This window comes from Leptosomus discolor, chromosome 1 (genome assembly GCF_034619465.1).
Source record: "Leptosomus discolor isolate bLepDis1 chromosome 1, bLepDis1.hap2, whole genome shotgun sequence".
Lineage (NCBI taxonomy): Eukaryota > Metazoa > Chordata > Aves > Leptosomiformes > Leptosomidae > Leptosomus > Leptosomus discolor.
Genome location: NC_141391.1, coordinates 19,579,153 through 19,723,331, shown reverse-complemented (window position 1 = coordinate 19,723,331; position 144,179 = coordinate 19,579,153). Strand labels below are relative to the sequence as shown.

General features: G+C 40.1%; 2 protein-coding genes across 2 annotated transcripts; one reads left to right on the top strand and one right to left on the bottom strand.

Moving 5' to 3' along the window:
* The first annotated feature begins 5,023 nt into the window (after positions 1–5,023).
* GJA3 (gap junction protein alpha 3) lies at positions 5,024–6,559 on the top strand. Its single transcript, XM_086481804.1, has one exon. The coding sequence runs from the start codon at positions 5,024–5,026 to the stop codon at positions 6,557–6,559; it is 1,536 nt and encodes a 511-aa protein (XP_086337930.1).
* A 56,791-nt stretch (positions 6,560–63,350) lies between these two features.
* On the bottom strand, positions 63,351–134,953 carry ZMYM2 (zinc finger MYM-type containing 2). The gene is made up of 23 exons (XM_086481803.1): positions 134,944–134,953; positions 130,379–131,235; positions 122,613–122,898; positions 118,904–119,069; positions 117,860–118,072; positions 105,082–105,232; positions 104,155–104,270; positions 98,139–98,255; positions 97,375–97,525; positions 87,655–87,827; positions 81,711–81,876; positions 80,745–80,779; positions 78,458–78,587; positions 78,174–78,289; positions 77,153–77,324; positions 76,107–76,214; positions 74,289–74,383; positions 72,935–73,103; positions 71,876–72,027; positions 67,757–67,871; positions 66,413–66,664; positions 65,910–66,030; positions 63,351–63,543 (listed from the first exon to the last, which is right to left on the bottom strand). The coding sequence occupies exons 2-23, from the start codon at positions 131,223–131,225 to the stop codon at positions 63,351–63,353; spliced, it is 4,044 nt and encodes a 1,347-aa protein (XP_086337929.1). The 5' UTR covers positions 131,226–131,235; positions 134,944–134,953.
* Between the last annotated feature and the right edge of the window lie 9,226 nt (positions 134,954–144,179).

The following is a 144,179-nucleotide window of genomic DNA, read 5'->3' as shown; positions in this document are numbered from 1 at the left end:
CTGAAGAAATCACATAAGCCTAGGATGTTATTAGGAATCCTGAGCATGTGTTAGATCTTAAGGACACTGGCATAGATCTGAAGAGGGAGTTGAACTGAGTAGCCAGAGCTACTAGAGTTTCCCTTTAAGGGAAACTTAAAGTGAAAAGGGAAAATCCTGCTGGAACATTACTTAAACTTGAAAAAGATTTAAATGGTTTCCGTAAGATAAAAGTGAACTTTAAGAAGTTTGAACAGGGTGTATAGCACCGTCTCCCTTGCAGTTACCGTAACTTGCCTGAAGTCCCGTCAGACTGATACTTGCCTGTTGGGGTACCTGCTTCTCTGCAGTGAAAAAGGGTCTTGAGTCTTTGAACGCCAGAAAGGCTCGTCTTTCCTTTGTATAGCTGTGGCGGGGGGCGGGACACTCCTTACTGTGCAGTTTTTAGATCCGTCTGACAGATCTGTCTCATTCATGCTTCGCTCACTCGGGATGTAGGGACTGTTGCCCTCATGTTCGACGGCTACTCCATAGTCCCCTGGTAGCTCCTCACCTTTCACACCTCTCAGAGTTTTATTGGTAAGTCACTGTCTTTTCGTTCCAATGTAGAGCTGTAAGATGGCATTTGAATATTCTGGGGGAGAAAAGGGGTTACTTTTTGTTCCTGTTTTTCTCCTGCAAGTAGGGAATCAGAGCAAGGATTTGCTATGCTAGAGCACAGAGGAGTTTAACAGGTGGGGTGCAGCTCTCCTCCTGGGCTCAGCCCTGCGCTCCTTGCACTGTTCCTTTGCTCAGGCCAACCTTTCACTCAGAGGTCAAGTGAAGTCAAGAAGAAGTCAAGAGAAGTTTTGCCTGGGATTTAAGGAGGCTCCATAGCAGTAAAGTAAGTTTAAGGTAATAACAAGATCAGCTAAGGAATTAATTTTCAACAGGTGTTTAAAATAGAACAAAGTGATAATAGATGTGTCTGAAAGTATGACACGATGAACAGGAAGAAAGGTATTTTTCAAGTCCTCATTTAAACAAGTTTATAATGTGAATTGTGAAACCTCCATTGCAAATTCTGAAACACTCACCGTTGTGTTTCATATATATGTCCATGACCAAATAGCGTTAGGTTTCACTGGAAATTATAGTAGCTCGTTCTGTCCCTGCTTTTCTGCCAGTTTGTCTGGAATGACATGGTCATGCTGCAGACTTTGTGCAGGGTGACTACTTTTATTGGATTTACATTAGCAGCGTTAAAAACCTGGTAGTAGTGGAGATGCCTGATTGGTTAGTGTAAAAACAAAAGGAGATATTGCAAGTTATTTTTTTTTTATTTTAGCAGCATTTATTTCTCATATAGGTTTATAAAATCTAGATAATTTTTAAGATAAAAACCTAAATCCCAAGATTTTAGTCTGTCACAAGAAATGAAAGAAAATGTGGACTGAATTTAAGAAATCGTATTCAGACAAGGGCACCTGTTAGGTTTCTAAATAATCGCTAAGGGACATTTTTTAGATATACCAGTATAAAAAACCCCCAAAGATACACCAAGTGTCATAATCTGGTAATGTATTCTGTGAGCCCTCCGGTTTTGTTTGATGTCTTTTAATCACTATTAGTATCAAGGCCTCCCTTAAACATTGTTGATGTGATTTTTGGATAAGTTACATTGACTTTTAAGAATTACTCACTGGAGAATGTACTGACATTGAAGAAAGATACGGGACCTGGATTTCTGAGAACCTGCAGCCAGAGGAGATAGGTATCTTTGCATTGCCCTTGGAAATTATGTCCTTCCCCTATTTACGTACTGTGGGTGGTACACATTTGTAGTGAAGGCTACAATTCATGCCAAGATGAACACTGACGTTTTCACCTCTGTGCGGTTAAGATGCTGTGAAGTACCTGCTCGCTGTTTAAACATTTTCCTTTGTATACAGGATGAATTTGCACGTTCTGACAGAAATAAGTCTTTTAATTAATGTAAGCGTTAGAATAGGTTTTTAGAGTGTATCCTTTGAGAAATGCATTGTGTCACATCTGTGGTGTCCTGAATTATCTCAGTCTGGGCATTGTTGACCTGTAGTAAAAAGAAGAAACATCTTCAGTAGTATTAGTGAATGGAGAATGACTGAGAGTAAGTTAGATGGTATTATTTGTCATCTTTCCTTTACTTTCTACAAATTGTTCTTTTTCTTCTTCCACTAATCACTAGATAATTCTTCAGAAAAGCATTAAAAAATCCTACTTTCATTGTAGTCAACATTGCCTATTGATCTCAGACAGAGATATACTACAGCGTGCCTGTAGGAGGAAAAAAAAAAGATCACCACCTCTGTTCACCTTACAGTTCAGGGGTTATAATTTTTCGTGAGGGCAGATCAATGGAACAATAGAAGGTAATATCTGTCTTTATGGAGATCAGTGTGCAGCCTCTGTGCCATTGGACACAAGGGTAATGGCAGCCGTGCTGAAAATAGACCATAGTTAATGAATTAAAGAAGATTTAATGTCCTAACGTCTGCTGATTAATAAACTTGCTATTAGTAACAGGAGAACAAACAGCAACTTTGACTACTTATTATCTCAGCTGCCTATTTTGCTTGATCTGCACAGAAAACAAAGAGTGAGGTAGAGAGAACTGAACTGAGAGGCACAGAATAATGCAAAGACTAGCACAGAAACAGAATACTGGATTTGGGGTTATGTTGAATTTCTTTAATCCATCAACTATCACATTATTCATTTTGCTGTTCCTAAATATTCCTGCACAAAATAAGAACATTCCAAAACAACAGCTCATTTCTGTCCAAAGATAGAACTAAACTGAGTATATCTTCAAATGATTTTGAGTAAAAAAGACACAAAATTAATTCATTAGTCCTGAAAAATTAATACTCTCAAGATTAAAATTACTTCACCATCCAAAATGTTGTAAACCTCATAAAATTAAGATTGAGGATTAAATTTTAAAATCATATAAACATATTAAGTTAGGATTATAAAAATAAAGTATTCTAACAATGTATTCAGTTTTGGGCTACTATTTTAGGAGGGGAAAAAATCCCACACTCTTTAAAAAAATCTGCATATATTTTAAAAAAATGATAAAAATTGTTTAGGACCAGGGACATTACTACACAAAATTGGTATTTCATGGTTAGTATCATCATTTGCAGTTTACCATGCTATGCTGGAAAAAGAATTCAATTATATTAAAGAGAATGTATTTTTGTAGAATAGTTTTGGGGTTGGGTTTTTTTTTAGGGGAAGTTTTTGTTGAATTAATTTTGTGGGGACAAAAAGTGAATTAGTATTCTAGGATTTACAAAATACAAAATACTAATGGGTGTGTTGTCGCTTTTTATGTGAAAAGTATTTCATTGCTTCATAGTAAAATCAAATTAAAAAAGTAACTTAAAGAACTTTACTTTCTTTATATACCTTAACTAAAAGTCTAGTAGAAGTTCAGTATAGACTTTGGAAATGGTTACTCTGGAAAAACAGTGACATCATTTTTGGAAATCACATTAAATGTAGTACTTAGAATAGTACATTTTCTCAGTGGTAAATTCCTACCTGTAACGATGCACGCATTTTTTTCTTGGGAATTATAAGACACATGGATATTTGGAAAAGAACTGCGAGTTGAAAAGGAAAGGAGTAAAGTGCAATTCAATTATATTTACAAAATATTCTGAGATTTTTAAACAAGAGGATAATCAGTCTTTTCTGATTGCTGGTGGTTTTCTGCGTGCAAGTTGTTACATCTGAATCGTAATTAAGATATAAGTATTTCTGCAGGTATTGAAGTTAGCTAGAAGTGAATTTTTGTATTTTGTTTTCAGTTGAAGGTTGACATGTAAGGTATAGAAGTGTGTTCATTAGGAGAATGAAATGTCCTTCTTACATATATACTGATCAGGAACAGGCCAAGGATGACAGAAGTGGTACCAGCGATAATAGCTTGTTTCTCAGTTGAAGGCAGCTTGTGAGTAATTGGATCTCAAAAAAAAAAATGTTCTGCTTTAAGCCTTTCCAAATCAGAAGTTGTGTCACTGCCTAGAACTGGACATGAGAAGCCTGTTATACCTGAATTGGTGGAAACTGCTGAGAATATATACCAGTTGTGTGCAACAGAAATAAGGTCACAGGATGTAATTTTATTTTTCCAAGAAAATCTCTGTGCGCTGTTGCTGAAGTGCCCTTAAGGTGTTTTTTTTTCATTTGTTTAAATAATGTTGCAGTACATGTGGTTCAGTGACACCAGCTGGTGGGATAGTAGGGGAAATGGCACAGAAAACTTTCCACCATTCCTCTCAGAATTCCTTATTCTTCCCAATATTTCAAGTTACTCAGATAATTCTCTTTTTAGAAATAAAGAGACTCAAACACAACTAGGCTTTGAGAACATGTTTGTTGGTGGTGTACACATTCCAAAATTAAATTGTAAATTCCGTAGGTTTTGAGTGATTATTTGTCTGTGTTTGTGCAGTACAAAAATAGCAGAGACCTGGGACATTACTAACCTCCTGAATGCTGGAGTAAGTAAGTAAGTCCTGATAATAAAATTATTAGAGTTAGGCAAACTTTGTATCACACTCTGATACAAGTGCAGGCACATTAATAGAGGGAGTATTCTGTTTAATTGAACTGATTTCCATCTGTTCTTTTCTAAAAATAGACAAAAACAGTTAGAGGCATCTCGGATGGAGGAAACTGAGCAATCATGGGTTTTAAGTATTTAAATCTTGTAGAAATTCTAGTTATGAATCTTTCTTGCCTGTGGTGTATAGACACTTAAATCTGCATTGGCTAGGTGAAAGCACTAAGCATCCCACTTCTCTGCTCACCAAAACCCATGGCTGCATGGTCACAGGGTTACATAGTTCTTAAGATAAGTGTGCAATATTCTGGAAAATGAAGTGCATTTAAGAAATGTCGTTTGTCAAGGATCAATCTGTTCTGCCCCGGCATTGTGTAATTATAAGATTTTTTTTAACATTGCTCTAATTGCTCTAATGTTCTTATTGTAGGTTAGAAATCTGAAACAATGGGTGACTGGAGCTTTCTGGGGAGACTGTTAGAGAATGCGCAGGAGCACTCCACGGTTATTGGCAAGGTTTGGCTGACGGTGCTGTTTATCTTCAGGATACTGGTGCTGGGGGCTGCCGCTGAGGAGGTCTGGGGAGACGAGCAGTCGGACTTTACATGCAACACTCAGCAACCTGGTTGCGAAAATGTTTGCTATGACAAAGCCTTCCCCATTTCTCACATCCGCTTCTGGGTGCTGCAGATCATTTTTGTCTCCACCCCAACCCTCATCTACCTGGGCCATGTGCTGCACATTGTACGCATGGAGGAGAAGAGGAAAGAGAAAGAGGAGCTGAAAAAGAAGGGAAGCGTCAAAGACAGCAACTACCCAGGAGCAGCAGCATCTGGCAGCGGTGGTGGAGGTGGCAGCAATAACATCAAGGATCCTCTTGTCAAAAGGGGGAAAGAGAAGCTCCCGATTCGTGATGAACGTGGTCGAATCCGTATGGGGGGTGCCCTGCTCCGTACCTACGTCTTCAACATCATTTTCAAGACTCTGTTTGAAGTGGGCTTCATTGTGGGCCAGTACTTCCTATATGGCTTCGAGCTAAAGCCAGTCTACCAGTGCAGCCGCTCACCTTGCCCACACACTGTGGACTGCTTCATCTCAAGGCCCACTGAGAAGACTATCTTCATCATCTTCATGTTGGTGGTGGCCTCTGTCTCCCTACTGCTGAACATGCTTGAGATATATCACTTGGGGTGGAAGAAGCTTAAGCAGGGGATGACAAGCCGGTACAGCCTTGAGATGCCTGTTGCAACAATGACACCAGTCATGGTAACAGGGGAGTCCAAACCTGTTTCCCTGCCGCCACCAGCACCACCTGTGGTGGTAACGACAGCCGTACCCCCCCCTGTTTTGCCTGACACCCGCGCCGTCACACCGCTGCTGGCCCCGGTGACCATGGCACCGTACTATGCCACGGCTGCTCCAAGACCACGGCCCCCCTCCAACATGGCCTCCATGGCCAGCTACCCTGTTGCTCCACCAGCTCCTGAGGAGAGACGCCGTGCTGTGACTCCCACGCCCATCTCCACTCCTGTCACCATCCCGACCCCCATCCCCACGCCCACGCCAGCTGTCATCAACTACTTCAACAGCAACAGCCGTGGCCTGGCAGCCGAGCAGAACTGGGTCAACATGGCAGCTGGGCAGCAGGGGAAGTTGCCCTCCAGCTCGGCAGGCTCCTCTACCCCCAGCAGTGTCCGGCATCCCCTTCCCGAGCAGGAAGAGCCACTGGAGCAGCTACTCCCACCCCCAGCTGGGCCGCCCATCGCTGCAGCCAACAGCGGCAGCAGCACCAGCCTGAGCGGGGCAAGTGGCAGCAAGTGGGATGTGGAGGGTGAGGAGGAGCTGCCGGAGGAACGGCCCGTCTCAGCTGCCTGCACCACCGTGGAGATGCATGAGCCACCGCTGCTCATAGACACGCGGCGCTTGAGCAGGGCCAGTAAGTCGAGCAGCTGCAGAGCCAGGTCAGATGACCTGGCCGTGTAGTGCGGTCGCTTCTGCTCCAAGGAGCAGGTGATGGAAAGCAGAGTGGGCAGGGGAGCTGCCTGGGGAGGCCAGGCCTGGCGTGGGTGGGAAGGCCTGGGCTTCAAACTTTGACGCTTGCTGTTTTTGCACTCTGTGAATTGTAGTGGGGAAAAATATCAACATTTTCTTATAGGTCAGGGGTGGCCGAAGCGCAGCCCGTGGGCCAGGGGACCGGTCCCACTTTCCTTCATGTCCATGGCAGATCTCCCAAGGGCAGCCATAGGGGAGGCCTGCACAGGTGACAGGTGGTGATGGTAGCTGGTCATGTGCCCTGAGGCTGACTTTCATCTGAGAAGAATGTTCATATCCCCAGTGCCCATGTGCCTGGCTGTCAGCTCCCTCTTGCTCTTGCCCTCACTTCCACCCTCTTTCACATAAGCTCTAAATGAGCAGATGCAATGACTTATTTTCTTCCTCTCATATCTTACGTCGCCCTATGGCAAACATGAGGGTGGCATATTGCCTACTGGCACCTGTCCTCTCTATGGACCAACTTGCCATATTAAAGATGACTCGGTTTCTTCCACATAACACGACTTAACGGAGCCTTTGTGCTCATGGCAAATTGCTGATGTGGTCCTCGGCCGGGCAAAGTTTAGGTAACCCCTGTAATAGACTTTTGAGGTTCATCTTTCTATAATTTTTTTTTTACTCTTGACCTGTTAGGAAGTGTTCGGTTTGACCTTCTATCCAGTGTTTGCCGACCATGTTTTTAAGCCCACAAATATGTTTGAGCATGTTTGATTATAATTTTAGATGACTTCTGAAGTTGCTTAGAGGAGGACAGGAATTTAAACCACACCTCAGAAATTATTACACAGAACAATTTCTCTTCAGAAAGCAAGGATTATGATTTCAACACATTGTGGCCCCATACGTTGCCCGTGGACAGACAATAGGATAAAGTACAGCTCTGCATTTTAGACTATTAGATATCCGCTTAAGTTTGTTGGAAAAATGCTTTTTAGAAGGAAACTTGAGTGCATATTTTTAAGTATTTGAACATTTTGAGAATAATTTTGATCTGTAGGTTTAAAGTTATTTGACTGTGTACTTAATCATTTTAGTTTGATCTTTGATCTTACAAGAAAATGTAAGGGGAAGGAAACTTACTAATGGTAAAATTCCCAAAGCAACATTATTTCCTGTTGTGTTCTACCCTTTCCTTTAACAACAATCCGTAGTGTCTTACAGGTCAGTGAAAACAGATTTAGACAATATGGTATTGCAGAAAAGGTGGCCAAAATATCTGGGCAACATGCTAGTGGCTGAAGGGTCTATTCTGATCCCACTAAAGTCACTTGCAGAATTTCCATTCAATTTAGCAAGGAGCAAGATTTGAGGATGGATCTTGCAGGCCTTATTCAAGCAAAACTGACATTCACATGGAGTTTTGGGAGCCAGAAGGAATGTAGATTTGGGGCCTTAGATAAAGCCATTAAAATCCTGCTTTGGAAAATCGTGTGTTTCCCTTAAAAATGGGCAGAGGAAACTACTGGGTATTTTTTTCTAAGGTGCAGCTTTCCTTACAACTGGCTCTGTCCTTTATTCCTTTGTAACACATACTCTCACAGACGTTAGTCAGAATTCTGAATGCCTGATAAGGCTTGGGAGATTTTTGGGTACAAAAGGAATGGAGGATTAGGCCCAACTTCTGTTCTAAGCAAAAGCCAAAAGAACTGAAGCTCGGAGTCAGTCCTATTGCTGCTATAAATCGGAAGTATTGTGATTGGAGAAGAGCAGTCAAACACACTGGGATGACCCTTTGCATCTTCAAAGTATTTGGCCTGGCAGTGCAGTCCTTACTCAGGCAAAGCAGGGTCACCCTGTAGCAAGTAGTTACAATTGCCAGTTATCTCTGCTGTTAAATGTTTTCCTGAATGTGTTTATTTTATTCAACAGTTAAAATATATTCCCACCACTCAAAATTAAACATCTATTTTTACTGCTTTCTGAGTAGACACAAAGAGTTTCTCATGATCAGAAGCACTGTTCTGCAACCCTTGGGCATGTTGTCTCAGGACTTCCTTGACCTGCTTGTGGTGAACCAGGTGAGGAGAAGGCTTTCTGCTGCCACTGATCTTGGGGGCAGACGCTGCATTAAAAGTCAATGTACAGTAAAGATATTTATGACTAAGTGTTCAGCTTCAGGCATGCTCTCGTGAATTTTCTATGTTATAAGCCATAAAAACCCTTCTGCAAGAAAGCTAAAAGCTAAATTCTGCTTTCTGTTGTATCCATGCAACTGTGCTGAACCTGGACTAAAGTTGATGAAGTTGCCTAGATGTAAACAAAGGCAGAGTTTAACATTCAAAATTTTTAGATTTACTAGCATCTATAGTAGCAGTTTTGTAAGTTTTGCTAAATGCCAAGTAATTCTATTGCTGAAATAATGTAGTATACATCTCTATTTTAGTACATCGAAATTCATGGGCTATATTTTCCTTTCTTTTATGCTTCTGAAGAATGAAGTCAAAGTCTCTCTGGAGTGTATTTATATAAACCAGACCACCTGGAATATGTGCTTTTTTATATCAATGCCTGAGAGCAAAACTGACCTGTTGTTTGATGGTGCTCTGAATCTTGCAGTCCTTACTTTAGTACAACCCTCTCAGAGCGTGTCCCGCAGGATTGCAGTCATATTGTGTATAAAAAATAACAACAGAGATAGGTTTAACTTCGGGTCCACTGGTACGTAGTCTGCCCTTTTCAAGTTAATGTGTGTGGTTAGACCTGCAGAGAGTTCAGGTGCTGTTGTGGAATATATGGTATTTCCAGGCAGAGTAACTACCGGAAAGCTGTAAAAGATCGTTTTTCCTGTTAGGTGAAGCTCGGGGGGAGAAATGTAACGCTATTGCAACCCCTAAGAGAAATCTGACAGAGCAGCCTCCGCATCCAAGCAGTACTGGTCTGAGAAAGCAAAGCTACAAGTCACAGCTTGTGGTTTTAAGATCAGCTTAAGTTCCACCGTGTAACTATACAGCGACAAGCTTCTTGGTTACCTACAGTTTCATTTGGAGTCCAGTAATTGTTTCTTCATTTAAGCCCAGGTAACGGTTTTGGCAGAACTCCCCCCGCTCCGCCCCCCATCCCTGCCGTTAGTGCTTACGTCTGCTTTTAGTTGCTGTATCACATCTGGAATCAGATTTATTGAAAAGAAGTCTTATTGCTGTGGCCGTTTTTGAGGACTTCAGTATTTACTCATGAATAATCACTGAATTCCACATGCTATCAGTAAAGCAGAACCACGCAGACTTCCATAGTTCTAGAAAATACGTACAAACACCAACTACCTTGCAGAACAGAGTCTGTTGGCAGAAATAATCTGCTAATTTCCAAGTTCTTTACTCTTTCACATCAATTAATTCCAAAGAGGGAACTGGTAGAAAATGATGTTTTGATTTAGCCTGGTCATATGGCTGTTCAAGCCACAATCCTGAAAGTTCTTAGACACACTTCTAACATGAAACCAGTAGGTAAGTTATTGCAAAAGTGTCATTCAGAACAGAATCATGTCTGATATTAAGCAAACTGAAAAAAAAACCCGCCCATTTTTGCTCTTTGAGTAGAATGAGCATGGGAAAATTGTTCTTTCATACTTGAAAAAAAATGCTAAAGTTAGCTATGGAAAAGAAAAGGAGAAAACTGGAAAGAGATACTCTTTGGACCAGTTACCAGGTGTATGATGTGCTACTCTTTTTGCAATAAGTCAACTCACTGATACTAGTTGGCCCTGCTTGGAGTGTAGGGGGTTGGGCTAGACGACTTCCAGAGGTCCCTTCCAACCACAATGATTACATGAAACATATTTTCCAAATCACTGATTTCATTAGTAGATTTTTCATAGTAGTTTTACAAAGATACAGTAAAAATATACCTGCATTGCACATAAATACATAGTTTCTTGGCCATGGACACAGTTGATCTGTTTTCTGTCACTGGGCTTTTTTAATGAGTGCAGCTGTCAGTTAATCCAAAAGAAAATAAAGTATAGACAATTTGAAGCCCCACATTTCTTCCCTTTGTATTTTGATTAACTGAAGACAGCCTGCTAGAACCTTCCCTTTCTTAATGTGGAATATGTTATCTATGAAAATCGATCTCTTGTTTCATAGATAAAAAGTGCTCCTTGAATTTGTTGGTCCATGACAGCACTGAAAAAACATAGCTTCTTGGCAATAGGTAGCATGCCCTGAAAAAGCAGATGAACTGTGTCTTTTCTGGTGTCATTTGGAAGCCGGTTGTGTGCAAAGTGGTACCAGGGATTGATTTGGCTCAGTATATTCGTCATTCATCAAGGCACTTAGAGCTGATTGAATGTCTGACATTTTGCAGCTCTTGAGATTGTTTTCTGGTATGAATATGTAAGTGTAGGATCAGTAAAATAATTAAGGCAAGCTTTAAAAATCGGATCAGGTCTTTTTGTTTAATGCAGACACTAACACCGTGGATTTGAACAGGCTGGGTTGTTGGGATTTTTTTTTTTAAATTCCAAATGTTTTTCTTTCATTTACTTTGATTTTTCTTGTGAAAAGTGTGCTCTTGTAATTTTGATTTTCTGAAGTTTACATTCAGTTTTTGATTTCAGATTGCACATTTGGATGAAATAAACTGTTTTCTAAGTTTACATTTGTATAAGAAGTGAAAGAATGACTCTGCCAATATGTTAAACCTAGAGAGAAATGTCTTACTATAACACAGGAACTCTTCAGACATAAGGCAGTACCATTAAAGACAATTTAACCTGATCACTGAGCTATAGTATCAGTCTTCTCTGTGTATTTAAAATCCAGGAGCTGGATATCTAGTGAGCACACTATGGAAAAAGATACTTTTCATCGTGAACTCAATTATTGCCAAATAAACTAAGGTTCATTATTATTGATGTGCCTTCTTGTGTGTTTAGAGGTTCAGTGCAAAAACTAGCTGTGACATATATCCTTTATGAGCTAAATCTGCAGCCTGGTTTAAAATTCCAAACAAAATACTTGTGGAGAAACACTGCACTGTTACATTGTAGAAGGTTTTACAAAAGATCAATGTTTTGCTTTCTAGCCAAAAATACAGTTCTGAGCCTGCAAATACAATTTCATGCAAGTTACTTTTACTCTTGCAAATAAGACCTTTAAAGGTAACGGGACTATTTGCATGAGCAAAAAACACTGGTGTGAAAAAGAAATTGTAGATTTGCATTTTGAGTTTGTTGTTAAGATGCCAATCAAATTCCAGAAGTTTCAGTCCTTGAAGAGTTATGCAGGATATGTGAACATACTTTAAGGTGGAGAATATATTACTATTCCTATTGACATTGCTTCTCACAGTTAAAGGGTTGTAGAGCATAAGAAAGCTTACTGAGAGCTTTCTTGTTGCTTATTGGTTGTTTGTCTCTTACATGACAATCTGACAACAAACACAAGTTTTCTGGGCTGTCAGGAACTTGTAGTAACAATCAAAACAGCAAACAGTTAAAAGTGCTGTCTTCAAAGAAGTGCCTTGTGTATTAAATTCTGTAAGAAACAAGTTGATGTAAATGTTAATTTACCTCATATGTTTACAAAATCATGACTAAATAAACTTTTTGTACCACAGAAGTGTCTCTTTTAGATTAAATTTTCATGGTTGTGTAGATGGTCTTTTGAAATACCAGCGTGCTGGACCAGTTAACCGAAGTCAGTTAGCTCTCGCCCTTTATTCACTTGTGCTGCTGCTTCCTTTCTTCGTACGAAGTGCTCACTGAATTGCATCTCTTGGAAAACTGGATGTTGAAGCTCATCTCTGTGCAGAGCTCCCAGTGGCTTGAAATGAAGTTCACAATCCAGAAGATATGTGTGATCAAGACCCTCTCCAGCAGGTGGAATGGGTGAAATGGTGACCCCCTCGAAATCAGTGGGAGGTCCACCTCTGCCTTCCGCTGAATACAGGTTTCACCCTTGGCTCTTACTTTGACACACACGAGTCACTGTTCATCTCATGCTGTGCCGTGTGGTGTTAATAGCGGCTCCCATCTTCTCCCCGTGCTGACTCACCAACGTTGGTTTATCCCTCTGGCTGGTGTGTCTAATGAGACTGTTACCTGTAAGCGCACGAAGGATTTTAGTGCAGGGGAAGCGCGTCCTTACTGGGGATAACGCAGAGCACCCGCTGCATTTGAAATTTGCTGATTTGCCCCTTGCAGGCAAAGGTCACAGTTTAGCACACAGAAGCGTGACACAATGTTGTACTGAAAATGTACAATGTGCTAAAGGCAAGTTAGCCTTAAGTTTTGATAGTCCCATGAAGAGGCCAGGTCCAAGTTTCCAAGAAGTTTAACTTGTGAAAAGCAGCAGTGTGGGCAAGACTGAGTGACTCTTGCAGAAGTGTTAAAACAACTTTTAGTTCATATGCAGCACTTACACGGACCTGACAGGGCAGGATAGCTTCTGTCCTGTAGTACCGAGTGTTTGTCTGTCTTCTGTTAGTACAGTCGAGCGTATTTTTTTGGTGCCTCCTGTGCTCAGGCAGTGCTGTTTCTGCTCCACATGGTGTTTCCATATGGTAAACCAGATTATTCACTATCTTTGAAGACTGGGCAGGGGGAAAGCAAACTGACAGGAGTATATAGGGGTAGTACTGAGACGTGCTTGGCAGTAATAATCTAAGGAAGAATAAGGTCATACGGTAATACCAGCTGTATTGCTAAAGATAACTCACTTGCCTCTGACCAGAGCACTTTTTACTACAAATGTATGTGGCCAGAATATGTTGCATGCTTTCTATTTAGCTGCATGTTTCATCACAAAGTTCCACAATTTTGTCACCAGAAGAGTGGACAGTCAGAATACTCCCGAGAGTACATCGGCTGGTGCAGACGCAGCTGCCCGCTGGGCTCTCGCTCCCTTGGGGCGCAGCCACGCTGCTGTCTCCTTTCTTCCACTGTCTCCTACAGGATTTCTGGCTGGAGTATGAAATACGAATGTTGCTGCTTTTGATCTGTGAAGGCATCTGTGACGGTGTGGTACTCCTTGCTGCCACATTAAGCAAGGCATCTTGCTGTGAGCTTGTGGAGGAAAGGTGAAAGGTGTGCCCCACTCATCCACAGGGCACAGTGAAGATGCTGATGGCAATGGGAAGAAGTGTACTGAGGGGAGCTCTCTAGCCTCCTCCAGTAAATCTCTGTACAGTTGTGCTGAAAGCCAAATAAGGAGCATCCCACACAGCCCTGTACTGCTGCTGTTGTCCCCGGGCATTGACGCAGGAACAATCAGCCGGGCTTCAGCAAGCATTTTCACTGTGACTGTGCTAAGAAAGGGATTTTAACTAACCTTGTCAGTGCTTTCCCATTCTGTAGAAGGAATAGGAATGAAGGTGATACACATCTCCCAAGGAAACAGATGTCAGATAATCAGGTCTTAGAGGGCTGGCATTTTGATCATTTTTGGCAACTGGATGTGCATCAGGTGTAACTGTCTGTGCCCGTTTTCAGCTGACAATATTGAGTAAGCAGATGCTTATCCAAAAATCACAAAACTGAAGAGAAAGCCTTCTCCTAAAGGCAGCCTAGTACAAATGTGTTATTCTTGGAGTGTCATGGTCCAGGAAAAGAAGGTGTTTGAGGAAATAGACATTTTTGCACTTACAGGTGTGTGATAGTTAACGCGCTAGTAGAACAGTTGGATTGCACCAGCTGTTCTTCAATGTATAAGGTTTTTTAATTTTTAGAAAAAAATCAGTGGTAAATAGCAACAAAATGTTGTCCTTCATGGGTAGTTACCTCCTTTTTCTCGTGGCAGGCGATCTGTGTATCTTTGTGTCACTAGCGATAGTACAGGGTCTATCAATCAGAACTGTTTTGAGTATCTAGTGGAAGATCTTCAATGTGTGGGCGATTGCCATACCTTGTTGAGGGTGACCCTCAGCACTTACGGCAGCGGCTGCGGATGTGGTTAAGGTGCCTGGTGCCGCAGAGGGCGGGGATATGCAGACTAACACCAAGGTCACGAAGAGCTCCCCGGGCTCACTCTGTTTGTCTGCATCAGTACTGTAGCCAACTCTAACCTATGTGTGGTGGTGGGTGCCCTTTTTCAGCCAGATGCCTGTCATTTTAGGGGTTGTCTCCTGAGAAGAAAACAATCCAGTGAGTATCTGCAGTTCTTCGTCCTCATTATTTATTTGTCTCATGAAAGCATGATAAAATATATAAAAATGTCCAGACCTCTGCATTTCAAAGGAGTTTGAGACATGGCTTTTTGAAGAGCTCTGTGCTAGCTAGAGAATATTTTTGAAAATACAAAGTTCTTAACAAGTTCAAACTCTCAAAAAGACAATATGTTTTTCTGTGGGATACATTTTTCCTGTGTTTGCACAAGATCCACCAAAGTCAGTGATGGATTAAAGTGAAATAAAACCTTACTTTCCACATGAGAATATGGGTTGTATTTCTATACTCCTGAATTAAATGAAAACTAAAAAGGAAGAGTAAACAGTTATGAGCTTTCGTATGTCTCACTTCCCAGCTTGAGAAGATTAAACGTTCTAAAGATTTTGGCTTTAAGGAATGTTGTGGTCTTCTGAGCAGAGACTAAGGGATAATTATGGTTGAACTATCTAGCCCCATGGAGGAACCTACTGTTTGCTTTGCATGGCTTATGTAGTGGGGTTTGCTGTGTAAATTCTGCACAAAATGCAGAAGTAAGCAGCTGAGGATGGTTTGCCTAAGCAAACTCATTCGTGTTTGGATTATGGAAACTCTGAGAGGAAAGTACCTTCTTCATTATGAGCACGGAGGAAAGGCAGAATCACTGAGTTAAGAGTAGTTTCTTTCCAGTTCTCTGTTGAGCTATTTAATGCTGAACCGTACCAGGTCGCTAAAACACAGGTAGCTTTCATACCCCCATGCACCATCCCTCCTTTCTGTCTGTGCTTTGTAAGAGGATTTAAATTTTTCTTTAAGTCATAAAGTTGCTTCTGTCTTTCAGGCTGTCAATACATCCTTTAGGGCCTAGTACATGTCTCTAAATAGTCTTGTGACTGAAATATGAATACAGTAAAAATTACAAAATCAGATAACAGAACGAGCAGCCAGGACTGACAGCATCAGTTAAACTTACATTAAACCATTTAAGTGTGGCTGAAGTTTTGTCATGAATAGCTGTTGCAATGCTGAATGTGATTTGTTCTAATTTATTTATGTCCGTGAAGCTCTACTCATCCCTGTCACATGTAACAGGAGCGCTCACACGTGGCTTATTCAAACAAAACATTGATTTTTTTGTAACCCACACCAACTATTGTTCTTGAGAAGCCAGTCACCGTTGGCACGACCTGGACAGAACTGAGAAAACCTGCAGCAAAGCCAGCCTGGCTGGTGTACCAGAAGCACACATGGCTCATCCTCTGGCTTTTCAGCATCCTGGAGTCTTTTAAACTCTCTACTCAATTAAAGTAGTAAAGCCCAGTGCTTTGTGAGTTAAATTCTTGGCCAAGAGTCTACAAAATAATGCCTGCATGTACACATGCCTATGAACGTGGCTGTGCTAGTGACTGCAGTGGTTTGGGATTTTGCAGGACGGAGAAGGATGCAGTCTGCACCAGCCTCTTGCTGTGGCCTGCATGAGAATTATGGGACTAACTCCTGGGATATATTTTTAAAAGCTCTGGTCTTCATTGTTTATGCATGAGTGGACCCTTTTTTGAGCGTATCTGTGTCTGTAGGTAGAGTTGCAAGTGCCTGCCTGCTGGCCACCTCCATGCCCTTCTCCTTGCAGCAAGGAAAGTCAGAGTTCAGAGCAGCTTGGCAGCACCAGCTGCTCCTGATTCATCCAAGCTGTGTGGCTTAATTAAGGTTTGGAACTTCCTTAAGACTAGGAAGAAATTCTTGTCTTCCTGTGTCAGATAAAACCATAAGATGTGCCTCAGTCCTTCTTGCATTGTCCATCTTTTTGTGTCGCTTCCCTGCTATGGAAACCCAAGTGTCTAGAGGTCCAGTTAGCACAGTCCTCTGCAGTGTGCTGCAATCATAGCTTCTGGCCACAGCGTGCCCAACATTTCTTCAAAGAAAAAACATCTGATCGGTCCCAACAACATTAGAATTTCATAGTTTTGATCCTCTAGGGCTGAAAAATAAGAAGTAAGATTGCTGTTTTCATCAAGTAGGACCAAAACCAGTCCCTGTTTGTCATTCACGTGTTTATAGAACAACTAAAATAGCAAGCAAATCTTTCCAAGCTCTAAAAATTCATGTACCAATATGTCTACCTGTAGAAACAGTAGTTTGCTTGAGCACATGCATTTTGAGCTGGAGAAAGCCTTTGCACAGTGAGTTTTCTTTCATTTAGAGCTGGATGAAGTGAAAGGAGGCAAGCTTGAGACAAAACCAGTTGTGAGAAGGCAACTGGAGGCAAACTCCGTCCATATTTTAAGGCTACAGAACTAGAGACTAGAGCTGAACACAGCAAATGACCATTTTTATTTTTTGTTATTCTTTTTTGCCTTTAAAAGAAAAGCCTTGGATGTAAAAAGATCACTAATATTTGAATTTTCACCACTGTCCTCAACAGGGAGCTAATTCTTAGTGAGGAATGGAAGAACCTGTAGGCTCGTTGCTGTCAATCAGTTTCCCTCACCTGGCTTTGTTTGGCCGCCTATTACTTTCTAAAAGCTTCTTTTTCTTATAGAAAGATGATAGGCCTTTAAAAAACGCTTTCAGAAAGAGGACTGTCCCTGCTTCTGCTGGCCTGGTCTGTGAAATAAAGGCTCATCACTGCAAAATAATAATTGCAACTAAAGTCAGCTGACATTCAGATTTTCTATTTCCCAAGGGATCTCAAGATTTCAAATCAGAATGCAATATATATTCACATATTCTTTATGAAACCAAGCCTAAGAAATTTCCTTCAAATCATTTTGCATTAGAAAAATATTCAGATGATCATTCTGGAAGCAACATGCCATTCTGGAATTTAGTTCTTTTTTCTGTTTTATATTATTTTAAAATTATCCTGCAACACATGAAGGGTAGCTGTGCCTCGTACAGCATCAAACCAAACAAAGTGGAGGTGATGATGATGAGGTGATTTCTGAGCGCTTCCCTTTAGGCACCTAAATTCCATGTAAACTTCTGTTTTAGACACCTGGTTGTCATTTTCGATCTTATGTCTTCATCCTTGAGTTCAAAGATTTCGTACCCAGAATGCTGAAGTGCGATCTCTGTAGAGGATCCAGATGGGCAAATAACCCCATTGCTGCCCAGTAAAATGGAAAGAGTACGGACTGCTTGCCATCCGTGCGTAATGGAAAAGCTCAAACGTATTTGCTTAGGTGTTGAAATCTGTCACAGCTAAAGCTGTGACCTAACTTTCTAACAAAGTTTTGGGTATTGCTCTGGATTCCGTTTCCCTACAGCTGCTATAGCAAGTCATGCATGACACTGAAATGTGCATTACAAGTTTTTTGGTGTATAGGAGAAGTGCAATGATCTGCATGTAATTTGGGCAGCTGTCTTTATTTTCAGCTGAAAGAATTCTCTCAGTTGCAACAACCTAAATCCAGTATAACTCCACCACACTGGTGTAACACAGATAAGAATTTCTTTGTGTTTAAATGACTGCAGTGAACAAGATCAATTGCAGAAAGAATAGTTCTTTTTTAAAGAAAGATCTGCAAGTTTAGTACATAATGGGCCAAATTAATCTCCGCTGTAAGTACACTCATTTCAGTGGTGTTGCAGCAGGAATGAATTTAGCCCGAAGCAACTTTACAATAAGTCATATATAAGCATGAACAACTAAATGTATTACACTTTAAACAAACTCAGCATTGTCTGGAGCACAGTTGGTCTGCTGAACCTCTGAAGCTAGGAACTAGCCATTGTGTGTTGAGTTTGTTTAGACAGTACCATTTTTGTTCAATTGGCTACATCCGTGGTATTTTAGTGACAGCAGAAATGTTCCCTCTAGCTACAAAGTGACATTATAGCTGTCAGACGTGATTTTTGTTCTAGGTTGTGTGTGCCTTAATTCTTTGGTGCACTTTGAAATAAAATTGTAACCACATACAGAGAAATAGTTTCACCAATTCTGAAATGTTTGAGCTTAACTCTTTGAGTTACCCCTTTAATTCAAAAGGGGTTAAAATGCTCTTACAGAAAAGGCCTCATAAGTTGTAGAAGGAGTCAAAGAGTGTAAAGACTAAACCAAATAAGATCCAGTACGAATTAACTCAGCTTTAAATAAGTTAATGTAACAATTTTTCTCTGATTGCAGGCTTGATTTCTGTATAGTTTTCAGTTATAAATATTATAAGTGTTACCAGTCATTGCTACACCCGCTGAGTCCCTCAGCCTACAGTGAATGCTGTTCTTTTAGAGATCATTGTCTGTTCAGACTCGACCAGAGGAACACATGGGCTGCGTGTGTTAGGCAATCACTATCTGTCAGAGAGGCATAAATGCCTTTTTCTTCTTGTTTTTCTGTAAGGAGAGGGGATAAAAAGCATCATAGAATTATAGAAATGTTGGGTGAAGGGGACGTCTGAAGATCTCTAATCCAACCTCTCGCTCAAAGTGGTACTGTCCAAAAAACTTGACGTAGTCAGCCACGTCTGTGTCTAGCCAAGTCTTGAATACCTCCAAGGATGGCAATCCCACAAGCACTATCTTATGTAGTTTTCTTAATGTCCACTTTGAATATCCAAGGCGCAGCCTCTGGCTGCTGCCACTTTTTGCACTATCATCTGCCATGACAAGAAGGGTTTGGCTTTATTGTGTTTGTAACTCCCTTACAAGTAGTTTTAAGCTCCTATTACACCTTAGCCTTCTCTTCACCAGACTAAATAAGCCCATCTCCCACAACTTCTCTTTGGGGCTCCAGGCCCCTGAGCATTGCTGGACCCTCTCTAATTTCTCAACATGCCTCTTGAACTGAGGGCCATGAAACTGGACACAGTACTCCAGGTGTGGTCTCACTGGGGCTGAGTAAAATCTAGCAAGTTGCCCTCATTTTCCTGCTTGAGGAGATGATTCCCAGGACAGCCTCAGCATGACAGTGAGCATTCAGAGAGGTATGCAGTTAGCTCTCTGCTAGGCCAGGAGTGAGATTTCTCATTCACAGGTAGATTTGAAGTAGCCCTTTAAAAAACTTCAGCAGCAAGAAGAGATCAAACACAGGTGAACCCAGAAGAGAGTAAACTGAATGCATTGCAAAGTATATTCTGGAAGAACTAGGCAACCAATACTCCTGTGCAAGACCAAGTTTTTACAGATGTTTGGTATTAATTTGGTATTCAAATTCAAATTATGGATTTGAACTTATTTGGGCTGTTCCTAGCAAGAACCTGCTCTTAGAAGAATATAATCCTCTATGTTGTGTATTGTCTGTTTTCCTGCATTGACTGTCAATATCTCCTCTTGGGTTTATTGACTGTGTGTGATGGTCAGATACCCAGTTGTTACCTCATTATATACGGAGACTAAGGTCTGGATGAAGAGCTGACTTGGATGATGTGAGGTCAAGTCCAGACCTGGCAATTCTGCTTTTGGCACGATGGGGTAGGGACAGATGAGGTAGCTGAAGAGGTTTCAGCAGGCCAAGGGTGAATTCCATTTTTTCTTAGTTGGCCGCTCGAGGAAGACTAAGGGCATGCTTATCGCTTTGGATATTTATAGGGTTTCCTACAGCAACATGGTTTATAAATAACTAAGGATCTCAGGGCAGCTTTCAAAAGCGGAGAGAAAGGAAGTTCAGCCTTTCTCAGAGTTTGAAAAGCTGCTGCTTGTGGTGCTTTTCCTATGATTAGAGCTTCAGCCATGGTGTCTGTGGTTCAGCAGAGCTGTCCAGGCAATTTGCTCACACGCTTTTCTTTTTTTAAATACAATTAACTTCCACACTGGTACAATCTTGCCCAAGGAGTAGTCTCATCTTTGCAATGTCAGGCAATATTGTCTTGCAATTTTTAAGCCTTCTTGCAGTGAGGTTAATGGCCTCACTGAACTGACATGTTTGAACCAAGCTGCATCCAGCTTCTGGTGCATTTGCAGCTTGGCAGACTTCCTCCTGTACAGCTGCTATGACCGCCTGGAGTTTAGGCAGGGATTAAAGTGCTGATGATTCTTGGGAGCTCTCAGCAATATTCTCCCACACATTTGGAGCTTGGATGGGCAGTGGCTAGGGTTCACTAAAGAGGGTCAATACTTTGGGAATACTCTCTTCAATGGAAAGAACCCCACTGTCAGGGACAGAGGCAACAGGCTATAGAGCCTGAGAGACTTCTCTTAGTGACTGCTGTTTCTAGTCACATAGAAATCCATTAAGGAATCCATCCAGGAGATCTCTTGCTGTCCAGAGATCCTGGGAAGCTCTGATATTGCTGGCTGTGGGTGTCAGGGTTAGTTGGTCGTTCACCTAAGGAAGTGTCAGAGCCTGTGTTTATGGACTCTTTAGCCTTGGTGCTGTCTCTGGGTGCTGACATTAGCAGTCTAGGTATTGAAGCCGTTGGGCAAGCACACTGTCCTGGATCTGTAAGGACAGCAAGAGGTCCTGGAGTGACAGGTGCTGTGACTGACATGGCAGAACATTGCCTTTGCATTACTAATCCTCTTTCCCTGTGTCTTTGCTTCTTGGTATCCCGTCCCCATCTCAACCAGCCACTGTCAGCATTGTGGCTGAGGGACCTTTACCTTCCATGCTGGGGGCAGGCCAGTGCCCTGCAGGGACTGTCTCCATGATCCCAGAATCACAGAATGTTAGGGGTTGGAAGGGACCACAAAAGATCATCTAGTCCAACCCCCCTGCCAGAGCAGGACCACCTAGAGTAGGTCACACAGGAACGCATCCAGGCGGGTTTGGAATGTCTCCAGAGAGGGAGACTCCACAACCTCTCTGGGCAGCCTGTTCCAGTGCTCTGTCACCTTCACAGTGAAAAAGTTTTTCCATATATTAATGTGGAACCTCCTGTGCTCCAGCTTGCACCCGTTGCCCCTTGTCCTGTCATTGGCCATCACTGAGAAGAGCCCGGCTCCATCCTCCTGACACGTATTTATAAACATTAATGAGGTCACCCCTCAGTCTCCCCTTCTCCAAGCTAAAGAGACCCAGCTCCCTCAGCCTTTCATCATAAGGGAGATGCTCCACCCCCTTAATCATCTTTGTGGCTCTGCACTGGACTCTTCCAAGCAGTTCCCTGTCCTTCTTGAACTGAGGGGCCCGGAACTGGACACACTATTCCAGATGGGGTCTCACCAGGGCAGAGGAGAGGGGGAGGAGAACCTCTCTCGACCTACTGACCACACCCCTTCTGATACACCCCAGGATGCCATTGGCCTTCTTGGCCACGAGGGCACATTGCTGGCTCATGGCCATCCTGCTGTCCACCAGGACCCCCAGGTCCCTTTCCCCTACGCTGCTCTCTTAACAGCTCAGTCCCCAACCTGTACTGGTCCATGGGGTTGTTCTTTCCCAGATGCAAGACTCTACACTTGCCCTTGTTGTAGTTTGTTACATTTCTCCCCACCCAGCTCTCCAGCCTGTCCAGGTCTCTCTGAATGGCAGCACAGCCTTCTGGTGTGTCAGCCGCTCCTCCCAGTTCTGTGTCATCAGCAACTTGCTGGCAGTGCACTCTGTTCCTTCGTCCAGGTCATTGATGAATATGTTGAATAGTACTGGTCCCAGTACCGACCCCTGAGGGACTCCACTAGATACGGGCCTCCAACTAGACTCTGTCCCATTGACCACAACTCTCTGACTTCTTTCCTTCAACCAATTCACAATCAACCTCCATACCTGATCATCCAGACCACACTTCCTCAGTTTAGCTGCGAGGATGCTGTGGGAGATGGTGTCAAATGCTTTACCAAAATCGAGATAAACCACATCCACTCTCTCAGGTGAATGCCAGCAGAAGTAAGGAGGCTCTATTATGGAGAGTGTACAGTCTGGTGGAAGTAATCAGGACACATGTTTTGAAAAGCATGGCCAAAAAATAATGGCCTCCTCCTGATCCTGTGCTTGGTGCTGCGTTTGTTTCTATTGATACTGTGCTGCTGGAGGTGCCCTGGAAACCAGATGCTGGAGGTTGGAATTTTGTTGGCACTGGTGTCTGCAGGGACTTTCTGCTCAATATCAGTGTTTTGTGAAAAGCCTGAGGTGAAGTGCAAAGAGGTGATGTTTCAACCACCATGCTGAAGATTAGGGAAGAAAACCTTCCCAAGGAAGAGAGGGAAGATATCGAAGGCTGGCTGGAAACATCTTCCAGAAGGATTGGAGTCAAATGTGTTGGTACAAACTACTTCATCCCCAATTAGGGAATTTGTAGGCAGCCCCTGGAGCACTGACAGTGGGAGCTGAGTTGAAATAGGCGTGGGATCTACATAAGTGCTTAAGAATTCATTATTAAATGCAATGTTCAGCAAAAGGGAGCTTACTTCTCAGTCTTGGCCTCTAAACTCATCAATTCTAAATTTAACCAGACTACATGTCGTACAGCTGATCCTCATTTTTATATTTGCACAAGAACTTTTTTAATGACAGTGTTGCTTGCTGCAGTGCAGAAGGGCTCTTACTGGCTTGTTTTTCCTAAAACTTGACACTGTTTCATGTGTTAAGAGGTTAAAAAAAAGGCTTCTTTAAGAGAAGTAACCAGTACTGGGGCTGGACTGAGATTCTGGGTGAGGCTGCTGGGGAGCCCTTAGAGGACCACATCTGAGGATGTTCCCAGCCCACTCAGCCCCTCCAGAGGCAGAGGTCACTGCCTCCTGGCAACGTGAGAACAGCTGAAAATGTCACACCGACAGATTTCTTTAGAAACCTATCTAGGCTATTCTCTTTGATTTTTGCTGTAATCCTGTGCTTCTTTCTCCTCCCTTTCCTGTACACACAGGATCATTCCTTTCCTCCCTCACCTCCTGCTTTTCTACCTTCACCTTAACAGCACAGAGCTAGTCCCACATCCCCATCCTTCTCTATTTATGATGGCAGCCACCATAGCTATTCCCCTGTTTCTGCCCTTTCCACCTGACACTCATCCTCACTGTTTTGTGATGTGCCCATCTCTTCCATCCCTTCTCCTGCTGTCTCTGTGACACCCATTTCACCTCTAAAAATGTCACCGCCAGCTGCAACATTCCCCTGTGCCACTCCTTTTGGCAGGGGAACTCCTCATTCTTCCAGATAAACATCTCACCTTTCCATGAGTCTTTTGGCTCCCTTCTCAAACTATCCTTTCATCAGACTTCTTTTTTTCACAAAGGATCTTACCAGTCCCTGCAGAACATAGCCTAACTTCCCCCATTCCTGAGCTCACATTTCTTCTTCCCCTACTCAACAGCTGTCAGAGATGTAGTTTATCTTCTGCTCTCTCCTTCTAGTAACTCCAATTGACCAAATGGACCCCTATCCACTCTTGCCCAATTTCTTATTCTTCCTCACACCCACTCCATCTCAGGCCATTTCTTTTTCTTACTCTGTTTGCCTGTCCTCAAGATCTTTTCCTGCAAACAACAGGCTTTAGTGCATTCCAGCCTATTAAAAAAAAAAAAAGGAAAACCTTTGGGTCTCCACTAGGATGTCTGTCACTCATCTTCCTATATCCTGAAGTTCAGTCACAACAGTTCAGGATTTGTGCCTATAATTCCTTATTTTTTTTTTTTTTTCCTATTCCACTCTTGCTGTAGTAGCTTGCCAGTAGAGACTCTGTCTTGCTTCACTACTGCTGCCTCACCACAGACCCCAAACTGCCCTTAATGCCTTCTGCCTGGCCAAAGCTCAGAGTTGGTGCTTCACACTTACACTCTTCAGCCCCTCAGGAGCCATGCTCTTGCAATTTTGTCCTCCTTTCTTTCTGAAGTTCTTTTCCTTATCCTCTGCTTACCTTGCTAATTAGCCTTCCATGTGTCCTTTCAAGGATTTATCTCATTTCTCTTGCAACTCTTTGTTGGAGTTTCATGGGTCCCTTTTTCTTAGCATCCCACTCTTCCCTTTACAGACCATGGGTTTTGGAGGAACTCCTTACAAACTTAATTATCATCTCCTTGAGGCAATCACACATTCCCAAAGGAATTTCCAAGATAAAACCTCAGCCTGTCAGATACATAATTTTCAAGATGATCATCAGTTCCAGCTCAGCATAGCCAAAAGACTGTCTGTGACTTTCACTTCCAAACTTTTTAAATTACTACCATCCACTTGGTCACTTGTGGGCGTTATCTGGGTGTCATTTTCTATGGAAATTTCTCTATACATTCTTATAGCTGGGCCCTGCCTACAGCATGGGCCCTGGCTACACTGTGGGTAATGCAAGGACAGCTAAAGGTCTTTCTGGGTAGTATTTCTAATATATGACCTATGTGGAGTGGTATTGTTTTAACGCTGATCCTCTAAGCTTTCTGTGCCATCTTGTATGACATTGTTACTGGTGCTACCCTGATGCTTAGAGTCTGCTTTACCTTGGCTTCCTGCAGCTGATATTCTTGAGCCATGTCATGCCTGGCATCAGCCAGTCCATGTCCTCTGCAGTCCTGGGCACCTCCCCAGGCAGTGCCGGACAGCGTGTGGAGCAGATTAACCACCTGGGGAAGAGTGAACCAAATCACAGGAGTATCTCACCAGAGATGGTCTTCTCAAGACCTTGGAGGCCACCAGTAGGACATAGCTATGCTTCAGAAAGGACTCTGGAGGTATGCCAGATGCTGGTCCCTATACATTACAATCATTATAGGTACTTGACATGCAGGAGTACTGTGCCAGGCTCCTCGGTCTTGCTCACTGGGGTGAGCTGGCAGCATCAGCCCTGTAACAAAGGTTAAGCAACTTCTGTTGAGTTGCTACAAGTTAGACCCTATGAAGGCCCAGCAGGGAGTTTTCAGGATAATGAGGGTTTCCAGGTTCTGGTGAAAGTCAGTGTTGATTCCTGCTTCTGAATCATCTCCAGCTTTTCCAAATCCCTGCTTTTAAATCTGCTCATCAACACTTAAATATGAGCTACTTACAAAATTGAGAGACCAGTTTTGCTTAGGACCAGGTGCTACTCAGCTTTTTTCTAAAACTAGCCCTCATGTAGATAAGCCTATGTATTGATTTGGCTTAACACTACTGTGAACCTTCCCTTAGCCTAATTTCAAGCAGAGTTTCATAGGTGATTTCTTGAGACACACTTCAAATATAGCTTAAAAGATAGCAGTCCTAAAAGATGCAAACATAAAAGGTGCTTGGGTTGTACTCTATAAGGTCAGTCACGAAAAATGGAGTAGGCCCATGCACATTAAATATCTCACAAATAAACACACATCATGAAGAAATCCAGACGTAGAAACCTGCTTGCTTCTGGGACAGATTCCAAGGACAAAAAGAGAACTCCGCCTGTACGAAGTATTTTTTTCTGACAAGTTGTCTAGTATCACCCAGACGTGACAGGCTCAAGGTGTATTTTGCCTTCTTCACAGCTCAGAAATATTTTTTTTCCTTGAATGAAATATACCATCAAGCACTGAGTCCTTGAGTTGCCTCTTGTTCTCATTCTGGTCCCCAAGTTATTTCATTGAATGCTCTCAGGCATCTCTGCACTCTGCTGCAGTCAACAGTGCTGACACATCCACACACACTGGAATCTGCTCACTTCAGGATGCTTATCTGCCTGCAGCAGGAGTCCAGTCACACTGAGACCCTCTGCAACGGTGTCTCTGGCCAGATTTTCTGCTAACCGTATGATGGGTCTTTCTGCATTTTCCCCCCAGAGCAGCCAATTGTGGAGCAGGTCAGCGGGTATCTTACTGCCTCCCTGGACCAAACAGGGCTTGCAGAATACATCCATGCTTGACTTACAAATATTTTTTTTTACTAGTAAAATAACCAATGAGTATCTGTGATATGCAAAGGGAACTTTCTTACGTCTGTTTCTAGCTACTGGCCAAGAATGATAACTTTTGGCTGCAGGGAGTCCCAGCTGGTCTCCTTAACAGAAATGTTCCTCTTCGACGTTGCAGACAGAGCCCTTTATTGTGCATCGTCACTAGCATTTGGCTAGCTGGCTGGTCTTTTGGCCAGCAGTGGCCAATTGAATTTTCCAAGCTCTGCTTTTCAGGCTAAGATGCCATGCCTCATTTTTTCATGTAAGAAACTAAGATAAAATTCTGTCTATTGGTGTCAAAGCTGCAATTTGTTGGCTGTCGTTACATATGCATCAAATATGGATAACCCTGAAGAGGAGAGCTAAAGCGTTAAATTTAAAATGTAGAGCAGTCATCAAGCAACTGTTTTCCTTTCTGTGTACCACACTGTGTTATCATTGTGCCGCTCAGAGATAGGCGCGACACAGTGAAGTGGGCCCAGGAAGCATAATCAGCGTCATGGCTCCTGCAAGCTCGGCTGGTCTGTTTAGAAGGATAACTGCAAAGTACAGGACACCAAGCCAGAAAAGCACATTCTGAGTATCAAAAATCCAGCTGATCTGTTGACTCGACTGAATATTTTTCTATATCTCTGAGTTCATGTCAGAAAGGCGAGGAATTGCAAACTGCCTGCGTATGTGAGCCCGGTATTTCTGAGGAGGGCTAGCTGGCTGGAGTAACCTTTTCTAAAAATGACCTCCTACCAAGACTGGATTCACACAGCAGGCAAGCTTTGGCACTCACTGCCCTTCTTATGAACTACGTGTAGTAGCTTACTTTTATACTGACTCTCCTCCAAAATGATCCCCCAGTATTTTAGCGCGTTCTCTTTATGCTCAGTGTTAATCCAACAGCTATGAAGCCTCACTTCACTTAGCAGTGCCTTTGCATTAACCTTGAGAAAGCTCCGTCACTGCCCAATACCTCTCTTTTCCCATCTGCAAAAGGGGGCCATGACTTTCATCTGCTTTAAGAAGTGCTTTCACATCTGCAGATCAGAAGCTTTATGTTGTACAGGGACACTTTCAGCCACTGAAAAGGAGGCAAATTTTTAAGAACAGACTATGGTAATTTGTATAAATTTTGCTTATATGCAAATAATGTTTAAAATTCAGCAAGCGTAATTTAGCAAGCTGTATATGACAGACAAAATATAAATCTTGTGGAAAACAACCCATGAAAATATTATTTATTTGTAACCATAACACCACTGATTCTGTTTATCACTTAATCCCTTACTACAGTTCTAAAAATCCGTCCCATATTTCTATAGGTTCACTAACTAGCTAAGGACATTTCAAACTGTCCCAAACTGTTCCATGCCAATTACCATAGTTGTCTTTCGTCTGCATTATGTGCCAACAAGTCCCTAAGATACAAGCCAGAGTTGATTTTAGAGGGAAGCTCCAAACTGAGGAAGAATTTGAAGACTGGCCATGAGCAATGGATGTTCAGTGTAACATGGAAAGCACCAAAGCAGGACTGATGGGGATGTAAACAGCACCACGTGGGGAAATGAGCTGAGAGAAACAATCTCTGTACATCTCCAGGCTCATTTTGTCCATCATGAGAAGGCAACTGCAGTATGTTACTGCTTATCTGTGTTAATTTGTTTTCATGCACTGGAAAACAAGAAGAAACTTCCTACATTTTGAAATAATACATTTTGTGAGATCCACCAAACAGTGACATTTTATTTTCGAGGAAGCCCCATGTCTGTGGTTAATGTCTTCGTGAAATTGGGACAACTAACAAGCAAAAGGAGATTATGGTCATGTCTCAGTAAGCTACTGCTGAAAGTGTATTGCAGGATCAGGACAACAATTTTTATAATGCTGTTTTATTGATTCTGCATTCCTAGGTTGTCTTTTAGTTCCCATTAACTCTGCCCCAGAATCTTTCAATGGAAAATATCTCCCTATGGTTTGTTTCCAAAGGGAATTATAGATGGCAGTCTGTTTTTTGGAGTATCTTGGGAATTGGAGAGCAAGTGCTTTGGAGTAGGCTTGGATATGAACTAGACCTTGGACAGGATGGCACTGGGACTGACAGGACTCGGAGGAGCCTCTGGGCTGTGGACATGACGTGGTCCAGCCTGCAGCAACAGAAATGGTGCCCAGCTGTTCGTCTCCCCACTCCTCTGCAGATGTTGACACACTGAAAGCCACTGTCAGGAGAGACAACTGGCTGACAGTGCTAGCAATGAGCTCAAGCACCAAAAGTGTACCAGCACTCAGTCCTTCACTCTTTCTCCTCCATTATGCTGCACTTGAGATCCCAGCTGGAAGTGCTCTGGACTAATGTGGATGGAAGAGGGTGTTTCTGAGCTGTTGAAGAAAAGGACTTCAGCATCATCAAATTGCTGTTCCCCATAGACAATAACTGTCATCTTTGGCAGAAAACTTGAGGGAAAATAGTTAACACAAAGGGAGATGAGATGCTTTTAGCATCTCGTTAGGAAATTAATTTGGTGTTTGATTCAGATGGTAAAATATCACGTTTCCTTTGATGCTGTGCCACACAGAAGGGGTTGGAGATTATTTCTTCCAGAATAAATTATTTGTAGATGCTGCGCAGATAAGACATTGGTGTGCTGCAGCTACAGGTCAATGTTAAAAATAAGACACTAGAACACAAAGAGATGCTGAAGGATGCAAGGATAGATAGTGCAAAGACTCCAGTCTGAGGTCTGAGAGATGCAATGATGAGAGATGTAGAGACAGAACCAATGACAAGTTGGATGTCAGCACATGAGCTTTGGAGGTTATGTTGTGGCTACTGCCCAGAAAAGAAGCTGTTGCTTTCACCTTTATTTTGAGAGAAAAATTATTGAGTCAAAAAGTAGGATGCTGCAGCATTTCATCATTTACGTACTGATTTAACATTACTGTGTTCATTGACATTGGCCTCATGCAGGTTGTAAACTAAATGTCTAAAACTTGTAGAGGCAAAGCAGACAATGTCATTAGGGCACTTACCTCAGGCTACCCTGGCACTTTGAACCAATTTATTTAAACATCAATACCATCATCTCTTTGTTCATAGACCTTACACAGGATGTTCGCTTACAGGAAGATACTCTAAGATGGAACAAGTTATTGCTATCTTAGATGCAGTAAATGACAAGCAAAAGAAAACCAAAATCCCTTATGTTTTTTGAGAAAACAAACCTGGTTCCCTTTTTGTAAACCATCGGTACTTTTTAATAGCTCAGTTCCTTTTTTTTTTTCCTTTTTTTAAAGACACTGTATAATGACAGTCCCCAAACAAATCCCTGAATTCCTTTTTGCTCGAAAAAGCCTATGAGGCCATACACAGCTACTGTAGGGTTTCTGCATCTCCATCCTGCAGCAGCCTGGGTGGAGGTGTGTTAGAGTCACTGCAACAACCTCCATTCAGAAAATTATGTCTCCTGTGGTCAGAGAGGAGAGTTAGGATACTGTAAGGAGGCAACTACACCTCCAGCCCTGCCATGGTCATCATTTTTTCAATTTAATCATCTCTGTAGGTTTTGCGGTCTTACTGATCCATCCTCTCAGAGATTATGTTGTTGATACCACTGAATCTTCTTTGCCAGGAACAGAAAAAATAGAGAGAAAGTTCATCTGCTAGTATTTGGGCTTGTATTAAATTTACTAGAATTTTAATTTTTATAACCCCCCCATATTTTACAGAGCCGACAGAGCCAGGTAATTTCAGGAAGCATTCATGTAGTGTGAAACAATTCAACATGGCAAAAATCTGTGTGATGCAAAGTTCCTGCTCTTGATTCTCCTTTCATAAAGTGTCTGCATAAGAACCTTGTGTTTGAAAATCCAGGTGTCTGCAAGGTCTTTCTAAAACTCTACACCACCACCCCCAGGATGCTCCCTTATGGGAAGTTTCAAAATGCGATATAACCACGAGGAAGGCATATACGGTGAACATTGTCCCAGTAGTGCATGTTTTACAGCTGGGTTGGCAGATATTGCTGAATTAAATTCAAAACGGAAAATAACTTCCCAGTTTATGGGTTTGATCCAGAAGTCTTGAAGGCTTCCTCGTATTTCTGCAAGCTTGGGAACAAATTGAAAAATTATATCCTAAAATAATGATACTGCTTTTAAAATATAGCCAAAAGTTATACTTCCACACTCTGATTTCTACTTTTATTATTTCTACTCTGATGTTTTGTATTTATTCGTATTGTCAATAAAATAAAGAATTATTCTGAATTTCAGAAGGGCCTACCTGCTGGAGACCTGAACAAGCTTTCCTCAGCTAGGAAAAGTAGTTAATTCTGTCTAGTTTTGATCCTATCTGGCTTTTCTGCATGCACAGATCAGAAGTCTGTGTTGCTAATCTCCTCACGCTTCAGAAATATAGTCATGAATCTACCTGCTATTTAAGTTTTTGTATGCCTATAGTCCCACAGGGGCTGCCTAGGCTCGCGCTTGTGCTGGTTTTGGCTGGGATAGAGTTAATTTTTCTTCGTAGTAGCTGTGGGCTGTGGTTTGGATTCGTGCCGGAAACAATGTTGATAACACAGGGATGTCTCAGTCACTGCTGAGCAGTGCCTGCACAGAGCCGAGGCTTTTTCTGCTCCTCACACCACCCTGACAGTAGGTAAGTTGGAGGTGCACAAGCAGTTGTGAGGGGACACAGCTGGGACAGTGGACCCCAACTGACCAAAGGGATATTCCATAACATACAATGTCATGCTCAGCATATAAAGCTGGGGGAAGAAGAAGGAAGGGACTTTCAGAGTTACGGGGTTTGTCTTCCCAAGTAACTGTTACACGTGATGGAGCCCCACTGTCCTGGAGATGGCTGAACACTTGCCCACTGATGGGAAGCGGGGAATTAATTCCTTGTTTTGCGTTGCTTGAGTGCGCGGCTTTTGCTTTACCTATGAAACTGTCTTTATCTCGACCCACGAGTTTTCTCACTTTTCTGATTCTCTCCCACATCCCACCAGCAGGGAGTGAGCGAGTGGCTGTGTGGGGCTGAGTTGTCAGCCAGGGTTAAACCATTACACTACTTTTGTCAGAAAATGGCAAGGAACAACAATAGCCCCTTTCCTGGATGTTTTGCGTGCTCTACTCCTCCTTCCCTACAGAGCTGATAACCCCTGCTATGACTTCTGAAGGGTTCACTCAGAAGTCCAAGGACAGTTGACAGTAAAGCCTGGAGCAGTTCATCAGATGCAGAGGATGCCTGGACCAGGGAATGGCAATTAGCCTTCTAAAGGCCCAGCTACAGCAGACAAAAATGTCTTAGAGCACAAACATATAAAAGGTTAGTCCTCATGTTGCATCTCTTACTCCCACACCCTGCTTTCCAGTGTGAGGGGCAGAACACATGTCATCCAGTGCTGGCTGCCCAAGTACTGCACAGCTGGGCCATCCCATTCAAGCGGGCTCATCCAGCAGGCAAAGGAGACAGTGGTATCTCCAGACAGTGATTTACCCCTCAGTCCTCTGATTCCTCAGTGTGTCACAAACTCTTTATTTCTCCCACGCTCTTGGCAAGGGCTTTCCTGACCCAGGGCAAAGGTGTCAGGGATGCCCCACCAGGCTCCCAGCACAAGGTTATGGGACCGTAGTGTCCTTTAGGAGAAATAAAACACTTTTCTGAGCAATCTTTTTTCTAAGGACATAGTTGTCTAATAAATATTCACTTTTCTGACATGCTTGTTTGCTTATTGTCATACAGCGACCACAGTTTTAGTGCTTTGCTTTAGTTATGAGGCTTTACAAGCGTCCTTGCTGCCATTTAAGCTATTATACTGCTTTTGTCAATTGCTGTTTTATGAAGGTCAGAGGTTGAAAAGACACTGATATCACATAACGTCCACACTCAACATCAGCAGAACAGAGCTGCCAAGAGCAGGCCAGCTGGATGTGGAGGCCATGGTTGCTGCATGGACATACTTGTGAAGTTACCTACAGAGCAATGAGAGGTTTTTCTCCGAGAAGAGTGTGCTGATGCAAGAACATGACAATGCTGAATAATCAAGCCAGGCCCTTCTGGTTTCCCGGGGAGTATCTGGGTTTGTAAACTTCTACTCATATGAAAAACATAATCCTTGCTGTTGAGGAGGCAACAAGGATAAATAGTCATGTGTCTTCTGACATTTCTCTTCCTCCAGCTTCAGAGGGCAACACCTTGTCTTGAACATTAATTGTCCTGGGAGCTTTGAAGGAAGACAATGTCCTATGTTGATTCCACAATGAAGAACAAACTGTTGTACTCTGAATGAACTTTTGATTGCTTAGGGATTTTGTTCTATTGCTGATGACTGGTCCTTCTAATGCTGGGCTGCAGTCCCAGCCTCAAGACTTTCCAGCATGCTTTTCCTCAACTGGTCTTCCCTTTAGCTCCTTTAATCCTTTTCAACATCGTACTTTCAAAGATAAAAAAAATCTATGTTGATCATTTAGATGGGGCACTGTATTGCAATGTTCTAGCAGTATTGTCTTTAGTTCAGCAGTAAATCACACAGCTCCAGGATACAGGAAACCATTGACATGATTTCTGATAACACACAGTAGTATTCCTTTCTTGTTGACCTTAATTTCCCTTTCCCTCTAGCAGAGCTGTGTGAAAATGATTCTGATCCAAAGGCCACATTTTGAACTCCTATTGCTGTCGTTGCTATAAGGGAGACAGAAATCAATCAAGCAGAGAAAGTACTGTGGGCACAGCAGTCAGCAGCTGCATTCTTCATTTCACCTACGCATTTTGCCATCTTGTCCCTCAAGTGCAGAATATTGCATCATGCTCTTGCCAGGTATTCAGAGACTGAAATAATGGTTGAAATGGGTTCATATGAAGAAAAAAACCTCTATGAAAAAGGCAAGTGATACATAGCTGACATGTGAATCATATTTTCTGGCTGCAGCCACCTGACTCTCAGGGCTACAGAAAATTATGTTCTGCCATGCAGCCAGGTCCGTAACTCCTGTTTCACCATGGATGTCAGTACTTCCCTGCCTCCAGGGAAGAAAGGATTTGCCTTGGATTTCAGAGATTTCCTATGCTAACCTGACGTAATGATTTCCACTGTGAATTTTGGCACACATGTGAATGTTAACGAGATGCAAACTTTGTAAGTATACACTTAAAAGAATTTGATTGTAGGCATCATAAGAGACATCCTGCATCAAGAACTTAGGGAAGATTTTCCATATGTAAAGAGTGTAAGAATGATTTTATGGTTGAGGAACTAGAGAAAAAATAAGTCACAGGTTTAGGCCCTAGCTTTGCTGCAGACATCCTGTCCAACCTGGGATGAGTCATTCACTCTCTTTCACGCTTGTTGTTTGGGAATGTGCAGCATTAACGCTTTTTTCTTTCTTTCTCACTCTCCTGTTTTGTCCTGATTTCTCACATTAGAAAATCCTCGACTTCATAATTCTCTTATTGTGCATTTGTAAAGCTTGAACATGGCTGGACACTGAGGTGCAGCTATATTACTCATAATTACTTTGTCACTCTTACGCTTCACTTGACAAGGAAATCAGTGCTGCAGAACACCCAGTTATACACTGGTTTAATTTGGTTTATTTATAGCTGTTCAACAGGCCTGGAATAGTGGGAGTCAGCAGCAGCATGCAAGTAAGAAAAAAAGAGATCTTTTTTCTCAGGATGTCAGCCCACCTTGTCTGCTGCAAGAAAAAAAATCTTAGCTTCAAGGGGAATTCATGTGTGACCAACTTGACAAACTTCTATGATCAAATGAGCGGCTTGCTAGAAGGGGCTGTGGAGCAGTAGATATTGCCTACCTAGACTTCAGTAAGGTTTTTGACACTGTCTCCCATAAGTATGCTGGATGAGCAGACAGTGAGGTGGGTTGAAAACTGGCTGAATGACTGGAGGCAGAGGGTGGTGATCAGTGGGACGAAATCTCGTTGGAGGCCAGTAACCAGTGGTGTAACCCAGAGGTCAATAGCAGGGCCTACCCTGCTTAACATCTTCATTAATGACCTGGATGATGGGGCAGTGTACCTTCAGCAAGTTTGCAGATGGCGTCAAACCGGGAGGAATGGCTGATACACCAGGGGTCGTGCTGCCATGCTGACTGGCTGCGGAAAAGGGCCAACAGGAACCTCATGAAGTACAACAAAGAGAAGCGCAAAGTCCTGCACCTGGGAAATAACAACCCCAGGCAGCAGGACATGCTGGGGGCCACCCAGCTGAAAAGCAGCTTGGCAGAAAAGGACCTGGGGAGTCCTGGTGGACACTGGGTCAAACATGAGTGAGCAATAGTATCCTAGGCTGCATTAGGCAGAGCACTCCCAGCAGGTCAAGGGATGTGATCCGTCCCCTCTACTCAGCACTGGTGAGGCTACACCTGGAGAGTTGCGTTCAGTGCAGGGCTCTTCAGTACAAGAGATACATGGAGTTACTGCAGAGAGTCCAGCGAAGGGCCACGAAGACGATGAAGGGACTAGAGCGCCTCTTCTATGAGGAAAGGCTGAGAGAGCTGGGATTGTTCAGCCTGGAGAAGAGAAGGTTAAGGGAGGATTTATCAACATATAGAAAAAACTGAAGGGAAGGTGCAAAAGGGATGGAGCCAGTGTCTTCTCAGTGGCGCCCATGACAGGATCAGAGGAAATGGGCACAAACTGAAACACAGGAGGTTCCTCTAAACACCAGGAAACATTTTTCTACTGTGAGGGTGACTGAGCACTGGCATAGGTTGCCCAGAGAGGTTATGAGGTCTCCATCACTGGAGATACTCAAAAGTCACCTGGGCATGGTTTTGGGCAACCAGCTCTAGCTGGCCCTGCTTGAGCAGGGGGGTTGGACAAGATGACCTCTGGAGGTCCCTTCCAACCTCAACCCTTCCATGATTCTGTGAAAGAAGATGAGACAGAGCAAACAGAGAGTTGTGGTGAATGGAGCTAAATCCAGGTGGTGGCCAGTCACAAGTGGTGTTCCCCAGGGCTCAGTACTGGGGTCAGTCTTGTTTAATAACTTCATTGATGATCTGGATGAGGGGATTGAGTGCTCCCTCAGTAAGTTTGCAGATGACAATAAATTGGGTGGGAGTGTTGATCTGCTCGAGGGTAGGAAGGCTCTGCAGAGGGATCTGGACAGGCTGGATCGATGGGCTGAGGTCAATTGTATGAGGTTTAACAAGGCCAAGTGCCGGGTACTGCACTTGGGTCACAACAACCCCAGGCAGCGCTACAGGATTGGGGGTGAGTGGCTGGAAAGCTGCCTGGCAGAAAAGGACCTGGGGGTGTTGGTCGACAGCTGGCTGAACGTGAGCCGGCAGTGTGCCCAGGTGGCCAAGAAGGCCAACAGCATCCTGGCCTGTATCAGCAATAGTGTGGCCAGCAGGAGTAGGGAAGGGATCGTGCCCCTGTACTCGGCACTGGTGAGGCCAATACCTCGAGTACTGTGTGCAGTTTTGGGCCCCTCACTACAAGAAAGACCTTGAGGTGCTGGAGTGTGTCCAGAGAAGGGCAATGAAGTTGGTGAAGGGTCTGGAGAACAAGTCTGATGAAGAGCAGCTGAGGGAACCTGGTTTGTTTAACCTGGAGAAGAGGAGGCTGAGGGGCTCCCTACTCACTCCCTACAACTACCTGAAAGGAGATTGTAATGAGGTGGGAGTTGGTCTCTTCTCCCAAGTAACAAGCAATAGTATGAGAGGAAATGGCCTCCCCAGGGATGGTTTAGACTGGACATTAGGAAAAATGTCTTTACTGAAAGAACAGTCAAGCATTGAAACAGGCTGCCCAGGGAAGTGGTGGAGTCACCATTCCTGGAGGTGTTAAAAAAATGTGTTGATGCAGTGCTTCTGGACACAGTTTAGTGGGCATGGTGGTGTTGTGTTGACGGTTGGATTTGATGATCTTCAGAGGTCTCTTCCAACCTTAATGATTCTATGATTCTATAAACTCTGGCAACGTTTATATCCTCTATGAGCAAAGATCCTATAACAAAAGCACCAGACAATTGTAAGCAGAGCTTTCCTTCAAAAACTATGGTCACATCCTAAGAAAGGGCCTGTACAGGAATGGTGACTTGCTCTTATTCATGAGCCTGCAGTTCTGGAAATGGAAGAAACTCTTACACTCTGTCACTGCAGTTATGTTCCATGCAAGACATTCTGCTATTGTATACCTCTTTGGAATTTACATATCCCAGCTCATGTACTCTCTAAAACATTTCTTACGAAACTATTTTACAATCCAAGTCATGACTTTTTGCTACTTTTTGTCCGAATAAATGCATTTCAAACCTGCAAAACCAATGATGTCCTGTGGCTGAGGTTCCAATGATACACAGGGCCATGGGAGGTGGTTTATAGCTGGTCTCCAGGACATCAGTGACAGGTAACTTTATACTAATGTTCAGTTAAAATTTGATTATTAGGTGGCAGGGTGACAAGATGAGTAATGCAACTTCCTGCTCCAGAAAGCTGAGGAATCAGTGCTGCTGCGTAGTGCCGAGGGGAGGCATGACAGTCTGGTTTGGAGTGGCAGAAGGCAGTGGAAATCATTGCAATTTCTTCGTGTTTCCAATCAGGACTTCCGAGCAGTGTAAAAGGCCATCCAGAGAGATTGTGCCCCCAATTTTATTATCAAAGATGTTTACCTGGCTGCTGGCAACTCAACTTAAGTGAGTGTTTCCCACTAATATTCTCACTACCCCCTGCCAGGAGTTACTGCCCCTTCCTAGTCCTGTGAATTAAACTAGATAAGAAATCAACTAAATTAGTCATATAAGGCAGAATATATTCAACGTCAGCTCTAGGATCTGGAGCAACAGGAGTGGCTGGGAAGACTGGCTACTACATTGGTGACAGTGTTGTAACCACAATTTCTGAGTGATTATATGGCACTGGAATGTCTCACACATACCTTCCCTTCAGGTACAATACTTTTTGACTGTCTTGAACACTAGAAATATTTTGTGATACATGTAAGTAGAAGATTGGACAGAGAGTTGAAGATGTGTCAAAATTGACAATAGTACATTCAGACTTTTCCTTCTACATTTTGGCATAAAACAAAGTCTATAACTTAAGAAAATTATAATTAAATAACCACTAGAAATAATTTCAGAACAGAATTGCAGTTGAACTTTCTATATTTACATTTTTAAAAACATATCTTGAATTCAGTATTTTAAATTTTGTGATTTTTTTTAGCATAATAACCAAGTTTAGTTTCCAATTGAGCTCAGAGATGGAGGTGGATATGGATTGCACATCCCCCTTTCAGGGGACGAATCCTCATGCCCTGAAAAGACACTTGTTCTAACCAAAACCAGCTGGAAATACTTGCACTTATTTTAACTTCATTTTTTCCTAGTTGTCTAAAAAGATCACTCTGTACTTGCTTAAACAAAACATTTAAAAATGCAGTTGTCATCCATTCTATTCCTCCTGTAGCTGAACACTTTGTTGTTTTATAATAAATGGTGACATTAGTTCATATCATGTGATTAAAAAGGATTCATCACACATTAGAGCCCATAATCGCAGCCTATAGTCTCATTTTAACATTTCTCACTGGCATATCCTACTTGACCCTGCTTACTGCAGCACTTCTATTATGCTATCTAAAAGGACAAGAGGACTGAACAGAAACAAAAATGCAGGGGTGAACATTGCTTTCACACTCACAGCTATGTGTTCAGTACTGTTATAGCTCTAGATGAATAGAAGAAATCTGGAGTCTGGCCAACAGTGCTCGATAGAAATCTCCATCTTCCAAAAAAAAATGTCCTGATGTGTTTAAAATAAACTGAACAACTAAACCAGTGAGCAAGAACCTTCTTTCACTGAAATATAGGACACCACTCAAGACAACCTGATTTAATATAGTATCAGCTTCATGCTTTATGCACTACCAACGTTTAGTGGTGTTTATTGTCTTTCTTGGCACACTGGTAATATACGATAAGGATAAATATCAAAAGGTTGAAGGTTACTGATTAGATCTTTCTGTCTAGGTTTGTAATAGGTAATGCAGCATTGACATATTGCTTAGGAAAGAAACCAAGCTATAATAAAGCAAAAGCAGGCATTCATGGTTCAACTTTGTTAGACATGGTATGCTGGTAATGTCATGAAAAGAGTTTTCACATCTCTATTGAGTGACACAAACAACCAAACCAGATCTTTCTTGGTTTATCTCTTTTTTTCTTTTTCTTTTAAGTAATCTGCATATCAAAACGATGTGAAAATAAAAGGTAGCAAGGTGCTGTCTGAAGCTAAGCAAAACAGGTATTCCTAGAGCTGAACTGCTGTCAGGTTTGTGCCATGGGCTCTTGGGGCTGGCAGAGGGGCAGGGAGGCTGCTGGTGTTGGGGTTTTCAGGGATGGGAGGAGAGCAGACAGCCCTGCTGTGGGCGAGGGAAGGAGGGTTTCCTCTGGCACTCCACGTGCTGGTACCACAGCCTGTTTGTCCTGTGTTTTGGCCCAAGAGCTTCCAGGTGGAAATATGGTAAGGAAGCCCAAGCTCAAAAGAGAGCCCAGCCTGAGATTTACCCTGGACATTTCTGTTTCTCTGCTACTTGCACTTATTTATCATTATTCATCATTGCTCATTCAGCTCCTAACCAGCCTTAATGTTTGCACCCATCAGTCTTCTTTACTGTTGCCCTCAATACTCACTAAACAAAATGCCTATTTAGAACCCTGCATTTCCCTTTTTACATTGCCACAGTTATTGCTTCTTTTCCCCTTGTGGCCTGTCTGATGGGGTCACCTGCTGACAAAATGGAAGGGGCAGACCATGAGCACTGGGCACCTGATGTCCACACTGCCTTGTTATGGGCTCTGCCACCCACCTATCCACGGCAAACATGCTCGAGACAGGGCTGGCTCAGAGCACTGCAGGCATTGTATTCCTGGTGCCTCAGGGCTGGGGATTTCATCTGAACTTTCTTTTATTTAGCAGTTTTAGAATAGCCTTAGGGAGTAGCAGGTCTGAACGAAGCTGTTGGGCAGGTGCATGGAGTGGTTGAGGTGAGGCAGTAGATGTCCCTCTGTTCTTGTAACCCTGCTCCTGGGCCCAAATGTGGCCACCTGCACGTTTCCGAGCTACACCTCTGGCTGAAGCAATTTAACACATCTTTTGAACCGAATCTTCTCCAGCTTTGCTGAAATGCAGGTGCTCAATGATGGCCGATGTCCACCCAATGGCAGTCCCCCCTCCTGAGGAAAAAAATCCCAATTGATCTGAATCACAGCACCTCAGTTTCTTCAGTTCAAAACCTTACTGTACAGTGCTTATTGCTTCTCTCTCAAATGATCACATTTTCTTCTGGAACAAAGAGACAGTCTGTTCTACTGGCCTTTTTTGTGCTTGGAAAAATCAAGCTAGACTCAGGTTTTCCCCAAATCTTTCATAGCCCTCAAAAAATGCCGTGTACAAACTCCTGTGCACAGAAAAAACACATGAGACATTCCACAATCCAAAGTATTTTACATCTCCCCTGGGGTGCTTTGCTCAGGTTTTCAAAATTAAACAAAATCTCCCCTGCACATTTTGCACAGGCTGGTTATCCTGGCTGGGACTGTTGACATTGTTTAACATGTTTTTCATTATATCTTCTAAAGTCCAGGTTTCAGGGCTGCCTTACAGTGCACCTCTTTTATTCTTCCAGTGTGGCTGATGATACCCTGCCTTTCCATAGCTTTCATGGTCCTGTTGTGTCTTGGCTGTCCTCCCGCCTGCGTCCAGCCCCATGGGCATCAGTCAGGCACTCTCCCTTTTTGCTTGCACTTATGCTGCAGAGCTCTAATGTGTGAATAGGGTCCGGTGTGGAAATCAGTGTGACCATTCCCATAGCTGTTGGAGGCTCCCTTCCCATGGGAAGGGAGCCCTTTCTCATCTCCTGCCCATCAAAACCAGATCCTTTTGCCGGCTACCACAGAGCTCTTCCATTTCTGTCAGAATCCATCCCCCACCGGTGTTATTTTACCATTGAATAAGCAATTATTCAGCAAAAGTAATAGCTAAAGAGTTAAATGATTTTTTCAAGCAGTATCTAAGTACTTATGTGGTGGTAGTTACTGTAGCATCCAACCTTCATAGAATCATAGAACAGCAGGTTGGAAGAGAGCTCAAGGGTCATCTAGTCCAACCTTTCAAGGTAAAAATGTAGTTTAAATGAGATTGCCCAGCACCCTGTCAAGCTGAGTCTTAAAACTGTCCAATGTTGAGGAATCCACCACTTCCCTTGGGAGATTATTCCAATGTCTAATTGTCCTCATGGTGAAAAAGTTTCTTCTGGAGTCCAATCAGAATCTCTCCAGGAGTAACTTGTATCCATTAGCCCTTGTACCCATTACCCCTTGTCTTTTCCATGGTGACTCCTTGTAAAAAGGGGGTCTCCATCCTCTTGGTAGCCACCCTTTATGTACATGGCAATAAGGTCTTCCCCTAAGCCTTGTCTTTTCAAGGCTGAACAAACCCAGTTTTCTCAGCCTTTCTTCATATGGCAGGTCTTCCAGTCCCCTGATCATCTTCATGGCCCTTCTCTGGATCCTTTCCAGCTTGTCCGCATCTTTTTTGTATAGTGAGGACCAAAACCAAGCACAATACTCAAGGTGTGGTCTGACCAGCGCTGAGTAGAGTGGGATGATGACTTCTTTATCTCTGCTGGTGATGCCCTTGTTAATGCAACCCAGCATCCTGTTGGCTTTCTTTGCCCCTGCAGCACACACACTCTGTAGCACCCAGGCAAGGAAGGGAAATTTTGTTACCTTGGTTTTACAGGTTTTTTTTGTTTGCCCACAGCCATAAAGGAAAGCCATAGTGCAGCCAGCTCAGGAGGCCCAAGTTCACATGGGCTATGAAACCAACCAGATGTGATACGGCTATTAACATGGAAATATTCCTCTAACATCCCTTCATGACAGCTCCTTGATTTTGACAGGTCAGGATATTACATGTTTACATCTACTACATCTAGAAAAAGAAGTAGATGAGATAAAAGAAATAGAGACCCTGAGCATTATTTGGGTCATTTAAACATGTTTGGGATGGGATTCAGCTCATCAAGGTTTAGATGGGAGTAAATCTGTGTTCCTTTAGAGTCCATGGTGGGAGACAGGCACTTCTACAGTGCGATTCATCTGATTTGCTTCAGATATCTGCACTGGGATTTGCACAACAGAGATCTGTGCCCCAAAACTGCCTGTTCTCTTACTGAATTTGGAGCGAGCCGAGGGGGTCAGCTGTGATGGACACCCCAGTCTTGCAGGAGGGGAATTTCCTCCTTGCAGCCCTTAATCACTGCTCCTTAATGGAGCAGCTACTGATGCACTGGTGATTTAAAACACTGAGTGATGCTCAACCTCTCTCACTTGGAGAGCCACCACAGTGCTGTTTTCTGGTCTGAAAAGCTGCAATGATTTTTCTGTGTATCTTCAAGTCACAAAAGTATCCACGTATCCCTCATCTGAGCCCACAGGAAGCCTGGAGCAGGGGAGGCTGAACCCATGGGGTGACTGCCAGCAGCAGTGGAGCACCAGATTTTAATTTCTTCCTTTCACTCATTTGGAATAATTTTCTCTAGATTTGTTTCTTCAGCTTTCAACGCTATGAGTGCTGTGTAGACACACCCAGTCCTACCTCCAGCTGGAGACCCTGCTCCCTCCCCAGCCCCCTCCACATACTTTTTCCCTGGTCAGTGTTTCGGGTGGCACTAGATCACCCCGTTCCTCGCTGCCATAGATCACCAGGTGTCTCATCTCCAGTTTGGAGCTAGAGATTCCATCATAACCCCTTCCTGTAGCCTTTTGCCTGAAAGATGCTATTCCTCAGTTGTGCTGAGTGTCCGTGGGGCTCGAGCAGAGAAAGCTGAAGGCCACAAACACCATACAGGTCCAAGAGTGATGCCAGTAGCACACACCCTGTTTTATTGTGATGAAGCTCCTCTTTTTGATGAAAAGCATTCCCAGCCAAGATATGCTTTCCATAAAACATAGAAGGAAAAGTGGCTAAGGCTTCCTCTGACCTCCAGACTTCACCAGCTCTGGGCTCCAGGGCCATGGGCATGTCCAGTTTAGGCTAGCACTTTCTCTTTGCAAGAGTACAATCACTTTGTGTGCGAGGGAGGATGTGGTGATGTTGTGTACGGGTCATCCGAACTCACCTCCAAACATTTCCCAAAACTGCCACAAACAAAAACTGTGATCACCTTCCAAACCTGTCCACAGCATGGTGCTCCCATATATGCTCCTGTGCACATGTTGCTCCCATACATGTGGTGTGGGGTCCTTAGCCCTTATCATGGTGCCCCTGCAATGTGGTGCATGGTCCCCACTGTGGTGCTCCTGTATACGTGGCACATACTGAAGCCAAGAAAACTCAATAACAACTAAGTGTTATTAAGCAGGTATTCTTTATTGTGGTGCCGGGCAGCACGGGGGATAACTCCTTCCATACGTGCGCGCCCAAGCGTTAGGATTCTTGCCTTATATTTACAGCTTTCATGTTTATTCATTACATTTCTAAGAAAAGGTTGGGTTATTCTAATTATTTCCAGGAATTCATTAACATAAGTTCCTCCCACAGTCCTGCCTCAGTCCGCCCAAATTACACCCCTGTCGGGGGTCCCTGGTGGTCGTTTGGGATGAAAGTCCGAGTCTTCCTCAGGGCTGAACTTTTGAACTTGTCATGTGGCGCATGCCCTGTACCATCCTGGGTCTTTTCCAAACTGCAGGACCAGCTCTTGCTAGCTGCCCTCCCTATCTCTCCTGCTTAGTCTTTTGTGTTCCTTGAGCCCCACAGTCTGATTGGAGGATTCCACCTGCTGTCCTTCGCTTCACGGATTCTGCTTCATTCTTATCTTTAAAGTGTTAGTTAGTCAGCAATGGATATATGCATAAGGGTTAGTACAAATCAGCCTTCCTCCCTATTTCTAAAGGCTGGTCAGCAGTAGTCTCCTAAAAGCTAGTAGTCTCCTAAAAGCTAGTAGTCTCCTAAAAGCTAGTAGTCTCCTAAAAGCTAGTAGTCTCCTAAAAGCTAGTAGTCTCCTAAAAGCTAGTAGTCTCCTAAAAGCTAGTAGTCTCCTAAAAGCTAGTAGTCTCCTAAAAGCTAGTAGTCTCCTAAAAGCTAGTAGTCTCCTAAAAGCTAGTAGTCTCCTAAAAGCTAGTTAGCTATTCTTTATTACAATTCCCTCCTTTCTTTGTTCCTTCTGCAAATTCTTTTGCAGACAGCTTACAATAAATCATTTTCTTCCCATGCATTGGCAATACCATTGGCACTATCATTACCAATATCAACACATTACGAACCCTCTTTCTGCCTGTGCAGTTTGAGTTTAGACAGTCCTATCAGCTCAGAAGTCCATCCTTTGCGAGGTACTTCTATGTCTCTGCACGCGAAGAGAGCTTGGCCCTTCTCCGGCTTCTGATGAAGGAGCTGTCAGGAAGGTGGCAGTGACTTTCACGTGAGGTGGCAGAGCACTCCCGTTAGGCTGCAACCTTTCCCGTCTCAGACCCAGCCACCTCTCCCAGGCCACCAGGACACTGTGCTGTCTCCCAACACCTCTCTTTCCATGCTGAGGGAGTCAGCTGTCAAATCATCGCTGCCTGGGTCAGTCCTTCTCCAGGCCAGGTACTCACATGCCCCATGGCCAGGGGTGGCTGCAGGTCTCCTGCTGCTCATTTCATTTCTCTCTGGTCTGTCAAATAGGAAGGAAAAATGTGCAGTGTAAAACTTCCACACACTCACAACTGCTTTTTAACTGTATATCTTTTTTTTTTTTAATTTCTCTGGTTAACATTGGCTCTGTCTTGTCCCGCTTTGTTGTAGCACATCTGTGTGCCTGGAAACCAGCAGGACTGAAACAGAAGTTTAGGAAAAGAAGAGAGCTGAAATTAGGTTACTGTTTCCCCCCCTCATTCTTAAATAAAATTGATTTTTTGGAAATCTTTTGCTTGTTAACAGTACTATATAATTAACGTATCTGATTTCACTTTAATATGAGACTCTGAGACCTGCATTGTTCATGTTCCTGAGTTTTCACACAGTTAACAAAAATGTCGTTACATCAAGCTTCCATTGTATGTGGTGTCAATTATGCGCTGCGGGCTTTGTTGGGCACTGGCTGCACACGCGCCCACGTGACTGTCTCTGACACCTCACACAATGGCATAAAAAGGCTCTCGTCTTGTCAGCAACACCAAATTTGTTGAAAAAAGAAAGAAAAAGATTTCAAACAATTGTCTTCTGTTGCAAGAGCATATATTTTAGTCGATAGCTCTGATGTATCATTTATCTTTTAATGCAATTAAGACAATATTATTTTTGGTGCTGACAGCATCACATTATTTAAGGAACTAATTTTGATTGCCTAAATTCTTACTTTAAAATAAATTTATCACCAATCGCCATGGACTTGTGTAATTCTGAAATTTTCCCAATCTGTTCTCGATCATGCTTTTTTGCCTCACTGAGAAACGCATAGTAGCTGCATTGTGGTCTGCCTTCCCTCATATATCACAACCTATTTTGCCTGGCACTACCACTGAGATTTCTGTTCAGCCAGAATATCTTTTACAACATTTGGCAGATTGAACAACTGAAAATCATGTTGAAAATGAGTACAAGTTATGGAGTAGCATTATATATAAGATATTATCTACAAGGATACATATTGTTTCTTCCGTGAAGAAGAATGTTGAACTACTTCTGACCCAAGACATGTGGAAGCCGAATCTGGCAGAGACTACAGCAATATATATAGCAAACAGAGTTAATGTTCCTATCTGCAGAAGAAAATTTAACTGATTTAAGTTTAACTCTAGCTGCGAAACATAATCATTGAGCTATGTCCAAAGCTCATGGAAGCCAATGTCACTGCTTCCCTTTCCTGCAGCAACCACTTGATCAGGACCTCCTGGCAGAAGGTGATACAGCTGCTGTGAGATGAGCTTCTTCAAAGGTTAAAAGACACATAGCATTTTTGTATTAAAGAAATACTGTTTGATACAAGGGGGAAATATAATTATTATACAAATATAGTTATTATGCAAAATGCTTTAGTACCAAAAGAACTGTTCTGTTAAAAGAAAAAAGTTATTTGTCTCAGGTGTGTTATATGTGCTCAGAGATTGCTAATGAACATGATCCCAGTGAGAAAAACTGCTTAGAATCATGAAAGAGTTTGGGTGGGAAGGGACCTTTAGAGATCATTAGTCCAACCCTCCTGCAGTGAGCAGGGACATCTTTAGCTAGATCAGGTTGCTCAGAGCCTCGTCCAACCTGACCTTGAATATATCCAGGGATGGGGCATCCACAGCTTCTCTGGGCAACCTGTGCCAGTGTCTCATCACCCTCATTGTAAAAAAACTGCTTCCTTATATCCAGTCCAGATCTACCCTCTTTTAGTTTAAAACCATTAAAACCATTAATCCTTGTCCTGTCACTACAGGCCCTGCTAAAAAAAAAAAACCAAAAAATAAATCTATCTCTATTTTTCTTATAAGCCCTCTTCATATATTGAAATGCCACAACAAGGTCTCCCCAGAGCCTTCTCCAGGCTGAACAACCCCAACTCTCTCAGCCTGTCCTCACAGGGGAGGTGCTCCAGCACTCTGATCATTTCTGTGGCCCTCCTCTGGACTTGCTCCAACAGGTCCATGTCTTTTCTGTACTGGGGGCCTCAGAGCTGGATGTAGTACTGCAGGTGGGATCTCACCAGAGAAGATCAGAGGGACAGAATCACCTCCCTCGACCTGCTGGCCGCATTTCTTTTGATGCAGCCCAGGACGCGATTTGCTTTCTGGGCTGAGAGCGCACATTGCCAGCTCATGTCCAGCTTTTCATTCACCAGCACCCCCAAGTGTTTCTCGGCAGGGCTGCTCTCAGTCCCTTCATCCCCCAGCCTGTATTGATACCGGGAGTTGCCCGGACCCAGGTGCAGGACCTTGCACCTGGCCTTGTTGAACCTCATGAGGTTCACATGGGCCCACTTTTCAGGCTTGTCCAGGTCCCTCTGGATGGCACCCTGTCCCTCAGGCGTGTCAACTGCATCACTCAGCTTGGTGTCATCTGCAAACTTGCTGAGGGTGCACTCATCCTACTGTCTATGTCACTGATGAAGATATTAAACAGCACTGGTCCCAGTACAGACCCGTGAGGGACACCACTCATCACTCATCTCCTTCAAGCCATTGATCACTAACCTCTGGCTGTGACCACCCAACCAATTCCTCACCCATTGAACAGTTCACCTATCAAATCCATCTCTCTCCAATTTAGACAGAAGGATGTTGTGGGGGACCGTGTCAAAGGCCTTGCAGACGTCCAGATGACATCCGTAGCTCTTCCCTTGTCCACTGATGTAGTCACTCCATCATAGAAGGCCACTAGGTTGGTCAGGCAGGACTTGCCCTTGGTGAAGCCATGCTGACTGTCTCAAATGACCTTCTTGTCCTCTGTGTGCCCTAGCAGAACTTCTAGAAAGATCTGTTCCATGGTCTTCCCAGGCACAGAGGTGAGTAGTACCCAGGGTCTTCCTTTCTACCCTTTTTAAAAATGTGTGTTTGGTTCAAGTAAAAGCTCCCTGCTTCGCCCTTGTGAAACACTTCCTTTTGCTCAGTTTCCAGTGCTTGTACCGTGCATTTGGTAACAGGGACCTGTTTTATACTCCCAGTGTTCATGGGTCTTACTATCAGGGCCAAAGGAGCACTGTCCCTTGCAATACTCCCACTACCAGAGGTGAGGATTAGCCCTTATGAACCCACAGTGACAAAGCTGGGAGGTGGGTGGGTGACGCGGGCCTTGGCCCCCAGGAGAAGCTGTTTGGTAGTGGCCTATGCTTGTACCAACACGCTGAGAGTAACACAGCAACTCCCAACATCAGTGACTCAGTGCAGAAAGGGTGGGTTGGTGTGGGCAGGTTTAAAGGAATTTCAGAAACCTGAAAGAACACATGCAAAGAAACCAGAGCAGCTCCACAAATGGCCAAGCAGTCATGAAAGGGGAGACTATTTGGCAAAACAGTTTTGGCTAGCAACCACTTCAAAGACCCCTTTTCTCAATGAGCTCAGGGTGAAGTCTTGAAGTTGAGAAAACACACTCAGGGCCCTGCTCTGTGGCAATGATCTTGGTCTGCAAAAGGTGCTGAGGGTTTCTGTCCCGCCTCCTTTCTACTTTGGCCACCCAGGGTTATGCCATGCAGTAAAGGTGGTTGCAAAAACCCCTGATGCACCAGTCAGCAACTGGTCTAGTCCTAAGGGGCATGTCCAGGTGCACCTCAGTTCAGGTGGTAGCCACCAGCCAGTCAATTTGCTTTCAGGCAACATGGGTCTGCTGCAAGGATGGACCTGCTCCAGCAGATTGGGCTCCATCCAAAATCTGCCAAAGCTGTGATGTCTAGAGTCTAATGCCTAGGCAGAGTCTCTAGGACAAAGAGAGAAAGCGTAAAACGAGCACAACTAGGGGTCAAAGCACTAACATGAAGGAGGGGAAACCTGTGCCTTCTTCCTTATCGTGACCACCACTTATTTGTTATATTCAGTAACGGTTTCACACACAAATTCCATAAGTCTTAAATCAATTGTGTAACAATTTAGAAAAGTTTAGGTATTTACTTGTTTGTTGGCTATTGGGTTCACACCACTGAAAAGTCACATAGATGCCTTCTCACAGAGGTTATTTCTGACCAGCATAGTTCCAGGGAGTGATGTGCATGTACAGACTTAAACTACCATGGAAGCAACTCTAAAATGAGATTCCTCACTTGAAGGATGCACTTGTACTTCCCTCCGAGCTTCATGCATTAAACATCAAGCACGTGATGCAGAACTTCCTTACTTCCTTTTTTTTTCCTATGATGTCACAAATCATCTGCAAGGAGGAAAAAAAAAAAAAAGAAAAAAGCACAAAAAAAAGTTCCTCTTTCAATATCAGCACTCCTTAGCCAGGCTTTATCCCATTCACACAAGATATTATACCTCAGTTTGGGATGAGCCTAAAGGGCTGCCTTCTAAAAACATCATAAACATGATTATTTTTTAACCAATGCCACATATCAGCTCAAGAAATCTGCTGCCTCTTACCCCTGCTAGAGGTACAGTTTAAGACAAGTTACTGCAAGACAGCAGTACCTCTGGTGTTTCTATTGATGAGGAGGAAGGCGGGAGTTTGGGTGGCCTGGTGGGCAGCAGAACATCTCCAGGAGCATGTAGGGGGCAAACCAGCAAGCATCATTATGTCCAACAAGCTTTGACCCTTGAGGCAGCCAAAACAGCCAAAGTTCTCCACCTGGAATATCTGCTGTGTGCTGGCCAGAAAAATGCCAAGAAAGTAATTGTTTCTGACATGGCCTCCTGTCACATATTCCTTGCCCTGACCACAGAAGTTTCCTTCTGAGGAAATCAATCTTAGCAAGACTGATAGCAAATGCATTTGCCATCGGGCGAGACATTCCCTTACAGTGACATTTATCACCTGGTACATCCATAGGAAATCAGCTTTCACTCAGGGTTTCTGTATGACAAACCCAGTTGTTTATGGACTAAAAACGACTAATGAAAAAATTAGTTTCCTATGCTTTATCTCCCTCCCTGTACTGAAGAAAGTTTTTTCTCAGAAGTTGAAATATTGTGCTGGTATCAACATTGGATTTTCTTGAATTGAACCAAATTAGTCTGGTACTTTGCTGAGCATCCGGCGATAGGCTCTCCCTTTTGACCCTAGCAGTTTTTGTATTGCCTTTCTTAATCACAGACAGAGAAACAGACCTTTTTTGGAGTCCAAACCCTTACTTGTTATAGTCATAATCTCAATGCGCAGAGCCAGTAAAGCTGTTTCAAAAGCCTTCGCTACTGTGTTACTGTGTGGTAACTACCTTCCCGAAACAAGCAGCTTGGATCTGTTGATTCCTCTAGCAACAGTTCAGCAAAGTCGTTGTCATGAACTAGAAATGATGGGCTATAAATGCTCATCTTCAAAATCTTTTCAAAGAAAAAGCAGCCCAAGCCCTTAAAGGATTCCTATCACTCTCCTTGGTACCTGCATTTTCTGTAGATATTGTTTGGGAAGCTGAACGCCGATTTCCCCTGGAAGCTGAGTCACACAAAAATAGGTTGTAGCAGAGCTTCCAGAACTGAATTCAAATGAGCCAGCTTATGTCAAATTCCCTGTCCCTCACATTCACTCCTAGGGTCTGCCAGGAACACTGTGGATCGGTGAGCTGGTAGGCTTCTGTTGGAGATGTAAAGACTAGGAGTCCCTCAGGCATGGCTGGTGCATGTGGCTACTCACTGCAAGACATTCATAAAAACACTTCCTTATATTCTTTTGCTCTTTTAACATTAGGATTCAACTCTTAACATGCGCCATGATGTCAGAAATCACAGCAGGTTCTGGATTAATGTATCTCTAGCCCAGGCTCTGCTGTCATAAAACATCAAAACCCTGCCAGGGCCAATATGCCCCAGCACTGAAAAGTTAAGGCAGATCACCTTCTGCAATCAATACGTATAGTAGATCAACACATCTATACTATAGCTTGCTGTCTTCAGCTCCCAACCTGAACGATCCGTTAGCATCTTAACATGAATCCGGACTATTGCCCAAATGTACCCCTGGGGATTTCAGAAGACGGCCCCGCACCACTCACCCTCCCAGTCCTACGGGCTCATGTGATTCCCACCTGTCCTGGGTTACAGTGTAAAATGTGCCAAAAGAAAAAAAATATATTCTATTACCATCTTCAGGAGCTGTTGAGACCAGGTGGGGCGGTGCTCCCTGCCTCCCCCCCTCTGGACTATCTCCTGTCAATGGGCACAACAATGCCTTATCGCCTGACCCATCGGTAACTCGCTCCTGGGCTATCTCCTGTTAATGGCCCATCAAGGAACTGCCTCACGACTCCCCATCCCATTGTGAGATACTCCGCCCGGGGAGGGGGGGGAAGGAGCCAAGCAGTCCATGCCAAATAAAAACGGAGATTTTGAACACCCTAGCCGCCTTTCTTCCACTGGATTCCCAGAGGAGCTTTTCCCCCCACCTGAGTTCCAGAGGACGAGAGCTACCTGCCGACCACTGGACCTTCGGAGGAAGACCAGACTCTTTTACCTGATTGCTGCTTCCACAGAACTACACCCATCACTTCAGGAGGACTGCAGCCAGCATCTTATCGGACTGCTACTGCCACCCTAACAGGGTGTCAGGTTGTATTCCTGACTCTGTCAGTGTAAACCAGTGGGTTGTTTGTTTTTTCCCTGCCTTGTGTTATATATATATATATATTAGTAAAGAACTGTTATTCCTATTCCCCATATCTTTGCCTGAAGGCCCGTTAATTTCAAAATTATAATAGTTTGGAGGGAAGGGGGTTGCACTCTCCATTTCAAGGGAGGCTCCTGCCTTCCTCCACAGACACCTGTCTTTTTCAAACCAAGACAGATTTTGGCGCCCAACGTGGGGCTCGAGGGCATCGAGAGATAAAAGGAATAACGGTTCTTGTGCGTTGGATATAGATTCCTTGTTAAGTGGCATCATGTGGGCTAACTTATCCCGATTCGTGTGGCATGTGGTGGTGGCTGTATTTCTCCCATTTGCAGGCCCTTATCTAAACATGGGTCCTATAACTAAGGCTACCGTGACTGTTATCCAGTTTGTTTTATGGATTAATAAGGTGAGGAATTCATGGCTTATTAACTTCCTCTGGAAGGCGGGCACATGGATTCGGAGCTATCAAACACTAAATGTATGCTTTTGGGGTTACTTTAATAATGGTACCTACTGTGAGGAAATGACACCGGGAGAAACTTTCTCCCAACCCCTAACCCAGCTCTTTGGGTCTACTCCACCAGTTTTCGAAGGATTCAGAGCTTTCCTAAGTGCTAATGATATCATACAGTGGCTGGTGTTGCTGATAATCCTGTTTTATTCAGTATTCAGAGATCAGGGGAGATTGGCTTGGATAACTACCCTGACTAGGAATGCTGCTCCAGAATCTGACCCTGCCTCACAGCTCACATCAGAAATGAACCACTCGGATTGGGTGAAGGAGATACGTGAGATGGGCCAGATGCTGAAGGAGTGCATTCTCTCAGCTGCTGGGAATCCCTCCTCCTGCCTTGAAGAGGGAGAGTCTAATGGTGCAGCAGTAGAACCCACAGACGTTACAACCGTCCAGGTTCCAGCTGAAACGCAAGGGCAGTCAGAGCCAGCAGCAGTCGCCCCTGTGGAAACGAGGAAATCTAAGATGAAATCAGACCACTCAGTTAAGAAAGGAGGGCCCTCAGAACCTGCAGGCGAGCCAGTGGTTGAGATAATCACAGAGTCCCTGACGTACGACAGTCTCCGTAATCTGCACAAAGACATCGTACGGCGGGGGCGTGAGGCTTTTACAACCTGGTTACTTCGGGTCTGGGATTCTGGAGTCGAAGTTATAGAGGGTCTGAGGCCAACTACACTCCCACAGAGAAGGAAATCCTAGCAGCCTATGAAGGAGTCCAAGCTGCCTCGGAAGTGATTGGCACCGAAGCACAACTCCTCCTGGCACCCCGACTACCGGTGCTGGGGTGGATGTTTAAAGGAAAGGTTCCCTCCACCCACCACGCCACTGACGCCACATGGAGCAAATGGATTGCCCTCATCACACAGCGCGCCCGTATTGGAAACCCAAATCGCCCTGGGATTTTGGAGATAATTACGAACTGGCCGGAAGGTGAAGACTTTGGCCTCACTGACGAAGAGGAGCAGGAACAAGTGATGCGGGCTGAAGAAGCTCCACCGTACAACCAACTACCAGCAGAGGAAACACGATATGCTCTTTTCACTGACGGTTCCTGTCGCATCGTAGGGATGAACCGGAAGTGGAAAGCAGCCGTATGGAGCCCCACACGACAGGTCGCACAAGCTACTGAAGGAGAAGGTGGATCAAGTCAACTTGCTGAACTCAAAGCCGTTCAACTGGCCCTGGACATTGCTGAAAGAGAGAAGTGGCCAAAGCTCTACCTTTATACTGATTCATGGATGGTAGCCAATGCTCTGTGGGGCTGGCTGGAAAGGTGGAAAAAGGCCAACTGGCAACATAAAGGAGAGTTGTTCTTAGCTCGATGGGCCCATGATGCCTCAGGCCATCAAGGCAGAGAGGCCACTTATAAATGGGCACGGGACCGAGGGGTGGATCTAACCATGAACAGTATCTCCCAGGTTATCCAAGACTGTGAGACCTGCGCTGCAATCAAGCAGGCCAAGCGGGTGAAGCCTCTGTGGTACGGTGGACGATGGTCGAAGTACAGGTATGGGGAAGCCTGGCAAATTGACTACATCACTCTTCCCCAAACCCGTCAAGGCAAGCGCTACGTGCTGACCATGGTGGAAGCAACCACTGGGTGGCTGGAGACCTACCCTGTGCCTCATGCTACTGCCCGGAACACCATCTTGGGCCTGGAAAAGCAAGTTCTTTGGAGACATGGCACCCCTGAGAGAATCGAGTCAGACAACGGGACACATTTCAAGAACAGCCTCATAAGCACTTGGGCCAGAGAACATGGAATCGAATGGATATATCATATCCCTTATCATGCACCAGCTGCCGGGAAAGTTGAACGGTGCAACGGGCTACTTAAGACTACCCTAAAAGCACTTGGAGGGGGGACTTTCAAAAATTGGGAACTGAACTTAGCAAAGGCCACCTGGATGGTCAATACCCGAGGGTCCATCAATCGAGCTGGTCCCGCCCAGTCTGGACCCTTGCACACAGTGGACGGAGATAAAGTCCCTGTGGTACACACGAGAGGTATGTTAGGAAAGACTGTTTGGATTAATCCCACATCAGGCAAAGGCACACCCCTCCGTGGGGTTGTTTTTGCTCAAGGACCTGGTTACACTTGGTGGGTAATGCAGGAAAATGGGGAAACCCGTTGTGTACCACAAGGAGACCTAATTTTAAGTGAGAACTCTGTGTAAGGTTTCATTGTGTATATATGTATATATGTATCTGTAAGGGGGCATTGGGTTGGGTATGGTGTAGATGGTAATAGAATAAGGGGTGGATTATGTCCTGGGTTACAGTGTAAAATGTGCCAAAAGAAAAAAAATATATTCTATTACCATCTTCAGGAGCTGTTGAGACCAGGTGGGGCGGTGCTCCCTGCCTCCCCCCCTCTGGACTATCTCCTGTCAATGGGCACAACAATGCCTTATCGCCTGACCCATCGGTAACTCGCTCCTGGGCTATCTCCTGTTAATGGCCCATCAAGGAACTGCCTCACGACTCCCCATCCCATTGTGAGATACTCCGCCCGGGGAGGGGGGGGAAGGAGCCAAGCAGTCCATGCCAAATAAAAACGGAGATTTTGAACACCCTAGCCGCCTTTCTTCCACTGGATTCCCAGAGGAGCTTTTCCCCCCACCTGAGTTCCAGAGGACGAGAGCTACCTGCCGACCACTGGACCTTCGGAGGAAGACCAGACTCTTTTACCTGATTGCTGCTTCCACAGAACTACACCCATCACTTCAGGAGGACTGCAGCCAGCATCTTATCGGACTGCTACTGCCACCCTAACAGGGTGTCAGGTTGTATTCCTGACTCTGTCAGTGTAAACCAGTGGGTTGTTTGTTTTTTCCCTGCCTTGTGTTATATATATATATATATTAGTAAAGAACTGTTATTCCTATTCCCCATATCTTTGCCTGAAGGCCCGTTAATTTCAAAATTATAATAGTTTGGAGGGAAGGGGGTTGCACTCTCCATTTCAAGGGAGGCTCCTGCCTTCCTCCACAGACACCTGTCTTTTTCAAACCAAGACACCACCACAAGCCCTGCAAGATCTGCGACGAGGAGAGTCTCCTGGTGGTTGCTTCCACCACAGCAACTCTTTGGGCAGGGTACAGTAGTCACCCTGTGGCACCAGGGTGGAGCTTCTACTGCTTCACCCCTTGCAAGTGGGTACCTTTTTGCAGCAGGACATGGAAGTTACTCCATTAATGAGAAGAAACTAATGGACAGGAGCAGCCAAACACAGGAGTGAACATGAGAGTGGGCAGGAGAGGCATTTCCCAGGACAGACACCTCCAACACCACCAGCAGCACAGTGCCTCAGCTCCCAGCCTCCTCCACCAGACCAAATGCAGCCCCCGTCGGTGCACCATGGCAGTAGCCAGGATGCCAGTAGCACCAAGAAATCTTTTTCCTCCTGGTTACTCTCGTCTCAGAAGATGACAGCAGCATGAGACAGCTCCCCCTTGACTCAGGAACCTCCTTCCCCGTGCTGGGAACGGCTGTGCCTTTGGGAAGGCAGAGCACAAACCAACTCATAGATGGCCTCCGAGGCCCCTTTGCTCACCTGTTTCTCCCCGCACCGCAGAAGTCTGTCCCAGGGTGCTACTGGAGGAGTAGAAGGGGCTGGAATACTTGCTTAAAAAAAAAAAAAATAGGGGACAAGTTTCACTTTCTTCCATTCAAAAAAAAACCCCAACATCTATGCATCGTTTCTGTGATCGCTCTCCTGATGCAAAACCACATCCACCCTTACTTAAGACGACTTAGCAGTGCTCCCACCCAAGATCACATCCCAATGGGTTTCTGCAGAGTAACAAAACATACTGTGAAGGGGACATTGCTCTCTTCTTGTTAATTTTGAATTCTTTTGCTTGACAGTTTGTAGTAACATCTCTTATTATTTATTTCCTCCCCACTGAGCTTAAACAGTCCAAATCATTCAGTCTTTCTCCTAGAAAATCCTTTTCACATCTTTGCTAGGCTCTGATCCTTAGAAACTTCAATAATTGCAGCACAAAGGCTGGTCCCTTGTTAAACTAACTGCAGAGATACCAAGGAATTTATACCAAGGAATTCTCTCTTATTCCGGCAATGTGCTGAAACTTAACTCACCTAAGCTATTGCCTGTGGTTCTGGGGATTTAGTTGATGCGAGGAGTTACCTGCTGCTCTGAACTGCCTCGTCTCTTCCTTTGTGGGATTCTCCAGTTGAAGCTGGAGGAGAAATCACATTATTTCACAATGAGACACCAATGACACAGACAAGAATGTCTTCCCTGGGGAGCGAGCACACTTTTTTTTTTAAACTTGTGAAAATACATGTTGGAAATAGCCTCTAGGGATGAGGTGGGACTTTATGACAAGAAAAAATTTTTGCCTAAAGGTCAGCAGAGATGTCTGCTTCAGTGCAATGTGGCCATCTCTCTGGATGAGCAGTCATACATACATAAACACACAGTGCAATTTATAGATACTTCTTTGAAGTACATCACTTCAAGTACATTGGCTATAGGAGCTGTCCAAGATACAGGAAGATGTATATGAACAAGCCTGTACATTGCAAAAGATGCCTGCATTCCTATGCTCCAACCAACCTGAACTGGACACACTGGTAGAAAAGTCATATCATTTCCTTTTCAGCTTCCTCAGCTGACATTAAGCCCCTCAAAGACTGCTCTTCCTCCTGTTCTCTTTGAAAACTTCTCTTATTATTTTTCAAAATTTTCACCTTTAATCCCAATAAGGCCACTGATACAGCCAGAACTCATCGGGGGGCAGGGGGGGGAAAGCTTTATTTCTTAAGTTAATGGAAATCAGACTGTAAACCTTTCAATACTTATTCTTTTGACTACCACTATAAAGTTGTTACATACTAATGCGGATGTCATATCTGGGGCTAGAGAAAAGACAAACAGAAAATGTTTTTAGATGTAATGAGGAGGGGAGACTTGGGGGAAATATTTTTTTCCAGAGGTACCAAGGCTGATGATTTTGCAATGACAGTGGGCCCCTTCCTTTGCCTTAGTGACACAGCTTTATCACAGAATCATAGAATAGTTTGGGTTGGAAGGGACCTTTAAAGGCCATCTAGTCCAACCCCCTTGCAGTGAGCAGGGACATCTTTAGCTAGATCAGGTTGCTCAGAGCCCCGTCCAACCTGACCTTGAATGTTTCCAGGGATGGGGCTTCCACCACCTCTCTGGGCAGCTTGTGTGTCATCACCCTCATTGTAAAAAATATCTTCCTTACATCTATTCTGAATCTGCCCTCTTTTAATTTAAAAGCATTACTCCTTGTCCTATCGCAACAGGTCTTGCTAAAAAGTTTGTCCCCATCTTTCTTAAAAGCCCCCTTTAAGTACTGGAAGGCCGCTGTAAGGTCTCCCCAGAGCCTTCTCTTCTCCAGGCTGAGCAACCCCAACTCTCTCAGCCTGTCCTCACAGGGGAGGTGCTCCAGCCCCTTGATCATCTTTGTGTCCCTCCTCTAGACCCTCTCGAGCAGGTCCATGTCTTTCTTGTGCTTTTATCCTGAACTTAGTCTTCACTTCTAAGTAAGGTATATTTAAAAAAATATAAACTAAAGACTAGAAATGCAAATACTACACTTACATTGCCTTGTGTAACGCATGCTGAGAACAGACATCATCTTCATGACTGGAGGAAGCATTCTGCTTCCTCAGCAAACATAGTAAGAAATAAAATATTTCATATTTTAAACCAGTAAAGCACAGTCGTTTAAATTACACAGATGACAAGGATGTTTCTGTTCATTTCCCAGAAAGGACACAGAGGTTTCATGTTTTATAAACCAGAATTTTAGTGTAAAAAACAAAATAGATAATTTACAAGTATCTAGGCACATTGCACATAACACAACCCACTAACGCTTTGAACACTTCGCTGCCCTATGACTGTGAACCAGGAATAATTACTGAAAAAAATAAGTCAATAAATACATAAACATAGAAGATGCTAATAAACCCAACTCTCTCTGTACTGGGGGGAAGACCAAACCTTGAGGAATTCTGAGAGAAATCAAAACAGCCTGCTTGTGTTCGGGAATAACCAGCCATCAAAGCTTTTTTTTTTTTGAAGTGTATGAACTCAAACTCGGGAAACAGCCACAGTTCGAGGAAGGAGCTGGTTTAGTGCTAGGTTTTGTTCTTTCCAGACCTCTCAAGTCCAAACTGCTGGCTCCCCTGCTCAGCACCAGTGGGCCTCGCTTTGCAAGGCCTCCTGCACAGCTGTAAGCACCACGCCACAGCAGGACACACGTTTTCAGTATCTGTCCTTCTGTCAAACTGTCACCATCTTACCTTTTGGTTCAAGGCAGGTAAAACCAGTACAATAAAGACCTCAACTCGGGGAACAATTCTGGGAAGCTTTCAGCACTCACGTCAGGAAGATAGCAGCTTTCCTGCTGCCTTGACACTAGCCCCTGCCCCAAGGCAGGCTGGCAGCCAGAAATGTCCTTCACCAAGTGCCACATGCCACTTCTCTGAGAAATGCCACATCGCAGAAAAAGCAAAACTCAGGTCATGTTCAAGTCCCGTTCACACTCACATCCTTGAAGTTTGCAAAATTACTGGAATAAGAAATCAAAGTTGAGCTTGACCTTATTTTCCTTCTCTATTTGCTTTTTGTGAACATCTACAGAAATCCTTCTGCTCACAAGTGTTTCCAGGGCTGCCACCAGCATTGGTTTGCCTGGGTAAAACCATGCTTCATGAAGGGAGCAACAGAGTCTGGGCAGTTTTTCCCAGCTACGACAAACAAGAGGGTGACCCTGTGGCTCCTTGCTCGTAGCCAGCGCTCACATCCTCCTGCCAGCAACAGAGGAAACAACCAATGGTGTCCTTGAAGGATTTTTCCAAGGACTCAGCTAACTTCAGACATTTTCTCCTTTCATTTCACAAAAACAAAACAAAATAAAAGGACACTGGAGGTAGAAAAACATTTGATTAAACAATTGGTTGAAGTGCTGTAGTTCCCCACAGTTCCTCACTGGTATCTAGGACACAATACAGTGATTTAACTGCATCCTTCCCTACTCAAACTATGCACTTGCAAATGTGCCATGACTACTGTATCAGTGGCTTTGCACCATAAAGACAACTAGTTCCTGGGTAAGGAATTAAAAATATTTCCCAGATACATGCATTTGGAAACACCAACATGCCAATATCCTGAAAATACAACTAGCCCTTTTAAACATATACCTCATTTCCACGTCCACTGACAACATACAGCAGTTGCTCGGTGAAATCCTTCCAGCCAGGCTATGCAGGGAAGTTGGAACAAGTGACAGAAGCTCGGAAAAGATCATCAGAGTATGAATTAAATCTGCGCTCCTAAACCCCATCAGTTGTTCAAAACGGATACAGTCCATCTTTTCCATCCCTTCTCCTAGTGCATTTGCTCACTCCCCTTGCCCATCAACACAAGCTTGTTTAGTCACCATCACATCTCTCTCTCCCTGAAGCTCTTGACCACACTAGTGTCTCACCCAAATCCTTTTGGTATTTTGCCTGGGAGAACTGGGCTGGGGAGAGGGAGGCTTTTGTAAAGGTAACTTAAGGTACAATTATGCCTTATTAAGGGATAAGGAAGAGCTGAAATCATCATTTCAGCTCCTTCCCTGCCCAAGACTTATTTTACACCCAATCACTAACCTGGTCTATGTTGCAGTCACAGGTTTTCCATCATACACCAACAGCAAGAAACTCTGAAGTGACCAGGAGCTCCCTGACAGCAAAGGAAAGAGCACAAGAGACACCCCAATGCACGCAGGGCACAAGCGAGCTGGGGCCCTGCCAAGGCAGAGCCACTTGCCAGAGGCTGCCAGCTCCGGCCTGAGCAGCACAAGCAGGCACTAATCCCCACATCATCTTTGTGTGTCTGCGAGATACCTGCTGTGCTCATGGGTGTCCAAAGAGATGGCTGATCAGCATCACAGACACTAACACCAGCCTAAGTTTTGAAGCACGTGCCACATTACATGCTGGTTTTCAAGCATCCATGCTGTGGCTCATGTGCCGAGGCTTTCCGGTTTCAACATTTTAAATCAAAAAGCTGCCAGAGGAAGAAATCATTTCTCACTTGAGAAACTGGAAACTGCCACACTTAACCATGCCACTGGGGACAGACAGCTTGTCCTGCACTGTGGCCACAGTCACCCCCCTCAGGGATACACACAAAACCTATGGCTTCGCTCTAACCCTCAACAAAGGGTAAACTCAAATGTCAACGCCTCCAAAACATCATCAGCATTTGCTGTTGTAACCCAGAGACTTGTTTCACATACGATGATCAAACACCCTCTTAAATCTCCATAACTTCTTGGCTCTAAACACTTTGAATTTCAACTGCAGTGAGAGTCCCCGTGGTCCTTGGTGCAAGAGGAATCGAAAAGCTCCCACTCCACTTACTCCACATTATACTCAGTCCTATACGTAACACGTATCACATAATGCACAACATGAGTGTAACAAACTGAAAAATTAACATTTATAAAACTGGAAGTGAAAATATTTAACTGCCATTCCTAACCCTAACGGACAAAAAAGGGAAAGAGCAACAAAACCCCCCCCAACTTTTATACAATGAAAAAGGCCAGCTAAAATGGAAACAGGGTTGAGTGCCTACCACCACTCATGCCTTTTCCATCCCACACACCTCCTCCTTTTGGGACTGCAAGGTTTGTGGGCCACCTGTCCCACCTATTCACAGAGCCTCTCACAGGACAGAGTCATAGACATTAAGAAAACAAATTTTGCTGCAATAGAGTCACACTGTGGGCATTTTAAAGATAATTAATATTGTACACATTGAAATTACTCTACAACCACAACCTTTTGTTCAATAAAAATTAACTGTCATAGTTTATGCTTAGTTCAGTAATTACAAAAAGCTGCATTTTCCTCAATGACTGCACACATTTATAGGAAAAAAGATGACTAACAAAGCAAATTTATTTTCTGAAAATGGCGTGGATTTTTCACTATTTCTCACACTGAACTATATTTTCTATGTAACTTGCCTACTGCTGCCATCTAATTTCCTTAGTATCTTAAGGCTACTACTTCACCTGTGAATTGTTCAAAACCAGATGTCAAACTGAGGAGACGCAGAGCACACGCTGGCATAATTTGAGAAGTCAGGAAAATCCTGCCCAGACCTGACTGCATTGCCAGCACCAGCTGCAGGGCTCCCTGCGGACAGAGCAGCATAGTCCCCATGCTGCATTTCTCAGGTGAGCTGTGCCAGAGCCCACCAGGATGGCCAGAACAGCCAGGCTGCCACATCACACCCTCGCCGGGTGGAAAGCAAGGGCAGGTTCCCAATGGGTATCGTTAACTTGGAAGCTCCGTGTAGAACAGGGCATCATGTCTTCCTCCACAGCAACCTGCAGGTAACTCCTTGGCACCAACCTGATTCTAGTCCAGCTGCTGACAGTTCTTACAAAGAAAAAGAAAATGCATTTGCCCTGAACTCCTAATCATTATAAAATTGCATGTCTTCATTTTTTCAGAACTAAGGCCTTTTATTGCATTTTGCATCACCATTCAAATTTAGGAACAAAATGCATACATTGAACCACAATGCCTTCTTGATTGCAGTATCTCAGCAGTTTACAACATTAGATCTAAACACAGGAACCCCTGGAAAAACATTATTGCTGATGATGGAATAGCTCCATCTTCTGGAATAAAAGTTAATCTCTTGACAACAATCTGTATTTCCAACATGGATGTAACAACTCTTTCAAAGCCTAACTTGAGTATTTTTACTGATGGAAGGCAAGTCTTGTGCAGAAAATTGGAGGAATTTAGGATAGTTATGTGATTTCTGATAAACTTTAGGAAGCATTAGTTATTTTCTAATGATATTGAAAACACATGTCCATTGTTCATCATGCCATATTAAAAACTGACATTATTTAAGAAATAGCAGTAATCTGATTTTGAGAACAAGAATTTAAACCCTGTTTAAGACAAAACACTCAACACCCATACTTAACTTTAGACCTGGTTTAGGGTACTTTAAGCTTCATGTTAAAAGTGTAGTTTTACAAAAGTGTTTGTGGTTAAACACTGTTGTAATCGTGGAGTGACTAAAGTCCCTGCTGAAGAGTACTTGAAGTCTGAACTATAGAGAAGGGGCTGCAAGTGATCTTTATTGCTATTTATCGAACCACTTAAACATATGTTTAAATGGAAATATTTCAAGTTAAGCACACGATGCATCTTAGGCAGGTAATTAGTAACAATGATTCCCACACATAAAATTTAACTTATGGCCAAGTCACGTGTTCAGCTGGAGAGACAGAACAAAACCATGATTACAATTCCTGATTTCATCACTGTTACATATCATGGGCATATTCTATGGCTGTTGCTTGACCAAAAGAAGTGTTAATGAACTAAGTTCTTACGTATTCACTCACAAAAGGAAAAGAGCATTGAAGCTGTTAGTCATCCACTCACTGGTGCTGGGTAGTATTTCTTGATTTCACAGGAAGTGTAGAGCCACCAGAAAAAAAAATGAAAAATTAAACATGTACATCTCCATCTACGTTTGAAAGAGCGGTATAGCTAAAGTTAATACATTCTCACGGACACACAAGAACAGCAGAAAATTAAATAAACTTGCTTAACAAAACAAAGCAACCGAAGCTTTATTTCTCTATATAGAAAGATGCATCCCTATGTGCATTCTTTTAAGCTATGGAAAATGAAAAAGCCATGCAGCCCTTGGAAGAAATAAATCCTCAGGTGGTCATATATACACATAGAAAGTTTCCCCTTTAGTAGATGACTCCTCTCAACAGATGCTTAATGCCATTTAGGAGAGCCAAACTTATGACTACTTTATAGTAGAATATTCTACTACATTTTTTCATTACAATAGCAAAACCATTGCACGAACCACCATATTGCTCGCATGAGTTAAACAAGAGCAAGTAATAAAATTTCAGCAGCCAAACCTGTATCTGGAAATCAGACTCCTTATGCAAAGTAAGCACAATGAAAGGATATAGAACAAACAAACTACTTTTCTTCAAAAAAAATTATCTTTCAACTTTCTGCAACTTCCCGTCTCATATGGCTTTTGAATGGAGGCATTAGTTAAAAGAATTTTCCCACCCTTAGTCAAGTATTGACTGTATTTACATACAGCAATGCAAGAACAAACAAAGTTAAAAATTCAGCATACTGTATTACTTTATGTAATACAGCATAAAATCCCTTTTTCTAAGGCTACAAAGGATAGATTTACAGTAGTATGAGGTACCAGCATTTATGGTCGGAAAAGTAAAAATGGAAAAGAATTACATAGCATTGTCATCAGACATTTCTTTTCTCTCTTGCTCTTTTTCCTTTTCCTCCTTTTTTTTTTGAGGGGTTTTTGGTTTTCTTTTTTACAAAATACATGTCTTGATGACCACATGCTTTAAGCTGATATTAATTTATTTTTTATATATATATTTATATATATTTTTATTTGTAGGGGCAATTGAGAGAGAGTCACAAAAGGAAAGGACACTAAGGTTTTAATAAGGGCAACAAAAAATGTTTTCACCAGAATAGATTCACATTACAGTACACCAATATTGACAGCATTCTCTTTCGTCTATTTTTGGTACATAAGATGGAATCTCTCTACATAACCTCATAAGGCTTCAGTAACTAAAAAGTAAAAAACCTATTAGTTTACAATTTATTTAAAAATCCTGAAAGACACAGCAAGTTCTAAACTTTAGTAGTGCTACCCATATACAACCATCCGGTTTAAGAACCCATTAAAAGAGCCTCCTTTCAAGGGAGCTTCCAACAGCAGAGTTGTGCAATATGGGTGTCTCTTACTACAAGGGAAAAAAAAAATTACACATGGCACATTCTCATTCATATTTTGCAATGTAAAAAGTTACAAACATACCTAATCAAATAAATAATAAGAATAAAAAAAAAGAAGAATCTGAAATGTGTTTGTTATGTATCCTAAAACCACTATGCAGAATAATGGAAACTTTCACTCACAGAATATTTACATGGTAATACCCAGGTGAGGGTACACACTGCTACAAAACTCATAAAACAAAGGGTAAACTTGAAATTATTTCCATAGTAAAGGTCTAGCAGCATGACTATATCTAATGCTGTTTGTTTTCTTGACAGTTTTTGGAAGTTTGTTTTAATCTATGTCTTCATCCAGTTCATAATTGTCTTTATCATAAATATCTTTTACTAAAAGAACCCGTACGAGCATATTTTCCAAAGTGTTGCGGTCCAGTGAAGTGGCAGTGTACCAGATGGGACTCTCCGCAGAGACAGAGCACTCTGGTTGCAGATAGAACATATCCATCCTCTGATTCAGATTCTGTGGGCTACAAGGGGGAAAACATGGGAGATTAGAGAAAGAGCCTCATGGGACAAAACAGGACATTAGCAGTTCCAATATCCTACACAAATGAAACACTAACTGTACCTAGGCAAGTTACAAAAGAAAAGATTGATGTGGAGAAATGCTGTCTTTTCTTCACAGAAGCAGCTGCGCCAGGTCTGGCCCAAGCCCAGCCAGTCCCGGCCCAAGCCCTGCCAGTCCCATATCCTCAGAGCGGCCAAAAGCAGATGCCTGGGACTTAGCAGGCATACAGGAGACCACAGACTCTTCCAGCTTTCAAAACTTTGCAGATCCAGGATTGCTAAACCAGTGTGTTTTCTATCTATTTAGGATCCCCTGATGAACAGATTTGCAATGAGGCCCAACACTGACATCAGTAATTACTTGCACTGCTGCCTGATGCAGCTATCTCTGAAGGAAAAGCCTGGGGCTCCCTTGAAAAAAATCAAGGATGGTAGTTTTAAGAGATGCACAGAAATACAACAACACACTAAAATCTCTCCTCCTCCTATTTTACTTAAAGCGTTGGTCATTATAAGTCTTATAATATCTTAATTCCTGACCCACTATACTTTGGAGTTTGATCCAGCTCAGAGACATCCGCTAAGCCACTGGAGAAGACCTCTTTAAGGAAATTCTAGCATTTTGTCTATTTAGGCAAGTCTCAGAAAATAATTTTTAGTTCTCCATGTGCAAGTGCTCACTCATGCTCCCTCCTTCATAAATACTGCAGACTTCAGAAGTCAACTCTATTTCATGATTCTTTGGTAAAAATAAGAATTTTTAACAGCTCATCTTCCCAAACTGGCTGATAAGATTTCAGGTGTTGCTCTTCATCTGCTGGGGTGAATGTTGGCTTGTTCTGCTCTCACATAAATCACATTAAGAGCCAGATAAGAAGCAAAATATAATTGTTTAAAATATTCTAATAATTTAAATATTTTAACCTCCTTCCAACTTTTTTTGACAAGCCAGTACTTTTATAGGAACAAGCAATGATACAGTGTTCACAGCTGTGAATGAGACAATCCTGAAATTTCAGCTGGGACTGTCCACTGATTGCCAAGTCTATTTCAAACAGCTGGCATTACCTTAAATTTTACAATAGTTTTACCGTGAATTACAACATTGCCTTAAATTTTACAATAGCTTTTTAAGTGCTAAATATTTATTAAAATTATTTCATCAAAGATGGGAGGTCTATGTTATTAGAAGTGGAACCAGGAGAAGCAGTCTACTGATCTAGTTAGCAATGGTGACCAGTATCTGCGAAACAGCAGGGCTTGAAACCACACCATAAATGATGCTCCATATGGCTTTAAGTGCACTTTTTCCCCAAAGCTGAGAAGTTTCTAAAGAAAAAAGGAATTATTTGTTCTTTCCCTTCTACTGGCTGTGTAACTCAGTTCAAAAATCCAATTTCAACTTTTTAATGATATACCCTCTCCAAACCATGACAGTAGATAGTGTGTGAAGGCAAAAAAAAAAAAAAACACCAAAAAACTGCAACAAATCAGAATTAACTGAGTTTATGAAAAGCAAGTGCTTGCATTAACAGCCTACAAGTTACTCTTTGTTTCTCTCTAGAACATCACATACTTGCACTTCTGCCTACATAAGCTCTTTCTTCACCTTTAAGAGTAAAATGCTGTTTCCTAACACATACTTAACTTGATCTATTGTGCTGTATATACAATGTGGGTTTATTTCTTTGGTATCACTTGCCTATATTTCACTTAAGAGTTATGAAAATCTACATTAAAATCAGTCACTCGAAAGGCTGTTCCAATTAAAGAAATTATTTCCCATGAAATCCTATTTTCAAACACTTCCAAAACAGCTGCTAAATTAAGAGTTGCCTAAAATTTTCTTTTTAATATATTAATTTCTGTTCAGCCTGGAAGGAAACAAGCTATTTCTAAATGCTGGGTTACCGTCAGTATTTTTTCTACTACAAAATATTTTAAGCATGCTTTCAAACTAGGTATCTCAAAAGTACATCCATTTCAGATTCCTGATGACTTAACATGAAGCAAATCCATTGTCTCAATCCAATTCTTACTGAAGAGAGAGAGACTCCACAAATGAAACCCTCAGTAGCAAATGGAATCATACTGTCATTCCCACAGGGAGTCCTTGACAATTAACATTTAAGTAGTCTGCTGCTTCCACACTTTCTGCACATCTTGTCCAGATACAGAACTGGAGATTTCAATGCTTTTAGATATTTTTTCAGAAAATCTCAATCCATTCCCTTTGCTGAAACATATTCCATGTTGCATCAAAACATTTCCCTTTTGTACCTGGTCTACTCTAGACCACTTCTGTATTACCCTGTATCAATCTTACCTTTTAGACAGATAGCACTCAAACATTTTCACAGGGCATCTAGCTGGATCAGACGTGTTTTCTATTTGTTCAAATACTGGTTCATCATCTTCGTGTTTCCTTTTTCCAGTAGTAATTTTATCTTTAAGAAGAAAATCAACAACACCTAAGCTGTAATTTGAAGTTATTTTACCTTTTTCAGTAAACTTCCCAGAGTGGGCAGCCCACCAAGCACCACAATGCCGTCACCACAACTATGTCTATCTGCAAACTGGAAATGTAACCAACAGCTACAACAAAGTCATAGCATTTAGCATGGAGACCAGCAGACTCAAAGGGATCTTTTAATGCAGAGACCTTGTAGTCTCCATGGATCACACGCTCTGATTAAAGAGTCAGGAGCCGAGAGCTGCTAAACTTTACGCAACAGCAGACCTCTGGCTCCTGGCAAGGTGCCCAGATATCCCTCAGAGGAGCACAATGTGGATGTTCCTGCAATACTTATTTTGGAACTGCCATAATACCTTCACTATCAGCTCTGCACAGGGAAGACACTTGATATCGAAGACAAGCTTTGCTTTCCATGGTTAGAGGATTTTTTTTCCACTGTCTAAAAACAGTGCCAAAAGAAAGTCTTAAGTGCTGCTCCACTGTTTTCAGGCCAAAATATTTAGTGTTAAAGTAGAACAGAGTATTCAGAAGAGCAACCGGTGAATGTGATCCTAGCTGTTTAATCCTCCAAAGGTAATCTTCTTCAACTCGAGAGAATATTGATCCTTTAAACACAGAATATTAGAGAAAATACAATGGATTAGCTCATAAACTGTCCAGGTGAGAAAGCATAAAGTTTCTGTTTACTGTAAAATTTAACAAAATGCTCATGATAGAAGCCTCTAATAAGGATATTTAATTACATGTCCACACTCCCAAACCCACCTCTTAAAGACACAAGACACTCACTGTTTCAGGAAGAGACAATCAATGGGAAATATCAATACACGCAATTTCACACAGAACACGTTTCTGTTTAATTACAACAGCATGGCTTACATGCAGCTCCCTCACGTTATTACATTAAAAAAAAAAAAAACAAAAAACAACAAACTGTTCAAGGGGCTAATCTTAATCCCTTCACGTAAAGTGTATTTTTGAGTTCACTTTATTCTGCTCAGGCAAGGCCTCCAAATAGCTATGCCTTCTTCCTTCTCATTACTAATGGATATCTCATTTGGAAAGCACTCTCCCATATAGAGGTTTCTCCAGAGCTATACAGAGAAAAAACAGTATCAAGAGGAGAAAGAAAAGGGGCTGGTAAGGACAAGGCCTCACTCAAGAGAGAATTGTGAGATAGATGGAAGAACAGTGGATTCTGCAGTTCAGCACCAACATCAATCTGCTGGGGAAAATTCCTGTTTTCTCCACGAACTGATGATCCTCCTGAGCAGAAGGCCCACAGCAGAGTCTCCTCCCAATCCAGCTGAGAAAGACTAAAATACATGGCTCGTTAGCCCTACCCACACATAGCCCAGTGCCTGCCTGCTTCCCATTTGGGAAAACAATAGGCAAAAAGTAAACTCAGCTCAGGTAAAAACTACAGGTTGAAGAGCAGTCATTTATTCTAACTTTCCTAAAAACGAGATAGTCAATTTAAGATTAACAGGCGGTGGCAAAATCAACTCTTGCAGCATGGATTACCAAGAAACAAGACAATAAGAACAGGTACAGTCTTAATTGAACTCTTAGATGGTATCTTTATGATTTCTAATCAATTACTATCACAATGCATAAAATGTTTGTTTGTACCTATATGCTTAAGAACACAGAACTACTACAAGATGAAAAACATACATGACCAAAAAGAAAATTACCATCTGGAAGTATGCTTGGTTGCCAGCTTCTAAGGATTTTATTTAATTCCTGTTCAAATGTCTGGTAGGTTGGATCAATAAATATGTTGTCTTTTCGATTACTTCCATATAAATACTATAGAAAAGAGAAATACACAGTATTTACAATTCCAGATTAGAACAAATCCTGTGCTATAGCGTTATTTTTCAGTACAATACTTGCAGTTTCATTTAAAAAAAAAAACAGTATCTAAAAACAAAGCAATGGCACTTTTCCAGTACTCAGCAGTTAAAAGTTACCTCCAATATGTTGTAAATTTCTAACTGGATATGAATCATAGATTAATTACAACTCTAACATTTTTCTCTAAAATTTCCTGTGTGCAACACTGGGGAGTCATTTAAAAAAAAAAAAAAAAACCACAAACAAACCATAACTGACTTATCTTTTCCTCCACCTATGTCTTCAAAGAAAAAAAAAACCCAAACAAAACATTTAGCAAGAATCTATCATTTTAAATGTGAACTCTGGACACTGAAAGAAGCATCTTCAACACAGAAGTGGGAGCAAAAAAAGCCCCTGTGCATTTGTGGTAATGATACGCAGCAGTGCAAGAAAAATTATAGGATAGTGCAAGGCGCCTGCCTATTTTGCAATCTAATTATCTTAACTCTCTTGACCTTACAGACAAAGTCTTTTGAACCTTTACCAAGAATTAATGGCTGAGGGCTATACTAGTATTTGACTTTATCATCTCGAGACATTTCTAAGAAACAGAGGACTGGCTGCTTACATTTTCCACTTCAGTGTTATCTTTGCGTGAACAAGCCTGTTGTTAGTGAACACAATAAAAGTGACAGACACAAAAAACATACTCACTTCTGGAAATGGCATCTATTTCTGTACACATACTTGAAATAACATTAAACACAGCACTCGTATACTAGATGGTTCAGCATATCTTTACTTCCTTAACTTTGCACTTAGTTATATAATAAAGAAAAATGAAGGAACACACTTTCTAGAAGTCTCCAACACATCTTCATTTAGAAAACTACTTTATATGATAGATTTAACTAATTGTTCAAAGCACAATATTGCCCCAAATGTGCTTGTTTCTACATATATCAGGTTTGATTCTATAAAGCAATTCTAAACCAGACCATACAGCTTACTATAAGCTTCATTGTGTTTGCCCCTCTGTTCCCTGGCACATTTTTTCCTCCATGAATTTTCTTTTTCTCTGGTTTGCACTAAACACTCACACTGAATGCTGACAGTTGAACTGAAACAAGACTGAAAACTGGTTCGAAACCAATTCCCAATGAAGCCTGTGAGAACTAAACTAAAAATATTTCTGTTTCCTGGTTCAGAGTAAGTGTTTGGCTAAACCCTGATATCCCCAGTAGAAAACTGAAGCACCTGGACCATTAGCACCGCAGAGTATACAGAAGAATGATGTTATGTTGCAGTCTGCTACACAGTACACAATGTGCATCTGCAAACCTTCATTTCCACACCATAACGCTGTGCTCTGCTACTCTACAAACTCTAGCCGGGGCAGCATTAGCACAAGCATTTTCCACCTGAGATGATGTCTACCGAAACTGCAGCGAACAGGAAGGAACTGGACATGCCTCTAAGTCCCACAGTGGAGGACAGGCTGAATCGCTACCCACAACACCTTCAGACAAACATCTGCCAAGCTCCATCAGCCTGAAATTTGCACAAACCACCCCATTATTACACATGCAAAACCACACCCAAAACCCCAATCTGTACTAGACAACGAATGAAGACCATGATGCAGCAGGGGAGCAAGGCACGCTAACACTTTCTTCTAGATGAACCCTCTCCACTAGATGCTTGCCTGACCATGCAACAATATTTAAGTGTGATATTTTTCAAGATCAGTACTTCAGAGTTATCAAACCCATTATTGAACCATTTCTGGCTGGAAGCATAACAATTTCAGCTGCAAATGAACCTGAACTGAGAAAATGTGCCATTTCACCCAGGGACCGGTTTGCTGGACAGATTTTCCAAATGCTTCCTTTAAGAAAAACAGTTACTTTACAAAGCAAAAAAAACCAACAAGACTTGAAGACTCCTGAGCACTTCCCCTGCGCTCAAACCATATTACACCCATGAGGAAAAACTCCAACCTGAGCCTGTACTTAGCCACAGCGAGTGCAGTGATTCTGGTGAAGGGGGAAAGTGCTCTTTTTCTAACCTATGGCTTCCATGTTCTATTCCTTCAAAGAGAAACAACTTACTCCAAGTTAGCAAAATATTGATGAACTTCAGTACAACTTTATCCTTAAATGGCATCATTTAGTCTCCTCTGAACCCCTTTCGAGTTAAACAGAGTCAATACTGTTTATGCAGTAGCAGACAATTTGTTCTCTTTCAGGAGTACCCATGACAGGGTTGTCAGATGGAAAGGACTAAGTAAATACTAGAAGGCAATGGAGTTTTGTTACACATTGCAATAACATCATTATTGCAGTTAGCGTACCACTAACTTGATTAAACCTGTTTCTTCAGAAAGGTAACACATACCCATACACATACAAATGCTGGCTGCAACCCTTGACAGCTCACAGGCTTACATGTTTGTGTCCCTCACTTGCTGTCTTCCTTTGTGAAATCCAAACTCTTCACAACAGGGCACATCTTCCTACCAGTCTGAATAGCAGTGGCATAACTGGGCCAATGAAATGAGGCTGTTAACATCACCTGAATTATATACTGGACACTAACTATAAACAATAATTACAATAAAATGACCACAGGTTGTTCCTCTAATGTTCCAGCATTGTGTTTGTGTATTATGGCTCATGATAATTGCATTGTGCCACACAAACTTTGGTTCTGATGAGCTAAAAAAAATAAAGTTTTACATATAACTAGCTTTCACAGTCGACAAAATAGACAATGTCAAAGGCACAAAGAGAAAGGTGAAAAAAAGAAAAAATATTAGTTGAGTTCCATTTTATAAACACATGCCTCACACTGCTTATTGTTTATCAGCTTAATACAACTATTTTCAATTCAACAGAAAGATACAGAGAGACAGTATATCATGCAAGTGCAGAAGCAGAAAGCTAGCTGAATTTGAAACATGCCTTGTAGTAATATCAACTAAAATTCCAAACAATGAATGCTCACTTCTCAAATTTCAACCACGAGGTAAAGGTATCAACCAACTCCTTAATTTTGCATACTTGTAATACAGAAAAATTACTGGAGGTACTATTTATTTAAAAAATATTTTTATTTTAAAAAATTGTTATTTGATTCAAGTCCTCTGGCTTAAGTATGAAAGTTTAAGCAGGATTGCAAAGCCTGTGAACAGCTTGCTTTCCACATCATATGCATTTTTTAATTGCCTTTTAACTTGAATGAAATTTTCTGTGTTCTCAGCTCTGAATAGTGCTTATTTTATCTACGATTTGCCTTATATACCAAAAATTAAGACACCATCTGCTTAAAAGATAAGCTGTGGAACAGCTTTTCTAATTATCTAGCAGTATGTTATTGCCTTCACACACGATACATCTAAACTGATTCCCTTCATCTTCTAAATACAATGTAATTACAATTTGGGAGCGGGGTGTAAGACAGTCGATATAGCAGTTTCCTGCATTCTACAAAAAAAAACTGATTGCTCACAGTTTGCAATATTCAGTAAATTACACCCTCCCCAAAAGACACCTCAAATAGCGTGTTTCCACTACATGCCAAGTAACTGGATTAGTTAAACATTTACAGATCATGCCTTGTTTCATTCTGTTTTTACATTAAGCCACCTTTAGCAAACAAAATGAAGCACAGCATTTGGAAAAACTGTGTCATTTTTGACTGCAAATTCCTTGCTTCAACCCAGCAAGAAGCTTAAAATTATTACAACATACCAGTTTGCATCTGAGTTTTCAGGATTGGTCTGCAAACCCATTTTCTGTACAGACAGCTTTCTACAATGTGATTTACATCGCAGTCTCTCTGTCTTTCAGGTCATAGCTGTTATATTAAGGATAGCTCCTAGCCAATAAATCCACATTATCCCCATTCTCCCACTGAAATGGGTTATAGTCAAATCAGCAGCTCGTCTTCCCATCTCTACAGCCTCTACTAACCTCCTGAATCCCAAGACACAGATAATAGATGCTGTCAGGTGCATAGTTCTCTCCATTTGGCCTTCGAATTTCATTGACAAAATGTGTCAACCCATAGTTTAACTCAGCTGAAGTATGTGATAATAGATCTTCCTTTAATTTGACAGACTTTGCTGTAAAATAGAGAAAAAATGCTACATTATACAACAAAATTATTACACGACGAGGGTGGGATGGGGTATTTTTGGACTGGAAAGCGGGAAACTGGCTTGATGTCCTCTCTGCTAACCAACAAGTCTAAATGTACTATGTAGTTCAAATGTGAGGTCTGTATTAAAATAAACAAGGCTACCAGAGTAAAGTCTAGTTAACCAAGTGCAGTATCACCCACTGACAAATGTACTGTCATGCACAGCCGAGGATGACACAGAAGTGGCCCAAGATGCTGAAGTGAAGACAGTGCTGTACAGGGAGACCTTCAGGGGAAACAGAAGTTTCCAAAGATCTAAGAGTGTAACGCAAGGGTGCTAAGACACATGTGGGAGCTGAAGAACAGCAGGAGTAGCAGCAATCCCCCTTTTCCCTCAAGGTACAAAGGTATGCAGAGAGCAGTGTGGCAGAAAGAGCAGCAAGTCTCCACGGGAGTGAAGGCCACCTCATGTCAGAGCTGCACAGCCAGGTAATGCCAGCCTCAGATGAAGATCTCTTTCCAGGACAAAGAGTAGGATGCCTCTCCCTTGCAATTTATAAGTCCAGAAAAGGTGTGAACTCCAAGGCGAGTTAGAATTCGAGGAAAACCAGGATGCAAACAAAAAATCAAAATGGTCATGGAAAGTCAGAAGAGCCAGGAATGTGCTGTCCTGGCTCACACGAGAAGTGAGAGACCCAGCATTTTGAAACAAGTAGGGAAAACAGGGGAAAAAAAAGTTTGGCAACTCTGTGGTAACATAATCCCAGTCATTGTGGGAACGTTAGGGACAAGTGAAAACTTCCACCAAAATTCCAGCTGATAGTCAGACGAGTACAGCGATTCTCCCTATCAAGTAAGAATCTGGATGCCAGACTTTTGGAAATACTTACTTGATTTCAGTTCCTCTAATTCTGGAAGCTCTTCATCTAAATATCGAGACTTTACCCAGTGCTTCCATGCATTTACACCATATGCGTATTTGAATGGAAAACTACACTCTGAGTTTTCAGAGCTGTCATCGTGAGACTGGTATTCTGACACCGCTTTCCTCTTCACCCCCTGCCATTGAAACACAGTGGTTAACACCGCCAAGAGCTGCCAACGGCAACAACACAGAAGCTGGGCAGAATAAGCAAGCTGCAGGCCAAATTACAGACTGAACGTTCAGTGTAAAGAAACACGTGCTTCATTCAGTAGATAGTTTCTGTGTTGAACATACTTCTAAGGACAATATTTACTTAAGCTGACAGACATTTCTAATTTGCCTTTCAAACTGGTTCCTAACATAGACAGAATAAATTTTGATAAAGGAGTTGCTGTATTGGTTATACCATATTAAGCAATGAACATACAATGCACCAAATAATTCAGAATATTTATAGGATTTCATTGTGTTAACGTGCAGGAAGCTAAAGATGCTACAAATCTATGTCTGAAGGGCAACTTCTAGGCTCAACTGAACCCATCAATGGAAAAGCCAGCATTGGTCCCAAATTAAGGCATGTCCAGTAGTGGATTTGTGGACAAAGTCCAGCAGATAATACCAGTTTAGGCTCCAAATTTAAAACTAGAAAGACACATTAATTCTTAGAAAGTTTTATTAGAAGTTGGCTGGTTTTTTTAAAGCTGCGATACCTACTGCAGTTATTGCAACGCCACCATTTCAGCTTTGTGCCAGGCACTAGAAACTACTTCCTATTAGTTTGCTTCTAAATAAAAGAATATGGCTAATTTATTTGCAATGTTTAAAACTAAGATTTTTTGACTAAAAATAAAATCCAGGAAAATTACACTCAAATAAGAACAGTTTTTTAAACTATTTTATATATGTGCTATAGATCCCATTATAAGCCATGGTAATGCCGACATTCTTCCATTTTACTATCAAATTAAACCAAGACAGCTTTGTTCAAAGAAGAAGGTAGAAAATCATTACTAAGAGTACAGTACATATATACACACTAGCACATTATACCAACAGTCCTACCAATGTGAAGTACAAATGGCACCAGAATTTAGAAATCAGAGTCCTATTAAATCCAACAGTTAACTGCAACAGACATAGGACTGAAATAATTTTATTATTTGAAATATATCAACTCACATCATAAAGATAGGATATTAGATATGAATAGGCAGTAAGACATTTTAGAGTAGTATGAAAACTGGAAATAAACCCTAGCATATTTTTGCCCACTTAAGTTTTATGCTTTTTAAATTTTTTTAACAGCATGACAAAATTACCTTCTTTTTGGACCGAGGCCTTGGCTGCTCCTCGTATTCTTCCCCAAAAACAGGAGGTAACAAAAACTCATTTTCTGTATCAAGCTCCTCAGTTGCTGAAAATACATTAACGGAAACTTATTTCTAAACATCTTTTGTATAACATTGGAACTGTATCAGCGTGCAATAAAGTGCTTCACAAAAGCACACATATAAACATTACCAAAGACTGGATTTCAGTAAGAGGAAATAAACCTATTCTTACTTTGAGAGTGAGGCAAAGATATCAAGACGTTTATTTCTAAATAAATTGTAAAGGATACAATGCTCAACATTTTTAAGCACTGTTTCAATTCACTAAGGCAGCATTTCCTACTATGGACCCTTACACAATTTTTTCCACCAAGACAATCTTTCGTATTAAGAAGTTTTAAATTATGGTGAGAATGAGCAGCTACAAGTGGCAAAAATACAAATTAACTTACTACATGCACTTTTGTTCATGTATTTCCATCATTTTTATTAATGTTTTATATTTTATATAGCACATTGTACTTGGTTAAAAACATTAAAAATCAAAATCTAGTATGCATGTGGCTAATAAACATCCTAAGACTAAGGTCAGACTAAGCCCTAGACTTGATCTTTAAATTAGACATACAGCGAACTGAGAAACCCATCCTGGGCATCTAGTGCGGATACCTATCACAGAACCACAGAATGTTAGGGGCTGGAAGGGACCTCGAAAGATCATCTAGTCCAACGCCCCTGCCAGAGCAGGACCACCTAGAGTAGGTCACGCAGGAACGCGTCCAGGCGGGTTTTGAAAGTCTCCAGAGAAGGAGACTCCACAACCTCTCTGGGCAACCTGTTCCAGTGCTCTGTCACCCTCACAGTGAAAAAGTTTTTCTTTATGTTAACGTGGAACCTCCTGTGCTCCAGCTTGCACCCGTTGCCCCTTGTCCTGTCATTGGCCATCACCAAGAAGAGCCCGGCTCCATCCTCCTGACACTCGCTCTTTACGTATTTATAAACATTAATGAGGTCAGCCCTCAGTCTCCTCTTCTCCAAGCTAAAGAGACCCAGCTCCCTCAGCCTTTCATCATAAGCGATGAAACATCATACAAGGAGACTTTCAACATCAGATACAGAAGCTATCCAGGGGAGGTATGAGAGTTACATGTCCAAGGGAAGCTACGTCAAGGGAAACACTAGCTACAGCTAGGACATTTCTTGGATCTTGGATTGATTAGGACATACTATAAGGAAACAGACAGTGTTTCCTGCATTCTGTAGAGTGGTAGAAATTGTTTCCTGCCAATCCAAGAAACTACCTTTTTCAAATACAGGTATGGACACTAACAAGATACTGAAAGGTAACACAAGTAATGTGCAGCATGTCAGCTTGCAATTTTCTAACAAATTTGAGTGGGAAATTTGCCCTTTCGTCATTTCTGCTTTAAACCACCACCTTCGCACAGAAATACCTGGTGACCGAAGAATGCATTCATTATTATTTTCCATGACGCATGCCACCTGAGTCTTTGAGCCTTCAAAATAGCTTTCCTAAATCCACATCCAAAACCAAAAGATGCAGCCAACTTCATTTGTGAAACGCTAATTCTCCCTTTTCTTTGCATTCTCTTTCAAATACTGTACTTAGACAGAGGAACTAATTCAGAAGTCCCCAGTCTCGCAAAGACATGGCAAAGCTTTACCTAACAGTCAGTCAAGTGGATCTTACAATCAAATAAAGCTTCTCAGAAAGGATGATGAAGCAAATTACAATGGTTGCCCATAATGTCTATTTCATGTTTATTAAAATGAAAGAAAAAATACCTCTTGGAAAGTCTATTTCAATATCAAGGTCTGGTTCATATGGAACATCGGGCAAGCTTGTCTGTGCCTCTGTTTCTGAGTTCAGTAGATTTGACTCAACTATCACACCTGTCAAAAAAAAGAAAATAAAAGGGAAAAACTGTCATTGTTTTAACCACGGATTAGTCAAAGCAGGGCAGATTTAGAACATTAGAAGCTGAGTGGTTCTAAAGCTGCTTGTTCTGGTCATCACCATGCCAGGTTTTGTTGTTCTTGGGATCTCAGATTTAATTTTACAAACTGATTTCCTTCAAACAGAAAAGATACTTACTAGACCATGTCTTTTTTCATCAATATGAGTCATCAAAGCAAGAGCATAGAAAATCAAATAGTGGCAAATCTGGATCACATCAACCAATCACAGAACTCAAACAAGCTTGATAAATCTAACTATCTACATGTTTCTACGAGATTCTGCCTGCAATTGAACAGACTTTCAAGTCTGTAAAAGAGATCCTACAAAAGCAAACAAGGCAGGCAGGCAGACAGAAACAAAAGCTAACTTCTGGCAAAGACAGGTTTCTCCAAATTCAGTTCTCTGCAAATGAGCAAGCTCTGATCCCATTTATTCAGCTAGCCGTACTTCGCAAATGACAACCTTGCAGCACTACCAGAATTGTCCAGCTTTAGTGGGGGAATGGCAACAGTTTGAAATAAGCCTTCTGACACTGCAGCACCACTGGCTTTCTATACCAGGCCCAAGGCATAAGTTCATGTCATTTATCAACACCCTTTGAGACATCTATTGATGGTCTGGTACAGCACACTGAAGTCACACAACAGACTTCAGAAAGTTTTCTGTATTTCAAATGTGCTAAAGTGATCTTCAAAAATATTTAAATAATTAAAATTTCTACTTAATGTAAGAACTCAATAATAGCACTGTTGTACTCAAAGAATCTTTCCCTAAAACAAAAAATAACACCCCCAACTCTTCTGTTGATTTGCACACACCCACATACACACCCCAGCACTCCAAAGAGCGAAAGACTCTGCAAGAAACTCACTGGCCACATCAGAAGCTTCAGCTTTTCCATCATGTTCAGGTACCATCCCTGACAAGTTCAGCAGCTCAGTTTCCAGAGCATTTGAGGGCACTTTTCCCCTCAGCTCTTCTATTGCTGCAAGGATCTTCTCACTGCTATCCAGAGTTGTAGGCAAGAAAACTGGAACTGGCACCTATGCAGATAGGGAGGAAGAGACAATTAGAAAAGAAAAATACATGCTGCAACAAAGCATCAACAGCAGTCAACACAGAAACAAACTACATCCCTTTTCTAAAAGACAGAGTTAATACATATTCGAAACATATCACTTCCAGTGTGGGCTAACAAAAACAAATGTTGACAGGTTAAAAAATTCAATATAAATGATTCAGAACAAAGGGAAATGAGGAAAAGATACAGAAAAAAAAAATTAGATATGACAAAACACACCGTGTCAAAGTAAGAACAGAAGGGACTTTGGAGCTTCAAAATGGACTGACTAACTTCAGACTAACACTTTGGACAAACCAGCATACTGTTTTAGTGTCTTGCTTGTGAAACACGTAATTTTAAGAATTCAGGGATTTTCCCCATGACATGGATGAGATTTGGTACATAAGTGATAACAAATTTAACTTAATCCTCTCTTGCTGGCACAAGGTTCATTTTTTTTTTGCTTTTCCTCCTTCTGTTTATCCCACTCTGGCATCCCTCCCCAACACATTCTTTCAGTTTCCCCATTACTAGAACAAATCTTGATGTTTAACGCTTATTCAGCAAACTCAAAAATATCACTCAGAATTGTTCCTAAAAAGTTCAGCAGCACAAGATTTTCACACTGAAAGCAGGGAGATAATTTCCTCATTGTTCCTTAGGACCTAAGTGCCACTGTCAGATTTCTAATGCTTTTTCAATGAATAGTGCCGCAGCATCCTGCAATCCTTTAGATCAACCAGAGTGAGAACGATCAACAACCAAAAGTGGTCCCACATACGCATGTGAATGGATGCTAATTTAAAAGTGAAGCTGAAGTCTCACTTACAGGAACAGGAACTGTTGTAGGGACAGGAACGTTTTGACTATACATGTTCATAGGCACCGGAACATAGACAGGTACAGGAATAGGCACTGGGACATACTCTTTTTTCCAATCATCTTCTATTAAAAGAAAAAAGAAAAAGGCAAACACTGCCAGGTACTTAAATAAATTTTACACTTGTAGTTTAGGGAAAAAAATCAGAATATTTGCAATATGTTCCAAGACAATAACAGCTAAAAAATCTGCAATGAAGAAATGAGTAGTTCCAGTACAGTTCCAAGAGTTACCTGTTTGACAAGATTTTGTCTGCATATGAGGTTTACAGTATGTGGCTTTTGTCATTGTCAAAGGCTTGCAAAGAACTGCCTTGTTCTTCATCTCTCTGTTAGGTGTTGGAGAAGGTGGTGGTGCTGAGCCCTACAGACAAGCAAATAAAAGAGAACATGCTGTTCCATCACACTGATTTCAACACAAAGTTCACAATTTAATGTATCAATTAATACTTTTCAATACGTGATACACTGAAGAGGAAGCTCGCAACAGCACCTACAATTACCCTTTAATTGCAAGCTATTCTACAGTTCTAGTAATGAGCTGCCACTGCCAGGAACGTAACAGCGTAACAGTTGTATTTTGCTCAGTCAGGGCTAGCACTTTGATTAATAACTTCTGGATAATTTTTTTTTGTTTAAGATGCTCTTAAACTAATATTATTTTTTACATTCTTGTTTAAATGAAATCTCAATTTAAACTATATTATAACTTAAAAATAATTTTAGCTGTAAAAAGAATTCACTGTAAGTAGTATAGCAAAGTTTTGGCTCAAAGTCTAACCTTCTTGAACTATGCTATAACGCAAACATCACTTTTTTTTTTTTCTTTAAATGTATTGCTAAATAAAGTACTATCCCTCAACAATTTTTTAAGACCTGAAGCACGAACTTCGAGCTCCCCCTGCTGGCTCTACAATAGTGACAGCAAATACTGGGGAACATCACACAATCATAGAATCATTCAGGTTGGAAAAGACCTTTGAGATCACCAAGTCCAACCATCAGCCCTACTCTACCAAGTACACCCTTAAACCATATCTCCAAACACCACATCTAAACGACCTTTAAACACTTTAAGGGATGGTGACTCAACCACCCCCTGGGCAGCCTATTCCAATGTCTGACAATCCTTCCAGTGAAAAAAATTTTGCCTAATGTCTGGCCTAAACCTCCCCTGGTGCAGCTTGAATCCGTTCCCTCTTGTTCTATCATAAATTACCCGTGAGAACAGACCAGCACCTACCTCTCTACAATGTCCTCTCAGGTAGCTGTAGAGAGCAACAAGGTCTCCCCTCAGCCTCCTTTTCTTAAGACTAAATAGCCCCAGTTCCCCCAGCCGCTCTTCATAAGACTTATTCTCCAGACCCTTCACCAGCTTTGTTGCCCTTCTCTGCACTCTCTCCAGCACCTCAATGTCTTTCTTGTAGTGAGGGGCCCAAAACTCAACACAGTACTAGCCCCAAATATAATTTTAAATATAGAAAGAAAGTCAAGTCATAAGAACAGCAGTAGACTTCATTTAACAGGCATACACCTTCTAAAATACAAAAAACCCAAACTATTACGAATAGCTTTTATATGATATTTAAAAGTTTATGGACTGAATTAACGTCATTGGAAGCTATTAAACATAAAATACTAGATGTTTTTAACCTGGCAGTTTAGCTTGTCTGATGCTTAGCTACCTAAGCAATCTTATTTTCTGTGTTTTTCATGAATATATTTTATAATGCCATCAAAATACTTTCACTTAAATTTAAGACTTACGTTACAGAAGCCTATTTGCATTAAAAAGGTGAGTCAATTTTTTCATGAAAAAAAAAAAGGCAGTTCTGAGATCTTCCATGTGACAAACAAATCAAAACAAAACTAAATTTCAAACAAAATACACTAAGCCAACCGAAAAAAAAAAATTAATAGTATTTTTGAAAAGCTGACAAAATCAGAAACTCAAAATGAAGGCTGCTGCTCCACTGATGATCCTCACCCTCCCAGCCAGTGATCCTGCAAAACGTTATGCTTCCCTACTCTGTCACCTGCAGCAAAGTCAATCAGACCTTGAGCACCAATTATTCTGCTCTTAGGAATTATAATTTAAGATCTGAAGCTTTATTTTCATGCTTTCAATGCTGAGATACAACCTTACTATTCTAACTGATGAGTGAAATTATCTTCCCTTTCTATACTTAATACACACACCTAATGAGTCTAAACACATGAATAAGATACTTAAAAATTAATCGACAAACTGTGTGTAACACCTTCGTGCGCTACAGATTTAAAATACATAGCTGATGATTTGGTTTCCTACAAGACAAAAATGAAAAGATAAAATACGAACATTTAAACAATTAATTTCAACTACTGATGTGAAAAAGACAAAAAAAATCCATAAATTCAGCTTATTAGCATTCAAAGATACTACTTTTTTAGTTTTTAATAACATCCCTTTAAGCCACCAGGATCTCACACTTTAAATACATCTGATTGTATTACATGTATATTAAATATAGGTACTTACTGTTATTTTTGTTCGGGGAGTTTGACAGCCCTGATCTAAAAACATAAGAAAACATTTTTAGAATTTTTTTCCCCTTTTTCAGAATCAAAGAAAATTTCAGTAAGCAACTCAGACAACATCTATCATGAGGGTAACATCAAATTAACAACAGTCATTAGTGCTGTATCGCAGGTGAGAACTGCATGCAAGACTTTTCATTCATAGGCACTTCACTACTTCAGCACTAAACCTCACACAAAGACAAACGCTAAATCAATGCTCCATCCAGATGTGAATAGTCTCTTCCAGAAAAGTAAATACCAAAATGTTCAAGTATGAAAATGGCCATACAATGAAGCTGCATTGCTATAATTACACTAATTAAAAAGCTGATTTATTTGAACTTCGCCTGATTTGTCATTTTAACGATGTAAACATGCATTGAGTCCCCAACAGCAAATTTACACAAATATCTATTGCCAACAGAAAGAAAAAAGCCATGTATTCCTCTTATCTAGATACATTCATTCCACTCATTTAGTTTCATTTATGTCCTTTTCATTCCATTTAATTTATTTGTTTCCTCATTCCTAGTGCACTTATCTGCTCTCTGCGACGAAAATACATTTTGAAAAGAAGTGTTTCCACAGAGCAAGTGATGACAAACCGGAGCAAAATGAAAGAGGAAAACATTTTCTGTCCCCATGAAGATACAACACTAAAATTATGCTTAACCTAAAAAGATTTGTTTTTTAAAAAGTGATTACAAAACTGTTTGATTACCTGACAATTTTACAGCTTTCAAAAAAGCAGTAAAATAAAGAGTTAAGATAATAACAGCAAGCAGCTCAATGATGCCTCTGATGATAAAATTAAAAATAGGTAATCTCTAACAGTTTATTACAACACATAATTCATGCAGCTTTAAATTTTTAATGTAAAGGAAGCATTTTGTTTGTCATTTAACAGCCATAAAGCAGCACATACCATAATGTAAGTTCTCAGGTCCTTTTTGGGTTGCCAGATTGGGTTCGTTTTGTTGACAGTAGAAACGGAGCAAACAGTGCTGATCACAAAAGTGTTTCATTTCGCCGCGCCACTGCACTTTCTCTTTGAGAGTTCCTTGAGACTTACAACAGTCACATCGTGCAGCCTTAATGCAAAGGAAAATTTTGACATCTTTAAACAAGCCTTGGAAAAAATCTTTTTCTACATTTTAAAAGGTTACATTTTTAAGAGTACTGAAGAATCCGTACTGCTACACAGTTAAGTCTCATTCATGTAGGCTCTATGATAGTTACAACACCTTCTAACCAGTGTATACAGTCACACCTGTCACTTTATTTTCAGTTGTTTGCTGGGGGTTAACATCTAGAACAAATCTACTTTGTTTCACCGAGTCTTTACTAAGGTTTTTTTAAATTGCTCCCTTCTAGACACCAAAAGAAGAATTTTATATATCAATTTTAATTAATTCCACTACAGCATTCTGCAAACCAAGAGCAGAAAGTAACTGAGACTCCTTGATGACTCTCTTGAACCAAGGACAAGTAGAGTTGTGTGTGTGTCCCCCAAGTTTGGTGAGTTTTTTGTTTTAACTCACAAACAGAATTGCTTCTCTAGGTATCAAATCAGAGGCCTTTACAGTAAATAATTTACATTTTCATTATTTTGTAGTTTGACAACAATTTTAGATTCAAATTATTTAGTTCAAAGTTTCTCTACAATTTATAAACAATAGCTCTCAAAGATATTTCCATAAAATCTAGTTATCACATAACCTGAAAGTCAGAATTTTGTTCTTCTGCGTCACTAGCTAAACATTCAAATAATGTACCTTTCACCAACCTATGTGATAATTTCATGAGGCATTACTAAGACAGACAGTTTTTCATCAAAATAGATTCCACTGAATTTAATCAGTCATGCTATAAATTATTATCTGAACAGCAGTAGCCCGTTTCAGATCTTCAAGCAAGCGAAGAACCGTTTGCACTACTGCTCCCCTTGATATTGCTTGCAATATCCATCCTAAAGCAGTCCTTAAAAAAATTAAAGCTTTATGGATGCTCAGGAATCCAAAATCAGTCAACCTAATAATACAGCCAGGAGAAGAAGAGGGAAATTATGATAATACACAACATAAAACATTAATATGTAAAACCATACACAAGGTTATGTACAAGGCTCTGACGGCTTAAAAACAACAATAAAAATAAGCCCAACTGTAGTTCTCACAACTCCAAAAAAGTATGAACAGGCCAATTAGTTCAAATTTAGAAAGTCATTAATGTAGAGTTGCTTCTCTGTACTTGAACAGCCCAGCACCATCCTTTGGTAATGCAGGAAATTCAACTCTCAGTTGTAATTTTCAAATATTTGAGGTGATAGAGACAGACTCAATTCCAACAGCATAACCAGCTTTAAATTGGAAGCAATTAAAAGCTGTGGCTTCAGGATCACCTCACGCCAAGTGCCAGCTGCCCTTGGAAGGGCAGGTACTAGTTTTCCCCCTCCTCTGTGCAGGTGTCAGCAGTAGTGCATATGCACCTGCAGCGTTCACAAGGTCGGGGACCTTACAGCACTGCATTACCCCCGTTCACCCTCAATTTGTTACATTTGTCACTTTGACTGTCTGCTGATGCTGATTCACAGTTTGTTTTGCAGCAGAAATGTTCTCAGTGGGACAAAAGAGCAAGTAAGTTGTATTCTTGGAAGGGAGAAGGGAAGATGAAGTGGGGAGCGTTGCCAAAATAACCGAGATTTATCAGTTCAGGGAAACTGTGAATTCACACCTTTAGTGCAAATGCATCTTCCAAAGTTACCAAAAGGCTGAAGTACCAGTAGAAGAAAAATTATGCATCATTCACTCTAGTTTTAAATCTCAAGCCCACCTCACCTGATTGACAGCTGACCCATGTACAGAAAAGCCCACCTATTCTGACTTGCTGCACACTGTTTGATTATCAAAGCACCACTTTCTGCTCCATTTTCTCTCTCTTTCCAAGAAAGAAAAAGGTGACAAATCTTGTCAAATGCAGCAACTACAGCCTTCCTGCAACTGTTTTCTCCCTTTTCTGGTTCTGCTCTTTGTTTAGTCCTTTGAGTAAGTGTATTATTGTCTCTCCTGGGCTGCTACTAAGGTATTTACCTGAAAAAATTTTGGTTTGCTTCCACACGGAAATTAATATTTCTTAGCAAGCCCAAGATTCCTTTATAAGGATGCTTCACTTATCTCTACATTTGCCACACCATTTGGTAATTCTACCATTTCCATAATCATGCTTGCAGACAACACTATACATATACCCTTCCATGCTCTGAACTTTCCTACTACCTGCTTGCTCTCCCCACTTCCCTGACCATAACATTAACTGAAAGCAAAAGTGTGAATTCAATATTTTCTGCTTTTTCCTTCCTTCTTTCCTTCCTTCCCTTTCCATTCTGATTTGGGATACTGGCACTGTATGTTAACTGAATCTCCGCAATACCTGCCTTCAAGTCTGCTCTATCTCTGTGATTCCAAAAAGTCCATCTATAATCTCTGTCCTTCAATTGCACGACTTCTTTGCCACTCATAACTGCTTTTTGGTCCAATACTTTTCCCAGGTCCAACTTCAACATGTTCAAATGGGCACAGTCACTAGTATAAATCACTAATATTTGCCCAAAACTTGGCTTAAACCCAAAGTTTTGACATGTGGGGCTTTTATTTACATTTTTAATCCTCCAATGACCTGTTCCTAAATGTTTTCCACTAGTTTGGACTGGTGTTAATTTGACCTAATCTTAGCTGTCTATTCCGAGTTCAAAGAGGAAGCAAGAGGTGTTTCCAGAGAGTGATTATAACAGAAAAGAGATCTAACTGTTCTGAAACAGTACCTACTTGAAATTGAGATGCCAATGGCTAAATTAGGACAAGTGAAATTCCACAAGGCTGTCTTGCTGCCTTTACCATTTAGATTAATGCTGGCTCCATCGTTTCAAATTTTACCACTGTTGACAATCACTGCTATCTGAGCTCACCAGCCACATTACGTTTTCTATGCCTCAGATCATAGTTCCTCATCTCCTACTTAAGTCTTTGCTGAAGCCACCTGACCTCCACTGAATACACAGCCATCACAGTACACACTCAGTCCAATCAATAATCACTGTAGCCTTGAATGACCTGTAAGCGCACTTCAGCTGTAGTATTTTCATCAATGTTACACAACGTTTATTTAAAGAAACAGATTTCTGTGCTGTTGTCAGAACTGTATACTCTTTTTCAAGATATTTTCAATGCTCTAGTATAAGTTACATCAAACAACTGAAACTGTCATTAAATATCAGGCTACTAAAATATTCATATTGAAATTTCCCAGGCATTTCTCAAACCATGGCATTAACTGGAGTTTACAAGAGGAGCTCTAGTAACTTAGGAGCTAACCCCAAGGCACCAAAAATTTTACCCCTCATCTTAAGAGGTGCACAGACAGCAGAAGTTTCCTCAGAACTTGGCACCAACCGATAATTGCAGCTGTCACCTAACAGATGATTAGGACTGAACTATTATTGTACATTTCAACCTCTCATATCAGGTTTGAAGAACATTTCTAGAGAACTCTGTTGTGCTTCTACCACTGCTACCTTCTTCTGTCTTTCTGAGAAAGAATTTTGGTATTCAGGGAAGTCCTCCCATACTACTTAATTAATTTTAAAAGTTAAGATGTTTTCAAGACAATACTACATGAGAAAGATGTGTCTGTAAAAAAAGTAGACAAAGAAGATGGAGACAAGCACTTGTTTAATGAACACAACGCTGGTGTTAAAACATTACTAGGTTATTGCTACTTATTTCTCTTCATGTATACGTTCATTGAAACTCCAAAACAACACTGGACATTGCATAATGGACAAAGCTCATATATACGTAACTATTCTTTTAAGAAGCTAACAGACAAACCAGCAAATTAAGTACAAATTTGGGGAGGGGTCCGTACCTATTCTGTCTTCCTATACTTTGATTATTATCTATTTGTGGCTAGGTAAGAACATCAGCTAATAATGCACTATCAAATCTAAGATATCTGGAGTGACTTCTATAAAAAAGGGAGAAGTTACCAGAAAGGATGTAAAGAAAAAAAAAAAGACAATTTTAGCAAAACAAACAATTTCCCAGAACCTATTACATGTCTTCCCCATGTAATAAATCCCAAACTTTTATAATCAGAACTGAATTAGGCAAAGGTTTTACGAAATGTTTGGGAAAAAAAAATTACAATCAACAATTCAACATCATGTAACACTAGTTCCACTAGCAAGCGTAAGATTCAAAAAGTAAAAACACCTAACGCTTCGGTATCACCAAAACTATCAAAAGTCACTAGTTACCAGCAAGTCTGTTTAGATTAAATTATCTAATCATGGCATCACAGCTAACTTCCCTGCACCAACCACAGTACCAACAGCATTTCTTATGCAGATTTAATGGGCCAGCTAAGTTACTGCCTTATCCCACAGATCAGAAGGACAACCTGAAGTCAGAGTTTTCAAGCGGTTCTCAAACCTGAATCTGAATACAAGCTTCCACAGAAGTTTATGTACATAAAACTAGTTTGCTATGCGCATCCCCAGACTATTCTTTGTTAAATCACCAAGAGATTTCTAAAGCACACCAAAGCTTTATCAAATTCTCTATCAGAAGGCACTTTCTATGCAGCGATAAATTTCACCCTTTCACTCCAAGTTTTAAGGCATATAGATTAAATATTATTGTTTGAAGTTAACAGTTTAGTAAGTTTAAGAACTTTGCAGCCAAGCTTTGTCACCCTATTTTCACGTGGGACAGAAGAAACACATTCTGGTCTTCAGTAGTTTTCTTTTGGGAGTGTCTAACAGGACCCTACATACATTATTCAAAATAAAATCTTTACAAGGTTTGGCTGTAACATTTCTAGAACCAGCCATTCCAAAATTTCAGATATGTCTTCAGATTCAGTTCTTTTACGGTAGGTAGATCATCTTGAATTACAGGACTTGTACCCAGCCCTCTAATTTTTCAAGCTTTTTATTGCCTTCCAGGCTGTGTACTGAGTTTTGGTAAGGCGATGAATTTTGTACTCTTTTTTGCAATTGCATCCACAAGTGTAGTTCTTGTTTTGATATTATCAATGTAGCTTTCCACAATGTTCACACCAGAGATCAAATATTTTATCCATGCTACTAATCGCAGGTCAAACCCAGTCCAATTTCACCTTTATTTCTTTCAAAAAACTAAAACAAAAAAACCTCTTAATGTGAACTCTTTGCTGGTTGTGCTTCACAAAGTAGTTAAGCTTCCAGAGATTTAGAAACAGATGCCATCTGTTTGATTTAAACTTTTATTAGAAATCCATTTGGTCTTGCTTTCCCTTTAGCATCCATTCCACTGGGAAACAATGAACAATCAAAGCCTCTGCAATTCAAACTGTGGAAGAAGGAAAAAGGCAAAAAAGGAGGCAAAAACAGGAACAAGAAAAGCTTTGCTAACCTAGTTTATCATCAGTCAGCTCAAGGTATCATCCAGCTGCTATTAACAGTGTTTTCAACATTCTGAATACACATTTAAGAAGTTTTGACAAGAAAAATATGCTATCAATTGAAGAGAAAAAAATTGGAATCGTAAAGTAACAAATATACATAGAGTTTCTTGTTTTTCTGTAACTCAAGACTTCCTTGTCAAATGAATTCATAAAATCAGATGGGAGAAATGCTGCTCTAAGATCTAAGAAAACTCAAATGATGAAATTAGTACATTTGCTCATTGTGTAGCAAATGCTTCGCTGAAGCCAGCCATATTTGCTGCGCAGTCCTTGAGATATCCTCACATGTGCATTTTTTAAATTTTTTTTTAAATTTTTTTTTTTTTTAACTGTGGAGCTCTCGTCAAAAATTCTGAGTTACTTGCCTTGTAGTACCAGTCCTGAAATTTTTTACAGCACTCTTCACTGCAGAAATCTCTCACTACACCATCAAGTTCCTTAGTTGCTCCCTTTTTGCACAGCTGTGAGCAGTAATTACAAGTAACACATCTCAGTCCTAACCGTCTTGCAAAGTCTTGTTTATATAGCAGCTTGCAGCCTGGAAACAGATTTTAAACATTAGGAACAATTTTTACAGAGAGATATCACAGTTAAGAGTTAAACACTGAAAATTAAATTAATACAACAACAGCTAACAATTGGGACTTCAGACAAATTCAGGTTGCATAATAGACTATATTTCAAGACATTTTTACCTGAATACCTTTCTTGCACAACTCTACGGTTTCATATGATGTCTGCATCTTTTTGAAAACACTATGCTTAAATCTGTGCTTATCAAATCCCTGAATAAACAGAAAAAATATGTAATTTTCTTTTCATATAGACCCATGCAAAAGCAAGTTCAGCATCACGTTGCTCAGTTACCATCTTCAGAATGCTACATATCCGGACAATGACGAACAGGAATTTTAAGCTAGACAACACTATCTAGTAAAACAATACCTATCTATCTTCAAGGATCAACTTATTTCTATTACTGCTTTCATTCATATTAATACAACAAACCACTTAAGACAACTCATTAATCTTTAAGAACAGTAATAGGTACAAAATGACCTAAAAACTGAGGTGTGTCTCAAAAAATATAACTATAAAGTAAGAAATTATCAGTACTAAAAATAACTGCGCAATGATAGGAGTTTACATATGAAATTTGTGTAGGATTTGTATGCAATGAATTTTTTTTTTTTTTTCACATCAGGTGGGGTGGGGGTTTTTTCCATTTGCTATGCAGTCATAATTTCAAGGTTGCCACAACGAGAGCTATATTCTTCAATAATCCAGTCCTCCCTCAAGCAAATTAGAAAAGACATTCTAACGTATTAAATGCATTAAAAGATGAATACCATAGCTATTATATAGGCTATTTTGAGAATATAATGTATTTTAACTACCTTAAATCTAGTGCCTATCCAGCTGATGCCTAAGTCTGTAATTGTGCTAATTTTACAGAAGAGAACAGTATGAGAAGATGAAGTAACTCTCTATATTAAACACTGGAGAGACAAGATAACATCTACACAGACCTTTAATCTAAGGTACCGCACCTGTTATTATGATCTCCCAAATATCACAGTACCAGCAAGACCAGAACTCATTTCTTCCAAGCGCCCACACTGCTAAGGCATAGAGTCTAACACACACAGACTTCTGTACTTCTGGTAAGTTATGAAACTCAATGTAACATACACGCTGTACTTCCTCTGGCATACAGAATATAAAGCCACTATAATAACGTATTCAGTAACTTCAATTAAGTGACTTGTGCTGTTGTCTATTAGGGTAGAATTTCATATGTGTGAAACTGAGATACTATTTGAAAAATCACTAAAAGCACACGAATGCAAGTGGAAGTTGCAGCAGTAAGCACCTTCAAAAACAAAGGTTATTGAGGAATTTCAACGTGCAATGCTACAAGCTTTTCTAACAGATTAAATTTGCTAGCAATGTCAAAACAATACAATTATAGAATATTGTACAAATAACACACTGTAAGTAATAACTGTGTTTTAAACTTTTTTTTAGTTACATGTCTCATTCTTTAACAGCAGAATAAAGAAAACTACTAACACGCAAAACAGGCAGTGCAAATGCGAAGTGCCAAATCAAGCAATCACCCTTACAGTGCAACAAATTCAGATGTTAAATACACTGCTCTGAAGGAAATAATAATCCTGAAGATCCAGTGTGTGCAAGCTATTAGTTAAAAGCATCCATTAAAGCACTGAACATTTCTTGCCAATACTTTTTCCTGCTACTGTATCTCTCATTATTGTATGGGGCACCAGATTCTTTCCACTTCTTTTCAATTCCAGGGACAGCTCAGCACCACAATGTATTAACCTCTTCAGCTGTGCTTTAGAAGAGCCATTCAATACTTCATCAACCTTTCAAGACTACAGATTAGCAGAAGTACTGTACTGCCAATCAGGTAAGCTATGTGCACCTGGCTAAATTGTCTACAAAAAGTTATCAGGTAAGAAATTTTCCATTCCACAGTCAAACATCTCCCACACCTCTGACTCATGGAAAATAATGAGCAGTGAACATTAAGTAAAGGGAAACAAAGTCCAAAATTCCAGCCCTTAAGACTAAATGCTGAAAAATATGGGGGTTTTTTTATAGATCACTGACTGCAGGGCTTCTCGCTGAAGGAGGCCTCTACAGAAGATAGAAAATCCATCTTTATAAAACTTCAGATGTTGACAGAAGATTGTTACAAACCTGAAGACTTCCAAAATGGAAGTACAGGCTTCTTTTTTTTTCCTGTAACATCATGAGCAAAAGTCTCCAGATTTGTCTGATACTTTTTTATGTTTTTGTAAGAGGTAACCTAATCCATCTGAACAGTGAACATTTGGTTACTTCAAGGTCTTGCAACTTTAGACGAAGGGAAAACAAAATGCCTTTCTTTTTACAGGATGTATTTTAATTAGGTCCTTGGTACTCTGTGCATACCTAGGAAAATGCCATGATTTTGACTGGAATACTAAGACTTTCTCTGAAGTATGGAAAAAGGTATTTGCCTTTAGCAAAACAGATTCTGAGCTCAAACAACTTGGTCTTCACAGTGCACAAAGTAATTTCTGAATCAACAGAGCAGTAGCATCCATGCTAGCGTTGTAGATGTGACCAAAAAGTGGGCTTTACTGACAGTATACTGTGGATGAGTAATACAAAAAGCACTGGTTGTCTGATCTTCCCAATATCAACACTAAAATCCCGAGGGTTTGGACCATCTGACTCCCGTAAGGACTTGGGGTTCATGACTATAAGCACTGCTTAAGACAAACAGCTGGCAGCCCCAACATTTTGAGCAAAAAGATGGGAGTAAAATCGTACGTTCTTCAGGATTTCTGCTGTAACACTAGACACTCAAGTTACAGTGTGACCAGATGGAAATCTCTGGTACTTTAAAATTACTCTAAGAGGAAATAGCTCTTGATGTCAAAGAAATACGTAAGTGCAGGTCATCTGGACCAAGCTACACAGGCAATTGATTATGGTCTTTAGCAAAGTTCTAACAGAAGACCACCCTGCAAGTCAACTGTCTCAGAGAGATCATTAAGGAGCATTCTCAGACAAAGTATCTCCAACTCAAAATCTGAACCAGACAAAAAAGTAGTAGCTGAGTATCTGCTAAACACATAACATACCCTTAATTAGGCTATTACAATTCTGTTTTCCAAGCAAAACCCAACACAAAACCTATTCCTTCCAACAGCCCTGAACTTTGGTTCCCCACATAAACTGTAGAGACAGAATAAGGATCTGAACACGTACAACAATGGCTCACTGACAGGGCAACACACAAGCACTTCCTCCAGACCTTAACTTTAGGCATGTCCCAGGTCAAGAAAGCTTCCTTTCTCTTGGCAGACCCAAGAACTGCCAGGTCCAGCCCTGCAGAGCTACCCACAGTTGGAAACTCACACCTCAAGCAGCTGTGAAAAAGGAATGCTGAACTAGAAACACATCCTCAGTCCTCAACAACAGCCTCTCTTTACCACAGAGAATAATATCTTTTATAGAAATTAATTGTTCCACACTAAAAGCAATTAGCTTTTTACCTCTGAAAGGCTGTACTTACTAAACTACCTTTCTCCTCCTTCAAGCTATGTAAAAGACTTGCTGTCTTCTCATCCTGTAATAACTTCAACTGTTATCCTTTAACAACCTCACGTAGAGAAGAATAACAACAGGCTTGTCGTATCACAAACCTATAGCATCACAAACTAGGTCTCCCAAGATTTCTGGAGCTATGACCCATCCACATCTTTCTGCTGTCTCCCCCTGTATTGATTCAAACGCAATAGCCACCTCTTCCATACCCACATTCCTACCATCTGCCATCTCTGGCTTCACAATCCTTAGGATGCAATGCATCCGATTTTGCGTCCTGCTTGGTTCACCACTAATATAGACCCCATCCTCTCTGTGTAACAGAGAGGCTGTGTATCCCAGCTCCTTCTTTTTCTTCTGCTTAAGAACCTTTTATTATTACTCAACTTTTTTACATCCTCAGTTTATCCTAATATTTTCTGATACTAGATTCTAGCTCCTTCCTTTCTCCTCCTTCCTACTGCCATCCAGTTACTCAGTTTTTGCTTGTTCTTAAATCTTTTCAAGTTGATTATTCTTTTAGGTTAGTAAGAAACATCTTTATAAGCTTTCTTCTTGTGCTCATAATCTCAGCACCTGAAATTGTCATCACCCTTATCTGCAACAGCCAACACTGCCTTCCCTTAAAGAACTATCTCAAACCTCTTCAAAGACACAACAGTGGAATTAACACTGAAGAATGCAAATCTAACAAGGACCACTGTAGCTGAACAATGCACAGGATTTCACTCCATAATCTTTACGATGTTAGAAATTAGCTCTCAATGAACGAAAAGTCTCTAGACTCAGCATAAATTAAAATTTAATCAAACGTACTCAAAATTTAAATGACGTTACTTTAACAGTATCAATATTCTCCCTCTACAGACACAGGGAAGATAAACACGTAATCTCTGCCTCAGCATAGTTCTATCTTTCAACTTTTTCAACTACAAGAATGCTGCCAGAAGTATAAAAATCCAGGTTAACAAGGTAAAATTCCAAAGTCGTTCCAGAAGATCCCAGAGAGACACTGCCAAAGGAAGTGGCTGAGAGCAAAACCAACTGCCTAACATGGTAGGCTAAAGCTGAAAAGGCACCATAGCAAGCACAAGCTGTTTTAACGTGGTAGGCCGCTGTCAGAGCTACACAGGGAGAGAACAGCTCTGTGAAGCACAAAGCTGGGAGCTTGTAACAGAAGATTTTTATTATGCAACACTTAACTGTGATATGAAATTTAATGCATACTAAATACTTTTTTTCCCCCTCTAACTAAATTCCATACTACTTACTAGTCCTTGATAGCTTTATGAAGTCCTATTGCAAAGTAGCATGTAGTTTGGAAGTTGTAATTATGTCATAAAATTTTTAATTAAAATGGGTGCTTTACTATTGTCTTCAAAAATTTCTATATGTTAGCCCAATTTCTGTACATTTTATTTTTAAAATGTGTATCAGTGTCTCTAAAAATAGATAGTTGATAACGTAAACTATAAAAACAGATGTATTTACACAATTTCCCTAGCTCTCATGTTCAACAGTAACAAAAGAAAACATCAGGAATGAAGAGGTTCAAGCAGATTTGATGGCAACCCCCCTCCTTCGCCTAGGAGAATACAGCAGCTCAGCACAGCAGGGCCAGTGTGCCACCTTTCCCTCAGTGCAGTTCACCTACCAGAGACTCCCAGCAACTATAACTAAGTCATAGCAACACTTCATTTCACACATCATTTTGGAAATCAGTTTGTTAACATTTTTAGTAACAACGGGAAATGCTATAAATTTCAGGTAATAAATTAATTTGTAGTGCAACATTCATATGTAAGCACCTGTATAAAATTTAACACACTCGTGTTTAGGCTTTTCCCCAATACCTGTCATGTTTTCATATAAATCTAAATATTAATCAACTCAACAATTAATAGTATACTTTACTAAACAATCAACTGCGCAGCAGTGGCTGGAGAAATGCCACTTTAAAATCTACACCGCTTTAACTAAATATAATCAGACATAATCAATTCTGAAATCACTTAATTCCCTAAATTTCTTCTTCCACTTGTTCAGCTCTACAGTGTTTCAAAAGGGGTTATGTATACTTAGAAGAAACATCAGAATTGTCTACATTGAGTTTAATTTGCAGAATAGATAATTCCCAGAAACTTATTAGCATACTATCAAGATGATAGTACAGTTACTAGTTTCATTGCTCTTTTATCTGCATTATCCATTTGAAAGGAACTCCCAAGCATCAGATGACTGAGTTACACCACAGCTTACTGACCTTCTTCCAAGAAGCAGACTACTGGATATGAATCAGTGTTATTAAAATTCACATTATAAAATTATTACAAAGCCTGTGTTATTTAAATCATAACACTTAGTACTATTGAAAAGATGAATTAAATGCAAAGTAAGTCTACAAATAAAAAAATTTCACGATGGTGATACTCATTGTAAAATATTACCATTGCTGGATTGCCAAAGACACATTTGTTCCCCTAGACCCTCAGAAGGGATATGTATTAAAAAAAAAACCAAATCTCAGTAACTTGAAGATTTCCTTAGGATTAAAAACTTGCACAGCCTATCCTCAATCATCACTCATGCAACTACACATACATAAAAATCCACAAGTAATTCTGATCTTCTTGCTTTAGTATATACAATATACAGCTTATTTAATTTAGATACTGGTATTTTGGAATGAGGCATTCCAGTGGCAAAACACCAGGATAGTTTAATTTCCAAAGCCTCAGCATCAGGGGAACAGATTAAACTCTTTCAACTAACCCATTCAGGTTATTCATTCTCCACGTAGCATCTGAGTTTTGGACAGAAACAGAAAAATCATACTGTACTCCACAAAAGAATTAATAACCATCTTTAGAACAAATGATAGGTCAGTTGTAATTACACCTTACTGCAATGGAAGCTTCAGATGGTCACCGCATGTATTTTTAAATACCTCAAGAGACACATATAAACAAAGAGCTGGAATGAAACTGCACAGAAAAACTGATCCCAGAGACTTTAACGTGGGTGCCAGGGTTTGTGTGAAAATACATACATCTGTGCATGTGTAAAAAAACCCCACCACCTCAGGCATGAAGAATGTGAGCAGAGGAATGACATCTTCACTGCTCCAGCTAGACAGGCATAAGCAGTTAAGAGGTATTTGTGGTTGATCTTACATATGCTTTCCAATCAGTTTGCTTGAAGATGAACAAATGAGCACTCCTGCAGAAATTTCAACACCTGTTTAACTTCTGCCCATATCATCTAGGAGCCACCTTCTATAAACACACATCTGAAAATTTTCCAGTATTTTCCCTTGAAAGTTCAATTTCTTCCAAAAATGCCAGTAACTTTTGTGACTGAGCACCTTAAGTTATTTCTTCTCAAAACATAATACACTGTCTTCTGGTGGAGAACAATTGCATGTTCAACAAAATCTATGCTGGTGACGTTTCTCCAACACTTCGCAATATCGAAACCAGCATGGCCTCCATTTCCAACAAGTTTGATACATCTACCAGTTTTTCTACTTTACAAACAGTTGGACACATTTCTGAAAAAGGCTATGACATCAAGGAAAAACTGATGGTGGTTGGGTGCCAGGAAGAGAAATCTACCACCTCTGATGATGGAACTTCTTTGTTGACCTCCACTCAGGCCATCTAAAGACCTGGCCCTCTCCTCCCCATGTCAGATTTAAACACTGGTGTAATGGGTCTGTCTGAGATGCACCCCTCATCATGCTGTGCAGTGGTAGTAGATAACACATCAGTGTTTTGACTAGTGCTGAGTAGGGCTCACACAGCATCAAGGCTGTCTGCCCAACATTTCCCCAATAGGCTGGGGGTGGGTAAAAACTTGGGAGGAGATAGAGCCAGGACAGCTGACCCAGACTGACCAAAGGGATATTCCATACCACATGATGTCTGCTCAGCAATATAAGCTGGGGAAAAGAGGAAGAAGGGGGGACATTCATTTTATGTTTGTCGTCTACAGCAACCACTACATGTACCAAAGCCCTATTTCCCAGGAAGTGGCTGGACACCGCCTGCTGATGGGAAGTACAGAATAGTATCTTTTGCTTCCACGCACAGTCTTTGCTGTATTAAACTGTCTTTATCTGACCCACATGCCTGTTATATTTTCTCTCCCCTGCCCAGCTGAGCGGGGCAAGAGTGATAGAGTGGCTTTTGTGGGCACCTGGCATCTTGCCAGGGTCAAACCACCACAGCTGGTAGACTCTTGGATTCCACTATTTCTGCAGCAATCAATGACAATCACTGGTTTTCCTTTAAAATACAGGGCCCAGGTTGTTCCTACAAAGATTCTGTCAGCAGTTTATTTTCATCAGGTAACACAGACAGCTTTTTTCACAGGCATCCAGAAGTAGACCTGAGCTACAGCTAGCAGATGCGTGCCACATTTACTCAAGTTACAATCTATTTAATGGTGGTTTTGACTACCTTCTCTCTATTACTCAGTGGTTCGGATCATCACAGTAAGCTGATAAACTTTGTTTTAACGGTAACATTTGACATTCATCCTCAAAGATCATCTTTGCTCTCAAAGCTGGCAGTCCAACACATGCAAACTCAGGACCCACACTAAGATGTCCAGCAATGGACTCCCCCCATTTAGTAACTGTATTTATTCATACAGGAAAGAATGTTTCTATTTCTTTCCTTCCTGGAATTTTCCAACAGGAAATACAAGTCCTCACTTATTTCAAGCCTCCTAGTACAGAAACACATCTACGGAAGTAGTAATATCGCATTATGAATCTTAATGATTTCATTGTGACAGCCACCAGGCTTTAATATGAGGGAGCTGTAAGTATTCACAGTAATACCAGCATATACTGTAATCTCCAGACCAAAAAAAAAGTTTGCTTTTGTCTTAATACATTCTGTGGAATCATTTCATTCACAGAAACAATTTCTAGCTAGATGTTATCGAGCACTACAACAATACACTGTAAAACTGGGCCTTGCTTTGTCCTTTTTATCTTTCCAACTATCACTTTGGAGTCCAGAACACAAGAAGAAAGTAATGATGGCAGAGAAAGCAAAGCCACCACACTCCATTCATCATAAACAAAAGATTGCAGAGTCCAGAGCTACAAGGGAATAGCATGGAGGGAAGGCTGACTCCAGCATCTGCTTGAAAGCAGAGAACTTCAGCAAGGTTTATCAAAATTATAGTGACAGCATTATTAGTATAACTAAAGAAAAAAAACCGTTCACTATATCCTCCAGAGACAGGTTATCCAAACTCACAGTTTAACTTCAAAGCCCAGTATCAAAGGACAGCTCACCAGATGTGGGAAGGACAGACTCTTGTTAAGACTGCATTTTGCTGTTTCTATTCAAAAAATACTTAATGTAACTCAAAAGAATCCTATGCCCATATACCTTCTTTTTAGTTTGTTTTCTTCTTGAAAATCCAAATCATTAGTCAAACTTGTGACAACAGTAAGCAACATACATCAACAGGCATCATTTGAGTTATTGCTTGAATACCATTCTAAGCCAAAATAGAATTTCCATTTTCGTACTGAATTTTCAAAATACTAATTGAAGAGAAATCTTAGTTATTCCTCAATGCAATGAATGTTGGTATAGGCTCTGCTGCAGAAATTTCAAAAAAAGAATTTATGCATATTTTCAATGCATATACATATATATGCATGAGCATACACATATGTATATATTTCTACACACGCACACTTTAGAGTGTTGCCCACTCAAAAAAACCCCCGAAAACCTCAACAAAAGACCATAAAAGCAGCTCGGATAAATTGAAAGGTACATGCACTAATAATAACAAGTACATGCATTTCATCAATGACAATGAAGAAACTTCTGGTTTAGGCTCAAGTACAACAGGAAGAGTTGTTGTCTTAAATTTTAACATTAAATACTAATATAGTAAGTCAAGGGCAGCAAAACTACATACATACATACCTTCACTACAAAACGGTCTTTTGATGCCAGAGAAATTCACCGTCTCATGCAGCGTTTTCTCTTCTTGACAGTATTCACAGTATGTAACTATGCAGTGCAGTTTCTTATAATCATCAGAACATGCTCTGCTGCAGAACTGATACACTTTGTTCTAAATGTAAAGTTGCAAAGCATCACAAATAGGGTTAATGAATAAAATCTTAAGGTCTAGATAGAGCAACTTTAAATAATAATTTGCCATTAAGACACAACTTTAATATGCAAAGTAAACAGAAGTGCAAACGCACAATTAGGGTATGACTTCTAATGCTACAAATTAACAACTCTCATTCAAGTTGACGGCGAGTGCTACAAACACTCATCATTTCACATGAAAATGCTAAACACAAAATACGCCAATCAATCTTAGCATATCCTCTTCAGATACTTCCCTCAGTTCATAGGGAAGTGTAACAATGGTCTATCAATCTACAGTCATACAATAACTGAAGATGAAAGCAGATTTCAAACTTACAGCTGATCTGAGAAATTACATTTTTCTTTAAATTCCACAGATGCTTTTTTATTTGTTATTTATGAAAAGACTTCTGCTTTTACCCCTACTGAAGTTATGCGACATTCTACAAAACAGCGTAGATTTTATTAACTTACTTTTTTAATCTCCACTACCTTATAAAACAGCTTTTCAGAAAAACTGGAGTTACAGGTTTAAACTTTTAAACACCTCATCATTCTAAAAATAATACAAAAACCCCCACCCTTACCTCCCATTCCAGTACTTCTGGCTTTGAACAAAAAGAACTTTTGCAATAATTACATTTCAACTGAATATCACTGGGAGAGACAAACTGACCATTTGTTGAAGACTGCACACTGAGAGTCTGAAAAACATAAATATATATACACATCACTAAAAAAGAAAGTTACTTTTAAAACGTGTTTTTTCAATTAAGCCTATAGTGTTTGAGAATTTGCAAGGTTGTAAAACTCAGGAGTATTTCTGGCAAAAGCACAGCAGGTTAGTCTGTTCCCTTAATTACTTTTCCCTTGTCATCTTAGGTTTTCCAATCTCAAATCTTTACAACCTTGCTTCCATCATAATTACAACGGATAGTATTTCTTTTACCTTACCTTTCTAATGCCTGTTATTTCAGGGTAATTATAAATGTCAAAAAAAAGTCCCCCAAAAAGTTAACCACAAAACATGTATTTTCAGATAAATACATTTAACAGCTTGCCTTATTTTGGTCACAGAAGTTCAGACAAAAATCAACAAAGAAATTATTTTCAAAACTAAACCTTACCAAGGCAGATTATCAACACCTTACTGAAGTACACCACTTGAAAATACAAATACTGAAGTAAATGGCCTTCATTGAGAAACCCTCTACTCATATTAAGAGAACACTAGCTAAGAGTCTTAGCCAGCCTAAATCACCATGGCAGGAAGATGCAATCATTCAAACAGCCAGCCTCTAAACAATTACGGGTTTCCTGATTGAGAAAAATACTACAGATTGCATATATAGGTATAAGAATTTAATTCTGTAACTGAATAATTCACGTCATGCATTTCTGAGGCAATCAATAGCTAGAAAACTCAGCTCTACAGAATCTGTAGTCTTCCAGCAGGTCTTACATGCCTACAGAACAAAGTATTTCGCACGTTCTTTACATCATGCAACAACTCTTAGTTGCACATGCAATATTCCAGACAAAATTTGAATCAGTAGTGATCAGTCACTTGAAGAATCCAGAGGACAAATTTCTTACATCTGTCTTCTCAACAGACCTTACAAAACCATTTGCAACAAGACAAATATATTTAAAGATGTCAAGTTCTCTTCAGACACATTTGTTATTACCTCTCCACCTTTTAACAGTGAAAATGTAAACCATTTCTGTTATACTTTTCTTCAGACTCATGTTACTACGGGTTCACATACACTAAAAAAAAAAAAATTGTGATGAGACTGATTACTGATATAAACCCTGACATAAGTGGACCAGTTCTGCTGAGTGCTAGCTAGCAGTGCAAACAGTATCTTTTTATCAGATGCACTAAATCTGTATCAGAATTTTGCAGACATGAAGTAGTCGCGCAGATTTCCCAACCATGGACAGGACCCAAGAACAAAATGCCATACACAGCAGAAGAGATGCCACCTTGATCACAATGGCCCACTGTCCCGTAACAATTTTAACATAGTCTGATTCCCACATACAGCACTGTCATATTTTTCCTACTACATCCAGCAAATATCAGTGTGGTGGAGAGAGGTTTGCTACACTTTGGCTGCTCTAAATATGTAGCTGAAGACTTGTACTAACATGGGAGCCACAAAGACATTTTAAGCTCACGGTTCAATCTGTGCATTTCTGCACTTGCAGGTTTTCTCACAGAGCAAACCCCATGCTCAACATGTACTGTCACATGGGTTATGCAAGCCCAAAGAGAAGTCCTAGAAGTTCTGGTTGAAAACAATAAGAAATAAAGAAGCAAGTATACCCACCACCTCCAGTTCAGGAATGAAGGAAATGCTAAAGAACTAGATGTGACAACTTGTACATAAACACCGAAGACAGAGGGAAGAATGAAGATGAAATACATTAAGTGCTCATCAAATGAAAAGCAACTGTAATTTTTTATATATGTAATTACCTTTAAATATAGGACCAAAACACCCTACTGTGATGGATACAAATGAAATGTGAAATACGTTTTTTTGTTTGTTTCTTTCTTTCTGATGTATGACACTGCTAGTTTCTTTTATTTCTTTTCCCAGCCACTTGCTGTGGTAGAAATTCAGGCTCTAGGTAGTCTAGAGGGCTGGTAATTGAACAAAACAAAAGCTAGAGATGTGAGAACAATGGAGTTTGAGACTGTTTAAAATGAAAACTTGTTTTAAAGAGTATTTATATCTAACTGTTGATTAAAAAATCTAAACAGTTAAGCATTACTGCTTTTAAAACAAAACGAAGGGTTTTTTTTTATCGTAAACTCCTAAGGTCAACTAAATACACAGAAATTGGTAAAGAAATTAAATCATATTTCAAATCAACAAAACCAAGCAGATGATGGTTGTAAAACCAACAATCCAAAGATATTTTTGTATGCCTCCTTAAAGCTTCTATTATCCTGCTTACAACTAAGGACTGCTTCTGTATAGTATTTTAACGATTCAAGATAACATGCATACAGTATTTTCATCAACTTGCTTTGCCTCTAACTTGCAAGATGCTTAGAGAATATCTTTAAGAATTATTTGGGAACACTATTACACACAAAGATTAATGCAGCAAAAAGATCGTAAATTCATTAAAATCTTCCACAGGTCCCCCCAAACAGCACAGTTTTATTGATGTTGTGCTTTATCAAAGATATCTATGAAATCATATATATGTGTGTGTGTGTGTGTATATATATATATGTGTGTATATATATATATATATATATATATATACACACACACACATTCTTTGGAATATCTTCAATTCAATCAAAAAATAGTTATGGTTAATCTGCCTTTTCTTGAGCCTGCCCTGACAACAAGAGCATGGGAAGTGCCAGACAAAGTAAAAAAATCATTGTAAAGACCCTTTCAGCCTGCGATGCAACCACCCTGAACTGCTCGAAGCTGCCAAATACTAATGAGCAGTAGGAAGACACAGCCTAGGACTCTTTTGAGACCAGCATAGTAGCACAGCTGCTGGCTTGCGCCCCTGCCACCGCAGCATAAGTAATAGAGGGGTTATCCTTGCTCACAGCAACACAAAATCAAATTGTGGAAACACTTCTGTACATACATGTATATGTGGAAGGGCTAGTACACAGCCAGACTGTGGTCAGTCTTTTTCTAGTTGAGAAAAAATAACTTTGAAAGAATCAAGTTATTCTTAACATGAAAAAGAGAAGCAAATACATATGAGGAATCTTTTACAGATGATCACCCACCAGGACTGTTCCACAAGCAAAAATCAAGGGGACTTAACTAACAGGGAAGGAACCAAACACTCCCCTTACGCTCATGCACACACAGACCTTCCGGCCTCGGCATGGAAGCCTCAATCATTTTTATTATGATCAAAGTTGGAAAGGTATTTCTGTGACAAGGCTGTCAAGCTTCCTCCACGCTTTCTGCTGCAACATACTCCTTTTTTTTAAAATATATGTATGTGAGAAAGATGTTAGGTATTTAACGAAGAAAGTTACAGACACCATAATGATGTTGAAAGAGAACACAACATAGCAAATAACCAGGGTGAGTAACCTGCTAAAAACCACTGTACTTCTAATTCTTACACATACTGGTCCTGCAACACTCCAGATATGTCTATAAATTGGAAAAAAAAAAAAATCAAAGCTTTAGCACAAACTTTCTGAAAATTTTGCATAGACTTGCATTTTGCAAGATAGCTTGTACTTTAAGACACTTAAACAGTTGCTAACTTTGGGAAGACAGTTGAACTACAGCCTCCATGTTCACAATAAATAAATTAGCAGTTTATTTTTCCTTAAGAGACAAGTTCAGAGCAAGATCTTCAACTGACTCAGTAAAGGTACTGACAGCAAAACTGGCTTAATAAAATACAACTTTGGAACTGTTCTGTCCTTAACTCTGCAATAACATTCTCCAAGACAGAGCATCAACGACAACAAGATTCACACTATTCTACCACCAACTACCAAACAAAAATCACAGCAAACAGGCTATTGTCCTTCTTTTACCCTCTTTCTTACAGGGATGGATACTCTTGCAAGCTGCCTGCACAAAGGAGAATATAGATACGGACATAAGTTGCACAACAAGCAGCTCAACTGAATCTTTGAAATATTTTAATACATTAAACCAACAGATAGCTAGAAACAAAAGCTTATTCATAAGATAAAATTACAATCAACCCTAAAGTACTGTAAACAAACTGGAAATTTAAATATTGCAACACAACTGTAACCCAAAAAGACTAAAATTTTTGCAGAAGGGAGACGCAGACCTGAAACAGTTATTCAGGCCTGAGAAGGGTAATCCCTAACAAAGCAAAATGGATAGGAAGAACAGGCATAGTGAGAAAGAGGGATTAATATAATGCTAGAAAACTAAAACAAGAGTTACCTGCATTAGTAAATAGTGAAAAAATACAGAGCACCATAGTAAATCAGCTATTTTCTCAAAATATTGCAGAAAGCATTGCAATTGACCAAATGGATTAAACTATTTTCTCATTTTAGGTTCACTTCCTTATTTGTCACTTAGGTATTAAAAAAGCCTCAATGGAACACTTACAGCCCAATGCTCTCATTGTGGTATACCATCCTTTCCACCTAAATACTACATGAACAGAACAAAGAAGCTGTTCTCATACAATCAATTCTTATCTAATGGTGAATACATTTTATGCTCCTGAACAGGGAATACATGAAAACCATCAAAAGTGAGAATCTGACAGAGTGGTTTGAGCAAACTAATCGTAAGCAAGGGATCACCTAGACATTCTTGATCTTTACTGAGAACTCTCAGGCTGTATGGCTGCTCTAATTAAACTCCACTACAACATTAAAGAGACAGACCTACATGTAGCACAAACTGTGACAGAAGCATCAGCAAGATCAGAAACCCACAACCAGCATCAACTGATCTGGTAGTCATATTCAATAATGTTGCTTAAAGTGGACTTATCTGCAAATCCAAGAAGGCCCAGGCTGTATTTGTCATTCACTAGCTTTATTTTTCTCACTCAAACAGCAGAAAGGTTTTGTTCTAAGGACTCTTGGGGCTGCAATCAATTTTAAGACCACGTAGAAAAAAAAAAATAGATGCTGAATGAGTTTTTAAGAAGTATTACAGGTTTGTCATCACATACAAACAATCTGTATCTGTTTTGTTAATCAGCTCCACTGACAGACATCTCCTAAATTGATTAGGATGGAAGCACAGAACAGGGCTACACGACGGAGGTCCTATCCAGCGTATATTAAGGAAGCAATTAAGAGATTGATTTACTTTCCCCTTGACAGAAAACAGCAAAGTTTAGTGACAAATGGGAAAACCCTGAATGGGTGTTAACTGTTCAACAACATATGAGAAGGCAATTATCAATTATACAGTGCACATCTGGGAAAACTGTTTTTACATACAAAAATTGAAACATTTTCTTTAAAAATGTTTTTGATCACCTAGAGATTAATCCCTACAACACATTTTACATATGCTTTAACCTTAAGTCTTACTAAGAACAGGACACTTTGAAGCAGCCTCTTCCAGTGTGCCTATCATTAGGCTTGCAACACTTCAGTTTCTGGACATAATTTAAACAGCTAGTTTCATCCATAAACATTCTAATCGCTTAGGCTCTAACCTTTCATTTCAGAGACAGCCACTATTCCTCATGACAAACTTTTGTTAGTATAATATTCAACATGTATTTAATAGAGAAGAGACGAAATTTGTTGGATCTTCAGTGATGAACAGCAAGGCTTATCTCCATAAAGAAGTTGGGGTGGTAAAAATAAGAAGAGCAGTGATATCGCCTTGTGTTTTCTTACAGTATCAAGGAGAAATGGGTTGTTATCATCTGATTTTATAAGTTTAAGATAGCAGCTAGTGTTATCACTATGAAACAGTACTTTGTTGAAAGAAATTGTTATAAGCCAGAAGCATCTATGTTAATTATAACTCATAAACATGTATATACAAGTAAGTTAGTTTAATATGCAAATACTTAACACAAACACAGGTACACAAATATTTAGGGAGGAAAATATTTAACACAACAGCTAACCTGAAATTTAGCTACACAACTGGAACTGCAAAAGTTGTACAGTTTTCCATCAGGCATTGTGGCTTGATATTGAGGTAAAGAGTTTCGTTTACAAAAGTGGCAAATAATTCCCATACCTAAAAGAAAAACGCAGTTTACAAACAAAATAAACACAAAATAGTAGCAAAAAAAAAAAAACGAACACAAACCAAAAACCAACAACCACCTGGATTACAGGTCAGCTCTTCCCGCCATTTCAATGTAAAAAGCTAAGATTTGTCTGTTTTCCAGTCAGCTTCTACAAGTCACATAAACCAAAAGAAATTGCAGAGGTTTTGCTAAATTCTTCCACTAAAGACCGTCATTAAATATGAAATTGCACCGCCTTCTATAAAATCCACTAGAGCATTTTTAACTCTGAGTTCACTGAATTGAGATCTATGCCTCCTTTGCACAGTGAAAAACACAGGTTTTGAGTTGTTTATCAGTTCCTTTCACCCAGATTAAAAATTTTGCCTAGAGAATATCCATATACATTGTAACTACCTCTATCCTTCTCAAATTGTTGCTTGAGGAGATAAAATGGGGTGGGGCTGAATCACAGACAAGATGGTATTAATTCATATACATGAAAATTGCACCATCATTCTGTGACACATCAGAGCACATTACGTCTCAACATTTTTTCCCAGGAAGCCTTAAGACAGTTGACAATTGTTTCCGGCATCAAGCAAAAAGGCCAGTGAGGAAAATAACCCCTCATGGGTCCATTTACTAGTGTTGAATATACGAGGATCATATTTTATTTTTTTTAAAATAAGTTTAAAAACTCTATACAGTCACATCTGCATAGATTAATTCTAAAATAAAACCACCCACCCCCAGTGTTCAAACTTCAAAAAAGTCTACTCTTATCAGTGATGAAAATCCATCATCCTTTTCACTTACTTTGTGATTTTGCATATTTTGATTTGTGTGTGTTCATGCATGCAGTTGAGCAGTATGGCTCCATATATCCATTAGGTCCTATGCACTGAGTCATGTCAAAAAACCTGCACTGAGCTCTGCAGCCAGTACAAGATGTTAATTTGCCATATTTCTAAAACATAAAACAAAGCAAAAACAATGCATTAGTTAAAGCTATGTTTGGCTTTTGGTTTTAAATTATGGTATAACAGAGGAAAGCTTATTTATTTACTTTTGCAATTTGCTCCCCCATCAGAACCTTCCTATATTCTCATGATCATCCTCTCAAGAGCATTCAGCACTATGGTTGGGTCTCTTACTCCTGGGGGGGAAGCTGGCTAAAACTAATCTTCTGTGTAAAGACAAAAACCAAACACACACCCATCAAAAAAATCCAACCAAACAAATAAAAAAAAACATCCCAAACCCCACCATCTGCAAACTGTGAACTGTGGAGAGAGTATCCAGCAAGTTGTGCTGAGTTGGAGAGCTTGAAACAACTCCGTTCCTCTCGCCTTGCTGATGGGACAATGGTTGTAAGAAAAGAAACAGGACTTTGGTATGGCAAAGGTGAAGGATAAATAACGGTGCTAAATTTTGAAAAAAATTTGTACTCTCCAAATGATAACATCCTTAATATTATCAAGTATGAGTTAGGCATATCAGGTTTCTTGGTAACAGCACCACTGGGAGAACCTCGAACTCAGCTCTCCTAGTTCCAGCCCTCCAGGCAGGATAAACACACTGCAGAGTTCCTATGTTCCTCATTGGATCCAATGAGGAACTGTGACTCCCATAAATCTGGTAACAGACTCAGGTTTGACATCTCCCAACACAACAGTCAGTCAATCAACAGTTTTCCACAGATGGGAACAAGTGTTCTATAAAAAGCACAGAAAAGTCACACCAAGCAGAAATACCAATGACTCGGTCAACACACAAATCAATAGTTCTGACCTGCTACACGTACTACATACTTCTGTGTTAGACAAGTATCTCAAGCACCATAAATCAAGTTTCAGAAAAAAAAGTCTAGACACCTTCCATGCCCCACAGAAATAGCATCGTGGTTTTGACAGTGATCACAGATAACTCCTCATTTGAACAGCGATGAGTCTCCTATCAGACAAACTCTCTACTTATTGAGTATTAGAAAATACTTTATTGACAGGCATTTAAGATTTCATCCCTCCTGCTGAGGAATGATTTTGGCAGTAGCTCTCCCTCTTTCCCATTTCTTAAGGATTGAAAAGGGAAGGAAAGGCAAAACATGTTTCATAGGTGCTTCACTTTGTTCAGAGTAACAGAAGCTTCAGTGGTTATCTTTGCTCTTCCTATCTTTAACTACCTACATTTGAGAACTAGCTTACAGACAGCCAGAGAAGAAACTTACAGTTCTAACATGTATCATCTTCCCTTTATTAAAAACATGTACATAAAAACATACAAATATACATGCCTCTGCCACAAACTGGGTGTAGCCCCTTGGAGAGACCAGCAAAATTTCAGAATACCACACAACGTCACAATTTCCACATGCTGCTTTGATAAAACCTCTGCTGCGGATTTCCTCCAAAAATGAGGATGTGTCAAGATATCAAGCTCCTACCTACAGGAGGTTATTTCTTACAAGTCCAGGATCATTCCTTCCCGTCTTTTTTAACTTTTTTTCTGTCTGCCTTTAAAAATGTTACCCAGCATCTAATAATCCTCCTCACCAGCCACAATATTGACAAAATTCACACTAAGTACCAACACCAAAACGCAGCAATTCTACTGTTCTATGAGTTGAAGCTATTCTGCCAATATACATTTGTCTCCTCTGACAGGCCAATAGACAAGAGGTGGTCATCAAGAATACTTCAAATAACATTACCAGTGAAAATACAGGAGGTCACAATTTACAAAGCACTTGACTCCTTGGAACAAGCTTAACGGACAATCATCAGAAAATCTGCATGCACAAATAGCCTTGGTACCTCTAGAATAAACCAAAATGTAAATCTAGAAGCACTGATGCAAATATGCTGACAAACAGCTTAACAAAGAGTGTTCAGGAATATAATCAAAAAACACAATGCACAGGTAAGTGAAGCTTTCACAAGCTCCAGGTCCAAAAGGAGAAAAAAGGGGGAAAAAAAAAAAAAGAAAAAAAAATCAAACTGAGGCCACGATGACTTGGAGTTAGCAACATGAAAATACAGGTTATAATAGATGAATTTATAGTGAGCTGAGCAAAGCATAATTGGAAAAGATTCTTTGTGTCAACAGACTACATGTTTCAACAAAAATCCCCTGAAAGTAGAAGCAGCTTTTGCTAACCAGCATCTCAAATATCTCATTATTTAACTGATGTCAAGAAAGGATCACGCACACTAAGTACAGTGCAGCAGCACACCCATCACTTCTGAATTTCAAACATCCTTATCATACTAGAGTTGTTTACTGATTTCACCCTAGATCTTTCAGACTTAAAAGCAACAAAGAATCTCTATCAATATCAAGTAATAATCTAGCAAACCTTGATGTAAATTATCAAGACTACAAAGCACACGAACTCTGAAAAAACTATCAAGGATGCAGAAGATTCTGTGGGTAGAAACCAAAGCATAACAGCAAGGCCCTTCCTTTATTCCTGTCACAGCAACTAAGAAGAGTGTGTGAGCATTTCTGCATTATTAGAAGTTTAAACATGTTGTTAAACAAGTGAGGGAGATAGGATACTGGTGAAGAAAAAAATAAAAAGGCCTGAAAACTCTTCAAATTTATTGCTCCCCAAACCCCAGAATCATCACCTCCTCCAAGCTGAATTTTTCTGCATTTTTATTACTCTTACCAGCACTCTCCAAACTTGCAAGTTTCAATATTAAAACCATTCAAAAACCAAAGAGTACAAGGCTATTATAAAAAAAGATGAAAGCATACCTGAAAGGATTCGTCAGTCAGCATTACACAGCTGTCTCAAACACTGCTTTTTCAATAGTCTAACTTAAAGGCTTCCTCCATTGACAACATCAACAGGGAGCCTCATACTGCACTATCCCATACATTTTTAGATAACCATAACGCAAACTAAGAATTTTCTCTTGTTCTTAAGTGTCAGATTTCCAGATAAGACTCTCTTCTGAAGGTTCTCAGGTAACTTACATTTCTACTCTCACATTCATTACAACATGTTCTTTCACCTGTAAGGATCTGCAGTATTAATTCCATTCTGTAGAAAAAGTAACATTCAAGAATGCTTTCCCTAGAAGTACCCTTCTAGCTGGAATAAACATACAAAGATTCACTAAAACTAAGGATAACTACAGTAATAGGATCAGAGAGTGTAAAGGATTTTTGGCCTGGAAACAAGATAACTTCAGAGGATAATGACAGAACCAAAAATGGTATAATGTGGGCGCTATGGATCAACTGTTCGTTGTCTTTTCCAATATTAACAACTATGGGAAATCATGTGTCAACAGAAGTTTCAAAACAAACAACAGGAGGCAGCTTTTCACATAACAAAGAGTAGGTCAGCAAAACTTACTGAAGAGTGGCATGGATGGAACAACTGCTTATATGTGTTCTCAAGGAGACTGGGCAAGCACTAATTAAAGAGATTCACTAAAAATAGCATACAGGAACATTGCATACAGTTCAAGAGATCCCCTGACCTCTAGAGAGTCAGAAGCTAAGAGAATGCTCAGGGGAAAATATCCTAGAGTACCTGCCCTGATCTTATTCTTCTCTGCATGTCCACTTACACACACCGCGGTATTCTGAATCCCTGATGTGAACGAGAACAGCTGTTCTCATGTTGTTACTACAGAACATTTTTCCTTTTAATTAAACATTTTACCCATACTCAAGGAAAAGTGGGTGTTCAGAAAAGAAATTAAGGAAGATGTAAAGCTGTGTCAATATTGCTGTGTCTGTGTATTTCACAGCAGGAGACAAAAGAATGAACTTCACTGGTAGAAAGAAAAACAGAACAAAAAAATACCAAAATCTTCGTTACTGATTAAGTAAAGAGAGCACAAACAAACCTACAAAATTTCCTGACTATTTTTAAAATCCCTGCTTCATCCTTTGTTTCAGAAGTATAGAATTACAGAATCACATAGATCGGAGCGGACCTCCACAGGTCAAGTGCAACCTCCTGCTCAAAGCAAGTCCAGAGCTGGTTGCTCACAATCTCATCCAGTCAAATCTGAATATCTCCAAGGATGAGCATTCCAAAAACCTATTTGGAGGATTCACTGCCCTCACAGAAAAAAAATCACTTTTCCTTCTACCGAAATCAAGTTTCCTCTTCAAGTAGTGTCTGTTGCCTCTCATTCTTCCACTGTACACTTCTTAGAAGAGTCCAACTTTGTCCTCTCTATAGCCTCTCATTGGTTAACTAATCCCCCTTTAGCCTTCTCAAGGTTCAACAAACAAAGGTCTCCCAAGCCTGTCCTACTGTGTTCATGCACTCCAGCCCTGTAAACATCTTGGTAGCTCTCCACTGAGCTTGCATCAGTACTTCAATGCCTTTCATCCTGTGGAATCCAGAACTGGAAACAGTGCTCCAGATGCAGTTTCAGAAGTCCAGAATGATGGAGGAGGGTAGCAAAGTGAGAAATCACCTCCATTGACCTGCTGGCTGTACTTTTGCTAACATAGCAATAGGTTTCCCAGAGAGGCTGTGGAGTCCTAATCCTTGGAGATATACAAAGCTCAAATGGACACGGTCCTGAATCACCTGCTCCAGCTGATCCTGCTTGAGCAGGGAGATAGACAAGATGACCTCCAGAGGTGCCTTGCAACCTCAAGTATTCTGTGATACAACCCAGGATGCAGTTGGCCATTTTTGCTGCCCACTGCTAAATCCTGTTCAACTTCTTGTCCACCAGGACACCCGAGTCTTTTTCTCCAAAGCTGCTTTCTTGGCAGTTATCTTGCATTTCAGATGAAGTGGCTCCATCTGAAATACCACTCCCCGTGGTATTTCAATGGTAGGCAAAAGTGATTATAGACAAAAACTTGTACATTCAAACTAGTCTCAGTTTCAAATTTCCTTCAAAGATGGAATTAACTCAGAACCAATCCACAAGAGGAAGTATCAAGCACTTTCCTTCCATGCATCACTTCTGGCAAATCAAGTCTACAGTGTCCTATGAAAATACACGCAAGTTTAAGGACTTCAATTTCAAGCAAAATTTTAAGTAAAAACAATGCTACCAAATTAGTAAAGAAAATAAATTACTAAGTACAAACAATTACATTAATCCAGAGGCAAAATTTTCAGAGAATAATGGCCCAGTGACCTCTGACGGGAAGCCTGATGCAAAGTAGTCTGACTACACCTCTCCCTCACTACTCCATCTAGATTCTGCACTGAGATGACCTAATTTCAGCTAGATCCCATTGCATATTTGACCTCTTCCAAACCATAAAGTCTAAGGTAAATGCAGAGACCTCAATATTCTTCTGTTCTTATTATATTTTATTTTAAACTCACTCATTCTTTCATGACTTGTTTGTATACCTATTCGAGACTTAGTTCTAGAAATCGGGTCTGGTTCATGATAGGTATCTCATGATAGATAATGAAAAAAAAGACATATTATAAAACACTTGATGTAATTTGAAAATTCTTACAAGTTACTAGTTCTATGTACATTTCAAATCTTCATTCTGTCCACTAGGAGAGTGTCGAATTCAAACTGGCAACTACAAAAGTGGCTGTCAAGATGCAAGACAAAAACAGATGAATGGGATATATTCCAAAAATACAAGTATTGTTGCAACAGAATTCCAAATTTCTGGAAATAAGAGGAAATTCACTTGGAGGGTTTCTGAGGAATTTTTATTCTTGCCATTATCAGCAATGATCATTTTAGAAGGAATTTTGATCTTCCTTTACATCTTACCAAAAGGACGATGAAAGGTGAAGTCTAGAGCTCTCTTGCATACATCCTACTAAGAAAGATCAAGCCCCAAAATAAATATCAGACCAATACTGTCATTTCACGGGTTTTTAGAAGTAAGCCTCACTTCCGTTCTCAACTGAAACTAATGAAAGTCTCTGTTCTTGAACTTTCTGGCTGCAACAGTATTTCAATAAATCTATTAGTGTCTTGAATCTAGGCATCTAGGCTACAGGCTTTTATTCTTGACTGAAAAAAGCAGTATGATCTGCTTCACGTCCCTTCAGAAAGCTAGAGAGTAGGATGAAGAACATGCCTGCAGTGTAAAAGAGCATTCTTGCTACAACTTGTCCCGTGCAAGGGCCAGTCATTCCAGAACACCAGAATACCAGCCGATTGCTACGACACTATGTAGCAGGCCGAAGATTTGTTTCCAGCTGAAGGAAATGCTTTGCAGTTAAACTCATATGGTCCACGGTAAAACAGATCAGTACATACTTCTCAATCCAGGCAAACTTCTCTCTGGTAACCTTACAGAGTAACAGTTTCAGATTAGAAATAAGATACTGTGAAAGCTTCTAGAAAAGAATATTCTGGGGCAGAAACACAGTCAACCTGTGTTCAACTCGAAGGTAAAGGAGAAAGACGAAATTTTCTGTAAGTAGAAAAGCAGAGATATTCACTACTTGGAATACTATGGTAACAGAAATCCATTAATAAAGCAATCAAGAAAATAGCAGCTAAACTACTTCAGATTGATTGAAAGAAGAATGGTCCGGATGGATCCAGAAGCAACACGCACGTCTAAGAAAAGAACCAGATGTCAGCAGAATCTGTAACAGCAAAGAAAGAAGAAACCATATTATTTATTCAGTCTTTTTCAATACCTCACCCAAAACATCTCTCCCCCAAGAATAACAACTCTTCCCTGCTCCAACAAAAGAGATTAAGATTAGTAACAAACTCCTCAAAAGCAGTTGCCCAAAGTCTTAAGAGCAAAAGCGGAAGTAATTGTTTTTGTGGCCCTTGAAAACAAAGTTATTTGTGTTTACGTTCCATCAGTCGAACTCTGCAAACAGCCAAATCAATTGTTTGTCCAGTAACTTTTCCTTGGCACCTCCAACTGCCAGTGCTCCCTCTTTTTGCCAGTTTTGTTCGCACTCTCAAGACACTTGCCTTCACGCCTTCAAGAAAAGCAGAGCTGAAAACCTCTGCCTCAAAAAAAACAAGTTACTTGTACATTAACTGAATGTTTCAGCTGTTTGTTTTGCCTTTTCTCCCTCTTCCCCTCAACCCTGTCCACTTATTCCAGATACAGCAGTGCACGTATGTAGTTATATCCATCCTAACTCCAATACTTAGTCACATCACCTTCTTGCTTCCTCTTCCTAAGAATTTGCCGTGCTCCCACACAGATCACACCACGCAATTCTGACAGCTGCAAGTACTTTTCTTCAGAACTGCAAAGCTATTTTCAGATCTCTGACGTACCCATCTCACATCATCTTCTAAAATACAAACAAAATTGCATTCTGAGCACTTACTATGAACGATATTCAGGTGCCTAGGGAAGGTAACTATATAGTTTTTATTGAAGAGCAGCAAACTCTACATCAGAAGACAGACATTTGAAGCAGAAACCGCAAAATAAATGGTTCCAAAAAGCAGGAGAAAAAGTTAGAAGAAAAGGTAGAATAGGATAGCTTCTAGGACTTGATTTGCAGAGATGCAAGAAACTGGAGGCATAAATGCGAAGAGGCCTCAAAAAACCCCACATACCACTAAGCTGGAAGAGAAGTGATTATTTCTTGGTTGATAAAGATTTCTAACATTTAACCGTGGCAGATGGAGTAAAAAGCATCTAGCTATCTCAATTTGTAGAAGTGTACACAGTATCAGATGTCAGTATTATCAGAGATTATTTAATAACAAACTAAGCATTACCTGAAGCGAGACAGAAGTGGTTTACCATATGAAGAGACTCCATTATCAAACCACAGTTTGAATTGGCTGAAACCACAGAACTTCTCTTTAAAAGTGAACAGATTTTTTTTAAAAAAAAAAAAAACATTGAAAAGTCAGTATTTCTAATACTTCAACATAAAGGGGCTGTTCAACTTTCACCATTGCTGGTTTTGTCAACAGTATTTACTGTCAAAACAAACACTTGGAAACAAGAGTTTACAAAGCAGCAACAACAGCAGGAAGCAGCAGATTTTTTAGTTAATTGTACTATCAAAATTAAAAGGACAGATCTGTCTTATTAGCAAAAAAGCACAGAAAAAGACACTGCACGGGCCAAGACGAAGTTGAAAACCCTAGACGCTTCCACTGAAGTACTAGACATTCTATCAAGAGTTAAATCAAGTAGGTAACAATACATTTTGTGAGACTAAATACAAACTCTACATAAGGAAAGAACTGTAAGTTGCAGCACTGATACGCATACAGTGAAGGCTCCTAAACCCTTGCACACAGATAAAGGAAATGAAATGAGTTTTAAGAGTTTCATAAAAGACTTGTCAAGGAGCAGAATTCATAACAAGGAAGCACAACGGCCTAGGTTGGGTTTTTTCTATCGCTTGTAAGTGAACAGCTTAAAGAGATGGCATAGCCTGGTTAGTTAGTTTTGAAGGACACTCAGTAGGAAGTTTTCATTTAATCAAGGAAGTCAATCAAATGCACTTTTATTCAGTACTGAAAGAAAACTTGAACTAGATGTAGAGACACTGCAAGCATCCTCTGCAACTAGGAAAATACTTATTTGGCTTGCATTCACCCAGGATTCACTTCATTCCAGAGCTATTCAAAAGCCTATGAAGAAATAGCTAGAGCTCCTTCCCCCCTTTTCTGACAGCACACAAAGTCCATCACTTTTAAAAAGCACCCAAAGCAAGCAAACCCCATGTCATATTCTAACAAGAAGAGTTTTGGTTACGGACACAAAGCAAAAAAATTAAAAGGAACATTTTAAACTAGTAATGTGTTAAATGCTGTCATGGCAGAATCAAGAGCATTGTGGACTGATCAGGCCAGTAAGCAAAGCAGTTAAGGACTGTATTTTTAAAAGTAGACACAGACTCAGCTTTATCCTACTTGAATAGACGAAATTTAAAAGGTTGGTTGCACAAGCCAAGTCACAGAATTCACCTGTTCCTCAGAACAAGGCTGTCAAGCCTGAACCCAAATCCAGCAAACCAGGACACTAACATTGCAACTGCCTTGAAAAGGACGTAAACTACTTCTGCAGAGACAGAAAATATGCAATAGTGTCAGAAACCACAGCTTGTGGTGAATATGTCTTTGTGGCAGGCACATTTAGGGTCTGTTTCAATTTGTTGCACAGATACTAATTATTAAATTGATCACTGAAGTATTTTTTTAAACTGTTAAATTCACATTTTAATTATATGAAGTGCCTACTTGAAGAAATAAAATATTTCAGCATTTGCACAGTAACATAGACAATTTAGCCACCTCTGTCAGATATGATCTTACTCTCTTTCAGCTTTGCTTTGTTTAGTGTCATTCTTTAAGTCCCTCTTGCCCCTCTACATGTGAAGAGTTTGAACTTCTGTGTAACAGGTAAAGAATTTATGATCTAGTAGTAGTAGTCTTCAGGTTTCAAAAAAAAAACCCCACCCCACTTCCAATAAATGTCAAAACAAAACCCTTATCTAAATTGTCAGAGTGATTTCATTTTTGGAGGAAGGATTTTACTGTCGTCTTCTCTTTTCTGAAAAAGCTTGACTTGCACTTAGACATCTTCATGAATGGCTGTTGTGCCAGCAGGAAATTAACATGCTCTTGCATGTAACTACAGTGAGCATTAGTTAGGCTTTGTCTATTTTTTTTTATTCTTACACAATTTATTGATCTATTTATTTTTCATTGCTTTTTTAATATGAAAGAAACTTAAGCTCTGTAATTCACTTTTAGGTAAGAAAGAACAGCCATCACTTCTCATAAAAGCAAAACACAGGATGCAGTATTCAAGATGATCTGTCTCAGTTTTAAAGCACGTTCTGAAACTGGTACATAGAAAGCTAAGTGCATTCATCACCTTGGAAGGTGACTTAAGACAATTCAGAAAAACCTACTCCCCATCCCAGGAATCACACTGTTTCTTACTCCCACCAACAGTCTAAAGGAGAGGAAAGAAACCCTTCATAGTCGATGGATAATTTGCACTCAGTGGCCATTCCAACAGCCACAATAATTTTTATTACCCACAATTCTAATTTTTCATTCCAGGAAGAAAACATGTCCATGATAAGTTACTGAAAAGTAATTGTTCAAATCAGTGTAATATTTATTTAAAAAAAGGGATTAAGTATATAGATAGGTACAAGTAATAAGAATCAGTTTTCATTTATTACTACTACAAATGTATAGCATATTGATAGGTGTACGACATTTACAATATGAACTGCTTAATACAAAGCTCATACCAGTAAGACCTATGTATTTTACAACTGTTTGTAAGAAAACATTTGCTAAAACTGTTAAGTGACACACAATCAGTTGTACAACACAATCCTGTAATCAAATGACACATCAACTTTTCCTGTATTATTGATTTAATTAAGTTTATTTCAGTATGTAATAGTGACTCTCCCATATTCTCTCCTTCACCAGTTCTCCTTTAAAAGCAAAATCTAATAAAAAATTTTCAAGAAAACATTCTTACGACTGAACTAAGTAGCCTACAATTTACCAATTGTGGCCCAATGACTTGTCGGTGAGATTTTTCCAAAGTCTAAATTCCCTTTTTTAAAAATAGAATTCCTTGAAAACATTCAGTTCAAAAAAAAACCTTAATGCAAATGGCAGTTCAAATCTAAATAAACTGAGCTAGACAACTAAACATTCTCAAATAATTATGTCCTGAGCGACTTTGACACCAACAACATACACTAAAACGCTCCTAATTTTATAGTTTGAGTTTCTCTTAGTATCAAAAATACCCCAAAAACCCCCACACTCCAAGAACATTCAAAACCTACCAGTTAAGCATTACACTTAATCACCACTCCAAACCAGATGCACATAGGCACTCGAATTAAGCTTCTCACAGCCTATTACAGTTCCTCAGCACCAAATATTTCCACAAAAGAATTAAGAACTTGCTTGAATAAAAATCTGCTGTCAGAACTGAATGCACCAAAACAATGTGTCTCAATTTTAAAGGTTCTCTTAAGGATCCTCACAATAATGCACAATACCCAACACTACTTGTGAAGATTCCTGGTACTGCAACTGCTCCTCCTCCCCAAATCACACTAGAACATACAACTTGCTACTCATATCCTTCCCATTCTCAAATACATATCTAAACACAAAATACAACAATATCTGAACAAATAAGAGTACAGTCTGTAATGAGAGAAGTACAGCTTTATCATTTGACCTCTCAAAATTCCACGTTCATTTCATAATTCCATATGCAGTGCATGTTATACTGGTTGTGTGGGAATGTCTCAAGTTCAAAGTTAATCTCATGCCTTTTTGTTTCTTCGAGAGACAGTATTCAACGTTTCTTCAAGTCTTTCCATGGCTTCTGGGCATGCCTATGTTTTTAGTATCTTGGAAACCTATCCTGTCCCTTTTGGTATAGCTGTGACAAAAGAATAACGCTTATGTTACGTTTTCAGTTACGCTGTTTACATATGCACGTTTCCAGATTTGCTGTTTGCACATTGCATATACACTGAGAACAGCCATCCCCAAAAGCATCAAAACTGAATGTCTAAAGAGAAATTACAAACATATATGATGCAACATTAAAGAACTTAAAAAACATTCAGCACTGCAATCCCTCTTCTCTTGGATCACTGGTTTCTTAAAACTGGAAAGAGATGAAGAATGAACCCAAAGCAGTGTGCAGCACTGCGGCCACTCACGTATTCAAGTGTGAACTTCAAAATCAGATAAAGAAATTTCTGCTAGGAAAATAGTACTTTCATAGTTCATAACACTATCCCTACAAATTCAGAGCAGAATGTACCAAACAAAAAACCCAACAAAAAAAAAATCCCCAAATTGCATACCCTCCCCCTAAACATTTATTATTTCAGAGCTATCCTATTATACCATAAATACAGTGATTTATGAAATTATGAGATTATGAAAAAGTGAAAAAACATTTAAACCTTGCATCCAGCATTAGCAACAGTTCAGGGCTAAGCTGGCTCTGTAATATGTAAAAGACACCAACATCAGACTTACTGATTTGGAGTTATTTTTAACCATAACAATTATTACTACCTTAACCAGCTTAAGAATAAATAAAACCAAATCAAGTAAAGAAAATGAAAGCACAAAATTTAACACATGAAAGAATGAAATTAACAATAAATTTTAAAATCCTGTGCTGTACAGTGAAGGAGATTACACATACTACAGGTACGCAGCCAACGTGTTATCAGTTAAGCGCATTCTCAGAGCCATGTCCAATCTGTACGCTCTACACATTTGTGAATGTTTCAACTGCATACAAGCGAGCTTCTATATCTAAAAAAGAACATCACTTAAGGACCAGTAAGCTTGTGTGTCAGGTTTGCTATTAATATACTCATGATACACCCATTAGAAAGAAATAGCAATTATTAACAGAAAGTTTAATTTAAATTATATTTTCATTAATAACAAAAAGGTATTGCTATTAAAGCAGCATCAAAAAAAGCCAGTAGCAAAAGGTCCATTCCAGCTAGTTTGCCTTTAATGACATTTAATTTCATTTTTAGAAGGCTTTGTTACTTAAGACTTCTAATGAGAAGTAAAACCAAGTTATGAATAACAGGATAAAATTAAGGATTATTAATGTTTATTTAATTTTACTTTATAGGCAAAGAAGTAATTACCTGCTTGTATTCACCAACGCAGTTCTGACAGCAGAATCTTTTCTGCTGACCATCAATAGTAAGAATATTGTTTCCAGCTCCTTTACTGGGCAAATACTCCCCACAATGCTCACAGCAATTCATTATTAAACCATTTGCCATCCTGTATTTATTGAAGCAATGGTCACTGCACAGCTTATGAGTCATATTTTTAAAGCTAACTTCATGACGAATCTAAAAAATAAAAATTAAAAAAGTATTCTATCACCACACAAGCACAAAGTTGCCAGAAACTACTTATCAAGCCAGAAGTCTTACATTCAAGTACAATAATGAAAACCAGATTATTACTAGTTCACTATTTAAGAACAGAGACGCTTGAAACGACCATGAAACATAGAAACAAACTGGTGTTTCTGTTGTCTCCAAAGGTCTAGAAAAAAAAAATCTTGGGCCCATTTGTTCTTGTAGCCTAGAAGCAAAGACCTCAAGGAAGGATGTAATAATTGCATATTAGAGCAGAATGCCAATTTATGCAATTTTTAAAACACTCAATTTGCAGGCTAACATAGCACATAAAGACTGGCCAAACACATACGTTGTGTAAAGTAGTAGCCTGAACTGTGGCGAGGCCAGTAATGTCATCAAGAGTAAAATTAACACATTCATGAGAATGTAAAGTTATGTATATTCTACGTATCTCTAAAAACATTTGCATAATCTTTCAAAAGATATCAGTAAATCTTGACTTTTTTTCGGAGATCTGGGTTAGAATTACGAGATTCTATGCCTAATAAAATTGTTGACAGTAGCTACAAGATAGCAGCAAAAGGCACTTCAAATTTCTGAAACAAAAATCAAATATTAACCTCTCTGAATTCCTTCTTCCTGAACATTCTTCCTAATGTTCTTCATGAACATTAAGCCTGCATATCTTAGTATCTCACTGCATATGAAAATACTGAATCAGACTTTAAATTTTCTTATTTTCAGTTCTCTTATTTCAGAATGGAAGTTACTGTCATTATTGAGAAAGGTAAGAGAAAAAAAACCAGTCAACCAGACCTCAGTTAGTTTACCACAGATAGTGCATCTTGATTTATTCAAAACTCCTTTTGAGGGATTCTGTTTATCTTCATAGAAGGATAAACATGATGTACTGCAAAACTCCTGGAAAGACTCACTTGAATCAACTTGAGCAACAATGGTACCTTTCATTGTTGTTATATCTCTGAAAGACAAAAAAAAAAAACCCTCTAGTGTGCTTGTGCGTAAATACATATATGTATTTAAACAAGAACACTCTACATCTTACTAGATTCATTCTTCCTTTTAATACTTAGATTTCAAACTGGTTTTGTGCGTGTACAGTTGTCAGTCATGTCAAACACTGTTTAATAATATTTTTTACAACAACTATAAGTACTGCAAATGCAAAGTCTTTCCTGTGTAAAAACCTTTTTTGTTTGTTTGTATTTGGGTTATTTTTTTCCCCATCACATTATTCTAGAAATAAGTGACATTAATGCACCATTAGGTACCATTTGTGGCAAACAATCTTAAAAAACGAACACAGCAAATTTGAACTAGCCTTTTTTCAACTTTACACAAAAGCATAAGTTCCATACAAAAAATCCAGATTTATAGTAAAAGGCAAGAAGTGGTCTTTATTTGTATATAACTCCTCCATTTCCAGTATTAATCTGAGGACAGGATGCAAGAAAGAAAAGGTTGTTTTCTCATAAAAACAACCAAAAAGCTTAAAACTCTACCACAAACTTGCCTAGAAGTTTTAACTCTTTAAAATTGTAAATGATAATTCCATCATTAACGTTTCAAAGCACCTGAGCAGTTCATGCAGTTGCCTATGAAACTTCACCCATTTAATGCATTAAACCAGGCAAAAGAAACCATCAATACAGTTAAGCTGAAACAGAACAAACTTTCTCCTAACCAAACTGACTTACATTGTTTCTCACTGAAGTTAATTCTAGACTTCCTTGACCTTCAGTTGTATGCTGTACACACAGCAAACTTAAAGTCACTTACACCGTGCTTGACAGTGCACCTTTGTAATCAGGTCTCCTAAACTTCTAAGGTCATTTCTAAGGTAGTTTCACTCTTGATCCCAAACTACCACATATCATAAATCAGAAGCAGTAAGAAGAAATAAAAGCCTCTCCCTTTGCCTTCTAAGTGTAAAACCTATTATTGACATCACAACGGATCACCAGCTGGAAAAGATATGCCCCAGACACTCACACTTAGGAGCCCTAAAACTAGGATGAGTGGAAAACATTGGAAAAAAGATGCAGGCTTCCCTAGACAGATTCCCTCAAAAGCAAGCTTGTACTGCCCATGGATATTAACACTTGCAAGCCTGCTTTCTTCCATCCAAGGAAAGTCAGCAGATGTGGCTTACCCTTTGGCAAGTCAGTAAGGCTTGTGGTGGGGAGTGTTATCACTTCTGTTCTGCAAAACAAAGCCAGAGCTCCTGCCCTGAGGAGCTTAAGTTTCTGGCTGGATTCCACCAGGACTTATAAACACTATTAATTTGTATCAAAGCACATATTAACTTGTACCAAAGGAGACAAGTTCAAACTCAAAGACAGTAACACAAGTCAATAGAAATTATAAACACTATGCAGAATGCCAGATATTTCCTGTACTTCCCTTCTTATAAACAATTCCTACGCTATTTATGTAGTTATGAAGGTTCAGAAGAGTACTAGAAAAGCGGTTTACCATAAAACACAAAAAAGTCTGACTTTTCAATGGGGTTATAAATTTTTTTTAAAAAAGTTATTGTAGGTTTCACTTTTTCCAATTAAAGTAATCTACATATGTGAAGATAAATCTGAGCACTACCTCTGAAAGTCTGACCTAAGAAGTATCAACTACCATCATCCATCCAACCTACATTCAAGATTGCCTGGATTTTGCTAGAGTTCCCTTATCCTTTCAATGAACGGCAATCTAATAATGTCATGTCTGCTTTAGTAGGAAAAGAACACAGAAGCAAGTACAGAGCAAAGAGAACCTGGTTTACTACCACCAGGTAGCAAAAATTTGGCAAGAAAGCAAAAAAAAGGCATTTTTTTGGGTAACATTTGGCTTCACGATGAAGCCATGCTAAAGAGGAACGATTTCATGCATATACTGCCTTCTATTTAACCATGATTGAGTAAGCAACTGCATACCAGTGGAAGAGTAAAAACCAACATCATCTCAAAAATTGCCAAAGGTGACTTCACAGAGGTTCTCTAGAAATCAGAAACACTAAACAAACTATTTTAAGTAACCCCAAAAGCTAAAAATAAGGTATTTTCCCCATCGTTCAAAAATATAGCCTTTTCATTTACAGCAACTTTGTATTTAGCCTCTTGCAACACACCAGTAAGCATCTCCAAAGTTGCAAGAGAACACAGGTTTAGCCACGAGTCAAGATTTCAGTCAAAAATAAGATTAGTCTAATCTTCATCTTTATATATAATCCAGCTAGCTGAATATGGTAATCACCATATTATTTTTTAAAAAGTGTATAAACACATACCGGACAACAGAAAGAGTACAGAGTGCTTTTAACTAGCTCCCTAGTTACTTCTCACTAGAAGAGGTGAGGATTGAGAGAATTTGAACTTTTACATGTATTTAAAAAACACTAAAATATGTTACATCTGCTAGGTTTTCAGTGTACCAAGGTATGAATACACACGATATTAATACTTTCTACAGTTTATTTTTACTGAGTCTCAAGGGCAGCGGGGGGGCAAAGAAAGATACTCACATCAGTAGCTTACATCTGAATACAAGCCATTAATCCACCACACTGCATACTGAAGTAAAAATTTTTTCACTAGTTTATATCTGCCATTGAGCAAAGACCACCCGCTTCAAAACATGCATTAACAAAGGCAGTCTCTACTGCAAACCTTCTTGAGTTCAGCAAGAATTAGTATCATTTAACCAGTGTCACTGCAGGGATTGAGACTTTACTGAAAAAATACGAGAAAGTGCAAGTATCTCACTAATCGGTACACTGAAAGAAAAAGATAGTACAGCTGTTTTGTACACCTAACGCTAAAATAGTACAATTATGGAAGGGTTCTCTTTGGCAATTCTAAGTTTGGGAAATAATGAAAAACTGCAAGTCAAATCTAGCCAATAATTTAGAATAAGCCACTTCTAGGTATGCTTGTCACTCCCTCTCTACTGCCCACTTAAGGTATCTTCAGCTTCAAAAGTTGCCATACTTGTTCCTAACTATGGTGGAAGTCCAAGACTTCTCCTCTCCCTGTGCTGCCAACAATGGAAGAGCTCCCAAATTTCCTCCTGCTTCTTGCAAGAACCAGTTTCTCCTTCTTTTAAAGCCTCTTGATTTTGTATCTTCATCTATTAAAATGAGTGCTTTCTAAACAACTCAAGGTGCACTTTTTTTCATAAAGAACTCAGATATAAAGATTATAATATAACCTGTGACAAGATATAAGTTGGACACTTTGTCTTTAAAAAAAAACAGTAATTTTTCGTGTATTGCCCTTTATAGAAACAATCTGCCGTACTGTAAATTCAAAGGCTGGTAGACTTTTTATTTTGCTGTATCAGACACAGTGAAATTCAGTATTTCCAAACAACATTAAAGTGACACTACATAAAGTACTTGTAAAGTCAGATTTTTGTATCATTAATGGAACAATTCTCACACATGCATTAGAATCTCAAGTATTACTGGATTTAGCTGCTAATATGAAACAAAATTTAAAAAATCCCTTACTTTCTGCACATAACACAAAGTTTCTTTGGAGTGGGTTTGTGTGAGAATGCTGAGAGGCAGGTAGTAGAACAAAAAAGGTGAGCTGATCCTTTTCGCTGATATGCAGTCTGTCCCTTTTGTAAAGGCTTTTTGCAGTTTGCACATGTGACTTTAACCTGTTTAGAAGGCTGCTGCTGGGCAGAAGGCTGGAAAATCTGTTTAGGAAGTGATGCTACAGGTGACAAGGAATCCACACCTGGTTGCTTCTGATTCCTAGGGAAGGAAGCTGACTGGGATATCCAAGAATCTTCAAGACAAAAAAAATCAAACCAACAAACATAAAATAAAGTGAACAGACATGTAAAATACATATAATAATATTCACAGATACACGATCATAAAATCTTTTTTTGTTGGAACTGACAATTAACAGAAGAAAAACAGTACTTTAGAAATTCATGTTTAAAGTGAAATGCTGTTTGATGGTACCAGTCTCCATTGTTACAGAGCTTCAGAACATGAACAAATTTCAGGATGCCCCCATCCTACATCTAGAGTGACAAATTTTGCAGACCTCGGTTCACTTGTGCTGGGTTTCCAAAACGGCAATTTTATCTTCATGCAAACAAAACTGCAATTACCAACTGCAATTAAGGAAAAAAAAAAAATCTGCAAATTTATAAGAACGTGAAATCTCAGATTTTTATTACTTATTTTGTTCTAAAGCTTTAATAAGCATCATGTGTCTGGACCCAGTGATAAACCCTAGAACAGGGGTTTCCCATAAGTAGTTTCCCAGTCCAGGCTGCAGCCAGAGAACTATACTGCAGTTCAAGCGAGCACAGTGGCTCCACATCTGGGATCTACATCTATGTCATTGTTTCCTGTAGCAGTTACTGTTTTTCTTAATAACCTTTTCAATGCAATGAATACCACTTGTGCAAACTGTCAAAGTCATGAAAGTTCCAAGTCTTCCTCAGTAGAAATCAATGAACCTAGAAAACAGTATTTCATTAAGTTCTGGCAGTACACAAATCCATGTCCCTGTGTTCCAGCTCCACTAGTCTTCCATCTGTATTTTGGATAATGACTACTACGGAACTAAGCCATCTTTGCCCAATCTTTTGTTAACACAACATGCTACAGAGTAACTTGCACGATAAGAACTTATGTAAAACTTTTTCTCCAACAGAAATACATCAAGTTCGATCACATGCTTCTGTTAAATTACATGCTTGGTATCTTGGTTCAGAGCACAACATACAGCTCTGGGGGGAGGAAAAATCCCCAATAAAATGTAATTTCTAAGCTTTTCTCTGGAATTTAAGCTTTCATTTTAAATTATTATCACCAGAATTTAGGAATTCTGAAGAATGCCAAGAATGACAGATTACTTAAGCATGAATTAGAACCTGAATAGAAACTTCTTTCCATTATAAAAATATTTACACACGTTTTCAATAGTATGCGTCAGCTATCCCAAATACAGTCACCGCACTTGGGACTTACCTTTCAAGCTCTTCATTCCCAGCATCTAGTACAGTACTTCACTCTTACTGAATAGTAAACACCTGCATAAATATTACTGTACTAGATAGTACTTGTGCTACTACCTTTACATAAAGTATAAACATAGCATTTACTATAAGTGAATAAAAACACTAAAGCCTCAAATGTCTTACTGCAGCAACTCAAATGTATTCCTGGAGTGTTATTACAAGTAGTATTAACAACCAAATATAAGAAAGATTATTTTTAAATTCTGTAACTTCAGATAACAAAAACCTTAACTAATAGACTTCAGCAACCGCCCACACCTTTTTCTTAAGGGACATTAGCTTGGTCCATAATCATTCATTAAACAGAAGGCACGCTTTCCTCATACTATTTTCTAAAGTCCTCCCTTTCCCCAAGAGGGTTTTATTAATAACATATTCTGCTGCAGAGTTTTAAGATCAATTTTAGGGACAAAGTTCCAAGAACCCTTGTTACAGCAACAGTGTACATTCCTCAGCAAGAAGATGATCATTTTCTGGTGTGAGTTTGTGGCTGTCAAGGATGTCCTATTTCTCAGACATCTAAGACAAGTTGGTAATTTAGCCATCGTAATGCTCGAGGGTAAACAGAAGAGCTGGAACAGAGAGGTGAGACGAAGCAGGAAAGGAAGAAGAACAACACTCATTAAAGAGGTTTCCCTTTGAAGGAATAAGTATCTTAGTGACAAACTACGATACCACAGTGCTTGAAGTTAAAATTCACTTGAGTGCCCCCTTCAAACTCTTCTATACTATTAAGTCTAATACCTCAGATATATTTATATCCTGGTAGCACCTTAATACCTCAAAATATTTTGAGATCCTCCTCTTTTCTCATAGGTTTCAAGTGGGAACATACTGTGTGTCTCTTATCAGGAATACATAGCAAGTGCAGTAAAAGTTATTTGTGCCTGTAATTCCAGTAGCGCTCAACCGCCATTCATGAAAACTTGTGTTTGCTAAGCTCATTTGGGTTCAAAACTTTTACCACAACTTCCTAGCACCTCATTACGACTACTTCAATACTTCCTTAGTATCTTAAAGCTTCAGGCAGCCTGCCTTAATTTACATTTTATTGCATTTCTCTTTCCACAAACATACCACAAGAACATTTAAAGATCAACTTGCCGCCTTTTTTTTTTTTTTTTTTAAACTTTCACCTCTTCCACATCACACCTTCATTGACATTAATTTTTATATTATCACTTTTTTCACATCTCACCTTTTAACCACTACCTCCTCCACTTTATATTCTTTACAAAGGATCTGTAAAATCTCTTTTTCATGTCCTTGAACTGAGCAGGTGTATCACACTTACTCAGTTGATTCCTGATGAGCTTCCATGCCTCACTGTCCTTACGTCTTCATCCTTCAGGCTCCTATCTGCAACTCTTTAATGGCCAAGTTTTTGAAATGGTACAGTTTCATGTTCAATTTCTTCTTACTATAATGGCTGTTAAGGGTCTTTCCACTCTTTCTCACTCATTCCTGTTCTAAAGCACTATAAAAATACTCCTTACTTCCATTTGCACCAACACCTTTACTTGTGGAGCCATCTTGCAAAAATGGCTCAATGAAGTCTTGTCTGTTTAAAAAAGCTGGAAAAAACTGTATCAGCACAACCTGGGGCTGAGGTAGGGAGTAAGACAGTAATAAAGTTTTACAGAGGTATGCAGCTCTTGAAACATACTCAGTTACATCTACATTAACAACCTGGTTCAGATCAGGGCAATTCTGAACTGCATCCTCAATTTACTAGGTGGTGTTCTGGCTTTAGAGCAGTTTTGATGCATGTAAATTAGATTCCATTCAGAGAAACAAAACCTAAGTTTCAGTCCAAATGCACCTGAAACTCACCTACATGGACTTCCATCCATCTACCTGGACTTCTCCAAGATCTTTGTATGGTTCCCCACAACATTCTTGCTGCCAAATTGGAGACATATGGATCTGATGGATAAGGAATTGGCTGGATGGTTGTGTCTAAAGAGTTACTGTAAACAGCTCAACGTTCATGTAGAAACCAGTAACGAGCTGTTTCCTTCAAGGGTCCATATGGGGGCTGATACTATTTAATACCTTCATCAATGACAGACAGTGGGATTAAGCACACCCTCAGCAAGTTTACAGATAACATCAAGCTGAGTGGTGCAGTTAAGCTAGACGCCATCCAGAGGGACCTTGATAGGCTTGAAGAATGAACCTCATGAAGCTTTACAAGGCCAAATGCAATGTCTTTCACCTGGGTCAGGACTATACTCAGTACCAAACTGAGGGATGAATGGATTGAGAGCAGCCCTTCTGAGAAGGACTTGGGGATATTGGTAGATGGAAAATTGGACATGAGCCAGCAACGTGCACTCACAGCCCAGAAAGCAAATCACATCCTGGGCTGCATCAAAACAAACGCAGTCAGCAGGTCGAGGGAGGTGATTCTCCCCCTCTACTCCACTCTCATGAGACCCCCACCTGGAGTATTGTGTCTAGCTCTGAGGTCCCCAGTACAAGACAGACATGGGCCTGATATATAAAGGGGGCTTAAAAAATGGAGAGACAGTTTTTACCAAGACCTGTAGCGACAGGACAAGGAAAACAGTTTTAAATTGAAAGAGGGTAGACTTAGATTGGACACGAAGAATAATTTTTTTACAATGAAGGTGGCAAGAACACTAGAACAGGTTGCCCAGAGAAGCTATGGATGCCCCATCACTAGAGGTGTTCAAGGTCAGGCTGGATGTGACCTTGAGCAACCTGATCCAGTGAAACATGTCCCTGCCCAGGGTTGGACTAGGTGCTCTTTAAAGGACCCTTCCAACCCAAACCATTCTGGCAAATGTACGCCAATGCTTACTGGGGACATTAGGTTCTGAATTAGTGTGCTGGACAGAAGTTTCTCTGTTATGCATCTGCTGCTTCCCATACAGTGGAGGCACTCAGCCAAGGTGAATAGACTAACATGATCCAGCAGAAATCTTCCAAATCACATACAGAGGCATAGAATCATTTAGGTTGGAAAAGACCTTTAAGATCATTAAGTACAACTGTAAACCTAACACTACCAAGCCCACCACTAAACCATGTCCCTAAGCACCCCATCTACACGTCTTTTAAATAGCTCCAGGGATGGTGACTCCACGACTTCCCTGGGCAGCCTGTTCCAATGCTTGACTGTTCTTTCAGTAAAGACATTTTTCCTAATGTCCAATCTAAACCTCCCCTGGCAACAACTGGGGGCGATTTCCTCTTGTCCTATCACTTCTTACTTGGGAGAACAAACTGACCCCCCACCTCACTACAGCCTCCTTTCAGGTAGTTGTAGAGGGCGATAAGGTCTCCCCTCAGTCTCCTCTTCTCCAGGCTAAACAACCCGAGTTCCCTCAGCTGCTCCTCCTAAGACCTGTTCTCCAGACCCTTCACCAGCTTCATTGCCCTTCTCTGGACACGCTCCAGCATCTCAATGTCTTTCTTGTAGTGAGGGGCCCAAAACTGCACACAGTACTCGAGGTGTGGCCTCACCAGTGCCAAGTACAGAGGGACAATCACTTCCCTCGTCCTGCTGACCATACTGTTTCTGATACAAACACATATAATGTGCCAGAGCCTTGCTATTGACAATTTTGATCTACTATTTTTCTACAACATGTAGATGACATGTCCTAATTCCATTGTCATTAGGGAAAAAAAAGAAGTATCAAGAAACAATACATATTTGCGTCTTCAAGGATTCAAATCCTCTATGTAGAAAGCAAACATGAATAATAGTTCTTGTCCAAGATGCAAGCTAGAATGTCTTCAGGTCATTGACCAGTTCTGAGATTTGTGAAATTGCTCTGTAAATTGACATAATGAGTCCTTACACATTTTGACATTCAACAAATGCTAACTATCAAATCCCTAAAGAAAGTTGTGGTATCTAAAAAAAATGGTTGCTATCCACCTTCTTACATCCTATTTCTGAACTGTAAGCAGTGGTTTTCAATCCATGATCTTCAAATTATATAAATCAAAGCATTTTTATCATCAGCAGGCTTAAATTAACTAAGCAGGAGTCTCCACTTCCATTGGAATTAATTTAGAAATCTGGAAATTGGAACAGATGGAACACCACTGATCTAGAAAAGATGAATCTATGCTTAGCAATCTTAAAACTGAAATTGTGTAGACTACATTAAACATTTAAAATCAAATGCTTCCTGTCATATTATCAAAGTTTCTAACAGGCAAGGTTAACTTCTACTGACAAGACTTTCTAGAAGAAAAGAAGGCAGCTTCCAGGGAAAAAGAACAAAACAGAAACTCGTATCTTGAAAACCTTTCCTTTACATCTTTATTAGTACGAAAACCTCTAAGTGATCCGCACCTACCGTGTTTCAGGCTTTTTCTTGTGTAAAAGCCATTTCCACTATAGCTGTCTTCCCTCTTTCCTCCTCTTGTTTCTTCTTCTCATGTTCTTGTCATTTTTCTCCTTTCCTTTTAACTTCCTTCTCCCTTTTGAACCTATTGCTCTCTGTTTTTCACATACAAAGACCACAGCCACAAAAAAATCCTGTACCTGTACACCTCTAAATATTTGTCTCATATCCATTGTAAACATATTTTTTCATCCCTTCTGAGTGAGGTTTTTTTCATCAAGTCCCTAAAAGGACTCGCAGCCACTATTCCTGTCTCTCTGAACACAATCTACTTCAATACTGCTATAGTCCCAGCCTATTGGACTTCATACCAGCATAATTCTGGTGTGTCTCTGTTAATCACACCAAAAATAAAAGTTCAGTAGGTTTAAGGGAAAGCATATGCCAATTCCTTAGGATGCACTTTCCCCAAGAAAAACAAAATGCACTACTTTAAGGTAGCAAATGCTTTAAATTCTCATCCATGACTTCTTGACCAACTGTGATAACACAATAATCATATCCCATGTCTAAGGGATCAACTGGCAGTAGTGAGAATGTCGGGTTTAAAATATTAGGAACGTAATTTCTGAGTTATTCAGTGAGACATCCAGACTATAAAAATGTCCCTGGTTTCAACTTCAGCAATCAAATTTTGAAATCAGTTTCAAGATTAATACAAAAAACCCACAATCTAACATCCAACTTAAAGCTTAGCTTCATACTACCAATTCCATAATACAATACAAAAAGTATTAATACTTGTGCAAAAATACATTTGGCAATACACAACCACACTGAAGTGCTATTTAAACATTTGTTGAAAAACAGGTTAAAAAAATCCATGCGTTTTAATCAGCATATGATCAAGTTAAAAAATTGTGCATTAGCAAGTGTCTACTGCTCCTAGATTGTAACTGTTTTAAATTTTCCTTTTAAAATGACCCTAATTAGTCTGAAATTAAACCTGGAGCAAAAGTGGCAATTTGGCTTTTTCCTCCACTTCTAGCCTAACAGGGCAGCAGAGTATCAGTATATGTTGGAACTTGAAAGGTTTTAAATTGCTTATGTGAAAGCTTAAATTCCGTAGAACAGCAATTCCAGGAGACCATTCATGGCTGCTCCACCTGGCTTTTAGCAATACCTGTTTCCTTGCTGAATCAGGACACAACATACTGCTGTTTACACAGAGATATAGAAAAAAACAGCCAATTCAAATTATCATTATATGATATAAATACATATTATCACAGGTGACTAAGTAGCAATTATAAAGTGTGTATAACTTACTGCAGGAATATGCAAGTCAACAAATAACTTGGACCCCATTTTGTTAAACATTGTAAATACCAAGCATTGCTTGGTAGGCAATGAATTACAACAGCTAGCTACTTACAACTTATAATCAGACTTTCAAATCCAGGTTTTTTGCATGTCAAAATTATATTCAGATGCCAAGACAACAGATCAGTAAAATAATACTTAGATAACTTCGTGTCATTATACTAGTCATACAACTCCACAAAAAGGTACAAAAGTTAGATACGCCAACTTTTATTTGTGTCAATTAAAGGGGTACACTTCAGCTGTAAAGAAAACTTTGCTTTAGATAGAAATACTTGTTTCTCAAAACATTCTGGAGGTATCATTACTAGGATAGTTTACCTACCTAACATATTATGTCATTGAGCGTATTTTATTCTGGAGTCATAGATAAGCTTGTGATGGGGATGAAGGGAACCAAGATCTTCCAGACAAATTAAGCTAAAAACCCAAGCAGTACCACTGCCAAAAATATTTTAATCAAACATTCTATTATTTACTTTCAGCTTTTAAGGAAATGCTCAGAATTGCAACTTACCAGGATTATGATGAGTCACAGATTCTCCATTTTGAAATACATCACCAGTCACGTTCATTCTACCAGGATTGAAAGGTCCTACACCAGTCTTGGTCTGTGAAGTCAAAGATGGGGTGTATGTTTGCATATTAACACCAAAATTACTTGACTGCAGTCCGTTAGATACATCTCCCAAGTTGGCATTCAGTGATGTTACATGTGTAATCATTAAGTTCATGTCACGCCCTTCAGCATTTTCTAAATGACCATCACTCACAGAGCTCATTGCACCTGTTTCTAATGTAGTAACATTAGCAATCTGAATTTCAGAGTCTGGTTCTGTGGTTATACCACTATTACCTATTCCTGAATTTACCTTACTTCTTGAAAAACTGGAAGCTGAGAATTCCATATCGTTGGTTCTATTTTTACACTCTGGAAGTCTTCGTTCATTGAAACTGGAAGCATTCTTCTCTTGTCCTTGGTTTGTTTCAATGTCTTCTTCATCATCAATAATAATAGTTTCACTTATACTCCCCTTCTGAGAATTTAAGTCTTTTGGTGGAGGAAGCATTTTGCAATCATTCCCTTGAAGTTCTTCATTTTTTGATGATGTAAATGCAGTGTTCCTTTGATCTGCTATCAGTGATGCAGAATTTTGCGGAGGTTGTATAGGTTCAATAAAAACTACATCATCGTCATCTTCTATAGGTGAGTTTTGGAATTTATTTGGTCTAGAAACTAAAGAACTTGGTGGACCTCCAAATGTATTTCCTACATTTGCAAGACCTGCTGCCATGGTGGTATTCCCTAGTAGACCAGGAGTATGTTCAGACAGTTCTAATCCTCCCAGAGGACTTGTGTCCATTCCAGATCTGCTGTTTGAAGAAAAACATAAAGCAAGAAAAAACACACCCCACTTCAGACTAAAATATAACTTTCCAGTAACAGTTCTTAAAAATAACTACAGAATTAATAGTTCCACATTTTACTTTGTTTTCTTCCCTAGATCACGTAAATAAAAAACAAAGTTTCTCTATGGTCGTCTTTGAATGTCTTAACAATGATTTATTTTCTTATCCTATACTAGCAAGAATACTGCCATGACCAACATTTCCCACACAGTAGCTACACATCATTACATCTACCAATACATATACACACAGGAAATAGAATTTTTGATGGTATTTATCACGAGCTTAATTTCTCAGTCCCTTTCCCACTCACACATGCACACAATGATCCTGTAACACTGCTTTTGCTAAGACTGCAAAGCAAGATCAGAAGTTAGACATGCAGAAAGAAAATTTAAATGCCTATTAAATTTCATTCTATTCAAAATGTCACAGAGTTTCAGTATCGATACATTCATACAATAGAAGACTGAAGCGCATATCCAAGTGCCCAGCCAAAAAAAAAGGGGGGGCAAGTAACATTATTTTGCATATTAACAATTTTGAAATTCAAATTATTTCCCCCCAACCTCACACTGCCAAAGCTCCTTAGGTGCCCCCAATATAACTGAACACAGAGGTAAGCAAAAGAGATTATGGTACTGCTGCACAGGATGACAACAGATACATGGAAGACCGAGCGAATGAGACCCTCTATAGACAGACAGGAGCAGCCTCAGAGTCACAAACCCTGGTCCTCATGGGAGACTTCAACCACCCAGATCTGTTACAGGGACAACACAGCACGGCACAAACAGGTTCCTGAACTGTGTTGATGATCAATTCCTTCTCCAAATTGTAGAGCAGCCAAGGAGAGGTGCTATGCTGGACCTTGTTCTCACCAACAAGGAGGGGCTGGTGGGGAATGTGAAGCTCAAGAGCAGCCTTGGCTGCAGTGACCATGAGATGGTGGAATTCAAGATCCTGAGTGCAGCAAGGACCACACACCGCAAGCTCACTAGCCTGGACTTCAGGAGAGCAGACTTTGGCCTCTTCAGGGAACTGCTTGGCAGAGTACCATGGGATAAAGCCCTGGAGGGAAGAGGGGCCCAAGATAGCTGGTCAGTATTCAAGGATCACCTCCTCTAAGCTCAGGGGCAATGCATCCCAACAAAAAGGAAGTCAGGCAAAAATGCTTGAAGACCTGCATGGATGAATAAGTTGCTCCTGGACAAACTCAAACAAAAAAAGGAAGTCTACAGAGCATGGAAACAAGGAGAGGTAGCATGGAAGGAATACAGAGAAATTGTCCGAGCAGCCAGGGATCAGGTTAGGAAAGCCAAAGCCCTTGTCCCCAGGGACATCAAGGGCAACAAGAAAAACTTCTATAGGTAGGTCAGTGACAAAAGGAAGACCAGAGATAATGCGGGCCCCCACCGCAAGGAAACGGGAGACCTGGTTACCCAGGATATGGAGAAGGCTGAGGTACGCAAGAACTTTTTTGCCTCAGTCTCCACCAGCAAGTGCTCCAGCCACACTGCCCAAGTCGCAGAAGGCAAAGGCAAGGACTGACAGAATGAAGAACCTCCCACTGTAGGAGATCAGGTTTGAGACCAGCCAAGGAATCTGAAGGTGCACAAGTCCATGGGAGCTGATGAGATGCATCCGCAGGTCTCGAGGGAACTAGCCAATGAAGTGGCTAAGCCACTATCCATCATATTTAAGAAGTCGTGGCAGTTTGGTGAAGTTCCCGTCGAGAGGAAAAGAGGAAACTTAAGCCTCGTTTTTAAAAATGAAGACTTGGGGAACTACAGGCCAGTCAGTCTCACCTCTGTGCCTGGCAAGATCATGAAGTGGACCCTCCTGGAAACTATGCTAGGGCACATGGAAAATAAACCAGTGACGGCCAATACGGCTTCACTAAGGGCAAATTGTGCCTGACAAACTTGGTGGCCTTCTACGATGGGGTTACAGCATTGGTGGGTAAGGGAAGAGCCACTGATGTCATCTTCGTGGACTTGTGCAAAGCATTTGACATCGTCTCGCACCACATGCTTGTCTCTAACCTGGAGAGACATGGATTTGACAAATGCACCACCCGGTGGATGAGGAATTGGCTGGATGGTCCCACTCAAAGAGTCATGGTCAATGGCTTGATGTCCAAGTGGAGACTGGTGATGAGTGATGTTCCTCAAGGGTCAGTATTGGGACCAGTGCTATTTAACATCTTTGTTGGCAACATGGGCAGTGGGACTGAGTGCACCCTCAGCAAGTTTGACGATGACACCAAGCTGTGAGGTGCGGTCGACACGCTGGAGGGAAGGGAGGCCATCCAGAGGGACCTGCACAGGCTGGAGAGGTGGGCCTGTGCAAAGCTCATGAAGTTCCACAAGGCCAAGTGCAAGGTCCTGCACCTGGGTTGGGGCAATCCCAAGCACAGATACAGGCTGGGTGTTGAATGGATCGAGAGCAGCCCTGCAGAGGAGGAACTGGGGGTGTTGGTGGATGAAAGACTGACTATGAGCCAGCAATGTGCGCTTGCAGCCCAGAAAGCCAATTGCATCCTGGGCTGCATCAAGACAAGTGGGCCAGCAGGTCAAGGGAGGTGATTCTGCCCCTCTACTCTGCTCTGGTGAGACCCCACCTGCAGTACTATGTCCAGCGCTGGGGTCCCCACCACAACAAAGACATGGACCTGCTCAAGTGGGTCCAGAGGAGGGCCATGAAGATGATCAGAAGGGCTGGAGCACCTCCCCTGTGAGGACAGGCTGAGAGACTTGGGGTTGTTCAGCCTGGAGAAAAGAAGGCTCCAGGGAGACCTTATAGCGGCCTCCCAGTACTTAAAGGGAGCCTACAGGAAAGCTGGGCAGGGACTTCTTATCAGGGAGTGTAGTGATAGGATGAGGGGTAATGGTTTCAAACTGAAAGGGGAGAGATTTAGATTATTCTTCACTATGAGAGTGGTGAGACACTGGAAGAGGCTGCCCAGAGAAGCTGTGGCTGCCCCCTCCCTGGCAGTGTTCAAGCCCAGGCTGGATGGGGCTTTGAGCAACCTGGTCTGGTGGAAGGTGGCCCTGCCCACAGCAGGGGGGTTGGAACTAGGTGATCTTTGAGGTCTCTTCCAACCCAAACCATTCTATGATTGTATGATAGCAGTGGAAGGCGCACAGCAACCTCTCATTTCTAGCCACTACCAGAGGGAGCTCATTTGAGGTCCTGACTACCTCATATTCCACTGTAGCTTTTAACAGCTTTATGTCTTTTATTTTTAACAGTATGTAATACTCCTTCAGGCTCCTTCCCAACAGCTACTTTGCCTGGGGGGTTCCATTTGCTTTTAGTAACTGTTAAGTTTGGGAAATCTCTTGTTTATAATTGTCAATTCCACCATGAATTTAAAAAATTATAAAAGGCAACCTGGATATATGATTTTTGTCCCTGTAATTCCAAACGATTATATAATCTAAAAAACCAAACCTGTACTAAAAATCAGTAAGTTAAATTGATGTACACAACAAGAAACATACAGACATAACCACACTATAATTTGGGTATGTCTTGAAGTATACACTAATGTGTGACATCATTGAACTTTTGTGAAAGGCTAGAAGTATCTTTCTGTGATTTTGTATAAATCCTTTAAAAAGGAAGGTAAATAGAGGAAGTAGAAATACCCTGCTTATCAATACTTACCCATCCAGAAATCCACTGCAATCTGTTTACCTTAATAAGTTGCTCCAAGAGCTTTTATTTTCTTTCCTGTGGGGAACCTGGTCGTCTTCTATCAACTTGTGTCCTCCACAAAAGCAGTGTGTTCTGAAACAGGGTTAAAATAAACGTTAGATATCCAAACCAGTTTCTTCATCTCAAACCTCTTCTACCAACTACGTTCATTAAACTGACTTCCTTCTAAATTTACAGTTTAAGTTCAAACGTGACTTTTAGCACTATTACCCTACAATGTTAGGCAATGTCAGTCTATACAATCATTGCTGTGAGTAAAGAAGCTCCAGTACTGTTTACTTGAGATTTTCCACTCTGTCACATCACACTTCCGGAATCCTTTCTTGGATGCTTTACAGATAGATTGAAAAAATACAAAGTTTGGTAAGAGACAGACACACATAACTGGAATTAAGTAATCAAACACTAGAATTAAGAAGTATATCTGTAAGAGAACATTAAGGAAATAAAAGGTTCAAGTAAACTGAGCTACTAAGAAAAGAAATCCTAGCAGTTACATTTCTTTGCTTTTCATCATGTCAGCCTCCTTGATGCCTGTAGCAGAATATACTATGCTAAAATTAAGATACAGCAAAAGGAAAATTACAGAACAGGCATTGTAAACCAGGCTTACAATGCAATATAAGCCTTACATTGCTAGTAATTTTCAAATTTAATACATGCACTGCAGTGATATTTAATACAGGTTCAGGCATCCATAGCTTATATTAACACATGTGATCATAAAGAGACTGAAAATGTCCAAAGTTCAAGCCTATATTTATTCTTCAGGTTTTATAACAGTCATTAGGTTTCCCAGACTTGGCAGCATTTTTAAGATACAGAGTATCAACTTATGTAGTTATCTACTGTTGGGGACAGCCCTTAAAATCACCAGACAATAAAGAGGCCCAGAGAAAGAAAGCTCAAATATTCTTCTATGTATTTACAACGCTATTCAAGCCTTCTTGTCCATTGGGGGGGGGGGGGGGGGGGGGGGGGGGGGGGGGCAGGCCGACAACCAAACAGCAAAGCTGTGAACCAGATTAATCCTAGAAGAGAGGCGACCACCTTTTAATTCCTTCATATGTTAGTCTTACAGTCAAATGCCATTATGTAATAGCATTTGAGCTGCAATAAAGGTAACATTCAATTGTAATGAAATAGGTTTTCTTACAAAAAAAAAATTTGTATTATCAATGCAGTTGGCTTGTACCTCCCTGGAAATCAGTCAGTTACACTGAAGATTAATTTAATCCAATATTCTCTTTTACCCATCTTATTTTTCCCTCTAGGGCTGAATAATTCAAAGTTGTATTTTCCTACATCTTAGCTTTTGCTGAAAAGAATTAATTCAGTTCACTGATTCTCAAAGTTTCCCAGGTTTATTCCAAAAATTTTTTTCTCTAGAAGGACAAAAGCATCACAAGCATATAAATCTTTTAATAAAGTTTTAAATACACCTGAACAGATGGGAGCTAAGAAGAAATGAGACCATGCCAAGACTATACCTCAGGCCTGACTCAAACCTTTGCTATTCCTCCTTTTATAGATACTTAGCAGAAAGGCAGAGTTGGGCTGTACTACAGTACATGCACATAATACGTAGCAAAGGTAATACCCAAAACCTGGATCTTTTTGCCAAACTATTTTCCACAAAGTCTCTTAAAAAGGTTTTAATGACCTGTATTATTAAGGTATGACACAAAAATAAGAAAAGTTTATGTGTTTAAATGTTAGTGTATAGTCATAAGTAAAATCTGCATTTATTTCCTCACAAATATCAGCTCCAACCTTTGCAAGTCTCAGCAACTAAATCACCAAAAAAATTTGAATTTTTTTTTCCAAAAAATTTGCAAAATGAGGTAGCCTGTTTTCCAAAAATGCTAGTACCAGGGCGAATCACAAAAACTACATAGGCAATGTCAGTGTATTTCTAAATGAAAAACTACCAAAAAAGGAATTATCTACATAGTGAAAAGAACAGGTTTAGAATGAGAAACTAGTAAAAACCTCACAACTGGTGACAGTGAAAGATGCTTAACAATAGAAATTCAATTGCTAGAAACCTGTAGGATTGATCTTACTGATCACTGGACGAATTGTTGAGACTTTGAAAAAACCCAACAAAACCCAAACTGGTGAGACAGTCTGCAGAAAATGCATGTTCAGTACTGCTGCAGAATGACCTCGAGACTTTGTGGTAGCGCATAGGCACCAAAATTACAGCTGGATGGAAACAGGCAGTATCAATACACAACAACCCTTCCTGAATCCAGCTTTGTGTGTCCTCCTTTTAAATTACGCTGCATCACTCATCTATAAGCCTTCATGCTGAAATAAATTACAATCCCACAGCTAAAAGGATTAATTGCTTGAAGAAATAAAAGACAAAATACAGGCACTTCTCTAGGAGGACAGCAAATACTACAGCTTTTAAAACAGCCAGCTAGGTAATGCTCCATAAGCCAAGTCTTAACTCCATTATTGAATGATAAAATAGAGTTTTAAATTTATCAGGAATTGCAGAAATTGAGGTGGCATGCGTACCTACCCAATAAAAAAGTATTCACTCCACTTTAACAAAAGCAGAAACTGGAATTTAAAAGCCTTTACCCAGTGCCATTAATAACACCTGGGATGAAGCTGACAGAAGAACATAGCCATAGTTACATACACTTGGACCAAAATCACCAAAAAAATCAAAAGGAGTCACTGAAATCAAGCCAAAACTACAGTTCCACCAATACAGGGCACTTGAAACAGACATCCAAAGTAGGACCAGTGTGTGCAAGTGCTTCCATAGAAAAGCTATAAGCCTAAAAATAAAAAAGAAAATGCTGAAAGATTGCTTTTGAGAGAATACATAACAGACATCTTCAAAAGTGAATAGATGAACAAAATGCAGCAGACAGAACTATATTAAGGTACAAACACAGGAAGAAGAAGAGAAGGATTGATTTGCCCCAGTGAAAGAACACTACTTTCTGCTAGGAAAGCACAGTATCCTAACTAAATTATTTACCTCAATAGGTACTGTGCTGCATTTAAATTCCATATCCAAACCAGAAGAAATAGCGTATTAATGGTACAGTATCAATCACTCCCACTCAATGGTGACAGCACACGTGAGATAAGGGGAACAAGAGAAACTGCAAATAGTTACTAAAGACTTCAACTACTGCTATGCAGAGTAGGGGAAGAAGGTATACCAAAACCAGACCAAACCAAAACCTAAAAACACCCACCACTGAATGATGGAGACAAATTCTTACAACACAACCAACTGCAACCAGATAGAAGACCAACAGAAGGAAAAACAACTACTGATCTACTTTTGATCCATGCAACATAGTTCAAGATGCAACTGCCCAGACAGCACTCCAGAAAAACAAATTTAAATTCCCAGGGGAATAATAATAATAAAAAAAAATTCATTACTTCAACATGTGACCTCAAAAAGGAGAACAATCTAAGTGTGAGGAACACAGTTAAAAGGAAATGAAATGGAGCAGCTAGAACCAAAACCTTCTTGAAAGCATCAAGTCCATGTAAAAACCCAGCACATTAAGTATACAAACAATCTAAAAAGACCCAAAAACCCCATGAAGACTACTATCAGGAAGTCTGCAAGCTGGAATTGTACTAGGGGGAAGTTTCACATACATGTGCCTTATTCTTCACCTTTTACTAGGCATGGTTCAAGACAGGCTACAGAGCAAAGGTTTGTCTAAAATGCCAATTCTTGCCAATTTTACTAACAGTAAAATTTTCCCGGAGAAAAAGAGTTCCCAAGAAGCCTGAAGCACAGCAGGAAACAAAATAAACTCTTTGCATGGATGTGCACTAAGGAAAAGATCAGGGAAGACAACATCTAAGCTCTCTTTCTAGGGGTCAAGTCAGAGGAAAAATGTCGTATCAAAGTGCTAACAGAAGAGCATTTTAGAACAAATCACCATGGCCATGTGGCATTCACTTAAGATTTCTAAAGACAGTCAGCAGTTTTGTATTTCAGTACCTGTAACCAATTACTTAAACAAAAGGTGATAACAATTACCCAAATAGTCTTATCTCCACCACTAAACAGACTGATAAGAAACTCCAGCTGAATAAACATACAAAAGAAAAAATAATATATGGAGAAAGAATCAAAAGGGATTTTGCAAAGAAAAGGGGAGGTCCTCACAGTAGTCTTCACAGGACTACTTAAGTGATCTTTTGAAAGGTTCGCATACTTGTGACCAATCCCAGTTAAACTCTTTCAAAAGGCATTCAAACGTCTTCCTCACTAATGACTGCAGTGGAAATTATCTATAATTAAGATTTGAAAAAGGATTCTCTGGTGGATTTGTAATTATTTAAAGAGAAAAATATTATGTGTTGTTTGCTGTTATCACAATAAAGTTACCAGAGGGGCTCTGAAATAATCCTATATAAGCCAACATACATAAATCAACCATAAGAGACAGTGACTGCCAACATGAGTTTCCTAATCATATAAAGTTATTCACAGCAGTTGAAAACAGAAACTGGTTCTAAACAACTACTGGATATCACAGCACTGACTGCTCAGACAGTACAGTAGGCAAAATCACTAGTGATACATACAAGGTAATGAACAGGGGGAAAAGAGTAACTACATACACTGCAATTCCTCTGAAGCAGAAGTTTAAGATTCAAGTTACAACTCTTTCAAATCAAAGCTACTCAATCATCAATGATTAAAGTGGAAAAACAATGTAAAAGGAGAATCAAGAACAATACAGAACACATTTATCACTACATAAGCTATGTTTTTTTTCATGAGATGTTCAGGTGACCCCCTTTTTAAAGAAAGGGAAAAACAGATGAGTTACATGAACAATTTATATTAAAGGAAAAGTCTTCTCATTGGAAAGACAGACAATTCAAGAAAGACAATAAATCTGCAAGAAAAAAAACAAACATAGAAGATTAATAGAGAACTATGCCCAGCGTCTTGCAAGACACAAACATAAAGGTGTCCAGTGAAATAAATATTAAGTAGCTTTAATAAACTATGGCTCAGGAAAACATTTTATTTTCTCCTTAATTCTGAGAGTCACTGCTGTAGAAGACTACAGAGGCCAGAAATGCAACCAGTTCAAATAGGGATTGGGCAAACACAAAAATAAATGCACTGATAACTGTTAAACACAGTGGCCCAAAGGCAACTCTACAAAAGTTCTCAGCCAGTCAGCTGCCGAAAACCAGAATACACCTACAGAAAAATCACACTATAACTGCCAAGTTTCTATTCCTAGACATCACTGTTGCAAACAGGTTACTCAACTGTCTGCTAACCTAGTACAGCAACTAATCTAACTTACTAGAGGAATAATAACAGTCTTACATGCAGAAGTATCACCAGCCTCATGGAAGTTTTACCCACTTACCCAAAATCTGAATTTTGGCCTATGGCTGTCAGGCTGACTTCAGCTGCGGGACAGGCATCAACATTTAGACAAAATAATCAGGTAGGAGACTAATCTGAACGCATTTCAATGTTCTGTGAGGCTATACAGGTCTAACGCTCAATTCCTGACCCTGACATTTCTTTGATCATAATATCATTTAATTCCTTAATTCAGCTACTTCCAACAGTTCCTACCCTTCCTCATTACAGAAAGTCACTTTTTATCGTGCAACCTTTTGTAAGTCTGATGATCAAAACCTCAGTCTACTGTAAAGATTGTATTCAGCTATGAAGAAGCTCTCTAGCTTAACAGTATGCTGTAACGTCTTGCTACAACACAGAAACGTTCATTACCTACAGAACTAGATACCATCTAAATACCATCACTTTCCTGTGGTATGAACCATCAGCTGAACCCCAGTGGCTGACTGAATGTATGCCACAGTTCACCCAAAAAGCAAAGTTAACCACTCCAATTAAAATCAACTTTAAGTAGCTCTTTCACACTGCAACTGATGCTGTCTAATAACCCAACTATACCCACTCATAAGGGCTGAAAGGTGCTAGAACAGAAGTAATCCAACATCTTTAAAGGGTTGTTATTTAGATAACCTTTAAGCTACATCTGAATGCTGCTACTGCAGCCCAGTCTCAATTTGGATACCGAATAATACATACTGCGTATGGACAGACACCCACCTATGTGAACAGAACTCCATGTTAGAAAAAAAAGGAGCCGTAGAGCCCTTCTGGGTCATCAGATATAAAACTCTTACTGCAGACAAACACACAATATAACCATTTCTGTAAACATTCTTACTATAAACACTCAGCATTTTTTTGTTTGGTGGGGTGGGGTGTTTTTTTGGTTTGTGGTTTGTTTTTTTTCCTCCTCCTAGCCTTCCTGAGGGATATCTAGTCACCAACTCTACTATTTAATGCTCAGATATACCTCAGATACGCGGTGATTCTGATTTACTGACAACTTTTACATCTCTGACTTCAACAAAACTTTTAACACTTCTGAAGGTCCACAGATTCATTCTGTTATGCTATCATGTGGCACAACTCTTTCTGCAATAACACACAACCTGACAAAAGTTGATCCAGCTGACAGATACGTTCCTGCTGGAGTCTTTTCCAGCAGATCAGTTCCCCAAAACAAAAATCTCTGTGCAACAACACTAACAGCCACGCCTGAACATAACAAGGCTGGTGCCACAGCTCTGAACTTCTGTGTAGACATCATTTTAGCAGACAGAACAGTAGTGACAAGCCGATAACCACAGACTGAACTGCACTATCCTGACAGCAAATACTGTGTAAAATACTCCAAAATGCACATGCTAAATGACAATGAAGCAAGCAGCACAGGCAATGTTAAAATGTGTATATCCACTGGTAACCATCAGTAGGGCATCTGACACTTGTTAGGACTTAAGCAAACCTAATATACTACATTAAAGCCACAATGACACAACTATGTCATCCGTCTACGAGCTTCGCACACAAATCGTGCTAGTGAGTTCATAATAAATACTTGCATACTTTGGGCTTAACCCAACTGCAAGTATTCACAACATCAAAGTAAAACACGAGTCTGTCTTAAAATATTATACCAGTTAATTATAAATATTAACTAAAAACATGAATAACATTTAACACGAACCCATCAATGTACTTATATTGCTGTTTTTTCAGAACACAGGCAGGAGCTTTCAAGAACAGGATACTAAGTTTAGGTCCATAAATCTAATTTATCCATTGTCCGAGTACCATCATTTCAAAAGCCTGAGATGTCATTACTTCAGCCTAGAGACACTACTCCAGAATTTATTTTCCAGTAGGTTTGGAGCTGCTTCAAATTTCACTCTTTGCCCAGATTTTCAAGGGAGTTGTATGGATTGAAGAAATTAGCTTACTGAAAGTCATTATGTAACACGCAAAATGTGTTTGTCACACAGATTTCAGGAAATCTAAGAGAAAAGCATACACACACAGAGACTTGTAATCCAGCAAAGACAGCAACTAAGAACAGTAAAATGGCAAGATCTACACAGTGAAAGAAATATTTCAAAGCAGTCGAGTCAGTAAGTTTTAGTCAAAAGAGAAACTATTTACACACAAACTAAAAGCTTACTGAAAACATGCAAACTTCAGTATCTCCCAAGCATCTTAGTGCACTGCAGCCACCAGCGTTACATGTGAATGCTGACACTTGGTTTCCAACTGATGTTTCCAGGAACACTTGAATACCTTTACTTAACACAGCCTCTTCATTGGGTTTTCCTACTTCACCAGTGCTAATAATTGCTCCCATGTGTGCATGGACAGAATCAAAACTCAGGGTCAATCTCACTTCATTCCATCCAGGGTCAATCTTTAATACAAGTGTATCCACACCAAGCACCTATCATTTTTAAGGTTAGTCGTAGGCGAACAAACAGCATTTGGCATAGCAATTCATGGCAAATCAAAATCATAATGTTGATTAACTGTGTGTAAGTTTTAGGGCAGCCATACTGACATGTATCCCCCCTTACACACACACTTTTAATGTATTTCGTGGCTATTTAATCATGAAAAGGTGCTGATCAGCAAGAACACAGCACCACTTCTAGCCTTAAAAGCCATTATGTGTAATGTTGTGACACTAAATTTTATCTCTCTACTACTCAAGCAGTAACATGCTGCTTAAGGATAACCTTTATTATAAATGGAATAGAAAGGTAAAACAAGACAAAGAACCAAAGGACCCATAGAAGAAGTTACATCTAAATGGTTATCTATTACTTATATCCAAATGCATATCTATTTCCAGGAAAGCAGGTAACACTAGACCACAGCAACAGACTTGAAAGATGACCTAAGTGGAAAGGGAGCAGTACAGTAACAGCAGAGAAACACTATGCTGAAGATAGGAAAACAGGAAAAGGGCAAGAAAAATACTGAAAAATACAAAGAAATATTAGCAAGTGGCCTTAATACCACATGCAAAGAGGCCAAATTGTCATTTGACATGTCTTAACTTTAAGCGTAACACTTATTAGGGAAGAAATACATACTGAATGGCTAGATCAGAAACAGACCCGAGAACAGTAAAATTATTTAGATGTCTGGACTGGGCAATGGAATACAGGCCACTGATAAATGTCAGTGGGTCACAGCACACACTCCCAAAGCATGCCTTCCTTTTGCTCCAGAGGGACCAATGAAGATTAATTGAGAATTCAAATCTATGAAGTCCCTAGCTTTTGCTAGCACTCAAGAAATTAAATTGAGATACTAATACACAAAATGTATAATCCCTTTAAAACAGCATTTAATTATTACAGGTTCTAGGAAGCATGTCTGAAGTACTCTGTTTACAGACACGTTACAACAAATGCTACAAATTTAGTGTAGATACAAATGAGAAAAAGCTCCATAACTAGGCAAATACTCCATGTAGCCTTCATAAGAGGTATAGCTGCATTGGCTATACTTTTGATAAAAATTCTCTCATGGTTATAGTGACTATATTAATCTGCAAGCACCTAATATATGCAAATAGCACACAATGTTTCGAATTTGTAAAGTTACAAGAAACTGGGTATACAATCACATATAAACCAATCAAATTGGAAAAAAACAGAGACAGGAAAGAGGAAGAGAAATCTCAAGTGCAAGAGGATGAGATCTACTAGATCTAATGCATCCTGTAGAACTACATGTTCAGAAACAGACCAATTTATTAAGTACAGTAACGCCGATTCTGTTAAGAAGTTAACCT

Coding starts and splice junctions, on each gene's coding strand:
- GJA3 (XM_086481804.1), top strand. CDS start 5,024: ATGGGTGACTGGAGCTTTCTGGGGAGACTGTTAGAGAATGCGCAGGAG.
- ZMYM2 (XM_086481803.1), bottom strand. CDS start 131,225: ATGGACACAAGTCCTCTGGGAGGATTAGAACTGTCTGAACATACTCCT. Junction 122,899..130,378: donor TGTGACTCATCATAATCCTG/GTAAGTTGCAAT, acceptor TTTGTCTTGAAG/ATTCTTGGATATCCCAGTCA. Junction 74,384..76,106: donor TGAAATAGACTTTCCAAGAG/GTATTTTTTCTT, acceptor ATGTATTTTCAG/CAACTGAGGAGCTTGATACA.